At 43.0% G+C, this 121,896-nt stretch overlaps 5 protein-coding genes across 11 annotated transcripts; 2 read left to right on the forward strand and 3 right to left on the reverse strand.

Moving 5' to 3' along the window:
• Positions 1-38,631: 38,631 nt before the first annotated feature.
• Positions 38,632-43,380, reverse strand: KCTD12 (potassium channel tetramerization domain containing 12). Its single transcript, XM_062636910.1, has one exon. The coding sequence runs from the start codon at positions 43,118-43,120 to the stop codon at positions 42,119-42,121; it is 1,002 nt and encodes a 333-aa protein (XP_062492894.1). The 5' UTR covers positions 43,121-43,380; the 3' UTR covers positions 38,632-42,118.
• Positions 43,381-43,602: 222 nt separating this feature from the next.
• On the forward strand, positions 43,603-79,074 carry ACOD1 (aconitate decarboxylase 1). Of its 5 annotated transcripts, none has more exons than XM_062636946.1 (6): positions 43,603-45,504; positions 64,384-64,459; positions 72,711-72,872; positions 73,943-74,032; positions 76,022-76,227; positions 77,060-79,074. In XM_062636946.1, the coding sequence occupies exons 3-6, from the start codon at positions 72,795-72,797 to the stop codon at positions 78,009-78,011; spliced, it is 1,326 nt and encodes a 441-aa protein (XP_062492930.1). In that variant the 5' UTR covers positions 43,603-45,504; positions 64,384-64,459; positions 72,711-72,794; the 3' UTR covers positions 78,012-79,074. The 5 variants fall into 5 exon arrangements, with proteins under 5 accessions (XP_062492930.1, XP_062492931.1, XP_062492932.1 ...); XM_062636947.1 differs by having other exon boundaries at positions 43,603-43,852; XM_062636948.1 differs by lacking the exon at positions 43,603-45,504 and adding an exon at positions 50,041-50,057.
• A 777-nt stretch (positions 79,075-79,851) lies between these two features.
• Positions 79,852-85,515, reverse strand: LOC134173176 (glutamine amidotransferase-like class 1 domain-containing protein 3, mitochondrial). Of its 2 annotated transcripts, none has more exons than XM_062636953.1 (4): positions 85,291-85,515; positions 83,657-83,828; positions 81,577-81,781; positions 79,852-80,140 (listed from the first exon to the last, which is right to left on the reverse strand). In XM_062636953.1, the coding sequence occupies exons 1-4, from the start codon at positions 85,396-85,398 to the stop codon at positions 79,948-79,950; spliced, it is 678 nt and encodes a 225-aa protein (XP_062492937.1). In that variant the 5' UTR covers positions 85,399-85,515; the 3' UTR covers positions 79,852-79,947. The 2 variants fall into 2 exon arrangements, with proteins under 2 accessions (XP_062492937.1, XP_062492938.1); XM_062636954.1 differs by lacking the exon at positions 85,291-85,515 and adding an exon at positions 84,751-84,896.
• Positions 85,516-88,809: 3,294 nt separating this feature from the next.
• CLN5 (CLN5 intracellular trafficking protein) lies at positions 88,810-98,055 on the forward strand. Its single transcript, XM_062636952.1, has 4 exons — positions 88,810-89,051; positions 91,418-91,583; positions 94,204-94,429; positions 96,918-98,055. Exons 1-4 carry the CDS (start codon positions 88,927-88,929, stop codon positions 97,427-97,429), a joined length of 1,029 nt encoding a protein of 342 aa, XP_062492936.1. The 5' UTR covers positions 88,810-88,926; the 3' UTR covers positions 97,430-98,055.
• Positions 98,056-101,228: 3,173 nt separating this feature from the next.
• On the reverse strand, positions 101,229-115,676 carry FBXL3 (F-box and leucine rich repeat protein 3). 2 transcript variants are annotated; one of them, XM_062636949.1, is made up of 5 exons: positions 115,530-115,676; positions 111,433-111,796; positions 109,879-110,001; positions 107,374-107,545; positions 101,229-103,710 (listed from the first exon to the last, which is right to left on the reverse strand). In XM_062636949.1, the coding sequence occupies exons 2-5, from the start codon at positions 111,793-111,795 to the stop codon at positions 103,067-103,069; spliced, it is 1,302 nt and encodes a 433-aa protein (XP_062492933.1). In that variant the 5' UTR covers position 111,796; positions 115,530-115,676; the 3' UTR covers positions 101,229-103,066. The 2 variants fall into 2 exon arrangements, with proteins under 2 accessions (XP_062492933.1, XP_062492934.1); XM_062636950.1 differs by lacking the exon at positions 115,530-115,676 and adding an exon at positions 115,384-115,406.
• Between the last annotated feature and the right edge of the window lie 6,220 nt (positions 115,677-121,896).

Genomic DNA, 121,896 nt, shown 5'->3' on the forward strand with positions numbered 1-121,896 from the left:
ATTTGACATTAGGGAATGAATATGTCAGCAAGAAAGTCTAGATAGTCCATCTGCCAGTCCACAGTCAATCTGGTGTTTGCCTACAGGGTCTGAACACTGGAAATAAATAGTGAATCTAAGAGTATGCCAGGCTGCTTACTGCTCATGTACATCCTGTTTAAACTCACGATAATCTCACTGAATCACACAAAAGACAGACCTGCTAAAGAAAAAGCAAGCCTTCTTGAACATAGCTGGACCTTCCCCGGGAAATAAAATTTTATTATCAAATTCCCAAAATATATATATAGGTAATTATGCTATCTTGGATGCTATGAGCGGAAGGAAGGAAGGAAGGAAGGAAGGAAGGAAGGAAGGAAGGAAGGAAGGAAGGAAGGAAGGAAGGAAGGAAGGAAGGAAGGAAGGAAGGAAGGAAGGAAGGAAGGAAGGAAGGAAGGAAGGAAGGAAGGAAGGAAGGAAGGAAGGAAGGAAGGAAGGAAGGAAGGAAGGAAGGAAGGAAAAAGGTAATGTAAAAATATGGTAATTTTATGACACTAAATGTAAACTCCTCTATTTTATTTAAACAAAAGGGGGTTTCTATAGTTCATAAAAATGCAGCATGAGAATAGTAATCTCATAAGATTATATATGTCATCTACCAGCATACAGGCCAAATGTCCATAGCAGGTGCAGATGTGGATGTTGTCATTTTAAGTCAAATAAATATTCATCAAATGTAATACAAATGATAAAGCATACAGCCTGGAAGCTAAAGTTAGATCCTGAGCAGACTTCTTGCATGCAGTGAGATAAACAGGATACATGAGGTAACACTGGGTTTCCATGAGATGTAAGGGTTTTAACAGAACGAATATGAAATTACCCCATTTCAAGCTTGCCAAGGAGCCACAGATAAAGTAAGTGCCAATGAGAAAGGTATTTCAAGGGAAGGCAATAATGCTGCTCAAGCAGAACAAAGTGATGAAGAGTCTTCTTTTTCTTGCTATATATGTAGCACAAATGAGTTTTATAACAGAGCCCAGAAGAAACCTTATTCATACATAGGTCTTGGGACTCTATCTTAGCATTTCAGTTTTCATCCTAAAGAAGTGTTTAGGCATTTTAAAAAAAGTTTTAAAATTTCATTTGAATGTAACCAATGTCTTGATTTCTGTCTGTATCTGTAAAGATCTGGAATTTATAGATGTGAAGAACACAAACTGGCCTATATATTATAATAAGGTCTAATTTTCAAGAAAGGTAAATCAATCTTTTTGACTTTTGACTTCTAAGTTTTAGATACATTAAGTAAAGATTTTTAAATCCTAGATAGCTTCAGAGACATAAAACTTAAGAGAATATTACCAACTGTATCATAAAGCATGGAGGCCTCACCAGGGTACTCTTAGGGGTAAACATTCCTTGCAGGAAACCAAACCATGTGAAGGATGCAAGAGATGAGCTAATGTTTTCCGGAAACTATTTAAACCAGTAAATAACAGGTATATGCACTTGTCTTAGTGACTTAAAGACAAGTTTAGTGCTAAAATAACAGAATGATTCAGCCTAAAATGGCTCCTTCTGTACGGAGCAAAGAAAAACCTCTCCCTGCAGGTGTATTATGTTGAAATACTTTCCTATCAAAGAATAGCCCCTGCCCATGGTAGGGAGGTTGGAACTAGATGATCTTAAGATCCTTTCCAGCCCTAACTATTCTATGACTCCACGAATAAGGAATAAATTGAGATTTCTGCTCCTGTACTAAGAACCACACATATTTTACAAGAGCTTGAAAAGCATAGTTGTTCTATAAGCAGGAAAGAAAATGAAGCCCAGATCCATTATAGATGAACAATCTTCCCCTTCCGAGTGCCCCAACACTTCTGCATAACTTTAGTGCAACCCAATGAAACAAGAGGCAGTAAAGACATTGTTATCCTAGACAAATGCATGTGCTGAAGCATCAGTTAGATCCTTCAAGCTTTCTCTTATTTGCACCATTAGCATGGACCTTCTTTCCACTCAGACATCAGTTTTCATTACAAGGGTGGTAACACAACTGTCTCTCTTTGTAAATAAGTCTTACTTGTCTTCAAATTTGGCTTGAGCTGGGTCAACAGGCCCTAAACTTAGCAGGGGGAGGAATGTGATCTCTAAGCAACAGTTAGCGTTTTTTTCTTTTAAAAAAGAAATAAAATTTCCACTTAAAAGCCTTATGTCCTCAAACCGCTTTTCTAAAATCACAGATAACACAAGCATTCTGTACACAGGTAGTACATACACTACAGAATGACAGAATATTTTAGCATTGTCCAGGGACGGTTACCTTAAGGTAATGTAACACTGGAAAACCTTGCTTTCTGGCTATTATTAAAAATGATAACATCAAGCATTTCCTTCCATTTTATTCTGACTATTTTATGCTTTTCTAAGAATTTTTATCTCTGATCCATATGAGAAAGATTTGATCTTATACCTTCTAGCATGACACAACTCCTTGGTGCCTGATCTGGTTTTATAGCCTGAGAAGAATGAAATTTTGAATAAACAGAAACAATTAGAAGAGATGTTTGAAATGCCAAGGAGATTTCAGTACAGATGGTCAAAAATATGTGATAAATATGATTTGTCATACCACATGCAGACATAAAAATAAAGGAGCTGCCCCATCTGAAAAGAATTCTTTGTTTTATTTGGATTTGGAGATTTGGTTGTGTCTAATTGTAAAGTATCTACCTGTTGGACCAGTTCTTCAAGTAGATGAATCAACAATTGAGGGAGTAAGGTGCTTTTGAAGATGTCCAAAAGGGGCTCAAATTCACCAAAATTAAGCGCTTGGTTATTGACATTATTGAATTTGAAAATTCATTTTAGTTGGAGTGGATCTCCCTCTGAAGGCCTTCAAAAGCATCTGACCTTTCTCCTACAATTAGGAAGGGTATTTAGTTTTTACAATAAAATATTTATTTATTTGCATAGAGAGAGATATAAGGGGGAATCACCAGGCACCTCGTATGAAGACACAAGTGCTGGAGCCAGATAAATGGGTTTCCAACTATTATCTTTCCTTTTGGAAAACAGAATTAGGGAAAGTTTTTAAGAAAAAACTAAAACAACAAGCTAGCCAGGTTGTGGAACAAAATAACGTTCCATTATTTCATTGCCTAACTTTCTTGTCATTAATGATATCTGTTGGCAAGCAAAAGTGAAGGTAAAATTAATCCCTTTCCATGGTTAAATACTGATAAATGCGGTCCTTATTAAAGACAACGGTTATTACATATTCTTTATCTAAGGGTTTGCAAAACTTATCTCTTCTCCTATCTCCATGTAAGAAAGCACCCTAAACTTGTCCTAATAAGTTCCCAAAGCTTCGTGTTAATGTTATAATGCAGAAAAGGAATATGTTAGCCAGGCTGGTGCACAGAAGCAAAGGAAGAGCTGACAAACAACCACTGTTTCTTGAGGCAGTTTCAGTAGTGGGAAAACAATACTTGGTCTGAACTCAACTACATAGGTGCAATGTCAAAAAACAAAGTTTTTAAGGTCCATGAGAGTCACTAGAAAACTTCCCCAGACTTTGGATTACACTGTAACATATTTTCCAATGTAAATTGCTGAAGTGGCATTAGGGAAATAAACTCGTTTTCCTGATACACATTACCACCAAGACTAAGGATCAGTCACAATGTAGACCTGTAAAAGATAAAATTTCTTTTTTAATGCATACATACAGTTTTGGAATATTAAGCTGGAGGATAATGATCATACCACTTTTCAGGCTAACAGTGGAGACACTGTAAGTGTAGTGTGGTATCTGTAATACAAGACAGATGTGTATCAGTTGCTGACAACTAAGAGAAGAAATAAATGTTTCCCAGGCCACAAAAAGAAGATATTGAGTCTCTTGAACCATTGTCGTGGTTTAAACCCTAGCCAGACATCTTGTCCACTCCCAGTGAGTGGTGCCTGGCTGAGAGCAATCGAGCCCCCACCCCACCCCCCCACCCCCACCCCCCCCCGGGGCTCTCCTCTTCTCCTCTCCCAGAGGAACAGGAAGGAGGATCGAAAGAGTGCAACTCCTACGGGTTGAGACAAGAACAGTCCAGCAACCAATGTACAACACAAATCACCACCGCTACCACCAACGACAACAATGATAAGGGAAAATAACAAGGGAAGAGAATACGATACCACCGGCCAAGAAACGAGTCCCACCCAGAAGCCCATGTCCTTCCGGGTAACTCCCAGTTACCCCCCACCCCGGGCATGATGTGCTGTGGTATGGAATACCTCCCTGGCTAGCCTGGGTCAGGCTCCCCATCTCTGATTTGTCACAGCTTCCCCTCCTCGCTGGCAGAGCATGAGCCTCACAGAGTCCTTGGTCAGGGTAAACATCACTTAGCAACAACCGAAAACATCGACTTCACCAACACTGTTCCCAGGCTGGAAGTCAAAACACAGCACTGCACCAGCTACCACGAAGGAGAAACATGACTGCTACTGCTGAACCCAGGACAGCCATCTATGAAACAATTAAAAGGCCTGATTTTTGCCTCAAAATACGTACTAAGAAGAAAATCATGCAGAATGCTGATTTTCAGTATCTATGCCCTAATATATGGAGAATATGTTTTAAAACTCTCCCTTTCTGCGTCCTCATTGGAAACTATACACATAGAAGCCAAGGGAATGCTACATTAATGGCACAAAGACCTCTGTATGGTGAACATGTTTATTACGGATGTAATTAATCCCTCAGGCAACTTTAGAGGGAAATAAATGCTGCTCCTTACAAGGTGCAGCATTGCAGCAGACAAGGACTGGTCCTTGACCACACACACTGCTTGCCCCCCTCCTCACTCCCTGCATCTGCCTGGGACCCTTCCAACCTGCTCTCAGACACACTGTCCATACAGGTGGCTGGTCCCGGACTGTACAGATGCAACATTGCCTTAGACATTTACTTTAAATCAGCTAAGTCAGTCTCAAGGTGAAACAAATACCACACTATAAGCAGAACCACTAATTTGGACACAAATTTATTGAAGCATGTGGGTACAAACTAATGCGTGAAATTCTGTCTGAAGATGAAACTTATTTTTTACTGTGAGGGTGGTTGAACACTGCAGCAGGTTGTCCAGAAACGTTGTGGAGCTTCCATCCTTGGAAGTACTCAAAAGCCATCTGGACATGGTCCTGGGTAACTAGTTCTAGGTGACCCTACTTTGAGCATGGGTTGGAGGGCAGCCTCCAGAGGTGCCTGCCAACCTCAGCCATTCTGTCATTCTGAAAATCTCTTAACTGATGACTCCAGTCCTAGGCCAGCTGTTGTGATGCAAGCAGCATTACCAGTCTTGGATAAAGGGCATACAAAATTATCCAGCTATACTGCAGGTTAGTTCTGCAGTTAGTGTGCTCAACTGCATACAAAGGCAAAGACCAAGTGAGGAGAGAGCTGCTACTACTCTGGGTAGTTGGTGATTATTGTCTATTAGCTCAGCACTCCTTATCTGCAGTCTCCTTATAAGAAGGGTTAAATGCTACCTTGTTTTTCAGACAGGTCATTTGAAGCCCCTGGGATATTCATGATGCTGATTTTCCTTGGGAGACTCACCTCAGGATTGCCATATGATCCATGGAGTGAGCAGCAACTGAGAGCAAGAGCCTAAAGGAAAGCGCTTTGCCTCACCAATGACAGTGAGTCTTTTACTGTGCTGACAACAGAGGAAACATAGGAAAACTAACTTCCCTAGCTTAAAATCAACTTCTGCAGGTAGAAAGGGAAATGAAGGGAAATGTCAAAAGCTACAAATCCTAGATAGTTAACACAAAAGCAATCCGTAGTGCTGAGAATGAAGTCCTTGTTCATGGATCAAGAATCCAAGAAGGCTGGATTTGCCAAAAGCAAAAGCCCTAATAATCTCTAAATTGAGGGTGGAAGTTTCCTTTCTGGGCTTTTAGACCATCTGAGAAAAACAGCTTCTTGTGGAAAAAAAAATTGCCTCTGTCACATTCTGGTTTGTTGTGCTAGCCTAGACTTGGAGGTTGTGTAAAGCAGGCCCTTCTGGTATCGGAAGAGTTTCTTAGAGCCTGTAAACTTCTCATAAGCCTATCTGTTGTTCTCAGCACTTCCTACTTCTCAGGTCCTTCCTTTTCTATATGAACAAATTTAACTTGTCTTTTGAAATCTCGTTACCACAAGATTGTTCCTTCCTGTGTCATCTGAGTCTTACTGGCTGATAAAGAGAGAAAACAAGTTTTAATGAAAAGTAAGATTATTAAACTGGAAGTTGCTTATACACAGACTAGTATTCCCAAATTAGAGCATGCAATGCCAGTTCCCAACTGCTGCTATGCCGTCAAGTCCTGTATGTGCCAATTGCCCAGACTTTTTTGGCTAGTAAGAGATCAGATATGGTGTTGTGGATGATGAAATGCCTCATGAAAAAAAGGAAGTGGTGAAGTGACACAGATAAAACTGGAACAGTGCTAATGTATTAAAGCAAGCAAAAGCACCTTAAAACACATGCATCATAGTGTGTAGAAAGCTTAGCTTCACTCCAGCAGAAAGCTATTCTGGTTAATTCACATGATCATTTTGCTATTACTTTATCATACCAGCTCCTAATAACAGAAAGGCTTTTTTTACATGTCTGATGGAAGATACTGAAAATAAGTACAAAAGCAAGGGACCCTTCAGGAAGGGATCCTGCTAGCTGACATTCCAGAAATTTCTTCTTGTTAGCTAAGTAAAAATATCAGCTAGAGTGAAGATATTTATCTGACATGTATTATGTGAGACATATGTGTGACATAGGAAGGGGGGGGAGACACACTATCATGCATAATTAGTGGCATTTTTCTGCAACTAATTTGTCTTCCTTAGTTTGCTGTCCTCCCTGTATACTGGGAACAAAATGTAAAAAGGCTGATAATAGAGATATGAAATCAAACAATGTAAAACAATTTGTATTGTCGAAAGTATTCTGTAGGAAATGTAATCTTTGGCTCCTTCTGGCATCACACAACTTGTTACTTGCAAGGCTAAAAGCTGGTTCCAGGAAGAACTGGAGATGAATATGCTCTTAACAATCTAAGGATTATGCTCAGATTGGCTGAAACCCATAAAAAGTCAGAGATCATGATGTGAGCAAGACAGTCTGCTTTTCTAAGCTGAAGTGGGAGTTAACTGTGCTGGGAAGAAATCAAAGAAAGGAGAAAATGCACAAGAAATTTCTCAGATTGTTTTTCAGAGTAGATCTATAAGAATCTGTAAATAAGTAATCTGTAATTAAGATATAACTAACTCTTTCCTGCTGATTACCGGAAAAGTTAGGTATTTTTGTGCATGAAAAATTTTGAAACAAAAAACCTGATGCAAGCAGCATGCTTTTTGTTATGTGGATTCAAATTTATGATTATATACATGTTCAATTCAATGAACAAATAGTTGTTTCCCAGAGAAATGAGAATATTATGCCTACAGTGTCCATAGACTCTAGACACTATCTTTGTTAACTGGAAATCAATAGGACTTTACACACATACTTAACCTCCTGTGGCTTTATGATTTCAACAGGAAATCTGGCAACCAACAAACAGTTTATGCTTTGGTATTATGCTGATTAGTACTGCAAAAGATGGAAAGGTCTGACCTGTGAGATTCTTCAGGGCTTGCCTTTCATAAAATCTTTTCATCAAGAAAGAAAGTGTTCAAAATATGATACTTCTTAATTGGATATATGCCAGTGAAAATAAATTACGTACACAAAGAGGTACTGAGGCAGAGCATCTATCGGGTGGTAGCAAAAGCAAGCAACACTCTCTTAGCTCATCTGATACCCGTTAAAACTGTAGTGAGCAATATTCTTAAAAAGAGGTCATGTAGATTATTCCAACTCTGCTGAAAGATTAATCTCTTCAATAAATCATCATGAAGTTAATTATTTCTAGCCAACTTAAAAGATGTATGCTGAAGCAGCATTTTAAGTGATTAATTCCTTTATACAGTCATTAAATATTTATATGGTAGTTTCTTAGGTCACCAAAATGTTAATCAGTGAAGGTTTATGAGTTTAATAGAAGGTCTATCAGCAGGAGCTACTTGTCAGTTTGCCCAGACCGTTATATTGCCCAAAACTAAGCTTCAGCAAATATTTAACACAGTCATCAGCTCAGGATCTGTTACATTAATTGCATTTTGTAGCATTCTGTATTTATTTGTTACAGCAGAACAAATTTGGAGCAGGGCTCCCTTCAGATTTCCAAGGTTTTTATCCCCAGGAAATTACTATTCAGGGTGAATATAAAACTTTTATCCTTGAAATTAATAGTTTTGAACGATTATTCTGGGCTTATTTACTTTATGGAACTTTTCATGGCACCAGGCGATCTCTTAATGGGGAAATGTCTTCCTGTTTTTAAGATCCCCAAGAAATAGAACATGCAGTCAGCAGATTGAGCCATCCTTTATTATTAGACAGTAAGGGTCAAAGCTGGGGTGGGGGATGGTTAAAAACTCTTTTTTGGACAAGTCTAAATTTTGCACCATTCAAAAAAGGAATGAAAAAAACTTGCAGCGCATGAACCTAAAATTTAAAGCGCAAATCTTCTTGAAGAACAGTCTAGTTTTATATGCTTCCTTAGATACCTATTGATGGATATTGTGACACAAGACAGTAAACAGACTTTTGGTCTGACTCATGTCAGCTTCCCGCTTCCAGACCCTAAATTGCAGGACCGTATATGAAGGAACCAGTGATAAGAACTACAAGCTACCAAGAGAACAGGAAGAACCATACTGAAGATGAAAATAGCAGAAGACTGATCAGAGGCAGGGAATGACAAGGAATGACCAACTAGACAAGGGCTTTTACCCTGGGTAATTGATGACTAAGGAGACAATATGACAGAGGGCTAAATAAAGTCATGGAAGGGAGCAGGTGAATAAGGAATGATTATTCTTTTTCCATATAAGTACTAATGGTCATCAAACAAAATTATGTGGCAGGTTGAAAACAAAAAGGGAACAAAGATTTTTAGCGTGATATAGCTAAACCTTGGAATTTGCTGCTGCTAGATGCTGGAGATATGAAAGGTTCATAGGCGTAAAAGTAACTACATATAAAGTCATGGACTAGAAATCCACTCATCATAATTGGATAGACACGGCCACTGGTTTAGAATCTGAGAATGGTAATAGGAAATACCATTACATGTTTGCTTTACACTTATGGGCCTTGTATTCTTCCCTTGCTTCACCCTTTCTTCCCTAAATTTCCCTATTGCTCATTTCTAGAAAGACACTTAGGCTAGGTGAAACTTCTACCTGACCTGGCATACTTGTTCCTATCTAGAATATTCCTCCCTATCCCCTCATTCCACTGATATTTCTCCCAAGTTGCTTTTCCCCCTCACTGCATATACAATTGAACAGTTAAGTACTTAAAACTTCAGAAACTAAAAAAGGCAGTATGTCTTTCCCTGTCACAATACATTTGGAAGTTTCCCCCTCAGATGTTAGGCATCAGCTATAGAAAAAAATAAGAGAATTGTAAAAGATGCGGACAGAGGAAAAAACAAAAGGTATCTGTGGCTGCCTTAATAGATCAATAAACTAAACACAAGCAACAATCTTGGGGTTCTTTATCCAAGGGCTAGGCATGGTCATGTAAACTCTGTGGTCCCTCTTAGTCCCATGGCTCCTAACTAGGTAATTGCCAGCCTTGCCTACTTCTACCCTGGTCTATGTTCAGCCTCTGTTGGGATTACAGTTTCCTTTGCTAAACCCTTCAATATGGGTGGGTAAAAGTTGATCTAGGGTACAGAGCCCTGGCATGCATTATTCAGCAGCAGTAAGGGCCAAGGGACTCTGCTGGAGATGCTAGCCTCACTAACGCTGCCAAGAGTGAAGGGGAAAGCAACTAGGCTACCCCTAATCCCTCACAAAAACTGATGGGTAGTGAGGTTACTGACAATTAAAGGAGAGGAAACCGGACTGCAAGAGTGAAAATATCCCAGAAAGTCAAGCTCTTTTTCTACCCATATAAAGGAAGAGTTCTGTTATGATAATCAGAGTAAGTTCTGATTTTCACTGCTCTGCTATACAGCTATATACTGTAAGGATTTACTAAAAAGTGATCATGTTAGTGTTCTTCCTGGTTATGCACCCACATCTTATAATGAAAAAATTATGTTAATGTCTTTGCTGTACTACATTGTTCTGTAACTGAGAATTAGGTTGTGTTTCACTTTAAGCATTTTCAAAAAAAATACAGAAAATTAAAGCTTTTGCTAGCAGCATTGAGGTAAATTTGAATTCCCTGGTGGCCATTTAAGCCTCATCTCAGCATGTTTGATGTAGGAACAAACATTAAAAGTACTCTAGTACTTTTTTGTCAATGTTTTCCTGCATAAATTCTATTAAAAACATATATTATTTTGATCTTCCATGCAGAAAGTATAGTAAAAATAATTTTAATATTAAAATGACTCACTGAGATGTCAAAGATTAAATTACAAATATCAGCTACCTATATTTTCCTCATTTACTTGCAGTTGGTCATAACAATCTGCAGACAATATTATGTGAAGTCATCCCTATTGCTTTTATTCCTGGGTTATGATACAATTTGGCATGGATTTTTAGCTCAGCTGCAAAAAGTAATGCTGGGCCATACATTTAGATTGATACGTGGCCTCCAGCAGATTTATGGGAGCAATGAAAAAAGTTTGGCAATTTTCTGTAATAAGGAAAACTGCATGCATTATGTAAATGATAACTTAGTGTGGTATTTGACTGACAAAGGGCAGGTCCAGTTCCTTTGCAGCTACTGCACAGATATTCTACTATATCAAATGAGAAGAATTTTTAAGGAAGGAGATGTTTCTGAGCTGGAGAAAAGGCAGATGTAACAGAAAAGAGACAACTAAAATCTGAGCCAAAATATTGTCTCTAAAGGAAGATATTTTTTTTTCCTCTGCATAAACACTTACATAATTATTCTTCAGTTCTTCAAACTGAAAATTTGCAAAAAGCTTTTTAGTGTGGCTTTCAGTAGTATAAAGCGCAAAAGGTCTTCAGGGTTTCAATTACATCTTTGCAACAGCTGTAAAGAAGGTAAACATGAAGATTTTTTACAACATATGAAAACACCCTCATTTACGACTTATTTGTCATATAGGGAATAAGCTAGCATTGACAACAATTTGAAATTTTAGATAAATTAAAAAAACTCCAAAGTGGGAAAAATACTGTGCTATCAGGTAGCTGCAGCTTTGCCATGTGAGCTAATCATTCACATAGAGATATTTTCTAAATGTGTCACTTCAGACAGTAATGGCTTCTAATTCTAAAAAGCTATTTGCCTAGAGCAGTAGCTGCTATTGCTCTAACTTAACAACAAACCCAGTGCATCCTCCACTACTTTAGATGAGCAACGATACTTCGCTCTCATGTGCTATACTTAAGATATTCACAATAATATTATTAACAAAATTTCCTTCAAAAATTTTCCACCTCTTTCCAGAAAATATAACTAATACCTTGTCTCATTTTCCTACTCCACCACATTTTGCTGTATTTCAAAACCAAAGTTAACCAATGGCTGGTTATTAATGGAGGGCTCAGTCCAAATTTTGCTTCAAACAGACAATTTCAATTTAGCTTGAACCCAATGAATTGCTGATGAAAATAAAATAATAATTAAAAAAAAAGAAGGTATATGCAACTTCAGATTCTCTAGTAAAACAATAGAAAGAATATGAAGAAATAGGTTTTGTCTACTCTCTCTCCTACATGTACTGATCAGCTCCCTAGAAAACAGAGGTTTGGGGTGTGCCCATGAATACACCAGCTGAGTGGTGGGCAGGCGCAAGGAGAGCACTAGAAAAAGAACAGACCCTTTTTCTGACCCAGAACCACTATTCTCATGTTCTTAACACATTTCAGGCTGGTTAGTGTTTGTGGACATATTTATTGTAACATGGGACATTAGTCAACAGTCGCAACACCAGTCAGTCACCAGCACATTTTTCATATGCTTCACAAGTGAAAAAATCCTTCACTATGAGGGTGGTAAGACACTGGAATAGGTTGCCCAGAGAATTTGTGGATGTCCCATCCCAGGGACCAACTGGGCATCAGTCAGCGAGCGGTGAGCAATTGTATTGTGCATCACTTGTATTTTTTTTTTTTTTGAGTTTTATTTCTCTTTCTCTTTTTGCTATCTCCCTTTTATTACTTATTATTATTGTTATTATTATTTACTTTATTTCAATGACTGAACCGTTTTTATCTCAACCCACAGATTTTACCTGTTTCCAGTTCTCATTGCCATCCTACAGGATGCAGACAACAAAAAAGAGCCCCAGTGTTTGCTCTGAACTGCACAAGCTACAAAGACTGTATGGAGAATGCTCCCACTAGGTCTCAGCTGTGGGAATACAGAATGCAAACCTCCTTGATTGAAGAGGGAACTAAAACTAGGGTGGGATTTAGCTCACCCTAACCTCTGTGTCTCTGTCTGGACTAGGTGTCCACACAGCCATTATAGTGAATGGATATCAAGGGCTTGATGAAGCAGCCTACTCCTTGGCAGAATCTGGGTACGATCTGAGATTCTATAGGTATGTCATCTGGCTTCCAGCTGTCCCCTCCAAAGGGGAAGACTGTGCATAGGTCCTATGTCATATCTGCTAGGCTTTAGGTGCTAGTGTCATTAAGGCATCTTAAATGGCATTAAGCTGCCTGTGTGTAAGAAATCAAACTGAGGCTTTAGACAGTATCTATCTTCACCTAAGGTGTCCTAAATATCTCTGCATTTAGGACAACATGAACAACTTGATAGTCTGCTAACTGTAATTGCATCTTAGCACATTTTTACTGACTCACAAATTGCATATATTGTATTAGAGTATGTGGTCTCTGCATGGTTCCATACTAAACCCGTATTTCCATCATGATTCAGGTCACTATTTTCTCTGGTGAATCTGGAAGTTATGCAGACAAGCTTTATTGTCCCTGGTGCAGAATGGTGAGAGATCATCACTGCTCAGGAGGGCCCAAGAGGCTCTGTCTACTAGCAATCACCCAGCCAGGAGGACAGCACTGATGAGTTATTCTATAGCCAATTAGAAGAAACCTCTGAAGAGGTAGCCCTCCTCCTTATGGGAGATTTCAATTTCACACACCTCAACTGGGAATACCATACTGTTTATTGAAGGTAATTTCTTTATACAAGCACTCTGAGCCAACTAACAAACATGCCCTCCTAGACCTGCTTTTAGTGAATCAAGGACTCATGGGAGAAGTGGTGGTGGAGCCTGGCTTGGCCACAGTAATCCCAAAGACTCAAAATTCTGGGTGTGATGAGAAAGAAGTTCAGCACAAATGCTTCCCTGGACAGCAAGAGGGCAAACGTCAAGCTACTCACGGAGCTTATTTCAGTGTCCCCTGGGAATGTGCTTTTGATGATTTAGGGGTCCATGAGAGATGGTCACTTTTAAAGAACCACCTTTGGAAAGGCCAGGAGCAGCAATCCCATTGTGCCAATGGAAGTCGAGCAAGTGCAGCAGAAGACCAGCATGGAACTCCTCCTGGAACTGGGGCAGGAAAAGCAATTACATGGTCTCTAGAAGCAAGGTCAAACTTCTCAGGAAGACTACTGAGCTGTGGCTCACACGTGGAGGGAGACATCACAAATGGCCAAAGCTCAACTACAGATCAAACTGGCCAGTGTTCTGTCAGACAACAATAAAAGGCCTTTGAAGTATGCTCACAGGAAGAGGAGGCCTAAAGAAAGTCTCAGACTGATACTTGATGAAGATGCTCAGTGAAACCTGGGGATGAAGAAAAGTCAGAGGCATTTAATGCTTTTCCTTTGCCTCAGCCTTAAATGTGCGTGGTAGGCCCTGGGCTGCCTGGTGCCATGAGTCCCATGGCTGCAGGAGCTGTGAATTTCCATTGGTGGATACTGCATTTGTAAGGGAGCAGTCCTTGGGGCCTGATGGGAGCATCCACCTCTGCCACAGACTGGGGCACACACAAACAATGTTTGTTATCATTCTTTATTATTATTATTTATTAATATGTTTATTACTCTATTACCCTATTACTATGTCTTTTTGAAAGAAATTTTAGGATATAGTTTATGAAACACATTATACTACAGTAGTTATTTCATATTTTTTTTTAGTACACGCTTCATAGGATCATAGAATAGTTAGGGTTAAAATAGGATAGCTACAGTTGGAAACGACTTGTAGTAATTTCATGTTATGTCACAGGACTACTCTTAGAGTGACTTCTCAGCTATATTAGTAAAAAAGCAGAAAGAATTACAAAAGTCCTATCTCTCTACCTTGCCATCTGCATCCTGCAGAATGCGAAATGTTAAAGAAAGTATACTGAGAGACTCTATGGATTAGGAAAGAAATGACAGAAAGAGATTTATGAATGGAGAAAAAGAATGATAGTTTATCACATACCCAACTTGACACTTCTGAGTGAGTGTCAAGAAGGTGGATAATGCCAGCCAAGCTACACTGCCTTTTGGTACAGAAACAAACCACTACACCTTGAAAAAGATTCAAATAAGCTGCAGAAGAGTAATGGCCTGCTATTGGAATACAGTTCCCTGCCTTAGACATCTGTTAAGGTTCAGAAGTACGGAGAAAATTGTTTCTAAAAGGAAGTGCAGACAGGCAGCAGAAAGGATCTTTGAATTGTATGACACCGTTTTTATTTGCAGCTGCTCATTCTGGTCAAAGAAATGCTGAACAAAAAAAAAAAAAAAGAAACAAAACAAAAAGCAAAAACCAAAAAACCTCCAACCAAGCAAAAAACAAAAATATAAAATATGAAAGGGTAGATCTATCTAGTGAGTCACCTAGGGCTTGTCACTCATCCCCATGCCTTAGAACTTCCTCAACCAAGAAGAAAAGAAGAGTAATTGTGGTGGGTGACTCCCTTCTGAGGGGAACAGAAGAGCCCATTTGTCGACCAGATCCATCCCACAGGGAAGTCTGCTGCCTACCTGGGGCTCAGATTAGAGATGTTAAAAGGAAACTCTCTGATCTGGTGCAGCCCTCTGACTACTATCCGCTGCTGGTTTTTCAGGTTGGCAGTGATGAAATTATTACAAGCAGGGCAAGGGCAATGAAAAGAGACTTCAGGGCCCTGGGACGGCTGGTTAGAGGGTCTGGAGAGCAAGTGGTGTTTGCCTCCATACCTGTTACAAGCAAGGGTGAAGAGATAAATAAGAAGAATCTGCAGATTAATGTATGGCTAAGTGACTGGTGCCAAAGGCACAGTTTTGGGTTTTTCAATCATGGACTGCTATATGAGACGCCTGGTTTGCTGGTGGCAGGTGGGATACACCAGTCCCAGAGGGGGAAAAGGTTTTTGGGGCAGGAGTTAGCAGGGCTCATTGACAGGGCTTTAAACTAGATATGAAGGGGGAAGGGGAACTGTTAGGAACAAGCCCAAGAGAAACATGCTAGGGCTTGAAGGATGGCGGACTAGGGAGGATTCTCAATCTATTGTTTTATTTGGGGTAAAGGATAGCTGTTTAGACCCTGTCCTGCAGGGGGAAAAGGGTACCAGGGCAAGAGTCAGCAGAACTCACTCATAGAGCTTTAGGTTAGAGTCAAAGTGCGAGGGGGTTGTAGCTGGGTTTGAACTAGTGGGGCAATGTTCTAGTATTAATGAAGACCAGAAGGCCTCCCGCCTTCAAGGGTGCCACTAGTGTGCTCAGCTCGCTCCCCAAAATGCCTGTACACCAATGCATGCAGCATGGGGAATAAACAGGAGGAGTTAGAAGTCTGTGTGCAGTCTAAAGGTTATGATCTGGTGGCAGTTACAGAGACATGGTGGGACAGCTCACATGACTGGAATGTGGTCATGGATGGCTATGTCCTTTTTAGGAAAGATAGGTCAGCAAAGCGAGGTGGTGGAGTTGCTCTTTATGTGAGAGAGAAACTACAATGTATTGAGTTCTGTCCAGGGGCAGATGAGGAGCAAGTGGAAAGTCTGTGGGTACGAATTAAGGGACAGGCTGGTACGGGTGATACAGTTGTGGGGGATCTATTATAGACCTCCTGATCAGGACGAAGGAGTTGATGAGGCTTTCTACAGGCAACTGAAAGCAGCCTCATGACTACATGCCTTGGTCTTCATGGGGGATTTTAACTACCCCGATATTTGCTGGAAGACTTACACAGCCAATCATTCACAGTCTAAGAGGTTCCTCCAGTGCATTGATGATAACTTCTTAATGCAAATGGTGGATCTAGTACTCACCAACAAGGAGGGTCTGGTTGAAGCAGTGATGGTCAATGGCAGCCTTGGCTGCAGTGACCATGAGATGGTGGAGTTTAGGATTCTGTGTGGGAGGAATAGAATACCTAGCAAGGCCACAATTCTGGATTTCCGAAGGGCCAACTTTGGCCTCTTCAATCAATTGCTAAGGGAAGTATCATGGCAAAGGGTACTAGGTGGTAAAGGCGCTCAAGATAGTTGGTCAGCATTCAAGGACCACTTCTTCCAAGCTCAGGAGCAGAGTATCCCAATGGGTAGGAAGTCAAGTAGGGGAGCCACCAGCATGGTTAAACAAGGAACTACTGGGCAAACTCATAGGGAAAAAGAGAATATATGGATTATGGAAGGAGGGGCTGGCCACTTGGGAGGAATACCAGACAGTTGTTAGAGAATGTAGGGAGGCAATTAGGACAGCTAAGGCCTCCTTGGAACTTAATCTTGCAAGTCGGGTCAAGGACAATAGAAAGGGCTTCTTTAAATACATGGCGAATAAAACTAACACAAGAAGCAGTATAGGCCCACTGCTGAACGAGGTGGGTGCCCTGAAGACAGAGGATATAAAGAAGGCAGAGGTGCTGAATGCCTTCTTTGTCTCTGTCTTTACTCCAGCAGACTCTCCCCAGGGGACCCAGATTCCTATAGCCCCAGAAGGAGTCAGGATAAAGGAGGAGTTTGCTTTGGTGGATGAGGATTCCATTAGGGATCAGTTAAGTAATCTGGACATCTATAAATTGATGGGTCCGGATGGAATACACTCACGGGTGCTGAGGGAGCTGGCGGAGGTCATTGCTGGGCCACTCTCCATCATCTTTGGTAAGTGGTGGGAAACAGGAGAGGTGCCTGAGGACTGGAGGATGGCAAATGTCATGCCAGCCTATAAGAAGGGCAAGAAGGAGGACCCAGGTAATTATAGACCGGTCAGCCTTACCTCCATCCCTGGAAAGGTGATGGAACAACTTATTCTTGACACCATCTCTAGACATATCAAGGATGAGGGGGTTATTAAGAGCAGCCAACATGGTTTTACCAAGGGGAAGTCATGTTTGACCAACCTTATAGCCTTCTATGAGCAAGTAACTAGGTGGCTGGATGATGGTAGAGCGGTAGATGTGGTTTTTCTTGATTTCAGTAAGGCATTTGATACTGTCTCCCACAGCATCCTCATAGATAAGCTAAGGAAGCGTGGGCTTGATGATCAGGTAGTGAGATGGATCAAGAACTGGTTGGAAGGAAGAAGGCAGAGAGTTGTGGTCAATGGGCCAGAATCTAGCTGGAGGTCTGTGACTAGTGGAGTCCCTCAGGCGTCGGTGCTGGGACCAGTGCTGTTTAATATTTTCATCAACGACCTGGATGAGGGAACTGAATGTACCCTCAGCAAGTTTGCTGATGATACTAAACTGGGAGGAGTGGCTGACACACCAGAGGGCTGTGTTGCCATTCAGCGAGACCTGGGCAGGCTGGAGAGTTGGGCAGGGAGAAACTTGATGAAATTCAACAAGGGCAAGTGTAGAGTCTTGCATCTAGGGAAGAACAACCCCATGTACCAGTACAGGTTGGGGGTTGACCTGCTGGATGGTAGTGAACAGGAAAGGGACCTGGGGGTCCCGGTGGATAGGAGGATGACCATGAGCCAACAATGTGCCCTTGTGGCCAAGAAGGCCAATGGCATCCTAGGGTGCATTAGAAAGGGTGTGGTTAGTAGGTCAAGAGAGGTTCTCCTCCCCCTCTACTCTGCCTTGGTGAGGCCGCATCTGGAATATTGTGTCCAGTTCTCGGCCCCTCAGCTCAAGAAGGACAGGAAATTGCTTGAAAGAGTCCAGCGCAGAGCTACAGAGGTGATTAAGGGAATGGAACATCTCTCTTATGAGGAGAGGCTGAGGGAGCTGGGTCTCTTTAGCTTGGAGAAGAGGAGACTGAGGGGTGACCTCATCAATGTTTACAAATATGTAAAGGGTGAGTGTCAGGATGATGGAGCTAGGTTTTTTTCAGTGATGTCCAGTGACAGGACAAGGGGCAATGGGTGTAAACTGGAGCATAGGAGGTTCCATGTGAACATCAGGAAGAATTTCTTTACTGTGAGAGTGACAGAGCACTGGAACAGGTTGCCCAGGGGGGTTGTGGAGTCTCCTACATTGGAGATATTCAAGGCCCGCCTGGACAAGTTCCTGTGTGATGTACTCTAGGTTACCCTGCTCTTGCAGGGGGGTTGGACTAGATGACCTTTTGAGGTCCCTTCCAACCCTTGGGATTCTGTGATTCTGTGATTCTATTAGCTGGCAACGATAGCCAGCTATCCTGGCTATTCCTCAGGGAAAAGAAAAACCCCCAAAACATACAGGATGTTGAGAACAAAGGGTTGAATGAAAACTAAAGTTCCCATGCTCTCACTCCAGTAAGAGGCAGCAAGACAGGGGCAGCTGAAGGGGGGTTGAAACATGTTCCCTCATCCCTATGGATGTTTTGTACCTATTGGAGCAAACTGGAATGCATGATCCGGAGCACCCAAGTTGACCATGATGCCCTCTACATGGTCATTCTCAGTTACAATGTGCTGGGATGACTGAATTATGCTAAGAACTATGCACTCATACTTACAAAATGTGCAATTCTGATTTTAGTCCTAAAAATAAGCACATACTTGGTAAACGTGACTCACTGCCCTTTTCTTCTGTCTTGAAAACTGTATTTGCTCCCCATGTGCTGGGAGAGGAGGGATATCTGGGAAATGGATGCTTATGGTATCAAAGCCAACATCAACAAAGACCCTAGGTACTGCTTATGCAAGTCCATTCTGCCTTCTTATCCCTTCCTCATCTATTCCAGTAACTCAGGAGACCTTCTTGCCATTGTAATACTCTGTGCCTCCTAAGAGAGGTCTTGTGCAGAAAGCAGCACGTGTGCCCCGTGAGAGAATTTCAGAAAAAAGAAACTCAAATAAAATGCTGAGAAAGAGAATTTTAATAAAAGAGGAATGAAGTAGATGCACCTGTGTATGAATTTGAATTTGCCTGGTCCCATAAAGCCAGTGCTGGCTGAAGGTTCTAGCTGTTCCAGGAAAAGCCTCAAAATTACTCTATAAAGTTCATTAAATTTGACTGAGAGCAGATAACAGGCAGATAAAAAGTCGTCTAAACATCTAACCATCAAAACTGGTAAATTTGTAAAATAACATTAGAGATGATAAATCATAGAATCATAGAATCATAGAATCATAGAATAGTTAGGGTTGGAAAGGACCTTAAGATCATCCAGTTCCAACCTCCCTGCCATGGGCACGGACACCTCACACTAAACCATGCCACTCAAGGCTCTGTCCAACCTGCCCTTGAACACCTCCAGGAATGGAGCATTCACAGCTTAACTGGGCAACCCATCCCAATGCCTCACTACCCTCATAGGAAAGAACTTCTTCCTTATATCCAATCTAAACTTCCCCTGTTTAAGTTTTAACCCGTTACCCCTTGTCCTATCACTACAGTCCCTAGTGAAGAGTCCCTGCCCAGCATCCTTTAGGCCCCCTTCAGATACTGGAAGGCTGCTATCAGGTCTCCACACAGCCTTCTCCAGGCTGAACAGCCCCAACTTTCTCAGCCTATCTTCATACAGGAGGTGCTCCAGTCCCCTGATCATCCTCGTGGCCCTCCTCTGGACTTGTTCCAACAGCTCCATATCCTTTTTATGTTGAGGACACCAGAACTGCACACAATACTCCAGGTGAGGTCTCACAAGAGCAGAGTAGAGGGGCAGGATCACCTCCTTTGACCTGCTGGTCACACTGCTTTTGCTGCAGCCCAGGATACGGTTGGCTTTCTGGGCTGTGAGCGCACACTGAAGCTGGCTCATGTTCATTTTCTCATTGACCAATACCCCCAAGTCCTTCTCCACAGGGCTGCTCTGAATCTCTTCTCTGCCCAACCTGTAGCTGTGCCTGGGATTGTTCCAGGATTGCCCAAGGAAGTTGTGAATGCTCCATCCCTGGCAGTGTTCAAGACCATGTTGAACAGAGCCTTGGGTGACATGGTTTAGTGTGAGGTGTCCCTGCCCATGGCAGAGGGGTTGGAACTAGATGATCTTAAGGTCCTTTCCAACCCTAACTATTCTATGATTCTATGTTCTTGGGTCACTCTGTAAATGGAATTTGGGAATAATATAAATAACGGAGAAGCAACTTTTAGATGCGTCAAAACAATGCTAGGAAAGAGCTGTGAACATACTCTTCTGGTACATTCTGTAGATATTCTTTGGATGTGCACCATAATAGATAGAACGAGATTAAACAATCAAAACAGAAAGTAACATTATGGCATAAATTCCCACTAACTGCATATCAAGAAACTTACCTTTAAAAATACTATAATTCTAAATCCTCAGTTAGTTTCAGCAAATAAATGTAAAATCCAGAATGTAAAAGAGAGAGCATGGGTTTTGTCTAGATCCTTATGTACATCTTGCAGTGACAGCACCTTTTATTGAGAGCAGTAGGAGTTACGCTTACACAGTACACCCCAGGACAGGAACCAGATATCTGCTATTAAAAAGTCAGATACAAACTCTAATAGGGAAAGAGAAGGCTATCACAACCCGTATGAGTCAAGAGATAAAAATTCCAAATGCTGTACTAATTGCATTATATAAATTCAATAAGGTAAGGAGAAAAGAAGGCAAAGAAAGTAGTAGTCAGCATGATTAAAAATAAAATTATTTAATTTTATTAGGAACAATGTGAAAAATTGCATTGATTCATTACTAGATGGAAGTTGGAGGCTTGTTAGTTCAGGAAAAGTATAAATATTTTGCTCCACAGGTCTGTGGAGAATAATGAATAATTTCTGTTCTGAGCTTAATCAAAAAAGAAAAGCAACAAGTATTTCTTTTAACCAGGTCTGGCCAACTTACACCCGGTATCTTTACAAGCCTGTGTAGTTACTGATGCAGAATGTCTCAGAAGCCTGGGGAAGCTCCAAAGCAAGGAAAAAAAATGAGCAAGCTGTTTGTGTTTGAAGAGAGTAGTTAAAAACTTGAGTAATTTGAGAACTTGAAGGCTCCCAGCCTGTCATCAATCCTCAACAATCCATTTATCTAGCTGAAAACTACCTATCCAATGTAATAACTAGTAAGAAACTAGACTGAACATTCATGTGACCCAGTAATAAGGTTCACCAATATCAGTGTGTAGAAAATAGATCCGCTTGTTTTAGATTTGCTTTGCTTTTTAAAGCTATTTAACTGGTAGATGTTAAACAGTGGTATAATGTTTAGTAAGAAAACACCTTAAGTACTGCTTTGCATTTGGACTGATAGACAGCATTTAGAGGACAGGTCCTCACAGTGATGGTTTACTGAGCATAAACTCCAGTGACTTAAATGCCCGGACTGCCAATGCAAACCTTGGACAGATGAACTTAAGGGGTAGGACAGGGAAATTTTACTTGCTTTAGTGCATTCCCTCACTAGAATGTGCAGTACCTGAAACCAGCATTTCAGAAGATGTAGATAAATTGAATTCACTTCAGGCTTCCATCTGCACCATGTCCCTGAATTGGTTCACCCCATGGCCACATAAGCAGTGCCAACACAGAACTGGTTTCAGGGACAAGTGGCAGGGAACTGAAGAAAAAGACAGGATAGTTCATCCCCAGATTTAGATCTAATGAACTGCCTCTCTTCATACATACCCTCCTACAGCACACTCTCTCCAGCCTCGTGGTGTCCATGAGGAAGGCCCTACAGACCCTTCTGGGTGTAAGCCAAAGCTGGTGACATTTGCAGAGAAGCAATTAATTGAGCACTGCTGTGTCTTCTTTTTCACCAGCAATATCATCCATGAGACTAGGTGACACTCTAACAGATTTCTCTGCCTGATTTAAAGGCTCTGCTCAGGGAAGGCCTGCAGTATATGCTATGCAGAACAGTAGACTAGATGATCTAGAGATTTCTTACTGTCCTCAAACCCTTGGAAGTGATGTGTTGAAAAACATCCAATCTTCGAATCTGCAAGTAACCTACAAACTTTTATTTTAGAAACACAAAAATGTGGGTCCTGATGAGATCCATCTGCGGGTCCTGAAGGAGCTGGCAAATGAAGTTGCTAAGCTACTGTCCATCATGTTTGAGAAATCATGGCAGTCAGGTGAAGTTCCTGATGACTGGAAAAAGGGAAATATAACCCCCATTTTCAAGAAGGGGAAAATGGATGACCCGGGGAATTACAGACCAGTCAGTCTCACCTCTGTGCCTGGCAAAATCTTGGAGCAGATTCTCCTGGAAGGCATGCTAAGGCACATGAAAAACAACAAGGTGCTTGGTGACAGCCAGCATGGCTTCACTAAGGGGAAATCCTGCCTGACCAATTTGGTGGCCTTCTATGATGGGGCTACAGAACAGATGGACAGGGGTAGAGCAGTTGATGTCATCTACCTGGACTTGGGCAAAGCATTCGACACTGTCCCACATGACATCCTTGTCTCTAAATTAGAGCGACATCAATTTGATAGATGGACCACTCGGTGGATAAAGAACTGGCTGGATGGCCGCACACAAACAGTTGTCGACAATGGCTCAATGTCCAGCTGGAGAGCAGTAACGAGTGGTGTCCCTCAGGGATCGGTGTTGGGACCGGTCTTGTTTAACATCTTTGTCAGTGACATGGACAGTGGGATTGAGTGCACCCTCAGCAAGTTTGCCGATGACACCAAGCTGTGTGGTTCGGTTGATATGCTGGAGGGAAGGAATGCCATCCAGAGGGACAGTCCTGGGTTCAGCAGTAGCAGTCATGTTTTTTTTTTCCTTCGTGGTAGCTGGTACAGTGCTGTGTTTTGACTTCCAGCCTGAGAACAGTGTTGGTGAAGTCGATATTTTCAGTTGTTGCTAAGTGATGTTTACCCTGACCAAGGACTTTGTGAGGCTCATGCTCTGCCAGGGAGGAGGGGAAGCCGGGAGGAAGCAGAGACGGGGCGGCTGACCCGGGCTAGCCAGGGAGGTATTCCATACCACAGCACGTCATGCCCAGGGTGGAGGGTGACTGGGAGTTACCCGGAAGGAAACGGGTTTCCGGGTGGAACTCGTTTTCTTGGCCGGTGGTATCGTATTCTCTTCCCTTGTTATTTTCCCTTATCATTGTTGTAGTTGATAGTAGCGGTGGTGATTTGTGTACATTGGTTGCTGGACTGTTCTTGTCTCAACCCGTGGGAGTCACACTTTTTTCGACCCTCCTCCCCGTTCCTCCGGGAGTGCGGGAGAACCCCGGTGGGGGGGGGACACAGACCTCGATTGTTGTCAGCTCGGTGCCACTCACTGGGAGTGAGTGAACAAGTTACCTGACTGGGTTTAAACCACGACAGGGACCTTGACACGCTTGTGAGGTGGGCTGATGCCAACTTCATGAGGTTTAACCATGCCAAGTGCAAGGTCCTACACCTGGGTCGGAGCAATCCCAGGCACAGCTACAGGCTGGGCAGAGAAGAGATTCAGAGCAGCCCTGTGGAGAAGGACTTGGGGGTATTGGTCGATGAGAAAATGAACATGAGCCAGCTTCAGTGTGTGCTCACAGCCCAGAAAGCCAACCGCATCCTGGGCTGCAGCAAAAGCAGTGTGACCAGCAGGTCAAAGGAGGTGATCCTGCCCCTCTACTCTGCTCTTGTGAGACCTCACCTGGAGTATTCTGTGCAGTTTTGGTGTCCTCAACATAAAAAGGATATGGAGCTGTTGGAACAAGTCCAGAGGAGGGCCACGAGGATGATCAGGGGACTGGAGCACCTCCTGTATGAAGATAGGCTGAGAAAGTTGGGGCTGTTCAGCCTGGAGAAGGCTGTGTGGAGACCTGATAGCAGCCTTCCAGTATCTGAAGGGGGCCTAAAGGATGCTGGGCAGGGACTCTTCACTAGGGACTGTAGTGATAGGACAAGGGGTAACGGGTTAAAACTTAAACAGGGGAAGTTTAGATTGGATATAAGGAAGAAGTTCTTTCCTGTGAGGGTAGTGAGGCATTGGGATGGGTTGCCCAGTTAAGCTGTGAATGCTCCATTCCTGGAGGTGCTCAAGGGCAGGTTGGACAGAGCCTTGAGTGGCATGGTTTAGTGTGAGGTGTCCCTGACCACGGCAGGAGGGTTGGAACTAGATGATCTTAAGGTCCTTTCCAACCCTAACGATTCTATGATTCTAAAAATTAGAGCATTAGTATACATGTGCTCTTCCTCTAACATTTACTAAAGAAACATGATTGTTTGGTCCAGGTATCGGCAACTTAGTGCTCTCCAGCCTTTAACATGACACAAGCAAGTCCAAGTGGATAAACATGTTGGTGCTCCAGCAAAACTAATAAAGCCTATAGAAGAAAAGGTGCCTTCACCCAATTTTATTCTAATTTATTCAGCATTTTTCATGATTTATTCAAACGCCAACATTTTAAGGAACTGTAAAACCATTTTTAGCTGAGTTGCCTTTATCACTCCTTCAGTGCCACAGCAGATAAGCTATTAGAAGCCTACTGTAAACAGCTGAATCTTTCCCATGTTCCAATCATACCCTGAGACAGCAGATAACATAAACACTGTGAAAACAAAACCTGGAAATAAATGGGTCAGAAGACTAGAAAAAGTGCCACTCTGTGGCTGTTGGGATGCACAGAATACAAATGCTGCCCTTTTAATCAGCAAGGAGCCAGAAGCAGGGCTATGCTTGCTTAGGGACTACTGAGACACTTTGGTTATGGCCGGGGAGAAGCAAGTCAGAAGGGGCAGTTCAGTGAGCCATCCTGGGGCCTGGGACACAGCTGGCCACCAAGCTTGGCTCTGACATCTAGAAGGACCACAGCAGGAAGAGACTGCCATGTAGCACTTGTGAGTCATTGCAAGACCTTCTGGTCTTTGCAGCTTTTTGAAATACTTTGAAATGACTTGAGCTGTCAGCCACAAGAAGATGTGGATGTGAATTTTACAAGGTGAAAAAAATTCGAGTGTTTGTACAAGATCACAGATTTGGGGGAGGGGGAAAGGAGGGAAATCCATAATTGGGATCCTTTTCTTAAAAAAAAAAAAAAAAAAAAAAAGTCATATTCCTGGAACAATCTCTGCCCTTTTAAAAGAAAAAAAAAAATTAACTTCAGGCTTCTAATAATCACAGACTTTGCTGTAATTTGAGGACAGAGACTGTCACTAAGCTATCTGGAAAATCTGAGTCAAAACCAGACTACATCCACATCTATGGAAGTCATATAGTTATGACAGTATGTTCTGCTAAAGGACACTTTTAACTGTAGGTGTACCCCTAAAGTTCAGCCACCACCAGAAAAACTGCCAAAACTGAGGTGGCTGCCATCTCTGAAACAAAAAATGTTGTTCCCATCACACCAGCACTGCATTCCCTCCAGAAGAATATGTGTGCAGGGAGAGGACTGGAGGAAAGGGCTCTTCCTTTATTTTACATTTATTTGGCTTTTTTATATCACAGCCTGTTCCTCAGTAAACTAACCAAGATTGTGACTTTACCTCAAAATCACAAAGGAAAATAATAGATCATGTGCTCTCTATCGATGGATCTGCTTTTTGATCACAGTCTAGATACGCCGTTCTCATCCTCTCTGGCTGAACTTCAGTGAGTCAACGCTTACTTAAAACTCCAGTCTGAGGAATTTTTTCAACCGCAGAAGCCAAGTCAGAGGCTATATGAAGTTGGGCATCATCTGCATACTGACACTACAGGACACACCAGCTCATTCCTATATGCTACTGTGCAAACTTTCCACCCATTCATAATATGTTGAACTAAAAAGCATGATAAAATACTAACCCACATTCCTAAGCAGGATGTACTCCTAGCTGTCATTTCCCAGCAGCTAATCACTAAGAGTTTTTAAAGGAAAAGAAGAATATTTATTTCATCCTGATGGTATCAAGTAAGACCTAGAACAAAACAAATTACATTAAGGACTATAGTCTTTCTGAGGTAGGTGCTAGGGCATGGGTGGTGTTACAAGACAGGAGTAATGCATGAATGTAGTATTTGCACTAGACAGAAAAATACCTTGGAATTTCTTGTGACACCAAGAATTTTTCCCAAAACTGCATGAGGCACCTCCCACTTTGTGCAAGGATTTTTCCTAGGTCATCTTTCCTCACAAGGAAATAAACCCACTTCAAAACACTGACTCTCTGTTACCAACAGTATTAATGGATGTATCAAATACTCCATAGTATGTGCTAAAAAGCTTTTAGAACAAGAAATGGATAACAGAGCTTAATTTTATTCCTTCTTAAACACAGTAGAGAGTGAACAGAGAGGAAATGTGATAATTTGTGAACGAGTTACCTGACTGGGTTTAAACCACGACACTGCGGTTATGACTGTCTCAGCAGTTGTGCTGCATGTTTCCAACAGACTACTTGCAATGGCAGTATTAAGGCTTCAGCAATCATACAAGATATCTCTGTTCAGCAGCAGAGCCTTACATCTAGCACAGTTCACTGCAAGGAGAAAACCACATGCAGCTCATTACCATGAAAAACAAAATTAGCATTCACTGTCATAACACTAAATGATAGTACTTCTTTAATAAATATTTCTATTTTTCATTGGCAATTATGGTGAAGGTTTTCAATAACAATGATGATAATAATAATAGTAATAATACTAATAATAATAATAATAATACAACAACTTAGTCAAGGCTGGCCTTTCCTGAACATTTTGATCCATTTCTGCCAGCCAAAAGGGCAGAAGGAGTCCTAAAAACTCCATATTCATAACAGAAAGTCCCTCCAACAGAGGCACCAGCTGACAGGTTTAAGACAGGCAGAGAAGAATGGCTGTTGCAACAAGTCTCAAAGGTGTTCAGGCTACACTTGAAAACACTGAAGAAATTTGGAGGATGGAAATATTGTTAAGACATTCTAGGCCACCCATTTGCTTGGCTGACTGGCCACTGTCACAAATGTAAGCGTGACTGCTCGCCTCCCCACTCTGTAGGGATTTAGTGCACTCAGGCTACTCTGTCTTCCTTTGACAAAAGGTTTTATACAGACAGTGCCAGACATTAATTGCAGCAATTTGTTGCCAGCCTTGCCTCCTAAAGGAAATAAGGCTTATACACTTGCATTGTCTATTTGGGTGGACATCTGTCCCCCTTAACAACTTCTGAGTTGATGGGTAGTTTCAGACACAATCGAAAGCTAAAAAAAATCACAGATGGAAAACAAAAGATGTCCTTGTGGGTGTCTACTAGCAACCACCCAGCCAGGAAGATAGTGCTGATGAGTTATTCTATAACCAATTAGGAGAAACCTCTGGATAGGTAGCCCTTCTCCTTATGGGAGATTTCAATTTCACACACCTCAACTGGGAATACCATACTGTTTCTTGAAGGTAATTTCTTTATACAAGCACTCTGAGCCAACTAACAAACATGCCCTCCTAGACTTGCTTTTAGTGAATCAAGGACTCATGGGAGAAGTGGTGGTGGGAGCCTGGCTTGGCCACAGTAATCCCAAAGACTCAAAATTCTGGGTGTGATGAGAAAGAAGTTCAGCACAAACGCTTCCCTGGACAGCAAGAGGGCAAATGTCAAGCTACTCACGGAGCTTATTTCAATGTCCCCTGGGAATGTGCTTTTGATGATTTAGGGGTCCATGAGAGATGGTCACTTTTAAAGAACCACCTTTGGAAAGGCCAGGAGCAGCAATCCCATTGTGCCAATGGAAGTCGAGCAAGTGCAGCAGAAGACCAGCATGGAACTCCTCCTGGAACTGGGGCAGGAAAAGCAATTACATGGTCTCTAGAAGCAAGGTCAAACTTCTCAGGAAGACTACTGAGCTGTGGCTCACACGTGGAGGGAGACATCACGAAAAGCCAAAGCCCACCTAGAGTCATTGGTTCTGCTGCTGCGGGTCCAGGTGGGTTCCCCCACAGCTCAGGGATGCACAAGCACAGCCGGGCCCTGCAGCAGCCACCTTGCTCATGCCTGACGCTGTCTGTTCTGCAGGGACGACCCTGGACACGAGCAGCAATGTTACCCTGACCCGGTGCTGCCTGAGACACTGCTGCAGGAGTGACTGAGGGTGGCCCAGAGTCATAGACAGAAGAGGGACCTCCTCCTCTTCAGGGACACCACGGTCATCGCCAAGACCAAGTAAGACTGGCAGGGCCCAGCTGCCTTTCCTCCCAAGCCCTGGCCCTGGCACCAGGGCACCAGAGCAGGGACAGCCAAGGAGCAGCCCCAGGCTCCCCAGCACCCTGGTGCTGGATGCACCCGTGGCTGTGCCCACGGCAGGCGGGCGCCAGAGGGGAGCCAGCGGGCTCAGCCACCGCCAGGTCACTCCCTGCCACTCCTCTCTGCACACGCGCCCGCTGCTGTGCCTGGCCCTGGGCGTGCTCCAGGTGCTGAGCGGCGGGAAGCTGTCATCCGGGTATGCTGCCGAGGAGGAGGAAAAAGGGAAGAGCAGCAGCTTCCTTGTCTTCATGTGGCCCTGCGGCTCCTGCATTGTCACCTACTGGTGAGTCTCGGTGCTACATCCCACCAGAGGGGTGGGCAGCTCCTCTGTCCTGTCCCATCGATCATCATCCTGCCCCTGTGGCTGTCCCCATGCGGCAGGGCTGTGCCAGCACCTGCCTCTGCGCACAGGCTGGGGCACAGTAGGCACTCAGGCTTTTTCTCCTCTCTTTTGGCAGCTCGCGGGCGGTGAAGGAGATCTGGGTCAGCGCCTTCTTTGGATAAACCCTGCCCCTGGCACTGCAGCAGTACTCCCATCATGGGCAAATGATCCACATGTGGCATCCAAAACATATGGAAACACCTCTGCTGAGCTGAGCAGAGGTGCCCCCACAGCTGCAGTCGGAGGTGTCCTACAGCTACAGGCAAAGACATTCCACAGCTGCAGGCAGAGATGTCCCCACTGCTGATCAGGCACATCTGGCAGAGCTGCTTTGTCCAGCTGTGTCCAGCCAACACCTGCCCAAGCCCCATCCTCGCTGCTCCCACTCCGCTTCCAGGCGGCGCTGGCTGGCTGTTCCAGCTGTTCCAGGCTGGCAGCAGGGGGAAGAGCTGGCTTGGGTCTCACACAGCTTCTTCTCTGCCTCTTTCCCAGGCACAGACCATCTGAAGGAGTGCAGGGAGCCCAGCTGCCCTCTATCAAGCTGGTGCTCAAGAAGCTGAGTGGCCACAGTGCTGTGAGTGTCCCTCCTGCCCCTGCTCTGCCCCTAGGGGCTGCCCCAGCGCAGCATCAGCTGCATTGCTCCTCACCTTCTGCTCTTTTTCCCTTGCCCAGGCAACAACACTGGTCACCGGCAGCCTGGAGAAGATGCTTCAGCGCCAGGCTCAGATCAGGGTCACTTGCAGTGCAGTCTCTCCCACCCCCACCTCTCACACATGGCCAGGGGCTGACACAGCTGCTGTAGGGCTCCTTGGTGAGCACATCACATTTCTTGCAGGCTGGTGCCAAGCAGAAGCCACCTCCCATCCCCTCCCGCAGTCGAGGTAGATGTGGCCATGTAGATGGTGAGTGTGGAGAAGACGAGCAGGATGGCCCTTCTCTCCTGCTGCTGCAGGCAGGCACGCATGCTGCGATGGGGCTGCTGCTGCCCTTCCCTTAGGGTACGTCCATCCTTATCCCTCTGCAGCAGGAGTGAGCTGAGCCCCAAGGCCCCTCAGTCCCAAACTACACCACCTCTCCTGTGCCCTGGGAGTCAGGAGTACAGCAATGAGGGAGTCTGGGAGCGTTCTCCTGGTGCTTCTCCTCCAGGGCTCTTTGCTCTGTTTCCCTTGGCAGCAGGTGGGACCCGCAGGAGCACGAGGAGGCTGCCCTGGTCATTTGCGTGGCCAGGGACCTTGGCTGCAGCAGAGGTGCCAGGGTCATCGGGCTCTGCTCGCGGGGATGCTCTCTTCGGCCAGCCCCTGGCCACTCTCTGCAGCCAGGACAGCATGCTGCCCTTGACCATCCAGGTAAGCCAGCCTGGCCAAAGGGGTTCCCATCCCATCCATCGGCTCCTCCGGAGAGGGGCTGTCAGCAGCACCTGCCTTAGGACCTGTCTCCAGCCCAGCAACTCTCCTTCTCCATGCCCTCAGGACCTGCTGGCTCTGCTGAATGAGCACTGACCGTCCACAGAGAAGATCATCCATCTGGCAGCCAGTGAGCATGCCTCTTGCAAGATCAGGGAGGCCCTCGAGAGCGGGCCGGAGGTCCAGCTGCACAGCTGTGGTGTTCTGTTCTAACCCAGGGTGGCCCAGCAACGGCCCCAGTGCCTGCAGGGACAGTGCTGTGCTCACAGCACCAGTGGCAATGGGGGTGCCGGTCTCCTGTAGCGGAGCAATCCTGCTCTGTGTGTTTTACACATGCGTTTACAAGAGACTCTTCTCACAGCCCTTCCAGGATGGGACGGTGGTTCTGTTACTGCGGGTCCAGGTGGGTTCCCCCACAGCTCAGGGATGCACCAGCACAGCCGGGCCCTGCAGCAGCCACCTTGCTCATGCCTGACGCTGTCTGTTCTGCAGGGACGACCCTGGACACGAGCAGCAATGTTACCCTGACCCGGTGCTGCCTGAGACACTGCTGCAGGAGTGACTGAGGGTGGCCCAGAGTCATGGACAGAAGAGGGACCTCCTCCTCTTCAGGGACACCACGGTCATCGCCAAGACCAAGTAAAACTGGCAGAGCCCAGCTGCCTTTCCTCCCAAGCCCTGGCCCTGGCACCAGGGCACCAGAGCAGGGACAGCCAAGGAGCAGCCCCAGGCTCCCCAGCACCCTGGAGCTGGATACACCCGTGGCCGTTCCTGCGGCAGGCCAATGCCAGAGCGGAGCCAGAGAGCTCAGCCACCTCCAGGCCACTCCCTGCCATTCCTCTCTGCAGTGAGCGTGCCTCCTGTGAGATCAGGGAGGCCCTCGACAGCGGGTTGGAGGTTTAGCTTCAAAGCCAGCCCATGCTGCTCCTGGCTGTCATTTTCAAGGTGAGCCCTGCTGACCCGGAGCCCAGCAGCTCCCGGCTCTCTTGGTGCTGATGGGCACCTGCGGGAGCACAAGCAGAAACCCAGCCGCCTGCTCATGAGCCAGAGGGCTGGGGATGTTGTGGGTGCGCCTGGAGGCAGCAGTCAAAGCCTCACACGGAGCCCTTGGCACTGCAGGACCTGCTGTGCAAGATCCCCTCCAAGCTCCACGATATCCAGCTGTACAAGGAGTGGGTGAGAGCCATGGAGAAGACCAGCAGGCAGGAGAGGCTGGCAGCACTGAGAGAGTAAGTGTGGCAGCAGCCTGCCTGCTCCACAGGCACTGGCACAGGCTGGGGAGCACCTGCAAATCAGTGGCCTGCCTGAAATAGCCATGGCTCCCGCAAGCCACCTCCTGCTGCTGTGGGGTTTATGTCTGGGGGGAAAGGGGCACAGAAATGTGTTTCTCTCCAGGGATCAATTCCCTCAGGCACTGGAGCTTGCTCCAGCAAGGGCCTCTTTCTGAAGGGCAGAGAGGGAGGGAAGTGGCAGCAGCAGTGAAGGCAGTCCCCCTGCTGTAGATCAGGCAGTGGCCTTGAGTGAGATCAGTCTGGGAGACCTGTGTTGTGAATACTGACTTCATTAACGCTGTGCTCCTGTTCCCTCAGGGTAGCCTGTAAGCTACCTGAGGCCAGCTCCCACTCCAGCACTTGCTGTCCCTGCTTCATAACATCAGCAGAATCGTGGCCACGACCAAGATGTCAGCCAGGAACCCGGCCATCTGTTTGTCACCGAACCTGCTCAGCCCTCCCCAGAAGCTGCCCCTGGGTGTCCTGGTGCAGGAGACAGGGAAGGTGCACTGTGTTCACTGGATGGCTACAGCCTCCCCAGCCCGCCGCAGGTTTGCTGCTCAGAGGGCCCTGGCTGCCTCCTCCCATCAGCAAAGCCGTGGGGCAGCACCCGGGAAGAGCAGCCCCACGGCTGCACGTTCCTGCACAGAAACGTGGGTCAGGCTGAGAAAGGCTGTTTGAGCCCGTACCAGCCCCCTCGGTGAAACCAGTGGTTTGCTGTGTGCAGGTCACGCAGCTCATGGAGTTCCTCATTGACCACCAGGAGCTTCCTGGGGAGGAGGTGGCCGGGCTGTCCAGTGAGGGGAACGAGGAGCCACCAGCACTGCAGACGGCACCAGAAACAGCAGAGGTTTGTGAAGTGTACAAACAGCGTGACAACAAAAGCCTCCCCCCTCAGAAGGTGGGGCTGCTGCCACAGGGACAAGCACAGTCATCCACCAGGCTGCAGCTCTGCCCAAGTGCAGAGCGAGGCTGATGCAGGTTGGCCATCGCTCTTTGTGCGGTGATCCCAGCATAGCTGGCTCAGCTGAGCTGAGCAAACCCATCCAAGGGATGTGCCTTTCAGAGCCAGGGTAGCAGTTGGGCAGGGAGGTCCTTGCCCCCTGCTAACTTGCACATTGCCATTGTAGGTGCCTCCTGTCACTCCCTAGAGTGAACACCTCAAGAGCTGTTCCACGGAGAGAAGGTAAAACTACCTAGCTTTGCTGGGTTCAAGTTTGTCATGGTGTCACCTGTCTAACTATACTATTGAACGGAAAGGTTGCCAGGCTCTTCAGGGGACACCAGGAAGCAAAGAGCAACCTGTGAAGAGGGGAGTTGCAGGCAAACCCATCAGTAAGAACAGAAGGCTGGCAACCGAGCTATCAGGGGTGGGCAACTGAGGGAATCCAAGCAGGGGAAGAAGAAAGAGGCACCCGAGTATGTAGCAAACCCTGTTTTCCATCTTTCAAAGCTCTGAGTATAGGAAACATCCCTGAGGCTCATAGGATGGTCCTAGACTGGAGGCATGCACATGCCCTTGGTGGAACATGAATGTCAGGTGCCTCTCTCCTGTGCTAGAAATGACCCCTTTTACAGCAAAATAAACAGGGGTCAAGTCCCGCCTGCTCCTGTCCTCATGGCTTCATCAGCGCTTTGTGACTCTGCCCTTGTAGGTGCCCATTTACTGCTTGGATTCCCCGGATGAGCTCTGCTACCAGCACCACCTCAGCAGCATTGAGGACAGCATCACTGTGTCCTTCTGCTCTGGATGGAAGGCTCCACCAGCTCGCCCCAGGGCCAGAGCACCGCCCTCAGACCCGTCTCAGCCCTTGCAGGAGGCCTTGCTGGCTCACTCCTCAGCTCCACGAGCAAATGCCCACCCGCTGGCACCTCCCCAGGTGGGGAGCTGGCCTCTGGACTCCATCTACACATGGCCATAAAGATCATTTGAGCAGGATAGAGGACACAGCACTTATGCTGGCCCACATGTTTACTACGTTTATTACTACTATGTTCATTGCTGTGTTTGTTACTGGTATTTATTACTGTGTTTATTTTATGTGAAATAAAATTTAAGTTTGTGTGAAATTTCACCCTGGTCCCATCAGTCTGCAGGAGCCGTGACTTTCCGTTTGTGAATACTGCAGTTGTAAGGGAGCTGTCCTTGAGGCCTGAATTTTCCTGAGGCCTTCAGATTCCTGAAGGAGTTAGCCGATGTCACAGCAGGATCCCTCTCAATCGTACACCAAAGGGAGTATACTTGGGAGCCTGGGGGAGTCCCTGCTGGCTGGAAGCTAGCCAACCTTCATCCAGTTTATCAGAAAGGCATGAGGGGAGACCCAGGAAATGACAAGACACCTAGACTAACCTCTGTTTCACAGTAAAGAGAAGATCATCTGGGTGCTATTGAAAGGCATTTTAAAGGACAATGCAGTCATGGGGCACAGTTCACAAAGGAAAAGTCCTACTGAACTAATTTGATATCCTTCTCTGGTAAGGTCACTTGCCTGGTGGACCTCAGGAAAGCAGAGGATGGTGTTGTTCTGGATTTTTTTAAAGCTTCTGGCACTGTCCCTCACATTAGCCTTCTGGGCAGGTTGCGCAGCTGTGAAAAGAACAAGAACCCGGAGTTCTGGGTGAAGAACTGGCTGCACAGGAGCACTGCAAGGGTTATGGTGAATGGATCTACATCAGGCTGGCAGCCAGTCCCCAGCGGTGTTCCTCAGGGATCAGTTCAAGGGCCAGTTCTCCATATTTTAGTCAATTATCAGGATGCAGGAGTTGAACGCACCACAAGTAAGTTTGCTGATGAAGTTAAAATGGAGGGAAACTCTGGTCTGCAGAACTTCAGAGCTCTTGAACACACTTAGAAACTCCTGGCAGGAGCCGTGCATACACAGAAACAAGGATGAATGATTATTTGTGGTCCTGTTCTCATTCCAACATAGCTCTGGCTGACTTGAGCCCAGGCCTGGGCTGCCCAGTATAACAGAGAAATGGGTGTAGAGAGGGGAGGCCACCGGGGCCCCTGGGTTCCAGAACCGAGGTCACCGTGGTGTTCGTTCTAATCCGCAGCTGGCCCAGCAACGGCCCCAGTGCCTGCAGGGACAGTGCTGTGTTTACAGCACCAGTGGCAATGGGAGTGCCCGTCTCCTACAGAGGAGCGCTCCTGCTCTGTGTGTTTCACTCATGCATTTACAAGAGACTCTTCTCACAGCCCTGCCAGGATGGGACGGTGGTTCTGTTACTGCGGGTCCAGGTGGGTTCCCCCACAGCTCAGGGATGCACCAGCACAGCCGGGCCCTGCAGCAGCCACCTTGCTCATGCCTGACACTGTCTGTTCTGCAGGGACGACCCTGGACATGAGCAGCAATGTTACCCTGACCCGGTGCTGCCTGAGACGCTGCTGCAGGAGTGACTGAGGGTGGCCCAGAGTCATAGACAGAAGAAGAGGGACCTCCTCCTCTTCAGGGACACCATGGTCATCGCCAAGACCAAGTAAGACTGGCAGGGCCCAGCTGCCTTTCCTCCCAAGCCCTGGCCCTGGCACCAGGGCACCAGAGCAGGGACAGCCAAGGAGCAGCCCCAGGCTCCCCAGCACCCTGGTGCTGGATGCACCCGTGGCTGTGCCCACGGCAGGCGGGCGCCAGAGGGGAGCCAGCGGGCTCAGCCACCTCCAGGTCACTCCCTGCCACTCCTCTCTGCACACGCGCCCGCTGCTGTGCCTGGCCCTGGGCGTGCTCCAGGTGCTGAGCGGCGGGAAGCTGTCATCCGGGTATGCTGCCGGGGAGGAGGAAGAAGGGAAGAGCAGCAGCTTCCTTGTCTTCATGTGGCCCTGCGGCTCCTGCATTGTCACCTACTGGTGAGTCTCGGTGCTACATCCCACCAGAGGGGTGGGCAGCTCCTCTGTCCTGTCCCATCGGGCATTATCCTGACCCTGTGGCTGTCCCAATGTGGCAGGGCTGTGCCAGCACCTGCCTCTGCGCACAGGCTGGGGCACACACAAACAGGGTATGTTTGTTTCTATTATTTATTACTATTATTTATTAATACGTTTATTACTCTATTACCCTATTACTGTGTCTTTTTAAAACAAATTTTAGGATATAGTTTATGAAACACATTATAGGATAGTAGTTACTTCATACTGTTTGAGTATACACTTCATAGGATCATAGAATAGTTAGGGTTAGAATAGGATAGGTAGTGTTGGAAAGGACTTCCCGTAATTTCATCTTATGTCACAAGACTACTCTTAGAGTGACTTTTCACCTCTATTAATAAAAAAGCAGAAAGAATTACAGAAGTCCTATCTCTCTACCTTGGCATCTGCATCCTGCAGAATGCAAAATGCAAAAGAAAGTATACTGAGTCCATGGATTAGGAAAGAAATGACAGAAAGACATTTATGAATGCAGATAGATACAGAAACAAAACAAAAAAAAAAGAAACCACAGACAAAAATTAAAAAATAGACACACAAACATTGCTCCCCCCCCCAAAAAAAAAAAACAAAAAAAAAACAACAACCTAAATCCTTTTTTACAACTGCTCATTCTGGGCACAGAGATGCTGAACAAAAAAAAAAACAAACAAACAAACAAACAAAAAGTAAACCCAAACAATAACAACAAAAAAAAAAACCCTTCAGATCCCTCTGCACTCAAAAGGGAGAAATACCAGCTCTCAAGATCTTAGTGTGATCTACCACAGATGTCCCAGTCCATACTGTGATACTTTATAAACAAAGACTATTTAAATGCCATTGGGAAATGATAGCAGGCATCCCAGTCATCTGCAAATAAAGCTGTCTCAAATCTGAGTACCAACAGAGTGATTTGGTTGTAATAGGGCAGAGTGACTGATAAACACGTATTCCCCTTGCATTTGCTGGAATACATTGTACACACCGCCTGCAGTTCTCAGCATTTCTTCACATGGATTATGCCTTCCTGAATTTTCTTCCCATTTACACACAGAAATAAAGTGTCAAATGTATATCTGGGCAGTCTCTGTATTTGGATGTGTCCCTTCCCTTTTTATTCCTCTCTCCATCCCTGGGTTTCACTTCTCTCTCTCTGATGTAAGCCTTTTCTTTCTACCAGGAACTTTGCTGTTTCTCCTAAGAAACCTGAGGAGACACTTGCAACCACGTAAATGTCTTGACAAGGAAAGAACTTGAGTATGTTACTGGTTCTCCTAATCTGAGAAACAAAAACCACTACTTTTGCCCAGAAGGCCACTGGTTACTATGCTTTCATTCCATACTTCTTTACATTCAGTACCAAAGCCCCAGACCTCTTGACCATATTGCTGTACCACAGACTCTGTTAGGAGGAGAATCATTTAAAGACTGTAGGGAGCTTCCGTTTATAGAAAGGAGATTATTTTTTGCCACCTGGAAAAGCTAGAACTGGTAAATTACATGGGAACGGCCACTTAAATCTACCTCGTCTAAAAAGTAGCTGATGAATTAAAAGCTGTTCTCTATTAGCTGGCAATGATAGGAAAGACTCATCTTCCTCAGGGAAAAGAAAACCCCTCAAAACATACAGGATGTTGAGAACAAAGGGCAATGATAGGTAGCTGAGGGAGAGTTGACCATTAGGCCCTCTAGGTGGTCATTCTCAGGTACAATGTGATGAGATGACTGCATTATGCTAAGAACTGTGTGCCTCATGTATGCACTCAAACTTACAAACAGGTTTAAGACAGGCAGACAAGAAGGGCTGTTCTAACAAGTCTCAAAGGTGTTCAGGCTACACTTGAAAACACTGCAGAAATTTGGAGGATGGAAATATTGTTAAGACATTCTAGGCCACCCATTTGCTTGGCTGACTGGCCACTGTCACAAAATTAAGTGACTGCTTGCCTCCTCAGTCTGTAGGGATTTAGTGCACTCAGGCTACCCTGTTCTCCTTTGACAAAAGGTTTTATACAGACGGTGCCAGACATTAATTACAGTAATTTGTTGTCAGCCTTGCCTCCTAAGGAAATAAGGCTTATACACTTGCATTGTCCATTTGGGTGGACATCTGTCCCCCCCTAACAACTTCTGAATTGATAGGTAATTTCAAACACAATCGAAAGCTAAAAAATTTTGCAGATGTTATGTTCTTATGAATTCCATTAATACTGCTGGCAGTGATGGAAAGTGGAAAAGAATCCATAGCTTGCTAAGGGAGAAAGGCAGAATTCAGCTATATCCTTCAGCACAGCAGAAGCTGGCTCTGCCAAAGAGCATGCCATCTTTTGCCTGGTAGACCTGAAGTAAAAGGGATGGGGTTAGCAGAGTTATTGAAGTGGTAGTGTAAAGGAAATGAGACCTAAGCCCTGAAGAAAGGCAGACTCAAAAGTTTTGTTGCTCATGGGACAACCTCCCTTATAGTATTGTATGATAACAAAGCCCTCACATACTATCAAGCCATTAAATAAAACGGTTGATTAAACTTTGTTCAGCTGCTTCCTTTTCATTATAACCATGCTACCCAGGAAGGCTCTATTAAATACACAGATGCTTCACACACTTACACTAAAAATTCCTTACTAATTTTCTATGAAATTTACCACTGGTTTATTATAAACTATCAGGTTTGTAATAGTTCACTAGATATCACATAGTACCTAACAAGATCACCCCTGGTTCCTTAATAGAATTGCTAAGTGCATTTCTCTTGGATCATCTATATCCTTTGGTATTAATGTTTCTTTCATTAAATGAGCACTATATCCAATGTTATTATTCTTTGGCTTCATAAAAAGCATTATCATTTTATTTCAAGAATTATTCTGTGCTACTCAAGCTGTTTAATCAGTACCATTTCCTGAGGACTGATTTATATCGACCAGTGCTACAAAAATTCTCAGTGACACTTAAAAGGAAAGTCTGAGCATTATACATTTCTGTTTATCTTGCCACAGGTGCCACTAGAAATCCCTATATGCACAATATTATTTCCTGAATGTTTCTGCTTTACCATATTAATTTGGAGTCTTGATGAAGTTATGAATATGATACTGTGTAAGAGAGAGCAAAGGCAAACAACATTTTTACCAACAGTAAAAAGGACAGCATAAACCACACAACTGAGTTACTATTTAAAGAACAAGAATTTAATTTGGTATGCAGTGTTTTCCTAGGAGGATCTTTATTTCCAGTGTTATACATGTGAAAATAAGAATGAATGTGACTCATTATCTACATGTATAAAAATATAAACATTCTATCAAACATTTGCAAAGTCACTGTTCATGATATGCATCACTAGACCTATGCCTTAGCTTCTAATCAAAAGAGACACTGCCTTTTTTAATAGCACTTGCAAAACCACTGCATTAAATAAGAACATGAAATGAGAACAACAGCTACAAAATGTACACAGGACTCCAGTATTGTGCCTTTAGTTTCCTGTCCTCCTGCATGTCAACAGGTTAGCAGAGTCGTCATGGTTATCCTTTACTTGAGCTCTCAGTAGAAGAGACCAGCAAAACTCAGTGACTTTGCCTTGAGCGTTTTACCTTTAAGAAATTTTACTGAAATTACTGAGCAATGTTTAAGAAAAATATTGTATTCTGTGGCAAACAATCAAATTACTATTACATTTATGGCAGCATCCTTTTAAGCCTAGATGTAGTGAGTTATCAGTAAATGTAGGGCCCCATTTCCTAATACTAGTAATGCTCAAGAGTTTTTAGCACAAACACAAAGGTTAAAAAATTGTCAGTGTATGGTTTTATTACACCCATTTTCACGTAAAATGTGAGAATTTCTGGGTCATCAGCCAGCAAACAGATAGGCAATCAGTCATCAAAATACAGGAGATCACTGTTTTAGAGATGCATTCAGGTACCTGTAAGTTTAGCTATGATTCACATTCAAGCAAATATGTAATTGATTTCAGTTCTACAAGCTGATATTCATATTCAATTTTTCCATAGAAACAGGTATAGGAAACAAGTAAAACATTACGATATTATGTACATAGTGTAATATGCAAATGCTCAGCTAGATATATTATGAAATTCTGTAGCACTAAAATGATTAAAAAACTAAATGATTCGTGTAAAATGTTTATATACTGTATATATATATATATATACACACTAAATCCGAAGTTCAATTTAAAACTGCCCCTATTCATAGTCCTATGATGGATATAGTAAGCTACCAGCTTCTTTAAAAAAAAAAGAAAAAAAGCTATCTAGACCAAATTTGAACACTTTACTGAAAACTGATTTTATATAAAATCTTAAAAAACATACTTCAAAATTACTTAACAGAAACTAGAAAAGGATGGTCATTATTCTCAAGAACGGCATTGTAAAGACCTAGTAGCTGTGATCAATGTCCTTTCACTTGTGGTATAAATGTTAAGCACAAAGAAATCTTTTCAGAGTAAGGCATGGGACAAACAGGTTTCATTCTGTCTTCAGGTATATTGGCCTCTCACTCTTATTGCTCATGTAAGTTGGCAGGTATACGTCTCTCCTTTTAAAAATACTGCAACTATCTACAATACCCATTGCTTTCATATGTGTGTCTTCAATTTAATCAAATTGACAAGCAATCTTGACAGTATTAAAAAAAAAAAAAAGCAAACAAAAACCAAACTGGTGATGCGGATTATTTCCAGTTTTATGCATTGTGCATAATGAAAGACCAAGTGGTGAACACAGAGGCTGAGCACTGAAACTCAATACATATGTAGGAATAGCTCTTTTCAAAGGAATTAAGGTTTTAAAAATAAAACCCTACTGTGAAATTCTTTGGTTAGAATACAAGTGCTGGAAGTATTTCTAAATTTGGACTTAGAACAATTTCTTATTTAAGAGTTTTAAAAATATAACTTCAAGCCTTTACTGTGTACTGTTAAATCCCTCAATGCTCCAGATACATTTAGGATATTTTTCTGTGAAGGTCTGAACGGACAGTATAGGATTTTTGATCAAGTTCAGGTTTCAAAGGAAAATTCTTTTGTACCCTAATCTTCATTAATTTATTGAGATTGAGCAGCTTGCTCAATCTTCCCTACCGTAAACCCTGCTGCTCAGATCATCTGTTCCAAAGCAAGCTATTGCTGCCTCCTCTGGGAAAGAAAAATGGTTAGATAATGCAAACAAAATACAGCTTGGAAAGGGTAATTTCCTCTGAAGAAACTTGGCATCACTCTCAGTTTTGTAAGGATGGGGCTTAATTCTTTCTAAGAAGCACTAATTTTGGCCAGGAAGAGGTACTTAACTCTCAGCAGTGTCACTGCCCTGGTAGTACTGCCATGAAATCGAAGAAACTGGTTCTTAAAAAAGTGGTTTCTGCATCAGTTCTGTTGGCTTCCAAGTCTTACAGCACTAACATGACCAAAACTAACAAGCAGGGTGCTCGTGATTACACTTGGAATGTACATCTGCATTAATTAATTCAATGTACATGATTTTAGCTTCCCAGGAAGCAGGTCCTACCTTCACTCTGGCAAGCCTGGCTTCATCTCACCCCCCTCATTCTGAGGGTACTTAAGGAAATATACATTGGGATTTCTAAGCATGTTATGGCCAGTAACTTCAAGAGAATTTTAAGGACTTCACCCATGAAAATTACGATTCACAAGCACTCTAATTTTTCAAAGCATCGTTGTTTTACTTCTCAAGGAAATATACATGTGTCTCTGAGGACACATTATAGTTCAAATGGTTGATTATCCAGAGAACTTGGCCTTTCATATCAGCCTTATGAACCTGCTTATGCAAGCCCCAGTCCAATTTAAGAACAGAGAGGGGAGTTCGAAAAGGTAGGGAGCAGGCAGGGGAGGTGGATGCAACCAGTCCTGAAGGGCCACACGCATGTGCCTCCTGCAGAATTGCTCATCTCTATAGATGAAGTCTGAGCAGGAGTGCCAACCCCTCACTGGCAGGTATCACTTGAATGTGACAGTCCTTCAGAGACAGGCATCATTTTGATGGGGTGAGAGGATAAAATGGGACCACTATGGGTCCACCCACAAAGGTGAAATCCCACTTAAGGATATGGGGATGAGAAAAAACAGCCATTTGTCATGCTACCTTGAACAGAAATTGCTGAAAAGCAACTGGAAGGTTCCTCAGCCCCTAAATGGGTGGGTTTTAAAACACTCCACCCTGACAGAGGTATCCCTCAGCTTCTGTGTGCAGACAGGGGCAGGGGCTGGACACACACACACTTTCCTGGGACAAGTATTTGTGTACTCCCAATACCTCTCCTTCCTCACTACCAACACAGCTACTGGGAGGCATTGGAGGGAGGATGACAGGATGAGCTGGCATACAGAGGTTGAGCAGGGACACGGTAGACAAAAAGGGACATGGTGGCCAAACCAAACATGATGACCTCCTGTCCCTGCGGCCATCAGGAGCTGCGTGTAGGAGTGATGGGGGCTGTGCTGGAGGCTGACCTGCACTTGTGCATGGACGCATGCACCAGGGTGAAGAAAGTGCAGGGGGACACTACCCCCCTCCACGTCCTCCTTCCTCCATGACGGGAGGGGACCATGAGTGTGAGGGTATGCAGGGGCCACCGCCTCATCCCCCCGCCACGGGCTGGGCAAATGCTCAGTCCCGGCAGAAGACATACTCAGTGTAGCTGGTCCAGATCTTATCCTCGGCAGGGCCGCCCTGCTCAGGGCCAAAGGCGCAGGTGCCGGTGGAGGAGCAAGCGGCCATGCGGAAACCAGCCTCGGAGAGACGGTCGAAGGCTTGCTCGAGGAAGTTGAACTTGAGGTAGTAGCGGGCAGTGTAGCGCTCAGGAGGGCGGTCGGGATCGCGACTCTCATTCAGCGTCTCTCCGAAGACCTCCTTGGCCAGCGCCGTCTTGCCGCAGACTGTGATGCGGGCTACCCGTCGGAACTTTGCGTCTGCCTGCGCCTCCCGCCCTATGGTGTAGGACCCCCGGTAGCCGATGGTGATGTAGCCCGAGCGCCGTCCACCCGCCCCGTCCAGCGACTGCGAGGGCGTGAGCAGTGGTCCGCCCGAGGGGCTGCGGCTGGCGGTGGGAGACGGGGCGGACGCCGAGGCACCGCCACCGCCGCCTCCTTCCAGCGGCTCGGCCTCCAGATAGCCGAGAAGCGGCTGCGGCGGCTGCTCTTCAGCGCAGAGCGAGCCGTCGCGGTGCAGTGCGGCGGGGCGAGCGGCGGCAGCCCGAGCCTGCGCCAGGCGACGGGCCAGGTCCGGCAGCTGGAAGTACTCGGCCTCCCGCTGGAGGCGGCTGCGCTCGGGGAAGTGCTCGGGCAGCACTAGCTGCAGGTCCCGCAAGTAGTCCAGGATGTACCGAAAGAGGAAGCCGTCGCGGTCAAGGAAGAAGCGGCCCTTGCTGTCCCGGGGCAGCTCGCTGGGCTGCTGCTGCGAGAACATGCGCCAGAGCAGCGAGTCTCGCACCGAGACCACGGTGCAGCGCCGCGTCACGTACACCTGCCCTCCCACGTTCAGCTCCACGATCTCGGGGAAGGACGACCAGCCGCCCGCCGCCGCAGGCCCGCTCCCAGCCGTCCCGCTCCCTGCCGCCGGCGACACGCCGCCGCCGTTGGGCAGCCCGCGGGCGCTGTCCGCCAGGGCCATACCGGAGCGAGTCCGCCGCCGGCGTAGAGCCGCTGCCCTTTCTCCTCCTCCTCCTCTGGCCGCCTGGGCTCCGGCGAGGCCGCCGCCGTCCGCGAGGGACCTCGCAACCCTCCGCCGCTGCCCGCCGGAGCCTCCCGCCCCGTCTGTCCCCGGAGCCGCGCGGCCGCCGCCAACCCTCTCCCCGCAGCCGCTCTTCTGCCCGATGCCAGCCAAGCGCCTCCGTCGGGCTGCGTGCAGTAAGCCCTGCCGGCGGCGGCGGGGCCGAGTTTATGTAGTACGGCCGCACCTCGCGGGAGGCGGCGGGGGGGGGGGGGGGGGGGGAGCTGGAGGGAGGCAGAGCCGAGTGCACGGGGAGGGGAAGGGGACGGCCCCGCACTGACGCAGGGTCCCCCTTCGTCGTGTGTGACCCCCCCCCTCCTTCCCAGTCCTCCTTCCCCAGCTGCGGCGGCGATCATCTTCCCACCCGGTGGACGGGCACCGCTGGATGCAGCCGGCGGCGTAAAACCTTGCCCCTTCACCCCCTCCCGCACCCCTGGGGCTTTCGGCTCGCTGCCTGGCGGCTTCTCAGGGGCGTCTCGTCTTTTCGCAGGCAAGAACCTCCCTCCGCTCGCCCCGAGGTGCGGGAGCGGGAAAGCCGCGAGACACTATTGTCCCTCCGAAGGAGCCGCGCTGAGCCCCCCGCTAGTCTTTCTAAGGCTTGTCCAAACCCTCGCCGAGCGAGACCCCGACGAGGTAGCCGTGTCCCCTCCCTCCCATCCCCTTGACAGGGGATAAACGCTAGCGTGCGGTGCTACCGCACTCGCCTCACCCTGATCCGCCGCCTGTTTCTGGGCTTGCAGAACACTCTCACTACGCAGGTTTTAAGGACCCCATCAAAACTTCTCGCTGACCCGGGACACCCCTTGGTGGCACCGGGAGCTGCATGCTGGAGTGTCCGCCGTCGGGGCTTGGGGGGAGAGGGGGACCCCGGAGCGGATGGGGTCCCCTCGGGCTGCCTGTCAAGCGGCTCTTTGCCGTGAGAGCTCCTCGTGTCTGCGTGAATACGCGTGTAATTGGGTGCTCTTGCAGCTCGGATTTCATTTGGATTAATTAGGTAGGGGATCTGCGTGAAATATTAGCACCTATTTAACATGCATTGGCAGAGAGCATTGAAATTACGCTTCAGGCTTGAATTTTATCTACATTTCTGTGTCTCTTTGCAAGTAACAGTAAAGAGCTGCTGCCTCGCAGTACTCAGTTGCTCTCTTCTGGGAGTTCAAGTGTTAGTCTCCTCGAAAGAGCAGCTGAAAGGACAGGAAGGTCTGAGGACTATGAAGGCAACGTCAATGCCTTCCTCTCTGGACTGCCGGCTGCAAACGTCCTAATGCAGTGATTCACGAAGTAGAAATCAAAAGATGCAGAGACAGGGGGGGAAGAAGTCCTTCGAAAATTGAGAAATGGGAGAGTAAGGAAGGGCAAGTTCTCAAGAAGCAAGCTAAGTTTGCCCAAGAGAAGAAGAGGCAAAAGAGGAAGGAAAGGAAAAAGAGGGGGAGTTAAGAAACAGAAGTTTTAAAAAGCAAATGGGTGACAGAAAAAGCGTGTGTGGAGGGAGAACTGAGAGGGAGATACTGTGGTCTAAGGAAGGAGATGGGGTGGGGCTTGGGGCATGGGACGCTTGGAAATTACAGGAATTTAATCTCATCAGGACTCAAGAGTAGGATAGCAAAGATGCAGAACATTACTTTTTCCATGTGGGAAAGCCAGCTGCCAGGGCTTTGACCACCAAGTGTTTTCAGCTGTGGGAGCAAAATGGAAAATCAGGTTAATCTGATGTTTTGCTGACATTTTGTAACAAGCAGCTTGTTTGTCTCCTTTTTTTATTTATTTTTATTTTTAGGGGAGTAGGAGAGAGGTGAAAACAGCTCTGAAAGATCAGGGAAAATTAAAGTAAACCTCAATGAAGTTGATTTGTTACCCTTTGAAATACCCAAGTCTGTTGCTGTAGAAAAGAAAAAAAAAGGAAAATAATGTGATTTAGCTGCTAGCACAGAGGGAGTCTTTGTTTTCTTCCCTTATACTATTTTAGGTTCAATTCACCAGCCTAAAAGTGCACGAAATTTTCACATGGCAGTTTGCTGGTAACAGTTTCATGGAGTTACTTTTACCTCTCAGTCTCTTAATGTGGCATCTCCCCCCACATCACCCTGCTTCTGGCCGTTCTTAGCAAGCAGCCACCTCAAGAGCCTCCCACAGATCCGTATTTTAAACTCTACTTCCCTAGTGTGGGCTCTCTGTTGAGAGCACTGTGATTAAACTGTGCACCCAGAAGATGAAATCATATAATGTTTGTACAGGCGCTTATTCAGAGCAGAATTTGCACTGGAGTATTTTGTACCTACCAGCAGGTGAGACTTAGAAATGCTCCCATATATATATATATATATATATATATATATACACACACACATACACATATATATATATGAAGGGATAATTAATCTATTAAACAATTTCTTTAGCATTGAGTATTAAAGTAGGCTAATAAAAACAGCACTAACATATTTATTATGCTTGAACTTTTTATTTGCCCTGAGATTTGTTAGATTTAAGACCAGACTTGATAAAATCTGAGCTTAATGGATCTTCCAGCTCGTGTTTTCAGAAGCTTCACAGACAAGTAAGTTCATAGAAGCATAGAATCATAGAATAGTTTGGGTTGGAAGGGACCTCAAAGACTGCCTAGCTTCAAGCCCTCTGCTGTGGGCAGGGACACCATCCACTAGACCAGATTGCGGAAAGCCCTGTCCAACCTGGCCTTGAACACTGCCAGAGATGGGGCAGCTTCTCTGGGCAACCTGTGCCAGTGTCTCACCACTCTCAGAGTAAAGGACTTTTTCCTAATGTCTAATCTAAATCTCCCTTCTTTCATTTTAAAGCCATTCCCCCATGTTCTATCACTTTATAGTCCCTCTCCAGATTTCTTTAGGCACTGGAAGCTGCTCTAAGGTCTTCTTGGAGCCTTCTCCAGGCTGAACAAGCCCAGCTCAGCCTGTCAAGTTATGCTGCTTCTTCAGACACTGGCTCTCCAGAGCTGCCCCTCCACCTGCCTGTCAACTAGAGGAGGCCAGATAAGAAGGACCCACCACATTCTCGTGCAGCAGCATGTCCAAAGTCATGCACATTAAGGGCGGTGAGTGGGGGGACGACACAGGACACAGACACACAGCTTTAACAAGCACCTTATTTGGGCCCCTATCCCAGATCTTTCTGTAGTGGTACGAACCGGCCCATCCCATTGCAGTGTTCTGTGTGCCAATGTACAAACTGACGTGACTCCCCGGGCCACCGGAACAAGGAGCCTTCTCATAGGAAGATACTGCTCATACAGCCTGTTCAACAGTCCTGGGCAAAGGCCCAGCTTGCACTGTTTGTCTCTGAGATAGCTGTCATTTTCTGGGCTTAAAAACAGGCCCAGCACTGAAATAGCTGGTGTGAGCCAACCTCTCTTCAGAAGAATTATCTTCTTTGGGCATCTGACTGCTGCTTTATGCATGTGAGGATACTTCGCTTGGCTGCAAGGCTTTGATTATTGTAACTTCTTTCTTTAACAGATTTTTTTCTTCTTTTCACAAAATATTCAACTAACTTCTTCTCTGTTTCCTATCTCTATTCATTTGGCTGCATTGGTTTCCAGTGAGCACAACTGGACTTCATCTGGGGGTATTATAATGGATATCAACTATTTTTACTTACGTGTCAGTTACCAGATTGTGTAATACAGTCATAATCTCAGTAGTTCATTTTTGTTTTGTCTGGGAGACAATGAAATACTAGTACATGTCACATTCAAGGTTGCCACAAAATGCCTCGTAAGGCATACACTCCTCTCTAAAGGGCACCATCATGACATTTCTGAGCAATAGCTCCTTCAGATAAGACAGTTGCAGTTTGGTGTTTGCTGTTAGCTGCCAACCAGAAGTAGCTACGTGTTGATGCATGCTATCTTAATCTGATGGGATCCAACAGTTTTTAGTATTTTGAGAAGTTTACACTGGGTTTTGGGTGTTTGGTTTGGTTGTTTGGTGGGGTGGCTTTTTTTGGGAGGTGGGGGGCTTTGGGTGTTGTTGTGTCAGTATTTATAAACATGTTTCCATCACGATGGGATGAAGAATGAGCTCCTATTTTGCATTTTGGGCAGCGCCAACAGGTTTATTCAGGAGGGTTTCCTTCACAAACCATAGAGGAAGGGTAACACCTAGTGGGAGTAAACCTACATTGCAATTAAGAAATGCAAAGAGCTCCGAAGATTCTTAATAGAGAGAAAACTTTAATTTTTCGGTCATAAAAAGTAGATGTAAACTATTTTATCCCTGTTCTGAACTAAAAATGGTGGTAAGCATTTATTAGTTCTTTTTTTCAGTCTGTATTGTATGAAATGGCTTAATATTGCTTAGAAAAATGCCTAATTAGATATGACTGAACTGTTTGAATTTTTAATACTAAATTCAGTGAAATATTTAGCCTCCTGCATAAAACCAAAACCAGGAGTTAGTGATCTAAACTGAACCAGTGGCTGAAATACGCTCTTTTTGGGCTTCACAATCTTGCTTAGAGGGTATAGGAAAAAGAGTACAGTTAGTCCCACAGCAGGGTTTATTGCTGAAGAGTTGGGAACTCTTCACATTTTTGGAGCTTATATGCTCTCTAAAATGTGTGTTCTGCAGGTTTGACTTTGTCAGTCAGTAGCTGGCTATTAGATGAAACCTTTCCCATTTCTGAATGATTGCTCAGGGTGAAATTATCCAGCTCAGCATTATACTGAAGTGATACCAAGTAATGCTGCCAAAAACTTGAATTGTTATTATTCCACCCAAAGCCTAAAGAACTCAACTGCTTCTAAAGAGAGTTATCTTTCCCTGCAAACTCAGTCTCACATGCTGTATATAGCTGGACAACACAAATTCAGAAGTTATAGATTTCCATATTTCATGAGAATTGTAATGAATGTTGTTTTTGAAGTTATATTTGATAATATCTGTTCATAACCTGTATGTTTGTATATGCAGTTGAATATGTCTAGCTGGAACTGCATGTTCAAGAAGTCCAGCTGCTATGAAAATACGTATGTTCAAGCATGAAAGATACTGAAAAATCATAGAATAATTCAGGTTAAAAGCAGGTCATTGAAGTGCTCAAGCACTTTCCTCCTGCCAGTGTGATACAGACATTGCTCTGAATAATTTTGTGACGGTAATGCTTTGCAGTGCCTGGAGAGGGAAGGAGGAAGGCAGAGGAGGGAGGGAAGACAGCCATTAGCTGTCTATTCGATGTCCTTGGATGATACAGAGCTGTGACTGAAAAACATAATCAAGTGAGCAATCAGTGAAATTCAGAGCTGTATTAATTTCCTTCAAGCACCTTTGCAAGAATTGGGAGACAAAATGCACCCTCTCAGTGTCATGGTGTTGGCAGGTTGTTTCTGCCTCAGTAAAGAAAAGCATTGAAGGGAACACCTTCCACACACATCTTGAGTGTCACTGAATTTGGAGGACACAAGAAAAAAGGCTATGCACCTTATGCCAAATGTACTCCCAGCTCTTTATTTTCAGGTGATATCTATGAAAATCTGATGCTTGATTTCCTGTTTCCCTTCTTTGGTTCGTTATCAGAAAGTTACAGCTCTGTCTGATGCCAAAAAAGCAGAGGACAGATAAGTCACTTTATAATATGTAGTGGTGTGGTATTTTACATGCACAACATATGAAGTTTTTCTCTTGTGCTAAATTGCTCATAACCCCTGTGGAGCAGTTTTAAATCAGGATTCTTTTTCTGAGCCTTGACTCTGAAATTAATCTTCTGTATCTCTGTGAAACGTTTCATTCACATCTTCAGATCTCCCCTTGGTGATTTTCCTATCTGTGGATAAATAGCATTCTGACCTAGCTTCTACTACAGCAACAGCAGAAAGACAACCAGACCTTTGCAAATGTGAGTGGCAACTACGTTGATCTTCTACATGAATCATCCATGTGGACCAACAACCTTAAAGCCATCTCCTAGAATTTGGCAGTATGAGGATTCAGGAAAGGAGCCTCCTGTTCAGGAAAATGCAGCTCATTATCTAGCCAATTAGGTTGTCAAATACAACCTCTACTCCCACTTATCAGCCTGCTTTCGTGAGGGGTCAGTGAGGCTTCGGGATAGGTTTCAGTGGGGAAAAAGCACATATTTTTTGGAGGGAGCTAAATCAGAATCTAAGAGCATTGGTTTGCAGAGGAGCATGTTAAGAATTGTCCCTAATACTGTTCCTCTGAGAAGCTAATCACAGTGGTGGTATCATTCCTGAGCAGGAGCTCTCTCCAATAGAAAATGCTTTTTAAGGAAATTTTCAAAATTCACTGGTCTTGCTTATACCCTTTTCTTGCAAAAATGTATCTTAACAAATTAATTCAAAATATTGGATGTAATTATTCTTTTCAGCAGAGTGATTCTTCAAAGGTAAAATAGCTAATAATAATGACATTGGTGGTTGTGTGTTTCCAATGTATGCATTTGCTTTAGCTGTGATTATTGGAGACATAGTACTCACTAATCTAATACATTTCAAAATCATACCTGTGGTCAGTGAACAGTAATTAATGCATTTGCTTTTTCTTTCTGCCACTATGTACCAATGCAAGCTCTGCCTAACCAGTGTTAACTCTTCAATTTAGATTAAACTAAATAAATGAAATGTAATCATTCATTCTGACAGACTCATTTGAAAGTTCTCATTGAACTCATTGAATGTTCTGCATTGTTCTCTTTACATCTTTTTTTCTGTTGAGATCAATTTAAAATCTGTTATGTTTAATAGAAGAAATATCAGAATCCTTACCAGGGATGCTTACAGCATCTGTAAAAGTATGAAGGAGGTAAAAGCCTCAGGTGAAAGTCCACAGAAGGCACACTAGTATAGGTAAGTTGGCAACTGATTTTTTACTACCTCATCTACCTTTCTTCACTACCTAAGAAAACTATGTTTGCACTAGTTTGATTTTTGGTTCTTTTTTTCTCTATGAAGACATAAGCTCATATTCTCAATGGCAAAACTGACTGTATTGGCGTCAAACCCTGCTTGTTTCACAGCCCATGTAAACTAACAGGCAATATTAAACTGTCAAGGAATGGATACCTTCAAGGAATGAATGGCTGCACAACGCTTGTATACTGTTGTTAAGTCCCCTACTTGCTCATCTCCCACCAGGGTAGTAGTCCCAAAGGATGCTTTGAATATGGTAGATGTGGTTCTAGCTTTCTACTGGAGCTCGACAGCCAAGTATCTGTCCACCAGTTTTCATAATTTCTTGACACAGACTGGAATTAAATTAATGAAGTCTCATTACAGACTCAGTGTTCATCTTCCCACACAGAAGATGAAAAACCATTTATATACACATAAAGGGAGAGACTCTTTATTGTCAAGATACTCAAACTTGTTTCTCCTTTGGCCTCTGAGGACAGATGCTTGTGTGTGGAGGATGCAGCTCCAGAAGCTCTTACTGCTCCAGGCATCCTGGAAAATATCCATTCTGTCAAGACCTTGCCAAAGTACATGTCACCGACAGCTATAACTAGGGTTCATGCCACTGGGGACATCTGTGAATGAAGGCTGTAATTAATCTTAGCTCCTGCAGGCAGCGTAACACAGCTGTGCAACCCATGCCAGAATGGGGTGCTGGACCTGCTATTCACTGATACCCTCCCTGACCTGCCACGTAAATTAATGTGTCATGGAGAATACATTTCTTTTCACTTACTTAGCAGGGGAAATTATTTGCTGCCTGACTGCCAAAAATCTCTGCCTAGAGAGTAAAATAGCAGAAGTCAGCCTCTTCTAGGGCCAAAGTTGAGTTTGCCAGAACAACCCTCATCCTCAGCAGTGTTTCCAGAACCTTTACCCATTATCCACTGCATAACCCAACTTGATTTTCTGCTTGGGCTGAGCCAAGCTTGAAGAAACTTAGAATCAACTTCATTAGGCATAGCTGATGATTCCCCAGCTTCCTGAATTGCTATGCTAATGAGATGTTACTGCCCAAAGTAATGAAAAGCAGCTGTTTCTTACCTGTAAAGAAAAACTGAGAGTTGCTGTGGTTCATATGGAGGTGAGTTTTATAAGCCTGTCTTCCTTCTTAGAAAAGCTCACTGCACGTATTTTGCTCTTTAGTTGCAGAGGCCTAAATAGGTTTAATTTAATGTGTCTAGAAAATTCTGAATGTGCTTTCCTGTTTCAACTGTTCACATAGAAGGATTACCAGTCTGCTTTGCAGGAGTTTCCTGTAAGATATCGTCTGTCTACAATATGTGGGGGTTTCAGTCATGTATGTAAATAAAATAATAGATTATTACTAAAAATTAACATATTGGCAGAATAAATGAGGGATTTTAAGAACATTTAAGAAGTATATGAATGAAGAGTGCGTTTAGATTTAATGAAGTTTTAATGAAGCAAATGGCTGAAATCACAGACAAATCACAGCCACTTAATTCCAGCTGCCTACAGACTCTTTAAGCCCTCGAGAATACAGGAATTAGATTTTTAAGACTCCCCTCTCTATATACCTGCAAGCTGTTGATAAAATAAACATTATTTATTATTTGCTTATGAACTAAGCACAGAAATTATATTTTTTTGTATCTGCAATGGCAGGAGTATATGCCATAAAGTTTTGCTAGCCTAGATAAGAGTTATGCCCATGAAAAGGAAATTGCTTGTTTGTTTTCACCCTTTAATTTTTCATGTGTGTTGTGTATGTATGGTTTTTGCCAAACTGCCTTTCTCATAAAATGGAAACCTCTCTTCATTATTGTTTGTGTTTTTTAACTGAATGCCACAAGTCTAGATTGTATCAGAACTTAGTCCTCTAAATAAAATCCTTTCAAATAAAACAAGCAAAGGAAAATCTATTTATCTCAAGGAGGTTAAATTACATAGAAATAGGTTGAGATTATAGGATGGATCTTAGTGAAGGGGGATTTTATCTGAGAGGCAGCAGATAAGTGTAAGGCCTGCAGTCATAGTGATAAATAGGAAAAGATCTCTTTATAAGTCAAGATGCTGCCTGTGACTGACAGTCTGAGAAAGGAAAAAAATTAAAATTGCCAAGCATAAGGCTTGTTAGAAGAGAAGAAGGGAAGAAATGAAATATGTAGCTAAGGAAAAGCAAAATAAGTACAGAACAATTATTTCTGTATTTTATAAGCCCTGAGGTCCAAATTTTCAGTATTTTAGAGGAGTACAGTAACTATGCAGCCAGGTCTTTAATACTGTATATAGATAATAAATGTGGTTATTCAAATCTGTTTGATAGTGGAGTGACTATCAACAGCAAACTGCTCATCAATAACCTACCCAGGTGACTTCCTAACCTCTTTCTCAGCCTGTCATTTGCTCGAGGCTGATGTTTCTGTTCCCTTGATTTCTAGAGGAAAAAGATGATGTTTGGATGACTGCCATTTAACAACATGAGATGTACTAGGAGGGCATCTTTCAATTGTTTTCTCCAGGAAAACTCTACTTTCTTCCTTTTTCTGTGCTGAAGCTTTTTTCCCATCATCCAGAGTGAATATATTCAATGCATCTGTTCCAAGTTTTCTTGTTTTGTAGTAGGAAAAAATGTTTGGGAAGCCAGAGGACGTGCTTACATACAACCCTAAGAGCTGGCATCTCTGCAGGTACGAGAGGACAGATTATCAATAATGCCAAATTAAGTACGCACCATGTGTCCGGAGAAAGAGTCAAGAGTAAGATGGAGTGGAGGAGCAGATGAATGGAATGGAAAGAACAAGGTCTTCTGGTTGCTATACAAAGGAAAAAAAAATATTTGTAGCTATGTTTAGTAACTGTATCACCCACAGAAGCTCTTCAGAAGTGAGGCGAGCACATTCCAGCAATACATATTTGGTAGACAGGTCAGGAAATGTCAAGATAATCCCATCTGTATGTACAATAATGACTGACACTCTGCAAAACTGACTGTGTAACTACTGCCCAACTAGTTTTTCTCTGCTTCACGTAATTTATTCTTCTGCATAAACCTTTTATTCCCATCCACTGAGCAAAAGTCATTTTTCTGATATTGTGCTTTCTCTGTGAAGAACGAAATTTGGTTTACCAATCTCAGCTGGGTATTGTCAGGAAGCTTATTGAGCATTTAAACCTTACAGATCACACCATCTTAAGCTAGCACTGGTTTTGTTCCATTCACCAGTCTTGAATCTTATTTTGAGTGTTCTTGTAGGTTTTAAGCAATACTTTTTTTATATAATATTCCTCTTACCTGGAGCATAAATACTAGGTTCTGTAAGAAAATTTATGATGCTGTAAATATTCTTGGTTGAAGACACAAAACCAATTAGCAGTCTTAGCCATGCAATTCCCACTTACATTAATTGGAGCTATTTGGCTAAATCTTGGGGTGAATGATCATTGTAGGACCCTTCCAACTGAAATATTCTGCTCTGGTTTTCTCAACTCTTGTTATGCAAATCATAAATCCATTCATACTTCTGGCAAATTGCCGCACAGGAAATGCTAATTTAATTCATTAATCCCCACTCCTAAAGCACGAACATCTCTCACCTGAGATAGGTAGTAAGTAGTTTTATGCTCTTTAAAGCACATACTGATACTTTAAAATGTCAGTGAGAGACAATATACTGGTAATGCATATGAAGTCGGTATGTTTTTTCTGCTAACACTGCATGAATAAGCAAATATGAACTAATTTAACCTGTATATTTTTTTCCTAACTTCTGCTTTCCATCCTTGTTAAGTTTGAACTTCATAGTAGCTACTACCTCAAATTATATTCAGATGATTTCTTGATTTATCTTTTTATTATTTTTTGTGTGTGTCATGAGCTTTAACTACTCTGGAAGTATCACATTCAATGTCATAATTTGTGTTAGGATTCAGAATAATTTTCTTCAGAAAGGACTCAGCGCATTCACAGTGCTTTGGCTGGGCAAACCTCCTAGCCTGATGCATCTAAATGAGGACCCAGTCAAATATGCCACAGCTGGGAAATTCAAGGAACCTGGCTATCCAAGAAGGAATGCTGTTAGTCTCTTTCTTACAGCTGAGAATCATGTCTGGCTGTGGAAATATTCCTTAGCTCAACTCTTGTTCAAACCACATAGTAGAAGCCAACCTGTTTGAATTTGCACCAAAAGGGGAAAGAAATACATTAGCATGCATTTGTCTCAGTTGGCTTTTTTTCTGACATCCAAAGAACCTTCAAGGCATAAATAAAAATGACTAAAAGCAGTAGTAGAGCAGGGCTTAGGTTCAGGGATTTGAATGACTTATGAGCAAGGACTTTAATAGGTACAAAAAAAAACGGGCTTACAAAGCAGCATTAATAAATCTCGGGTAGTGCAGCAGTAGGCAGCTCGACTTGCTAAGGAAAGATGATCCTGATTCAAAGCATTGGAAAACAACGTATGAGCTGGTTTAATGCCACACTGTGTGCCAAGTGCTGTTTTTAATATGAAAAGCAGTTTTCTTTAGAATGAAGCACAAAGAAGTGATGTTCCAAAAGCCAGGAAGTACATATTTCCTGGTGAAATCCACATGCAAATGTAAACACAGAAGTTGAAATTTTGGTCTCTCTCAGCTTGGTGGCAAACTTCCATGTGGTTTGAGCCAGGATTTCAGACCGCATGTGTGACTGACAGTATTGTATGCAGGCCTTTCCATATACGCTTCTCTACTTCATGAAAGCATTTCTTAGGGGAAGAGCTGAAATTTAATTTCCCAAACAGTTCAGTGACTTTCTCTTAAAATTTACATATGTGTTGCTGTAAGAAAAAGTCACCACCTGTTTTGCAGTTTCTGGCAACCTTTGCAACTCAGTATTTAAATCACAAATTCTAATCAAATTCTTCAATAAGGTGTCATCGAAAGCTTCAGGGCTGCAGGGCCAGCAACCCTTACAACGCCAGTTTAGTTTCTTTAGCACCAACTTTATAGTCGCCTTAGAATCACCGTTCACTAGAGAGGTCTGTTGTGATTGAATTAGTGTGGATGAACCACGTCATTTGCTAGCTACAAACATCAGTGCTCCATTTCCACAAAGCTATTAGCTTGTCCTATTAATGTACCATTTCGGTACTACAAATAATGTGATAGTTTCTATTATGACCTTAAATAGTAACTCCTTAGGTGCATTTCTGGTAGTGTTTTATCAAGGACAAGACTTCTAAGACTCAGGTTAACAATTTCAGATATATAGGACAGGTGATGCAGAAAAAATAGAAATATGTGCACTATCACTTTTAGGTCATGCATTTTAATATGATTTTGAAATAAGTTTTCTTGTGTGTTATTCTTTCTATTATCACTAATGTCTATTGTCCATCATACCTTTCTTTAAGGCCAGCATTGTTAATATAAAGACTTAGTCTGGCAAGATGCTAATTGCCTCAGTTTCAGTAAATTCCTAACAAAGCTCTTTACATTGAACTAGCTAAAAATAAAAGTATCAAAGTATGTGACTAAGCTACAAAACAGGGTGGCAAGATGGAGTTTGGTTTTTTAAATTGTGACAGGATCATAATGGTAGCTTCTTTTATTCCCTGATGCTTTGCAAAGGGAAAATTGGGTATTTAATTTTACAGTAAATTTTTTTTTAGCTATCTATTTTAAAATTAATTTTTAACATTTGCTTTTATAGTAAATGTATTTTTGTGGTACATGCCAACTTTTACTACCCAAGCTTTTGTTTCCTTGCTGAGTGAGAGCCATGTCCCTGGTAGCAGTAGGTGGCAGTGCTGTGTCTGCACTCTGGTTTTGAGGCAGTGCAGTAGCACAGCTCCAGAAAGCCATTTCACGAGCAATGATTGTAAGTTCAGGTTTCTTTAAACAGAGGCACTTTTGCTCATGGGCAGTGCCAACTAGCCTTATCAGGTGGTATGAATTTAATCTCCACACTACGAACAGTATCATTCTCCATGTGAAATTCCCCCAAGTCATGTATATAGCATTTGCAATAGTGTATGTAGCAAGGAGTATAGGTGTATAGGTATATAGCAAGGAGTACAAGTGACTTTTTGTTACTTCTATTTTTAACCCAAGATTTCTTTACCTAAAAGTGAACAAATTGTGTATCTTTAATGCTGCTGTTGGCAGCCCACGCTGGCAAGCGCAGTTGCCTTCTGTTTCTATAAGTTAAAAAAAAAAAGAAAAATGGTACTGCTGTTGTGCAAGTAACAAAATGTTCCAGAGCCATGTGATTAAATTGTTCCAGAATCACATCATCAATTAGTGATCGCTTTTATTTTGGCTCTTATAGAAGCCTTCCAGTACCTAAAGGGGTCCTACAGGAAACCTGGAGAGGGCCTTTTTGCAGTGGCATGTAGTGACAGAACAAGGGTGATGACTTTAAACTGAAAGAAGGTAGGTTTAGATTAGACATTAGGAAGAAATTATATACTGCGAGGGTGGTGAGGCACTGGCACAGGTTGCCCAGAGAAGCTGTGGCTGCCCAGTCCCTGGCAGTGTTCAAGGCCAGGTTGTATGGGCCTTTGAGCAACTTGGTCTAGTGGACAGTGTCCCTGCCCGTGACAGGGGATCTTTAAGGTGCCTTCCCACCCAAACCACTTTAGGATTCTATGATTCTTTTCTCAGCAGTAAATACAGTAGCAGTGTCATTGACAGGAGTAAACACTACTGATGCAATAAAACTAGTGCTTCACCATGTACCTAGAAGAGCATTAAGAAGGCAGTAGATGGGATGCCTGACTGTGCCTTTGTCTTTTCCAGATCCGAAACTGTGTTCACAGTCCTGGCTCTGAGGTCAAGTGAGAGTGGCTGGCTCATGCCTGCTCTGCTAATGTCTTGGGAACAGGTTGTCTTGCAGATAGAGCTAACTGCAGTGGTCCAACAAAGAGCCAAACCACAAGATTAATGATTAAGCAATGCAGACAATCAGGGGTCCACAGCCAGAGCTCACTGGCTCACTCTCTTTTGTTTATGAGTACAGATATGCCAAATAGGACCTCTGTTACCTGAAAGGACTGGAGGAGGAAGGGAGCAGGGACAGAGTGACAGCAGCTGCCTTAGCTTGTTTGAGAGTGGTGGAGAGAGCTTGTTGCAAACACATGGGAGTAAGCTGTGAGACCAGGTCTTCATGATGGGTTTGATGAAGTGTATCAAGCTGGGTCATCCTTTCTTTTCTTTCTTCTTTATTTGCCTGTGATTTGAATGTGCAAGACAAAAGCAGAAGCAGGAAACAGGAAATGTCATCTGTGTGGCTTCTGTTACCCCAAGAGGACTCACAGAAAGGACAAATTCAGCCTCTGGAGTTCAAGGGAAGTAACATAAAAGGAACAACTATAAGATAGTAAGTGAGGTACATTATTTTTCTTTGAAAAGATGAGATGTGAATCACTGAGGTCAACAATTTCAATACATGCTAAAACTAGATGTGTGCATAATGATCAAAGCATTTCTGTCAGCTTATTTTTTACATAAATGTGGATCTGGTTTTATCTTTAATATGGACTCCTCAAATGGGACGTCTGAGTTACCTGATGGCAACATATTTGATATTGTCACCAAAATAAATTAAAAAAAAAAAAAATCCCTGTTTTTTAACATTACACCTTGAAAAGACAAACCTGTCAGAGTGGAGGCACTTGGAAGTTCTCTCTGAGATTGGCTTTACAATTTATTCCTGTAAATACGGGCATCTGTTGAAACACATTTTACAGAAAGGGTTTGGATGAGAAGTGGTATTTCGGTTGATCAGCTGAGGAAGTCATGCTTCCAGAAGGCCACACAGAAGCAAGAGAAGGAAATTAACAGAGGGTGTTGACCCATGGGTTACTTCAAGGGCTGAGAAAGGGGAGATTACTTGTGCATCACCCTGCTTTGGACTCAAACTAGATGGGCTGCATCTGGCAAGAGGAGAACAGACAGCATCAGCACGGTTCAGCATTAAGTGAGTGAAATTAAATTAAATAAACACACACACACAGGCCTGGAGGAATTGCAGACCCATCTTCAGGATTTTGTTTGCATTTTGTTCTTTCCTATTCCATGTATCAGTTATTACTGCCCTTCCCATTGAATTATCCCTATAATATTCTTCTCATCAGTCAGGCAGTCACAACCATTTATCACACTGCTGAATCAGGATTACAATGGCTTTAAAAATGTGTGACTGAGAAGAAAACTTAGGAGCAAAAAAAAATACATGGAGCCCAGAAGGGAGAAATATAGGAAGAGTCCCATTTAAAGCAGAGGAACTGATTATTTTATGAGGTGTCTGCAAACTTCAGCATTCTCACACAAAAAAAGAAAGAAGATGCTAATGTTAAAGGGCAGAATGGAGAACAAGTTAAAAAATAACCTCTGGTACATGTCACAAAAGGATGTCAGTGCAGACTTCTGACTATTTAGCTCACAGAGGCAGCGAAGCCTTTTGAAGTTTCCTCTCCCTCTGTAATCAGTCTCATTAGAACAAGCAGATCCCAGCTTCAAAGGTAGCAGGGCTTATAAAAGAAGAAATCTGCCTGCTCCTCAAACTGTGGATGGCAGCTTTGTGTCCCACAGTGGTGGTTCCCATATGAGGCTGCACTGCATCAGCAGGGTGGGCGTGATTACACGGCAAGTTCTGTGCTCAGATTTCTTTGAAGGGTTTACGAAGCCTTCCCAAATTATTATTGATCCTCTCCATTTGACAGGACTTCCAAAGACTTGAAAAGACAATCGACAAAGCTTACTTCTTAGCTTGATCCCTCACCTGCAAAGTCATAGATGATTCCACCGGCTTGCTGCATTTGAACTGTTTTGCGTAGTTACTTAGATAACAAAGTTCTATTAATCAATTGGCATATTTTCTTAATAAATGCCTGTAAAATTATTTGGTTCTATTCTTCCTACAGGGCTCTTCCCAGAACTTCCCTGCAGTAAAGGGAATAGAGAGTTCTGTGTAGGAAAGCTGTGGTGTTTTGATTGTCCACAAAACAGTTCACTAGAGAACATCACTAATAATTGCATTTCTTGACTATGGGAAGACAGAAAATTAAGTATATTTCAGTGTTTTCCCAATGAGATTCTTTGATTCTGCAGTCTATTATTTCTGGAAGTTTTCCAAAAAGAAAAAGGTAAAAAAGAAGTCCTGAATACAGCACATCCCTCTACTTAAACTTAACCCCAATTTCACACTTCTGCAGATTGAATATGAACATCACTTATATTTCAACAAAAAATTGCTGTTTGTTATACTTCTGATATGTTAATGAAATTGTGTATCTTAGTGTACCCATTTCCCAGTTGGTGACCTGATTTCCAGTGTCTGCAACTGGTTTTCCATCATGCTTGAGCAACTGCCAGTGTTGCGTTCCCATTTGTGGAATGAGCCATAAGCCTGGGAATCACCTCTGAAATATGACTTATTCTCACAGGATTATTTTCATGCTGTGTTTAGAAACCAGCTGTGCCAATCTAGGAAGTTTTCCAGAATATAAAGCAGGTCATGAGCAGTGTGTCTGATAATGCAGCCATAAACAGTGTGTTCATAGATGCTTCTCTGGTCTTCAACAAAATATTAGTCAAGTAACAGTATTAGAATCTGACGCTGCTCTTGTTAAAGCCGTTTTTCTAAGTAGTACTGAATTCAGTTAGAGCTAATTCAGGCAGAATTAGCCTGAATTCTGGTGAACTCAGTAAATCGTGAAGTCAGAAAAAGGGAGGGATGGAATCCTCCAGTTCACCTCTGTACCAAGGCAGCAAGAAACTTTGGACAGTCCCAGCAGACATCCACATAATACACTGGTAATGATTCCAGTGAAGGCATTCCACAATATTCTTATTTATGGTGTTTTAATGTTTCAGTACCCGGTACCATTCCTGTTTTAAAGGCGTGATTCGGTTTGGGTTTTTTTTCACATAAACCAAGAATCTTTGATAAATACTTAGCAGATTTCTTTTTGTCTTCTTTCTCAGCAGATAGAGCAAAGCTGCTCAACATCCTTTTCTTCCTAAAATACAGATTGTATTTCTGTGTTGTGTGCCCGTATATGGTGCACTTTCATATTAAAACTAAGCCAGTCTGAAGGTTAGCTGTTGCCAGAATTAAACACCTAAATTCTTTTCCCTGTTCAGCCAGCCCTTGTGTGATTGTGATGAACCAGTTCAGAGGACAAAGTGGAGAAGCTTTCAGTTCTTTTAAGAAATTCATTTTCTGCTGACTTAGTTCAAGCCCTATGAAGGGCATCAAAGAAGTGCCAGTGGTCAAACTGGCTTATCTGTGATGTGAAACAACACAATTTCTCTTTTCTAGGCTAGGCAAACTCCTTGCACCTCTTTTGCAGGCGTATTATTGTTTTTATGCTCTGAATCCTCTCCATTTTTCTGTATTTTTTTCATACTTAGTGCCTTTAACATATTTCTGTATCCGATGAATGTTTACAATGTGCAATTCAGTTATGAGTGAACAAGCCGTCAGGAGGGTTAAGAAGAGACGTTGCTGCTCATCTCTCTTCTGCCCATTTTTCCATGCTTAATTTGTGTGTGCCATTACTGTGACTTTGCCTATATGCTTAGTAATTGTGCTCACAAGATGGGTGATAAACACAAGCATGTCACCCCATGCCGTGCTTTTGCAGTTTAAGGAAAGTCATTCCAATCTCTACTCATAGAATCGTAGAATCAGGTTTAATTTTAACTTAGAGCATCATCCAGGCAAGAGTTTCTCTTGGTGAAGATAATTTCCCTTTAGTTTCCTTCAGTTTTGCCATGCGTATGCACTGACCTACATTGAGAGTAGGCACGTGACATTCTCAGTGAGTCTTTCATGTGATCTGAACTCTTTTGGGGTTAATGGCTTCATGCAAATATAGTTTTGTGGCAATGTGTATGAATGAGATGTTAAGATTTCCTGTATTCTGTCTTTTAGATACGTATAAATAATTTATATTTCCCAGTATGGATTCACTCCTGATTCATATTCATATAGTTCTCTCAACACATGATCTAGAGTCTTGAAGTATTTGGTTTTTGCTTTTAAAGCCATCACCACCCACAGTCATGTACCCAATTAAGAGTTTAAGTTTTTACTATTATAGTTTCACCATAAAAATGTGGAGAATGTGAAGCCTGAGGATACAGAAACAGCAAAGTTTAAGTAATAAAGGTCCCGAATATAAAGGTCTTTTAAATCCCATCACTCATTAACAATAGTGAGCTTGGAGTCTGTGCTGAGGTGTCTGCTGTGGATGAAACCCACGCTGTAGAGAAGGATGCACTAATAATGATTACATCACTGACTGTGCAGCTGAACTCATATCCCACCACAGACTGTGGTAACCTGTGAGTTACATTATCCTTTGTAACCAGATCATGACTGACATGAGCCAGCTTGTTCAGAAACATTCAGAAATGCATGATCTGAAGGTAAGAATTGCTGGTCTTTCCTGTCCTTCTTGTGAAGGCTCTCATGGCTCTCAGAGTATGGAATTAGCAGAAGCCTATGGGCAGGCTTTGGTTACTGCCCTTCAGGCTCAGAGATGATATGGATAATGAACAACCTTCAAGCCAGGTCTCTCCATTACAGGCTTCCTTATACTGTAATGACACTCACCTTTATATGCTGCCCACCCTCTTGAGCTTTTGAAGCTCATCTTTCCATATCCTTACAGGGATTTCTCAGGGACTGGCCATACTTTTTTCACATCCCAGAAGCAGATCCTCCAATTCAGCTTCCTCCCCCAACCTTGCACATTTTTTCTTGAATGTTCCCAAAGCTCCAGGTCCTCTGTCAGAAGCACCCACCCTAATGGAGATTGTTCAGGCTGATGAATTATGGGACAAGACTGAAAAGAGGGCTCACCACTTTCCAAGTGCCACCTCCAGCACTCACTGCTGGTCCCATCATGATCTTATTCCAGCATTTGTCACTGTCCTGTTATCAGCCAGTCTGACTGAAGATCACCATTTTTTCAGCATCAGTGTGGCATCCACATCTAGGACATAAACTGGAGTGGACTTTTTCTGATAAAGTTATGGGAGCGTGTCACCCTGCACTGGTTTCAGGTGGGGAATGATCTCAGCTGACCTATGAGAATAGGAGTGGAAAAAATGAAGGAATAAAGGATGGACAATCCCTCCACATAAAGAAGGGATATAATACCAGGCAATAAATAGCACAGCATGCTGAGGGTGGCCAGAGATCTATCGGTATTTTTCACTTGGATTCAGTGAGCAAGCTCATTATAGCTCTGACTCTGTCTGGAAGCAGCATCATGTTAAATGATACCGCATTTCATACAACAGATATGAACAGATACTTTCCTCCCTCTCTTAGCCATTGCTTTCCCCACCATTTTTATGGCCACATGGAGAGTATGCAGAAGTTTGACCACAAAACCTTTCTTCCTCTCTGTCTCTTTAACGTTTCCCTTTGCTGACCTATAGAGTCGAGGAGGGCTTCACAGCGCATGTCCTTCTATTACACAGGAATGAAAGCCAAGTTTGGATGCGTGATTGCAAACTTTGGAGCATCTGCCTTAACAGCTACTAGCTAGGAAAGATGTCGACACTTACAGGAAAAGACTGTGGATACAGACTATATGGGGAAGCAATCTAATCCTAGGAAGGAATTATGTGCTTGGGATTTTTGTTTGCTTTGGGGTTTCTTTCTCAGCCACAGCTCAAAAGCAGTCATCAACATGGTCAACTCCCATGTTGCATGAAACCCCTGAGTCAAGAAGTCACTGGCACAAAGTCAACTCACAGGCAACCTTCTTACTGCGTCTGGGAGAGGCAGGCAGCATTTCTGACTAGAAATGAGAGCACTGACAAAACCAAGTCAGGAGCAGAGGACAGATAGCACAAAGCTCATCTGCCCTAGGTCCTTGTGTGCATGGCCAAGAAAACAGAGGGAAGGAGCTGCTGCCATTATTGCTGGGCATCTCCTGCTCCAGTTGTGCCAAACAGCTGGACACAGCCCCAAGGCTATTTTGAGTTGTGCTATATTGTCCAGGGGACCAGGAAGAGGCAAGCCAAGTGCTGCCAGCAAGGAAAATGAGGGCAGACAAAAAGCCATATAACCCTGGCTCAGAAAGCTGTGCAGAGCAGTCTGTGTTAGTGCCTGCCAAGGCCCAGCACCAACTGAATGGTCACAAACCACTTGTAGACTATGGCAGAGGGTGGGGACCTTACTGTAGTGCCAAACTTGGTACTGATCTGCAGAGGCTCTCTGGGCTGACTGGTTACTCCTCCATCCAACAGCTCTGTACACATTGCCCTGCTCCCTCTAAAACACTGACATTTTGGAGCAGTTTTGCCCTTTATTTCATGGAGGTTGGTTAAGCAGAGGGGCCTCTCTTGTCTCAGCCTGCTGCTGCTGGAGACATAGGATTTGATGCAATTGATTTTGACTGGATAGTTTTCCCAAGTTCACATGGAGTAGAAGAGTGTTGGAAAATACATCTGGGTCTTATTAGCATAGGAGGAAAAGGGGCAGTGCAAGGCTGGGTTGTGCTTGGAAGGTGGAGGAGAGTCTGGCTGCCAAGGGTAGTGGGGCAAGACAGCAGGAAGCTGTGAGGAAAAACAACTTCTCAGCATCAGTCATCCTGTTCCTCCTTAGGAGCCCTTCCTTTGGCTGCAGTGGCTGCAGAGGAATGCAGAAGCACAAAGCAGCAACGGGTAGGTCAAGCTGAGGAACAGACAGCTTTATTTTTTCATTTGTAAGCAGCACAGGCAGCAAGCTGCCTCCTTAAAGTTGATACCCTCAGAAGCTGCCTGCTTTTCTTATGCAGTGAAACAGCATTGCATTGTGTATCTCTGGTTGAATAGCATGCTTTGTGCCCCGCTGCAATTGCGCTGGCATTTTAGGGTGCGCCATATTTCAGTATTCGTTCATTTGCAACCCTCCCCAACCCCAAGTTTAATAAAATACTATACCAAATATAGGAAATAAAAAATCCAAAAAGAAAACATGAACTTCAACGTAGACTTCAAAACTGCCCAATTTGATAAAGAATGGAAATAGCGAGATCACAAAAATGGAGAAATCCTCTAATTGTAGAAAGGAGGACTCAGATTAGTTTATTTGCTTATTTTATTAAAACCATAGTGCTGGCATTGCGCCACGCAGAACAGTAACCAAAGTCAGTAGGATAAACTGTGTGAGTTGGTGGTAGCACTAATGTCATATATTCTCTCTGACTATGACCTGAAGAAACTTTATAAATCAAAAATGCCATGACTCAATGTATTATTTTCCTTACAGCTAACTCTGTTGCTCCTGCAACATCCAAGGCCACATAAGGAGGGACATCTTCCAACTATGGCTGCAGAGCAAAAAGGTAAATAAAATACTGTCCACTACCTCTGACAGTAGGTATCATTTTTAGGTGAATAGTTTTAAACCCTGCTGATGCTGAAAAGTCAGCATGGATGATCAAATCTTACTGAATCACTCCTTTCATTTTGTGAAAGTATTTTCCTTGATTTTTAATGCTTCCTGCATCTGTCTCAATCTACTATGCTGAAGATGAGTAATGTTAGGGAAAAAAATAGTGTCATTATAAATTCTAAAAGCCAAAATTCTTCAAACGCTACTTATGTAAAAAAGGGCCAATTTAAATCAAATAATTAGCTTCTGCTTAAATGTTCAATTAGAAAATTGTAACAATGTAAATGTTCTATATATTCACTGCTCTCATCTTCAAATTTAACTTCTCTTATGGTTTTGCTTTTATTTCTCCCTTTCATAAATGTCAGTGTAATTACGCCCATTTTCTCTTTAGAGGTGAATACACAATCACAGCTAGAAATTCTCCGGTATGTTTTACAGTCTGAGACGTGTAATACTCAATCTCACAACTAATAACTACCATGGCATGTTTTATAATTGCACCATAAATCAGAGGCTGCCACATTTAAAGTATAATTTTAGGCCATTTTGTAATATTTCCTCTCACTTCTGAAATATATTGTGGTGGAAAATACATGATGTATCTACGTACAACCACAGATGAGGAAAAGGAATCTTTCTCCAGTTGCTGGAGTTCCCCAAAGGAGATTTTAAAGGGCACTGACATTCGTGTAGCTCATGGGATGTCCAAGGTACCTCGGGGACCCCAGTGAGAGCATATTTTTTGAGCAGGTGTTGCAGTCCATGTATTAAGAGAGGGGGGTGGAAGGGAATCAACCCATGGCCCAGGCTTGCAGAGTTAGCAATCCATTAGCAACAAGTACTCTGTGGCTTTTCCAACATGGCTGGCTGTCTGAATCTTTCCAGGGCCTTTATGTTTAGGAGGAACTAAGCTGGGAGGAAGAGAGAGAGCATCTGTGGTGAAAGCTGGAGAAACAATTCCGCCAGCTCGCATAGCATCTCCCAGTACCTGTCTCAAGTGCTTCTGCATCTGCTGACAGGATGAACTCCCACAAAATTAGATTAATTTTTCTCCCAAAACCTGTTTCTGCTTGAAGGAGAATGTTTTATTTTTCATTCTGGGTTTGCTGTATATGCTTTAGGTGTTATTTTAGCCCTACCACTGCATACAAAAGTTTGTAATGGCATGTGGGATAATTTCCTAGTGGTTCAAAATCCCTGAGTAATAGTTTAGATGCAGAGAGGCTCTTTTATCCCTCAGTTAGTGTTGAAGCTTGTTGTATACTAGGACTCGATACCATATCTGCCCACTGGACCACCATTGTAGGCTTGCTGGGACCTGATACAGCCCAACATTTGGGCTCACTCTGAAATGATCAGGAGGGTCTCTTTGCTGGGTACCTTTGCATGTACGATGCAGCAGCCCAGCACAGTGACTAATGCCACATTTGCACCACAGAGATTTGCTATTAATCTAATTAAAATTGCCACATCCTTCATATGTGCTCACAGTAATGTGGTTTCCACTAATCAAACTCTGAATTTATGTTAGTTAAGTTTTAATGTCTCCCCAAATGGCACAAGTCCTATAATGACATCTGGACGCATTTTTGGCCGAGTACAGACATCATGACTGCTTTTTGATTAAGAGAGCAATGTGTGCCCCAAGCTGCCAAAACCATCAGCAAGGGGAAGTTACAGCAAAGTCTATGCACATACAGAAAACCTACGTGATCTCCTACACTTGCTGCTATATTCAGAGTGGAGGTCATGCCATACAGAAATCCTACAGCCACCTGCTAGGTAACCTTATTTCTTTAGCAAATAGGGTAGGAAGCTACAGCAGGATAAAGAAAAGCTTTGGGAACTTGCCTGTGAGGCATCCCAGGGAGAAGAGGTGGTACTCCAGGGTGCAGAGTGGTTCACAGGGGTCTGGGCCTGGCTGTGTCACCTTCCGCTACACCTCCTCCTCCTGAGCTGTGAACCTGGGGCAGGTAAGTACGGTGTAGCCCCTTGCACTGTCAGTATCTGAACACTGGCACTAGTATCACAGGTAAAGGCTATGGTGTGGGTGAGACCTAACATTTGCACTGTGCCAATCGGAATTTCATAGAAATGTGGTGTCTTCTCGCGCTGTTATAGTTCATGCCCCTTCACATTACTCCATCAATTATATCAAAGGGACTTGCCTAATCATCCTGCAACACACTCTCGCTTCAAACATGCTTTTGCCTCTACTGCAGTTGCTTGAGGCCTGTTCACAATATGTCTATACTGAAATGATTGATCTGCCTTCACCAAGATCCTACATGATTATCCCAGCTATGTCTGGTACCTCTTACAGCTCGTTTAAGCAAATCAACATCTGCATTGCAAGTTTAAATGAACCGCAAGGACTTGCCTTAGGAATAGCACAGCTAATTTATGAAGGTTGTAAGGACTGTGTAATGTAGACCTCATGTGCTGACTTGTAGCAGCTTTTACCAGAATAGGGCCTGGCACTTCCAAGGCAAGTTTGAGAAAAGGAAACAAGAGTGTTGTAACTTCTCAGAGACTGTACTGCTGTTGTCACTAGCTGTGGAAGTAAGGAAACTGGGCAACTACTGTAGGCCAGAAATTTCCAGAATTATACATTTTATGGTGCAATCATTGCCTATTACATATGCTGTGTATTATGGCTGGCTGGCTCAGTAGCTGCTGTTGAACGTGAGATGGTAGGCTTGTGGAAAAAAGAGGCACAGAAGACTGTAATGATAGTGGTGAAGAACTGTGGGATCCCAAAGTTTATGGCTGTATGGCTGTTAGCAGCATTCACATTAAACCACCTATTCCAGGCCATTTGCTAAGATTCTTAGCTCTTTATTGAACTTAAAATATCCCAGCAGAGGGCAGAGGAGCAGGTCCTGCACTTGTAAGGTGCTTTCAGACCCTAAGCAATTCGAAAGGTTCTGCAAACAGAGCACATTGGCACCTGCCTCCCATTTTCTCATCTTAGCATAGCCCATGAACAAAGTCACATCTTAAAGGCTGGCTTAAAGAAAAGGAAGCTTGGACTCTGCATTTTTGTCATCATTTTTTATATTTCTTTAGAACAAAAGAAGCACAAGGCTACGGCCAAATCTGCTTTCAGTTGCAACCATACAGCTTGCAGGTGTGGGCAGAGTTTAGCCTGAAATAACGGGAGGCAAAAGAAAGAAAAAACAGCTTAAAAATGTGATGTCAGCATGAGAAAATAGACTCTGTGGGGCACTGGTTTTCTAAAGCCTTGTTCTGTAATCAACAGAGCTCATTACTGTAGCTGTGCACGATGTTGCAAATGGCATTTGGATGAATGCATTTTGTCTTTCCATCATGCTCACTAGTTAACAAATTGTCTGCCCAAATTGCTGAACCATGCATAGAGTGTCAAAGAAGAGGAAAGCAGCAGATTCCCTTTGTCAGGGTGGACAGACTGTTCCAAACTCTCGGTCACTGCTTTTCAACCTTCTTCTGTTTCGACCCCTACGAATTCTCCTGTGGATGTACAGGACTTTGTATAGATGCCTCTTCCCCCTACAGTGATAATCATATTGCTTTCCTTTCACTCCTAAGTCTACAGTGTCCATCTGACTCTGAGGTCTTCAGACCACATTTTGGAAACTGGTCTCCCAGGTAACTTAATTATTTGCATTTACAGCTTCACTTCATTTTTTGTTTAAAGAAGTCACTTTCTCATATCTCTGTCCAGTCCTTAAATAGTACTGATCCTCCTATTGCAATACATGGGACAATCCATCCTGCAATCAAGGTTATGTAAGGAAGTGGTCATGTATCTGAGATCAGCTAGCAGCATGTGACCACGCATCACACTGCAAGGCACAAGTTCTGGATCCAATCTGAATTCACTTGGAGTCTTAACATGGGATTAAAGGCAGCTATGCACTTATTACTTCCACTAACAGTGTTTCAAAGTGTTTGGGGGGATGTAAGGCATTGTAAACTGTAAGCTGTTGTATGGACCTTGTTTTGAGGAATAATGAAGGCTGAGGACACAGTCCTACAGGCTGACACTACACTGTGCCTTCTAGAAATAAAATGATTTATGGGCCATTTTTTCTCAGTTCTGATTGTGGGCTTTCCAGTATAATGCCAGCTGTATTAGAGCAGTCATTAAAATAATAAATTAATCAGGAATTGCATTACTGCATAGTTTTCTCATGCTTTTTAGGCATTCAGATGTATTCACTGTTCCGTCCATTGGAGTTGTCAGGGGAAATAAAAAGGGTCCCACATTGCTTCTTATGTGGGGAAATTCTCCTGTGGGGCGGTTGTGTCTCCTTTGTGCCATACAGAAGCACAGAGGGATCAAGGAGATATTAAAACTTTCACTTCAGTTTCACTTGAGGAAGAAATCAGAAACAGAATGAGACTGTAACAGATACCCCAAAGGTAAAGGAAGCAAATGACTGAAAGGGGACTGACTTTAGGGTATGAATATGCAATTTTTTGGTAGTCAAACACTGTCACAAGTTTCCCAGAGAGGCTGTGGAGTCTCCATCTTTGGAGATATCCAAAACCCAACTGGACACGGTGCTGGACAACCTGCTCTGCGTAGCTCTGCTAAAGTACGCAGTTTGGACCAGATGATCTTTTCCACCCTCAGCCACTCTGTGATTCCGTGGTTCTGTGATTTACATATTTTCTTCCATTTTCTGGAGGGAAAAACAAAAATGAAAGTTAAGAAGATGTTTCCGTTTTTCAGACTAGTAGCATTAACTTCTACTAGCCTTTCTAGCCATTGCCAAACTTGTCTATGTGAGTAATCCTGTTAGCTGGGCTGGATTTTATCAGCACCAAAGGTAATCCTTCAGCACATCCAGGCCACCTGTGAGGTTTTCCTTAGCATGGAAATGAGGGGGCAAGGAAGACACATTGATGAACACTCTGGTTCTGTCTCCCCATGGGCTCAGGATTTGGCCAAAATGCACATCTCACCCAGGAACTAGTAAATGCTGCTTGGATATTGTACGTAGATGCAGGTTATGCATACATGAGTGAAGAAATATGCATAAAAAATGTGGTATACTCAAAAAGAAATGTGTGTGGGAAGAGGTTTAGCCATGCCATGCTGAACAGCTGCTCATGCTGAAGAGAAAGGATAAGATTTTTAAATGGAGCTTACACATAATGCAGATTAGCCCATACAAAAGTGTGTATGTGTTTGTAGGGCTGGGGTTTGGGCCTCCTGGGCCTCAGCCTCTTTGGCTAAATCTGAAAAAAGTCACATCACTGCTTCTATCATTTAAGGCACTCTTAAGCTTACCCAGTGCAATTTTCAGCATCAAGTCAGGCACCTGAAGATGACATCCATAAGCAGAGCTGGCTCGAGGCACAGGCAAAATAGGCAAATGTCTGGGTTAGAGCTTGCTCAAAACCAGCTAATGCCCTCTCACCTCTTTTTACCTGCACATGCCCTCCCAGAATTTCCTGGAATACTGCTAGCCCTACTTCTGTTTCCCTCCACATGTGCTCCTAGATTTCATTTTGCATTTCTGAGGCAAGAAACTCAGTTTTGCCTGGCTGTTGAGAATCCCTGAGCTGGCTCTGGAGACAGGCTGGACCAGCTCAGAAAAGGGTCTGCTCAGCTTCAGCACTGGCATAAGGAGGATGAAGAGGACTATGTGTCCAGGAACAGGAGAGGGAAGAGGATGCAGCCTAAAACAGGACCTGTTAGTATTAATAAAAGTTACTCAAATCAATGTTTGACTTCATCTACAGACCTATGCCAGTCTCTACCTGGAAGCACTCAGGGATTAGATACAGCTTTACAAAATTATTTGAGGCTAGGCTGGGTAAAGGGCTGAGGTTCCTACAGTAAGTTTTAGGCAGTGCTTTAGCATGGAAGTGCAAGACTGCAATCCTGAGAAGACTTGATGCTTTGTTTCCTAATCCAGGAGGTGCCAAACTTCTGACATACATTACTTTTTCACTTCAGAATTACTCAGTGGCCTCTACGCCTGCTCCTCTGGGGTCTGCTCCCTTCCTGATGGGATGGGCAGGGATTTCCGCCTCACTATCTCGTAGCAGTCTGGGATTCCCCCAGATGCCTAAACCGATGGTGGGAGAATTGCCTCCTTCTTGAGAGAAAGCATCCTTGACTGAGATGCAGAAAACCTGCTAGTAGAAATTATGGTCTCACATAGTGATTCGTGCTGTTAAAACACTGTTAAATACCAAGAACCACAGAATAATAGATTCATAGAATAGTTTGGGTTGGAAGAGACCTTGAAAGGTCATCTAGTCCAACCCCCAAGAGCGGCCTTAATATAGCTTATGTTCTGAAGTTCTTATGCCATACATTTCCCTTGTCTGAATTCTACATATTATAGAAGAGACATATAATGAAGGAAGAAAAAAACAAAACAACAGATTGTTTAAGTTAAAACAGCTTCTGCCATCCTATAGTCTAGTACTGGGCTGATTGCTCACTCAACCAGTAGAGTTATCCGTGGACTACTGTGGTTGCCCAAGATTAACCTGACACACCTGATGACCTCTTCTGTCCATACTAACAAATGTAAGACACTCAATATACTGGTTTCTATCTGGTAATAAAACATCACATGTATCAGTTTACACAACATGTGAACGTGACTGGTAAAGTCCCATAGCACATGTCCCAGCAGTTTATGCTACAGTTAGAGGAAAGTTGAAAGAAAGAAGAAAAAGGAACATTTCCAGGCAGAGGAGGAAATGGGCAGGACATGATGAGCAAGAAAAAAGGCCCAATATTTCTTTCCCCACCCCAGACTTACCCGTATAAATAGTGAGAGAATTATTTCCCCTGCTCACTGGCTACCGCTTATTTGCTGCATCTCTCTGGAACCTTGCACCATCCCTCCGTGATGTGGGCAAAGGTACTGTCTTGTTTCTTTGCACTGTAAGATGCACTTTTCTGTTCTAGCTTTTGTATCCTCACTCTCTATGTTTAGGTAACCACTGGGGTATGTGGTTCACCTCCTTTAAATGACTTCTGTTCCTCAAGATAGTCTTAATGTTTTAGTACAAAGCTGAGTGAGAACTTGTCTGTAATAATGGGTACAATTCTGGTCACCATTGCTATAGAATAGAAATCAAATGTGAACAACGCATTGAAAAGCTACTAGCATAGTTAGGGGTGAGTCTACATTATAAAGGAGAAAGCAGCACTGTTTGGTTTACTTTAGCAAAATGCAGGCTAAGAGGAAATACCACCTTGTGTGGATATGTGCAGGGGAGTAGAAGAAAGGTTAGGATGAATGGAAGGAGACAGTTTCCAAAAGGGACAACAGCTATATTCAGTAATACCAATATGAAAAAAAAGCAAGTGTGTGTGTGTATACTGGTTGTAAATAATATATACCTCTATATGGGGATGTTTCTAATGGTCAGAAAAGGGAAGTTCTAGATTTCTAATAGATGTATTAATGGCAACTAACAGCTCCAGCCAAGAAGCAGGCTGAACTTACATAATAGGTTCAATAGGAAAGCAAAGGAAAAAAAAAAAAAAAAAAGAAATATAATTCCCAGATCAGCAGGAACAAAGAGCCACTGCTTTCAAAGAGGTGAGATCTTGTCTTGGAGAAAAGCTGGGACCCCAGCTGAGTATGAATTCAGTGAGAGCTGGGAGCTAGGAGCAGCAGGTGCAAGGTAGAGATGCCAGTCCTACTGAGCTGCAAGCTCAGCAAGATTTGGGAAAGTAATTCTGCTACTCAGGGAGATTAAATATTTCCTCCTTGTGTGGCAGTGGCTGCACGGGATTGAAATGCTGCTTTCCCACTGATTGCAATAGCAAGGTGCTATAGAAAGCGAGGTGGGTTTTGCTTCTATTTGTTTTATATATGTTCGTATGTGTATAGAGGTGGAGATGAAGATATCTTGCAAAGTTACATCACCTGCAGTACTTACCCTCAAGGACTCAAGGAGGAAGCAGCAGAAATACAGAAGAGAGACAGACACTGATGAAAGTATAAATAAAATATAAATAACACTGTGGCATTTCTGGGAATAAAAAGAGGAAGAATTCAAACCTTAGTTTTGCTGATGCAATTCATGTAAGAATGGGCAGGGCAATAGAAATGGCTGGTATGCTAAGTAGTAGTCTGAAACTGAAAGAAAGAGGAAAGAAAAGGAAGAAAAAAAAAATGTGTTTTCTTTACATTAACAGAAATACCTTTTTTATTTTTTTCCCCCTCTCCCAGACAATTACAGGAAATTTTGCCAATGTTATTCATGGTTTGAATGCAAACCACTTGACAGACCAAGTCATTCAGAGAAGCAAGCGAATGATTCTCGATACTCTTGGAGTGGGGCTTCTGGGTACCAACACTGAGGTCTGCCACAAAGTGACACAATACAGCAAGGTAAGATGCCTGGCATTCATAGCGTGCCCTAAAGTTCAGCTTTAAGGATAGTAAGGGAAAATTTGGGCTATAAGGGGAAATTTCCTCATGGTGAAATTCTCTGGGGGACGGAAAGAGAGACACAGGGTTCTTCCCACTTCACACAGGGAAACTTCATTGCTTGAGTTATTTAACTCTGGATAGGCAAAAGCCTCTGTAACAGAATGCATGTTAAGATAACCCCCTGCAAGCACAGATAATTAAGAATTGTTGCTATTTCGCCTGTGAGATTTTCTCAGAAACATCAGCAAAGTAAATATCCCTTATCATCAACTTTCAAAAACAAGAGACTGTTAATGGGATGGAGAGCTATAAGTGGCTTACTTCCCAAAATATAATTATTGCCTGGAGTACACTGGTTATGTTTCTCCAGTCCTGCTTTCCCTAAACTTGAGCAGTACTTGACCCTGAGGAGAAGCCTTCCCAACAGAGGAGCACATGAGGAGGAGTTTCACCTGCTGTTTTATTGATCAGACTTGCCCAGCTGGACTCGTGCTCCAGAGTTCTGTGAGTCCATTTGCAAAGAGCTTGCCCCTTCCCAAACCAGGGGGGTTTTGTTCTATTTAATTCTGTAAAATCTTTTTATTGGCTACAAAGATCTGCAGAGCAAAAGGAAAGGAGCTTGGGGCTACTTGCTCCAGGAGCCTGTATAACATTTATTCAGGGTCTTCTGAAAAGTAGAAAACCAGAACCTTTAGCTGGAGATCTCCCTCAACAAGATGATGACAGTATTGAGACAACTGCAGATGGGCTGTGGGAAGGGATACCAATGGCCAGAGGTTGTGTGAAGGTATTAAATGGCCGGGTGCATGGTGTTGGTCTGGCACCTGAGGTCTGTTCAGGTGGTAAGGGACATAAACCAACAGGAAAGTGAGTTTCTTTTCATACTTTCTAAAAAGCAATATTTTTCTCATGAAAGGGAACAACTGGGTCCCAAGAGAGTACAGCCTGATCTGGGTTACGTCAGAGATACGGCACACATTTATCCTTGGGTTCAGGATTTTGAATTAATTTATGACAATTTCTTTCAGATCTACAGCTCAGATATATCCAGTACCATCTGGGGCCACTTGGATTTCCGACTGCCTCCTCTGTATGCAGCTTTTGTGAATGGAGTGGCTGTAAGGGATGCTCTTTTGTTTGCTCTTAAATCACAGTAATTGATGCCATTCTTGATCTAGAGAGAACAGAAAGCTCCTAAAATCTTGGTTTACTTTATTCTTCTGCCTGAAGCCTGCTACAAAACTTTCCTACACCGTTCTCCTAATGCGCTTCAACTTTCTCCCTATGAAACTGAGATCACGGTATAATACATATCTGACCCAGCTCAATAGCATCCCTTACCTTTAATGTGGGCCTCAAGGGTGTTTTCAAAGGTCAGAACTCCAGAGCTTGTTACAACCTTGCTAGAGCTGCATTATAAAGAGATACTCCTAGCTCTGGCTGATTTCACTGGGATCCAAATTTCATGCCAGCTGGCAAAGTACAGTTGCAGAAAAACACAAATACAGACAAATGCACATATACATACACACATAAAATATCACAAGGCAATTTAATCTTTGGTTATGCAGTTTGCAAAAGCCAACCATACGTTTTGGACACATACATTGTCATTAAAGCAGTAACAGTTTCCCCATACATTTGTCTAAACTCAGATTAAGGTTGAAACCATTTGAAACTGAAATATGCACAAGAGGTGGGGTAGACAAAATTGGCAATTATGCAAAACTAGGGAAGGTGACCAACAAAGGAAATGGTAATATTAAACCTATCTGAATTACTGCAACAACAAGATCAGAGGTCCAGTTTGACACCTCATTTCCAATGTAGAAAAAATTACCTTGGAAAAGAGATCTGGAGCCTCCCAGCAACTAGCAGCCCATTTGACATTCAAATGTGGCTTTTAACATGTGTATGATCATTTCAGTTTACATCTCAGTCACGGGTTAATTCTGAGTGCTTATTGAAGATGCCAAGAACACAGCTTACTGGCTATTGGGCACAACTTTTCCAGCACTACAGGGCATCTTTCCAGCTGGCATCCAAGTTTTTCAAGGTAGAAACTATGTTTTCTTATGCCTGTTCAGAAACACGGTCCTCAGAAGTGCATGTTCCCTGTATTATGGGGCAAGACCTGAGTGCTGGTGAGACTGACCACCTTCCCAGTTGCTCTGAAGTAAGACATGGGTGAACAGGCATGAAAGTTCAGCTTCTGAGATACTGTTATTAGAAGTGCTGCCCCTGATGTTCTCAAGTCCTTGGGGATTCTCAAAATCTTGGGGGGAGGTGTGGGGGTCCATCAAGCAGTACATTGCAAACACTGACTGCACTGCTGGCAGTAGTCTCCTACCATGCTGGGAATACCCAGTCTTCCCAAGCAGCTGGGCTGTGGGCATGGGAGAGAGGAGGCACCTCTCTGGACACTCTCAAGGACTAAACGGCTTATCGCATTTTTAAGACCAACATTCTCCAAGTCCTAGCAACCCCAGGGAGTCTGGTTCTTCATGTGATAGGTCAATGTGCTGAGAATTCAGGCTAAAGCCTCTTGTACATTTGCAGGCTTGTACCTGTTGCCTGCAGAGGGTTGCACTGAAGAAGCTGTTCCGATGGTATAACTTAAGAGTTAGCAGTATGGACTGGACTGCTACGGCTTTAATGGTGTGAGCCCTAATGGCAGCATCAGTTGCAGCGCTAGGGAAGTAGTTTCAACATGTTTATATACTGTTTTGGGGGAAGTGAAAATTCACCATTCATATGATGAACCTAGAACTGCTGCTTTATGCTGCTTTAATTATACCAGTCTAATTAAAGCAGCAAAACCCTATTGTAGGAAAGATGAATCGTTGTCATATTGGTTTTAGACTGCTACAACTTGAATTAGAATTCCACTCCTTTGAGGCAAGATTTGTATTGCATTGCCACTTCTCATGGAGCCATGTTGGGAGTAAAGGTCTTTGAAAGAAGGACTTCTGAAGATTTGTTTTCTAAGGAAAATTTAGTTCTTCAGCCCTTTTTTATACTGATTTCAGTAGTTTCATTTGACTGAGCCAGTCTTGCCAACTCAGAGTTTATTTCTGATGACACGTCGAGGCTTTTCTTTCCATTAGGTGCACTCAATGGATTTTGACGACACATGGCATCCTGCCACGCACCCATCTGGGGCTGTGCTTCCTGCTGTGATTGCACTCTCAGAGGCCTTTCCTCAGAAGAAAAAAATCTCAGGTCTTGATCTGCTCTTAGCTTTCAATGTGGGAATCGAAGTGCAAGGCCGGCTGCTGCGCTTTTCCAGTGAAGCCAGGAATATCCCCAAAAGGTACAAAGAAATGCTTCAAGTAGAAAGTTGAGTGGAATGGGTTTGTTTTCTCAGTGTTAATACACTTAATTAAATGCCAGTTAAAATACAGATGGCATAGCCATTCATATTTTCTATGTTGCTTGTCTGGAAAGTTAAGAAAGGTTCATCTTAAACATAAATACACTTACATAACTCCTTATGGCTTAGCTAATAGCTGTCTTTATGAGAGCATTGAGCAGTTTACAAGAAGGAGGTAATGATCTCCCTATCTATTAAAAACAGCAGCAAAAAGGCAATGATTAACAGCAGAGATTTCAAGCTCTCATGAATACATACGATCACGCCTCTACTGCAAACAGTGCCTTGCTCTCAGCAGAGGGGAGCCACTGGAGCTGGGCCCAGAGCAGAGCCCAGGAAGATGGGGTGTGCTTAGGGGAAAGCCTTGAAACATGGGACGGACTAGATGTCTTCTTGCTTTTTGTGTGTTTCTTCTATCAGTTTTACAAAACTACTTCAGAATGACAAAACTTGCCTCCCCCAATATAGAGAAGACTATAAACTGTGATGCTTTTGCCATTATTCTGCTTGGTGTGCCTCAAATTATGAGCAGTTCTAAAATTTCAATTGCTTTCTGGGGAAGACCTATTGGAAGTAGTACTATTCCAGTTTAACTTATTCCTGGGGAAAACCAACAACTTTTTCCACTAGAGCCACACATGACTTTTGAGTGTATGTTTCTTTATGGCTCAATCTGTCTTCCACAGCAGTGCTAGGAAATTGGAGCTTTTGTATATAGTGAGTTCAGATGACTTTTTGAAATATGGTAATGAAGATATTTTTGTTTTCTCAGGTTTCACCCACCTACTGTGGTTGGTACAATGGGGAGTGCAGCAGCTTGTGCTAAACTGCTAGCTCTTGATCAACTGCAATGTAAAAACACCTTGGCTATCGCTGCCTCCTATGCAGGTGCCCCACTGGCTAATGCAGCAACCCAAACGAAGCCCCTCCATGTTGGCAATGCTGCCAAGCATGGACTGGAAGCAGCTTGCTTAGCATCACAGGGCCTTCAAGGAAACAAGCAGATCTTGGATATGGAGTCCGGAATAGGTGCCTTTTATACAGATTACAACCCACAGACTCTGCCAACCTTGCAGTCCTATCCGTGGCTGTTGGACCAGCAAGATGTCGCCATTAAACGCTTTCCTGCTCACCTTGGAACACACTGGGTGGCTGATGCAGCATCTTCTGTTAGGAGGAAGCTTGTGGAGAGCAGCAACTTGCTCCCCCTTCATAAAATTGAGAAAGTCATTCTCAGAGTCCCAGACGTCAAATACGTGAACAGAGCCAGCCCTACCTCAGAGCACGAAGCTCGACACTCCTTCCAGTTTGTTGCGTGCTCTGCTTTGCTGGACGGCAGCATGTCGGTCCAGTCCTTCACCAGTGAGAACATTCACCGTCCGGCCTTGAGGGAGCTCCTCTGCAAAACACAACTGGAGCACCCTCCTGATAACACACCTAGCTTTGAGAGTCTTTACTGCGAAGTGAGCGTCATGCTTCAGGATGGCAACATGATCAGCGACCGCTGTGACACGTTCTATGGGCACTGGAGGAAACCCCTGAAAAAGGAGGACTTGGAGAAAAAATTTCAATCCAATGTCTCCAGCATCCTGCCTGCAGAAGCCACAGAAGGCATCATAGAGACCGTGTACAATCTGGAAAAAGTAGAGGACTGTTCTGTGTTAAGTACATTTTTATCAGGACAGTCAGCTAGAGCTCTTCTGGAGAAGCTGCGCTTCCTTTAGCTGCTTGAGCCAACAGCAAGACTGTTCACAAGGCAAACACAAAACTCAGGACAAACTCTTATTTAGTGACTCAAGCACTTTTGAACAGGACTCCTGTAACCCAAGAGCCACACTTAGTCAAATACCATGGGTTTTGACTAAGTAAGTAATTTAGTGATTATGTACACAGCTCTGGCTGAATAGAAGATCCTCTGCTGGCATGATCAGTGGCACTTCCATTATCTTTATACCTCTAGAGGCAGAGCACTGCTTGTGCATGACACAAAAACATGCCAGCTCTGCTGCCAAAAGTGTCTGTATATTCTGCTTCTGCTAAGTAAATCCATAAAAGAAATTCTGGAGTATAGAAATGCTGTGTCCATGAGAAACATCCCTGAGAAGGACAGAGAATAAAAGCCTTTATATATTTATTTCTGTAGATTTCGCTCTAAATCCTCCTTGAAAAAGCCACCAGTTACATCTGAACTTTGATGTTTGTGCTAGAATAAACACAGCACACATAGAAAGTAGTAGCACTCAATGCTCTGCAACATGTCAGGAATCACAGGTAAAGGTTAGTGCCCTCCCTGACCATGCCAGCTGCTGAGCAAGAGGCACAACTCAATGCTCCCCATCACAAAGGCATTATTTCCTAGTCCCATCTTTTGGCTGCTCTGTGGTACAGGTTTGTTCCTGCTGTATTCCCACTCCAGGCCCTTGATCATGATTAGCACTAGTGATGATGACATGTTTAGATTGCTTCAGGCACTGCAAAGCATGGACTGCAGTACATTTGCTGTGAGTAGTGAAAGAGATCTGCAAGCATCATACCACTTCTTATGCTGAGACAATTAAGTGTCTACAGTGACTCTCAGCTTACCTTAAACAAATTCTGGGAATTTCTAGTTCCTTCAGGAGTACAACACCGTGCCATATTGTGCTTATTAGAGAGGCTGGCCACCTTTGTTCACATTTGTGAGATCAAAGCACGTGTTCTAGCATATGTGAAGTGTACCTTCCTTAGGGCAATAAACTATGTATAAAAAAAATCATAATATAAAGCTATTTCATTTTACCAACTGAACCTCAAGTAATTTCATATATTAGAGCAAAACTTGCGTGTTTTTCTCAAACAATGTATTAATTTGTACTTAATGTGTACCTCTGACTCTTGGTTTCTAAAGTTAAGTCCATGCTAAAATTATACGTGCGTAAAGACTTGCATGCTTTTTTCCTTCCTATTAGAATTTAATTACTCACCTACACTGAAGGCACGGAGACTCATTTAGAGCTATTTCAACAGTAATTATAGCTGGGTAACACCAAATACGAATTACTGATAATCACACCGCTGGGCACAGAGGGGTCCCACATTATCACAGAATCACAGGATGGTTTGGGTTGGAAAGGACCTTAAGATCACCTAGTTCCAAACCCCCTGCCACAGGCAGGGACACCTCCCCCTAGACCAGGTTGCTCAAAGCCCCGTCCAACCTGGCCTTGAACACTGAAAAGGATGGAGCAGCCACAACTTCTCTGGGCAACCTCTTCCAGTGTCTCACCACTCTCACAGTGAAGAACTTCGCAGTATCTAATCTAAATCTACTCTCTTTCAGTTTAAAGCCATTTCCCTCTTGTCCTGTCACTAAATGTCCTTACAAAAAGTCCCTCTCCGAGAAGTACTGTCTCATCATGACTGAATACATTGATTCATGAGAAAAAAAAAAATGCTGACACCCACATACACAACCTTCAACACATTTTCTATTTTAAAAAAGAAATAAATAGGATAAAATTAGCAATAACCCTGTGATGTACAGATTTTAAAACTAAACAAAACAAAACCCCAAGAACTGTGAAGTTTAGTAGTTGCATTATTTTATTACTACGTTCAAAGGAAGCTAAATGCTTATTCTCAGTTACACTGATTTCCCTGTAGAAGTCTGTATGATTCCAGTCATGCAAGTTTCAGGACTTCTTGTACCATTGTTCCAATTCCATCAAAGATTTCATGCAGAGGAGCCTTGCACATGAAGGCACAGGTAGTAACTATTTTATTGGCTTTGTCCACATGGGATTCATTTACATTTTTGCAAATGTGCTTACATCCAAGCTCAACTATAGCAGATGCTGTTTCAGCATCAGGAAATCTGTAAATAAAAAGGCTGTCATTAACTTAAAGAGAAAACACAGGCATAAAGTTCCACCAACATAACTTGAATGAGAGAACTACAATAATATTAAAGTGACTCTTGATGATGACAAGGGAATCAGACTGCTACTGCCAGGTCCTTCCAGCCCCTATGGCAAAACAGATTATCTGATAGCTTTGAAAACAAGGTAAAAAATGCAGAGCCACAGATTGGCAGAAGGCGTAATTCTGGTTTTAACAATCTTTCAGTAGTTTACAAGATGATAACAAGTGATCATAACTGATCCTCAAAAGTTTGAGAGATGCCAGCTCAACTTGCAGACACTTTAGACCTTTTCCAACACCTTCATGTAAAGTCTTTTGCTGGGATTCTGCATAATTTTGTTTTCTTTTTTTTTCCCTAAGAATAATGAAGGAGCAGAGACAAACCCTCGGTATCACTGCTGAGATGAAATTCCATTCAGAAGTTTTATTGGAGTTGACAGTTCCTGAAGCAGCACATACTTCTGCCAGGTCCTGTTCTCAACTACTTCCCCTAAACTGGCCCCAAACCACTACTGACTGAAAAACTAAAAATCCCTGAACAGACAAAAGCCCACAGACGCAATTTAAACAGCCGCTCCAATTACCACAGGGTACCAAGTTTCTGAATGCCAGCTGGCCACATGCCTGTTCTTCATTCCCACATTTGCAATATGAATCATGGCCTTCAAAGGCATTGGGTAAGCACATTCTGTACCTCCCTCAGTATGAGCTAAAAATCCATCGCTCAGTTACCATGAATATAATGCAGAAAAAAATTACTTGATATCCTTGGTCATCTGCATGTTCGCACAGCTATGATTCCATAAAAGTTGCTTTGTTCTGTCACTTTTAGGACTGACAGATGCTACATCCACTGACTCATTAGTGCCCACACTGCATAATAAAGCCAGTGCAGGAACTTAAACTACCTTCAGTGGCTCACAGAGTGACAGCTTACGCAAGAGATAAGGCTACCTAGAGTCGCCAAACTACTAATCGTAGTGTGCCTGTGGATGTTGGTATCAGAACACTGGAGGTATGTAAAAGACATGTAGATGTGGTGCTTAGGGACATGGTTTAGTGGTGGACTTCCCAGGTCTGAGTTAATGGTTGGACTCAATGACCTTAAAGGCCTTTTCCAACCTAAATGATTCTGTGATATCACAGACCAATGTATTTCTGAATTTAGGGATAAATCGTTCCAATGCACAAGTCACCTGACCTCACAGATTCAGTCTGTCTCCCCTGAGAGCTCTGCTCATTATACAAGAACTATTAGGCAAGTGAAAATTATAAGTAAGTAAAAAATGTCACTCAGAAGTTACCCAGGGCTTACTGGCACTAGAGACCTCAGAAGACTGGCCATTTCCTAATCTGAATTCCCATGTAAATTATCCATTTCCTTCTTACCTTCCATCTACATCTTTATCTTGGCCAACTGTAACCTCACAACCAGGAAAGACTTTAGCTGCCAGAACCGGTGATATGCAGCACAAACCAATGGGCTTTTTAGCACTGTGGAAAGCCTGGAGTGTGGAGTTCACGTGCTCATTGACAGTACAGTTCTTGCCATCTACAGCCCAGGAGCACAGGTTCTTTGCTACACCAAAGCCACCTAAAAAAAAAAAAAAAAAAAAAAGGAAAACAAACAAAAAGCTCAAATATATGATAACACTAAAAGTCATTCAATTCAATGACAGAATAGACAGAAGTTGTTTGTTTTTTTTTTTTTTACAACATAATCTTGGCATGACTGCTAAGTTACTACACTGAAAGCTTTTAGCACCTGAAACATGACGGGTTTACAATGTTAAAAGTTTAACTGTGCTTTTTTATATCACATATGTTACATAGGCCAGAAAGCTTAACCTTGAGCAGCAAACAAACAGGAAGGCTCACCTTAAATGCTAGTCACTGGAAAAGCTGCACCATCTGATATACATCCCTCAATAAGCAAGAGAGGGATCAGAAAAAAGACCAATGACAGTCAGAAGTAGAAAAATGTAAGTCACAAGAATAATGCAAACAGTGATTTGATGCTCAACAGTAATTCACTCTCAAGTTTTAGCTGAATACTTAAGCTTTTTTACTCCTCTAGTATTATTTTTGGACTTAAAAGAATGGGTTAACACAATAAAACCAAATGAATATTACATAAAAAGGAAATTACAACATATGATATTCTGAGACACACCACTTGTGAATGATAATTTCCTATTAAAAATAATGCAGGATTTGTCTTTCTAGAAATTAGTTATAACAATAATAACTACATATCTATAACAATAAACTTGCATTTAATCTTCATTTAATTGTACAAGCAGATTGTATTTTACAGCATCTTCACTTGCCAGATCAGAATAATCAGAGAAGGTTATTAATAAGAGTAACCATCCACTATATTTGAGTCCTTACAGGATGCACACAACATCAGCTTTTCTACAGTAAACAAAAAAATTTCCACAAGTATTTCAACAGACAACACCAAGTAGCTTTGCATTTTTAATATTTTTTTTTTCACCCTTTGCTCACTTTCAAGTGCTATCAGGAATCTCTAAAGTAAGATTTTAATTTTCAAACTTCTCATAGAGTTTATTTCCCTGTGACAGTTATTACAGCAACCCTTTTGAGCCTGGGTTATAACAGCATGGAATTAAAGTGGAAAATACTTGCTAGCCTCTACTCCCTCATCAGCAATGGTGTCACCCGTACACTTTGGCGCTGGAAGTATGTTTCCCTTGCCTTATAGACACGCTCCCTCTGCTGGCTTTACAACAGAAGACAGTGTCACAACTCCAAAATTAAAGCTCAGGCACAATCATGAAAGCAGTATTTAACAGTACTGTGAATATTCTCGAAAGTGATCTTCAGCAAATCGTAATTTCCTCGTGACACTTTGGTTTCTGCATTTCTAAAATGATTACAATTAACTCCGTCTGAAAGGCAATTCTGTGGTCTATAAATAAGAAATTATCCATAAATATGTTTAGTGTAACTTGATCAGCAGCAGATCAGATACATAATTAAAACAAAATGTACTCACATCTGACAGGAAACATAATCTATTTGGAAACCTGCTATTTTGCCAACAATTTCAGAGGTCCTAAAATCAAGGCATTGCCATGTGCTGTCAAGTTCTGGCCCTACTTTTGTTTTTATCCACAAGTAGGTATTCAAGTTTTCACTATCTTTAGAAAGAAGGAATAGTGTGATGTATAACTTAACACCAAAAGAACAGTCTGGCATTTTAAATTACTTAACTATAAAAGAATAAAAAACTGATATGACTTAATCAGCCCGTAAAAGCTTGCTGAAACATTTTCTCATCCTTGAAAGAAAATAAGTTTAAAAAAAAAAAAATAACACCCCCCCTCCATACCTCTCAAATCAACAATTTATTCTCTGAATGGATCTAAAAATAGAAAAGTAACTGAGGAATTTCAATTTGCAACTGAAAAATCACAAATAACTTTCTTTTAAAAGCACCTACCAGGGAAAATGACTGCATCAAATTCACTAGCTTTCAGTTCAGCCAAATCTTGAATGTTTCCTCTTGCCAACCTGGCACTTTCTACTAACACATTTCTCTTCTCTTCTGTTGGACTTCCTTTTAGGTGATTGACTACATCCCTTTGCTCAATATTTGGGGCAAATATCTTCACCTAAAATAGAGAGATAAAGCAATTTTGTGAATGTAAACAGACCTCCTACATATTGATCAAAATAAACAAGAGAAGTGGATTCCACAAGATGGATCTACGGCATTAAATAACTAAAGCGATAGGTGGCATATTAGGACAGGTAAACCTGTTCATCTTCCCCATCTTATTCCTGCAGCTTTTTGACAGGACTGCATTCTGACACCAACATTAAGCTTACTGATTTTGCCACAGCCTGCTTTCCTTCTGCAGATAATCCCAAGGACAAACAAAACACAATTTATACCAGCAGGCTGACCGGGAACACAGCTGAGTCTGAAGAAAGGCTGCTCTTAACAGCTAGGGGATCATACTGCTAAAAGTTTTACAGAAAAAGTTTAAAATATAAGGATGCAAACTTCACAAGCATTCCTAGTGCAGACATTAAGAGTTAGCTGCTTTCTCAAAACACTGGTAGCAGGAAGGGAAAACAAAACATGGAAGAACATATTTTGGTTAGGCACAAGAGGGGAAAGCTGCATGGAAGTGCAAAGCTTTGTGAGAGGTATACTGCAGGGCCTATTTTCACATATCTGCTTTTCAAAACAGAAGTCTTGCTTTGCAGACTCCAGTTAATTTTAGAGAGGATAATTTTGTGCTAAATATGAGGGTGCTGTTGTTACCATCAAACACCTGAATGCAGCTATAAGCAGACAGAAAGTGACCACCTTCCACTGTCTGAAGCCACAGACAGGACCACAACACACCACCACATCACTTTGAGCAGCCTGGTTTAGTGGAAGGTATCCCTGCCCGTGGCAGGGGGACTGGAACGACGAGATGTTTAAGGTCCCTTCCAACACAAACCATTCTATGATTCTATGATCTTGGCCCACGCTCCTCCGATTGCTTGAAAGAGTAACTGTTACTGAACTAGCCCAGTTACTGAAAAAGCCCAGAAACAGGTAACAGAAGGCATGCAGGTGAATGCAAGCAAAGGTGAGCCCCCGATCTCTGCAAAAACAATCAGAAAACAGATGAAGAATTTTAACTGGACCCAATCTCCAGGACCCTACAGACAAAGGAGCAGGGCAAGGCCTCCTGCCACCCGTCACAACCGGGGCCTGCCTGGCGCCGCTGCTCCTGTCAAGGGGACATTTACGGCTTCGGGGAGGGGCTCACTAAAGAAAAGGGAGAGGGCAAGACAGTAAGAGAGATTATGGTTGAAAAGGCATTGTCGTGTGCTGTGGCGGGGAAAACAAAACCGTGAAGCAGGGGAGGCTCGATCCCACACACACCAGGAGCCACGGGATGGCATGGCTCGCTCCCCGGCACAGGCCAGAGGGTGGGCGGCCAAGGCGGGGGTCCCTCGTCTGCTGAGGGACACAAAGAGACGGCGGAGCCGTACCCCGCCCCAGAGAGCCTGCCAGGCCCAGCTCCACACAACCCCGCGGGGTGCCGGGGAGCGGCACCCGCCGCCCCCTACCTCTGCGCCGCCGCGGCTGAGATGCACCAGTGCCGCCGAGGCCTCGTGAATTTCGCTGCCATCGAAGACGCCACAGCCGGCGAGAACCAGAGCTACCCGCTTGCCCATAGCGGCCGAGCGCCGCGCAGAGCCTGTCCAAGCTGCTGAACCCGGGCCTCGCAGCACCCTCCCTTTTCCACGTCCTGCTGCTGCGCCTGCGCCGCTGGGCTCCGGTTGGCCTACGTCTTACAGGCGGCACCGACGGGTGCTCGGCGTGCCCCGGAGGTCTGGCACGCCGCATGTAACCCCCTGCAGGCAGCTGTGCGGTACGTGCTTCCTCTTCTGCCTGCATGTAGGTGAGGGAGGGGAAACCTGGGGAGTGATGTGAAATAAAGATGTGCCTTTTGTTTTAAATTAAACAGGCTCAGACGTATTTTCGGTCTCACTTTCTGGCCTGCTTACCGTAGCGGAGCAGTAGCACTGAGCTGGTGCTGTGTGGTGCTGTTACTTACCTGTATTGCTGCAGCTCTTCTGGAAGTTGGGTTGCTTCCAGCAGGACCTCACAAAGGCTCACCAATGTGTTTTTTTGGTTTACACACAGGACTGTAATGATGTAATGAATATACAGCTTTGAAAGCAAGAGTAAGTGGAGTTTAATCAGAAGGCTTCTGGGTTCTGATGCTGTTGAGGATCAGTGGTACCCTCACACATCAGGCACCTTTTGTCTATCCTAACCTCAGACTGTGTTCTAGGGAGTGGCTCCATTTTGCCAGGAAAACCAGATTTTCTTTAGAAAATGAACCTACGTTCTTTGATCTGCTCCCAGCTTCACAAATTTGTAGTATGGAGGTTCTGCAGGGGAAACAACAGGGCTTACACTGGAAATGGCATATGAAAGAAAGCAAAGTCCCTAGCAAAATGCATTCAGCTATGTATTGAGATGTTGGAAGTCTGTGCAGGATGATGCATAGAGATGCTTGAACAGCAAAGTGCTGAGATAGTGAAGGTCCCTGCTTGAGGGCAGACTGCTGTCTGCTGGATAGTGTTTGCTTCAGTCTTGTTTTTTTTTTTACAGTGTGGTGACTCCGGTAGATGTTCAAAACCAAACTAGCTATTCAAACCCACAACCTTTGGCTGCAGCAGGGGTTTGTTTTCCCCTTTCTCTCTGTTCCTTCCATCCTGTTGCTCTCAAGAGTAGAGATGGAGAAGGTACTTCCATAATTGGAAATCATACTGAAGAGTCTTCTTCATTGTATCAGGAAAATGTTTGGTTTTCACTAAACAAAAGAAAATACTCCAGGAAATGAGAAAAATATAGGAATCTTGTCAACTCCAGAAGCTGATTTTTCACAGAATCATAGAATGGCTTGGGTTGGAATAGACCTTAAAGCTCATCTAGTTCCAATCCCCTTCCCATTGACAGGGACACCTCCCACTACACCAGATTGCTCAAAGCCCCAACCAACCTGACCATGAACACTGCCAGAGATGTGGCATCCAAAACTTCTTTGAGCAATCTGTTCCAGTATAATCTTTATAGCCAGTCTCAATCTTTCCTCTAAGCCTGCCAATGGGCAAAGATGCAGATCAGTTCTGTGGGTTTATAAAGGACACTTTGACGTGTCTGGCTAATAGATAGCTGCTGATTCAGAAATAGCTAACAGTAGCTTTTTAGCTCAAGTATATTTATTAGTTTATTTTCTATGTTAAAATATGTTTCATAATGTAACTTAGGAAACTTTTGCTGCAAAGTACACCATTTTTTTCTTCTCATACAACCTAAGGGGTGCAATGAAGTGAGATACAGAAATGCTACTGAAATGAAAAACATCAATAGCTTGGCCATCTTAGCCACTTGACCCAACACTTTCAGCAACCACAGCAGTGCCTGAATAGAGACTTTAATATTCCAGACTGCAAACCCATGCTGAGCCAGGGCTAAGAACCAGTTCATACTGTATTTCTAGTTTGGCTAATGAGTGATTATGGCACCTTTATTATGTCATTTCACTTCCCTCCATCCTGGCTTTGTGGAAAGGATAAATTATCCTTCCCTTATTTCATAAAGTACTTCCAAGGTTACGCATCATAATCTGTAAAAAAAGGAATGACAGCTGTATTCCACACAAACACATAACCTTTTCAAACACATGAAAAAGCTGGCATCTTGTACTACACTGAAGATAGAAAAAACATGAGTAATAGCACACTTTATTTTATAAAGAACAAAACCAGAGCTTTACTTTAAAGCAGAGACAAATAACATGCATGAGATTAAAATGAAACACTGAAATATAGGTACCAGAATCCCATAGAATTATGGTAGAATCATGGAATCATTGAGTACCAGGTTGGAAGGGACCTCAAGGATCATCTGGTCCAATCTTTCTTGGCAAAAGCACAGTCTAGACAATATAGATCATGTATACATGCATTAAATTAATGTATAGTGCTGAATGACATGGATTTTAAACATAAGCAGTATAGAATCAGGCAGCAACGAACTGAGAGAGAGAAAAGTGGCTGAAATGAAAGATTTCAATAGCTGTGCCATCTTAAGGTTTTTTGAACACCTCTAGTACCTCCAGCATTACAGAGACTGGTATTCAGCAGCCTATCATGCATATTTATGTAGGATGCAGGGTTTTCCACCTCCAGTTTTGTTTGGAGATAGGCTAGCATAATGCTGACTAGAGAACTGATTGTTCTTTAGGGGCTTATATGCAAGGAATGAAATGGTATATTTCTCTGCCTCCTGGTAGACAGAAGTTCACAGCACAGTTATTATTTATCCAGTGAACAGCATACACCAGCTCTTTCACCGTGGATGCTAACTACCAAACATCCTCCTGAGCTCTGATGCTAGCATAGCCGGTTTTGAACTTTACAGAGCTGGAAAGATCTCTTTGCTGCAGGGATGCAGCTTGCAAAGCTGTAGTTGCCGTTTCCCTTAGCCAGAGTTCCTCTGATATAGTTCTTGCTATGTTGTAAAAATGAGAGAATAAACCTCTATCTAATGCCCATAATGTAAGCTGTTACAACCTGAGTTAAGTGTTCTAGAGTGGGTGACTGATGTATAAACTTAGCTTGAAGCCCTGAAAAGCTTCAGACGAGACTTCTGGGCAGCCAGAAGAGGCTCAGGACACCTCTGTTTGTCACAGCAAACGACCTTCTGCCACTTGGTGAGGCCTCAACTCATCGTCCTGGGTCCAGATCCAGGTCATCCCTCTCGGGGCATTCCGCTTGTAAGAATGGGAGTTTCATGTGTGTTTTAAAGTGGCCCCAAAGCGTGAAACAACACCCCGAGCTGCTAACAAGTGCTTCGGATAAAAGAATGCATAACTGTCTCCAGAAGACCGAAATCGTGGCTCATCAAGTGACGTTTTTAAAGGCCGATTCACCACACGGCAGGTTTCCTTCGGAAAGAGGTTAAAAACTCCCTGCGGTTGGTCGGGACCCCACGTACAGCGCGAACTCGCCCTTCCTGCTTCACGCCCTCCGGCCCGCGGACTCCCGGGCCACCACCGCCTCCCCGGGGACTGTGGGCGGGCTCGGGGGCGGCCTCACTCCTTCCCTTCCGCCCGGCCGTCTCAGCCCCGCCGCCTCCCCCGCCGGGCCGCAGGACCCGGGCCCGCAGACCCCGAAGGGCGCGTCGCCATGGGCGCCGCTCGACGCTACCGGCTGCTGCTGCTGCGTCTGCTGCTGCTGGCGGCGGCGGTTTGGGGTCTGTGTTTCTCGGCGGGGTCCCGCTCCCCGGAGCGGCGGTGGCCGGTGCCTTACAGGTGAGTGAGTACACGGACGGGGCCCAGCGGCCAGAGCTGTAAGAGGCACGGCTCCGCGGCTGCCCGCACCTATCCGCCCCCCCGCCGCCGCTTCCTTCGCGACCCGTCAGCTTTCTGCTGGTTTTCTTTGCTTATTTAATTTTTGTACTGAAATGGCCATGAATAGTTTCCCCTTTCTAATCGCGGGGGTATTTGTCATATATATGCAATACTGGGTGTATTTAGCTCGCAAGGGAGTGGGTGTCCCATCCCTGTGAGCTCTGTCAGCAGTGGGAATGACTGCCCTTGCTTTAAAGATGATCCTTTAAATCCCATTCTAGCGAAGAGTTACAATGAGGAAGTCAGGCTATGATTTATTGTATTTTTTTTAAATTTAACTTTCCTTCATAGTTCCGCTCATATTAAATGAAATCGTATAAACACCCTATTTCTGCTGCAGGGCTTTTTTAGCTCCAGAGGAAGATGTGGTGGTGCTGGGGAAAGCAGAAGAGTTCGTGTTACTGCATTTTACTGGAGCAAGTAGCTGCAGTTTGAGTTATGCCGAGGAAATGAGCTCTTCAGAGAAGAGCTATGCTTGTGTGTGTATTTTTTGTGGGTTTGCTGTTTGTAAAGGGAGGTGTTCCCAATGTTTAGCTGCTATCTAATACACACCTGAAGTTTTGAAAGCCTGTTGTGTAATTACGAGCAGTTATGTTTGTATCAGGTGATGCCTGAAGGAGCTGATCTTGTAGTCACGAGTTGTTCAGATTTTCCAGCAAGTTCAGTAGTTGCAAGACTGGGTCTTGGGGTGGTTGAACTGGAGTGCAAGCCTGTCAGTGTGAGAAACTCAGAAATGTGGTATTTTAGTGCTTCTTAACATGCTTGTTACCTCCTTGTCACATGCAAGGTGCAGTGGGAGGGGAAGTTGAAAACACAAGGTGTGCAATTTAGAAACAGGATTTAAATGTGTGGCTGGCATAAGTCTTTGCTTTGTAACTGTGTGTTCTTTTTTCAGCTTCCTTTCCCTTCCCTTTTTCCCTGGACAAAATAAAGCTAACATACTGAAGTACCCAGCAAGCTTGGGGAAGTCGGCACTGACAGTCAGTCATGTCTCAGCAGGGCTCCTGGCCTTACTATGGCTCAGGAAGTCCCATGTCCTTGAGTCATCTCATGGCTGGGCTATTTGTGTCATTCAATAGCTCTGGGTGACTGTGTTCAGTTCTCAGGCTGTGCCCTGTGCAAAGCTGTGTTTGCCAGTCTGTCTTGGTAACAGGAATATAGGAACCTGTGTTTTAACTGAAATACAAGGAGTGAATCTGAGGGAAACTGGGGAAGGGAAGACTTGTTGGAAAAGTGTTTTGCTGGTTTTATATAAAGTGACAAGTAACCAGATTCGGTCTTTGGTTTTTGAGGCTTAATAGGAATGGTGGATGGAAACAGTGATCCTTGGGAGGTTCTTAGACCTCATTATCTAAATTAGCATTGAGGAATAGATTATTTTTTGTTATTGTTCTGATATTGGCAATATTCTAGAGGAAAAATAGCTCCATGGGGGGAGCTCTTACTGTGTGATAGTTTCCCAGAGCAAACTGGTCAATCCCTGTGTAGACCGACTGTTAAGAGGCAGATCTCAACTGCTCTCTCCCCAGCATCTGTGTGTCTTTGATTTTGCGGGTATAAGTCACCCTTTGTAATCTGCATCGTTTCAGCTCCGTCGCAGAATCAGCCAGGTTGGAAAAGACCTTCAAGATCACCATATCCAGCCATTACCCCAGGACTGCCAAGTCCACTACCAAAATCAGTCATTAACATTATAATGTCCAAGTCATATAATCAGTTAATTTCTTCCATTTGAGCCATAACATGAACATTTTCATTAACCTGTTTGAACTTGGGACGTTAAGTACACAGAAATAGTTACATGTTCAATAGATATCCATTTCCAGTAGTGTTAGTTAATAAATAACTGTGCTTACCAAACTTGTTCTTGTCCAGGTTATATAAAAGAAGTTAAAAGAATTCAATGCTTGCTGTAATTCACAACTGGCCATATGTGCTCCTTGCATTCAGGGTTCTTCACTGAATATTTCTTATAAACAGTCTTTTGTCAGTTGCAGAAGAGTTGTATTTCCATTTGTATTGTGGTCAGTACTGTATACAACATGGCTGGCATTTACGAGTCTGAAGTCCTGTTTCTGCAGATGCGCACCTCAGCATCTGACCAACTTGTGTAGCTCCAGGTGTTGCAGTGTCTGTATCACAGAACCCATCTTTGGGGTGGCTGGACACTTGGACTGTCCCACTCAGGCCCTTAGGAAGCCACAAGGCAGTTACTCCAGCCAGGAAGCTGTGCTTATCGTTCTCTGTGCTTCTCTTTCTCAACACAGGCGCTTTGACTACCGTCCAAAAACCGATCCTTACTGCCAAGCTCGTTACACCTTCTGTCCCACTGGCTCTGCCATTCCAGTTATGAAAGAAGAGGATGTCATTGAAGTGTATCGATTACAGGCTCCAGTATGGGAATTTAAATATGGGGACCTACTAGGACATTTGGTAAGGTGATGTTTCTGTTTAACAAAGTTGTAGTGGCAAATTAAGCTGAGTTCAACAGAAGTTGTCAAGAAGGGGAGCTGTAACATTGGGATGTGTTTGCATGGAAGAGTATTGGAGCACTCAAGTTCAGCTATCTATAGGAAAGATACCCAAAGAGCTATAAGTTTTAAACAGAAGTTACAGAGTTTAGCTCAGCTAAAGAAAAGAGCATGACCAGCGCTGTTGGTGGGTTTGAATGTGTTCCCCCATGAACCTTTGGCAGTGTTTTGTTTACTCACACCGTTACATTTGTTCTTTTTTCTGCACCAGAGCTGCATGAAGAAAATACATTTATTTATCCCCTTATATCAGATGAAGTGCATTAAGGAATCACAGAATGGCTTGGAAGGGACCTTTAAAGGTCATCTAGTCTGAGCCCCCTGCCATGAGCAGGGACATCCTCAATTAGATGAGGTTGCTCATCTTCGGTGAGATGAGCCCTGTCCAGCCTGACCTTGAATCTTCTTTGACTTCTTCTGGCAATTCAGGTGAACTTAAATCAAGCATTTACCTGTATCCAAAAACTTGTTGCCTCCTTCAAAGCAGACCTAAGAAGCACATCTTCCCTCTGCAGAGGTTTTGGACCTTTCAGATACCCTGCTTTAGCCTTGCTATTGGTTCAGTACAATAATCCCGTTTTGCAGTGCCAGTGCTGCTCTGCTTGCTTGCCACTGTCTAAGTTGAAACACTAGGTTACAGACTGCACAGTTAGTTCAACACTCTTACTTTAGTTCCTTTACACCTCTTGGGTGAATACCATCTGATCCCCCTGGTTTGCACCTGTCTTATCTGTGTTCATGTTTAACCATGCTAAGTGCAAGGTCCTACACCTGGGTTGGAGCAATCCCAAGCACAGCTACAGGTTGGGCAAAGAAGAGATTCAGAGCAGCCCTGTGGAGAAGGACTTGGGGGTGTTGGTTGATGAGAAAATGAACATGAGCCAGCAGTGTGCGCTTGCAGCCCAGAAAGCCAACCGTATCCTGGGCCGCATCAAAAGGAGCGTGACCAGCAGGTCGAAGGAGGTGATCCTGCCTCTCTGCTCTTGTGAGACCTCACCTGGAGTATTGTGTGCAGTTCTGGTGTCCTCAACATAAAAAGGACATGGAACTGTTGGAACAAGTCCAGAGGAGGGCCACGAGGATGATCAGGGGACTGGAGCACCTCCTGTATGAAGACAGGTTGAGGAAGTTGGGGCTGTTCAGCCTGGAGAAGAGAAGGCTGAGGGGAGACCTCATAGCAGCCTTCCAGTATCTGAAGGGGGCCTATAGGGATGCTGGGGAGGGACTCTTCATTAGGGACTGTAGTGATAGGACAAGGGGTAATGAGTTAAAACTGAAACAGGGGAAGTTTAGATTGGATATAAGGAGGAAATTCTTTCCTGTTAGGGTGGTGAGGCACTGGAATGGGTTGCCCAGGGAGGTTGTGAATGCTCCCTCCCTGGCAGTGTTCAAGACCAGGTTGGATGAGGCCTTGGGTGATATGATTTAGCGTAAGGTGTCCCTGTCTATGGCAGGGGGGTTGGAACTAGATGATCTTAAGGTCCTTTCCAACCCTAACGATTCTATGATTCTGTGATTCCAAACCGTCTGTTGCCAGTTCTGTCCCATAACCTTCACCTACTGGAGTTGAAGGTGTTTTGTCCTCAAACTGTGATGCTGAAACCTGAAACAGAGCCATGAGCTGAGACCTTGTGAGTGCTAAAGAGAGCAGCAGTATTACCTGATATTAATACACTTTCTTAGTGTATTAACTTTTCTGTTGTTAAAAACTTACGTGTTTGCATGGACATGAATACCTGTCAGGAGTGGACAGCCATCTGGTCTGAATGGTGGATTGTGGGGAGTTGGTTGCTTTCATGGTTCTTTCTTGAATGTTATGATCAGTATTTAAGACTGATCATTAGACTTTACTTAAGACTGATCATTAGACTTTACTTAAGACTGATCACAGACTTTCATATTTGCGTGACTCCATGAATGAATACTTTAATTAAAGAATCTCAGCTTCAGTGATAGTTTTATCAGTAGCATAATTAAGCTTCAAAGCACAATCCCTAGTGAATAAATACTAGTGAACATGAAGGAGCAACATCAGAACCAAGCACACAGAGTCAAAAATTGAAATAGCTTCAAATATCAGAGTTGCTAAACTAAGGTTCGATTGATTTATTTACAGCTTTTAAAAGAAATACTTATCTCATTCCTCTTGTGGCTTTAATTACTAAGATCTGGTTTTGGCAACTCTGTTCTGGTCTTTATTTCTTTGATACCCCTTGTGATGTTGATTCAAAAGTGAATTTGAGTTTTGAAGATGAGCTCCCACAGAGTATCTGGAGGCAGAATTCGTAATGGATGGATAGACAACCGCTGAGACAGTATGGTTCTATGATAAAAGTATGTGTGTGATACAGTCCAGTATGTTGTGCACCTGTGCTGAATAATCCAAGGTGTTATAGGACCCTCTTTCTGTCTTCTTGCCCTATTACACAGCAGCTTCCAGGTGTCTTATTTTCTGTACAGCTCAAGCTGAAGTAGTTTTTATGTTAAGTTCTGGGACTTTAGTGGGTTTTTTTCTTTTTCAGAAAATTATGCATGATGCTGTGGGTTTCAAGAGCTCTCTAACAGGCAAAAACTACACAATGGAGTGGTACGAACTCTTCCAACTTGGGAACTGCACGTTTCCACATCTCCGGCCTGGCATGGATGCACCGTTTTGGTGTAACCAGGGCGCTGCCTGCTTTTATGAAGGAATAGATGATGCACACTGGAAGGAAAATGGAACTTTAGTTCTTGTGACCACAATATCAGGTAGGTTTCAGATGCTTTGGGTAGTGCTAATATAAAATATAGAGTCAGCCTTGTCTTCATGTAAAGCAGTATCTTTTATGTTTGTAGGTTATTTACAATGTTAGTCACCCGTGCTAATTTTGCACTGAAATACTGTCTCTGCACTCTATACAAAAAGTGGTCTGAGGCTGCTGGTTTTTGAACAAAATACCCTGAAGAGTTGTTAAATGAGAGTCATTTGTTGTTGCTGTACAAAAACATTGAGTCTCTTGAGTGTAAAAATGGAAAACAGCTTGTACAGAACCATTATGGACTTGTTCACATGATTTCACCAAAACAAAATCTTCTATTGTGAAGTGACAGATGACTGCTGAGATAGAAAAACTGGTGGAAATGTGTAAATTACTGGGCAAACAAATAAGGCATATTTAGAAATTGTCTCAGAAATACAAAGAATACTAATCCCTTATTTCTGTCTCCTCCATTATGTGTTATAAAAACTGTGCAAATGTCCTCAGTAATAGGTCTCTGTCATATGGTGTAGAACAAAACCAGGAATTACACCTCTAAATAAGTGGATGATCACCATAATAGCTTCCTTGTGTATATTGAACACTGAAATCCTAAAATAAAAAGGTCCTTTATATAAATCTGACTGACTACTGTAGTAATACAGTGAATGACTTACAAACAAAGCCCACTGAGGACTTGGAGAATTGCAAATTTTGTGATAAAATGACTTACCCTGCAAAGTTAGCTGTGTACAGGGCACAGTGGAAAGTTACAGATAGAGTGATGTGCTGCTTTATGTTTGCTCGCATCCACCTTCAGCAGCTTTACTGGACTTGGTCTCTAGGTAATTTATCCAGTGCTGAAAGTTACTGTGGAAGAAGATGAACGGGTGCAAGTTCAGATGAGACGCTGGAAGAGGTTGCCCAGACAAGTTCTGGCTGCCCCATCCCTGGCAGTGTTCAAGGCCAGGTTGGATGGGGCTTTGAGCAGCCTGGTCTAGTGGAAGGTATCCTTGCCCATGACAGGAGTTTGGAACTAGATGATCTTAAGGTCCCTTCCAACCCAAACCATTCTATGATTCTGTGACCATGAGCTGAACTTGCTTTCTTCAAAGAGCAGGCAAAAAGCATCCCATCTTGTGGGAGAGGGCTTTAACGTATGAAACAGCTGGTCCTCTTTGCCTGTGTGAGATCCTACACTGCTTTTTGTCAGCAGACCATAGTAAAGCAATCTCATTTTCCTTTAATGCCTGCTGGCTGTGTTAATGTTACTTAGGGGTATGTTTCTTCTGTAAAATAGGTCAGGAATAGCCAAAATCAGATTTTTGATTGCTTAGGCATCTTCCAAGAGATTATCATGGAGATACGCATTAACCTGTAATAATTTTTGTTTAATTTAAGAGGTTAAGGCCAGAACTCCATATGAAGTTCATCTCAGTCGTGTTAGCAGAGACAAATCCTTCTCAATAACATGCCTTAAAGAATACACACTTGGAAGGTAATCTGGTAGGAATTCGAGAAGCTGAAGGGGATCTTCAAGTCCGTGTATAGCAAGCTGTTTGACTGTGTCTTCTGATGTGTTGTGCAAGAAGAATCTGCAAAATTTGGTCATGCTGTGAATAAGAGGTGACAGATCTGAGTCATGGATGGTTGTACTGTGCTGTGGCTGAGGAAGGAGAGGGTGGGAAGGACTCAGATGAGGTGCAGTGCTAGGACTGCAGGAAAAATAGAAGGCAAATTAGCCCTGTGCATCAGCTGTATTTTGGAGCAGAGGCTGGTGCATCACCCATAGCAAGCTGCCAGAGAGATGAGTTGAGTTAGAGATGTTTTCCTCATTCCAGTTGTGAAAACACCATCATCAGAGTACTCCAAACATGTATTCTGAATTAAAAAATAATCCTCAAGGGCTTTAAGTTTACTGGTCTTCACACCCCACTCATCATTTGGCTTTTAGTTCAGTTTGCTGTCTGAGGAGCTGCTAAAACAGCAGGTATCCCAGTCTGGAGTTTCTTGTGTGGAGACATGAAACTTCTGCCCTGAGGCTCATTAAGATCCTTTCCAACCCAAACCATTCTATGAATTGCTGAATTTAGGTAAAACTTCAGGAAGTGCAGAAGCACCTGTTGTGCCGGTGAGCACTTTGTTAGCATCTCTGGTAGGTTTTGCCACCTGTACTGCTTGTCTGCATGGATAAAACAAAATCAGAACTGTCATGGTTCCCTGATGTTTGGATGTTTTGGCATAGTAGCAGGAAATAGGGCAGAAAAAGGAATTACAGTTTAAATAATTTACCCAGCTGAAAAAGCTATATTTACATATATTGCTTCTCCCTCCAACTTACGCCTTGTATGGTCAGGTAATGTGTCCTTGTATGGTCAGGTAATGTTGCACATAAACTTCTTCAGGGAAGGAAAGGCGAACCTTGAAATAGATGGAAAATATTTTGAGTCATGTATTTGTTACGTTGTCTCTGTAATACCTGTTTTCATCTCTTGCAGGAGCCATGTTTAATGAAATGGCAAAATGGGTAAGACACGACAATGAGACTGGCATTTACTATGAGACCTGGACAGTTCAGTCAAGTCCTGACAAACGGTCAGTAGTGTGGTTTGACTCTTACGAATGCTCTAAATTCATACTGAGAACATACCAGAAGCTGGCTGACTTAGGAGCTGTCTTTAAGAAGATACAAACAAACTATACAAGCATAATTTTATTTAGTGGTGAGCCTGTTTATCTGGGAAATGAAACATCTATTTTTGGACCGGTAGGAAACAAGACATTGGCAGCAGCTATAAGGGACTTCTACTACCCATTTAAACCTCATCAAACAGTCAGGGAGTTTTTTGTGGATCTTCTAAAAATTATTGATCATGTCATCTTGAATCATCAGTTTTACTTCTTCTACAACTTGGAATACTGGTTTTTACCTATGAAGTTCCCTTATCTCAAAATAATTTATGAAGAGGTCCCTTTACCTACTGGAAGCAAAACATCCTTTGATGTGTAGTGGCTTACAGAAGAACCAAACTTGCCCTTATGACAGAATAATCTTAAGGACGTGGGAGGGCTGCCATGATGGAGCTCAAGTGTTTCACTGCCAGCTGTAAAAGTTGTGTTGGGAAAGCTTTGCTAGACCACATGAAAGACTCTGCCTTTTTTTTTTACTTGTTACCTGTATAGCTTCAGTGTCTCTGACATGGCTGGCTTCTGTGTGACGTGTTATCTAACGATGGGCCAGCGTGGCTGCTCTTGGCTAGACTGCAGTGCCAAAGGGTGCATGGGAGGCAGCCTGCCTGCTTTAGTCTCCACATAGGTGGCCATGTGGCCACCACCAGGGGTGGACGTGAGCATTACAAGGACTTTCTGGTCTGACCAGCTCAGCTAATCCATGTGTTGGAGCTGACAAACCTGAGTGCCTGGATGTGCCCAGTCCCCTCAACATGTGCCTTACATTGACATTTCCATATTTCTTTGGTTTGTCCAACTGGGACCTATGAACTGTTCTCTGATTTGTGACATAGGTTTTTGTCAGGGTGTGAAGGGGCAGAATCTACTAGAAGATGGCATGGGTGGTATCTTTTTCCCACTTTGTTTCCTTTACTTGCACTGTAAACATAATATATATGGCTCTTCCCAAGATTCGTGTGTGTTTTCTGGCACAAATAGAAGGCAAACAGCCTGTTCTGATGTCGGCATTGATGCATAACTGCAGCATTCTACAAGTCTCCTGTCTTGAAATCTGCTGGAGGCTTCAATTAGGTCAGTTTCATAGAAATCGTGTTTATATTACTTTTAAATGTCTTCAAAAAGCACCGAATCCTTACTGTGAAAGAAGCAGTGGCAGTTTGTGGGGTGTCAAAGTCAGTTAGAAATCCATGCTGGTGATGGATTTGCCTGTGGGAAGGGAGTGCTGTGTGCTTAGTGCTCAGTGCTGTGTGCAGTGATGGTGCTGTGCCAGCTGCAGTGTCCCTGAGTCCTGTTCCAGGTGATCACGGTGGAGCAGCTTGGCAGTGGGTTTCCTTTAAACTCGATTGACCAAAGCAAAGGGAACACCGGTTTTCTGGAGACCAGCAAGGTGCCTGTACCCTAAACACATCAGCAGCGTAATCGTCTCCAAATGTACACTGGTCACTTTATTTTTCTAACTAGCTGCAGAATGATTAGTGCTGCTGCAGAGGTTATTGCCACATCATGGCTAAGCAGTGACACAGGAACCCAGCTCTGCAGTTTCAGCTGGCTTGGGCCAAGTTAAGAACCTGGTGCAGGCAAAGAGGGGAGTATACAGTGATTTGATTCAGTTCATAAGAATGGCAGAAAATTAACCTTGTGTTAAAAAGTCAGTAAAATTAATTAGTTGAATTGCATTATCCTGTAATGGGATGAGCATGACAGTGGGAGATGAATGAGGTAAGCACCTCTGTGCTACAGGGGAAGGCTGCTCATCAGTTTCACATACGTGAGACTTCATCTTCTGCCTCACCCTGAAAGACTTTACTCTGCAACCAGCTCTTGCTTTAACCAGCTGAGGGACTCCTGGGAGGAATTTTTCAACTGATACTATGCCATCTAGCATAATACTATCAAAATGGCTATGAACAGTTAGAGCAAAGCATCATCACCTCCTGAAACTTTGAGGGTTCATACCACCTCTGAGAGTCAAAATCCCTTGAAGGGCTTGATGCTACAGGCCATGGGGAAGGGACTGTTCTAAAGCCTGTCTCTCTTCTGCTGCATCAAGGCTGTTGTAGAGTGCAGAGGACAGCTTTTGGGTGCCTGAGCCTCGAAGGGAAGAAAGACACTGGCCATCAGGTAGGTCTGCAGGACCTTCAGCCTAGATATTCTGTTACTGTCAAGAGATTTCAGCATACAGGATTAGGAAATTGACCCTTTTCCTCCTTATCCCGCACCTTAAATACTCAAGCCTTTGTTTGGGGGAGGGTTCAGGGGTGACACTTAGATCTTGCTCCTTGGGGATAAGGCAGCAAAAGGGCTCTGATGCTATATCCACCAAAGTTCTTGCCTTACTAGTGTTTAGATCAGGCTTTGAGATCCAAGTTGCCTGGTTGCACATCACAGTTCTTTATCTTATAACCATGTAAGACTGTACAGCAGAGGAGGTACCAGGTATAACAAGTCTCCTTATTCATGTAACAAACCATGACAGCTGATCTTCATGCAAGAGCTTCCTAAAAAGGGAAACTATGCATTTTCTGTCATGTTGCAAGACCAGAAGGAGCAGGTACTTTCCTGTGAGAGGTCTAAAGCTGTTCTAGTTGCTCAGCATGTTGCCAGGAAATGCCAACTTACAAAAGCCTGGGTGGAAAGCAGTCAAAAGCATACAGCAGTCTCCATTTCAAAGCACGTGAACAACAGCCAGCACTGGATGTGATCCCGCAGAAAAACCTTATAAAAAGTACGAACAGATGAACAAGATGAAAATACAGAACATCTGAGGCTAATTGTGGTCTCACCGTCCTAGTTTTGATGCTATTAAACTTCGATCACACCTCCAAGGAACTTGTTTCTACAGCACCTGTATTTTAGGAGAATTAACTTACAGTTTGTAGTCTGAGCTACAGACACTGGAGTCCCTTTAAGACTTCACTGATTTCCTCATAAAACAATGTTCCAGTTGAACATACAGCAGCAGCATCCACACTTGTGGGTGCAACCTACTAGACCAGCCAGAGGTGAAGACAAATCTCTGAAGTAACATGACAAATTCTAGGTTTAGAGTCAGTCTTGTTTCAAATCTGAAGAGACCTTGTTGAAACCTGCCTTAAATTCACAGGAAGTTAATTTGGCCCACTGCAAAATTTTACCAATGACTGGGATATACATAGCTGGTGTATACCTGCGTAGATACATCAGTTTACGTGAATTTTAGTGAAAGTTTCTGACTAAAAAAAATAAAATCCTAACCACCCACTTAAATTCTCAAGTTTGTAGCTTTAGGTAAACTACAGGAAATTACAGGAAACGACAAAGTTAATGTAAACAGCTGCTCTTACATTACTCACCTTTTCACTTTCATTATCGCATGGAGCGTGACTGGTCAGGATTACCCCAGCTGCAGTGATCGTGTATCAAAAACCTCAAATGATGTAGCACTTATGTCAGAGGTGAGATTTGTGACTGCACATGTTAACAGCTCCTACACAGAACCAGACAACCAAGCCAATGCTGGATTGTCTTCTGGAAACAAGAAGAAATAAAAGTGAACCCAGGGAAAATTATTTTATACAGCTGTAAGACACCTATGTTCATGTTCCTAGTGAACATCATGACAGTCTGTGGTACTCTGGTTACTACGTCATGGATTTTTACTTATTTTTTTATTATTATTAATTTGTTCCAACATAAGAATTGGCAAAGTAAGAATTGTGCAAGATGACTGGCTAAAAGGGAGCACTGTAGCTTTTCCTGAAGCCACTACATAGACTTGGCCTGGGAAGTTTGTTTCATAGCTGCATTATTTGAGCTAAGAATGCTGTAATAAAAAACTGCTGACCTTCAGTGGAAAGAAGAGATTCAACAGAGGTTTCTCTGTGGGAAGCAGAATGTTGGATTTCAAAGACATGAATTTCAAAGTGAGGGAACACTGGCATGGAGGTTGTGCATTGCCTCTAATTATTCCCACGACCACAGTAGTAAGCAGTAGGTTTGCTTTGCTGACATCGGGGCACTGGCCATCAAGGTTCAGAGATGTTCTGCCTTCATTATGGGCGAGATTACTTCACATGCACATTTAGTGATTTAGTAATTCCTAGGGGTAGTCCACCATATCAGGCAGGCAAATCCAGGAGTCAGAGTATAAAAAACACTGATCTTTTTTTACTGTTATGGACTAAATATATTGACACCTTTTATACAAATAAAAGCAAATTATACTATTACATTGATTTAACAAATTCTAATACAAAAAAATGCATATTTCAGAAAATGTGATTCTTAAATCAAATCTCTAAAGAAACACACAACTCCCCTATAAAGATGTCCAGTCTGCTGAGCTGTGCTTGCTCAAAACAGTTATGAACTTAAATACGCTCATGAGTGTATTACACTTGAACTGTACATTTGGATAAACCTTCCCAAGTCAGAAATGAAGAAAATTTACTCATTTTCAGGAATAGCTGTACTGCGCATATGGGAAGAGGCTGCCTGCTCAGCTGAGCCTGGCCCATGGCTGGAGCAGCTCCTCCTTGCTGACGGCTTCCAAACACGTTCAGCAGCCACGTGAAGACGTCAGTGTTACCCATCAATAACGGAGGAGAGCAAATAACGTAACTGGCGGTGGTAAGAAATGAAGTCACAAGCCACATCCAGATCACAGGCAATACACTGCCTACAGCACTTACAGACTAAAAACCTTCTTTAATAAAACTGATGAACCAAATATTCAAAACAAGGTTTTGCCTATTGCTCTACTCAATGCAAGTTTACTGCTGTTAGGTTTTTTACATACGAAGTGATCGAGCTAGCTGAATTCAAAGTATACAAAATGATCATCTATCAAACATTCACTTTATACATAAACGTTTCTGAAACAGATTTACAGTATACAATTAGTTTATACAGCTTAAGCAACTGTTACAATGTCATTTTTCTCAAATTGAAAGCAGCCAAAAGGTCTAAGGTTTTGTTAGAAGATTCCTGGTCACCACTTAAATTTTAGCCTTCACATCTCATGCTCTTCACATCCACGTCATCACATTTAACACTTCAGGGTTCACTTCATAAACTACACCTTATTCCATCTGACCCTAGCTGCAAAACTGGTTAATGGGCAAGAAAAGCTCATTAACTCTAATGTGGGTTAAATACAATGTATCTACATTTTTCCCCAGAATGCTTTCGCTTCCTGAGCTAGACATAAATACCTTAAAACAGGTTTAGACATAGATCTGAGGCCCCATAAGCAGACTACATTAAAATGCGTAGAGGGTAAGAAAAACCACACCACTTCTGGTAGCTCACACTACTACTGCACTCCATTTTAGATGGACTTACTTAACAATCCATTGAATAAGGTAACAGTATTTTAGTAGTCTAAACTATGTTATTGTGTATTGCTCCTGCCTTTTATGACTTTGATATAAAAGAATGTATTATTTCACAGCCTACTAAATACGCCTCTAGGTGTATTTATCTAGGTGTACTTATCTATTTATCTAGGTCTTGCGAGCTAGGTGCCTGGGCTTAGAACTGGTGTCTGCAGCCTGCACCAGAAGCATGCAGTTTATGTGTGGCTTTGTTTTGCTTTTAAGATCACATCTGATCCTGTTCAATAACAATATCTAAAGGAAAGAACAGCCTATTGAAATTGACATTTTGTAGGTACATTTCCATATTTTAAAATACATTTTTTATTTCCATAAAAGTTTGAGGTCACTGACAAAGAACAAATTCAGAACAGAAAAAGGATTTTCATTTGGATAAAAATCGGGTTTGGAGCTATCCATGATTTCTATTTTTGAATGTGGATCTCATAAATAATTCTGAATGAAAGATTAATTTTCTAATCAAATCATTAAGTAATTTACAGTAAAAGCTGTATTATTAAATATGCTTATACAATAAATTGCAATATGGTAAGCTTGGGCTTAAGGTACTATTCCATCTGCCCTGAAGTCTTTTAAGGACTTTACCATGTAGGCATCATGTCTGGGAACCAGACTCTACCAAGATGCTTTGAAACTTCCCAATGAATCTGCTCTAAGCTGTATTTCTGATCAGGAATCAAAACTTCCTCCATAATAGAAAGCTGTGAGAGACGACCACCACACATCTTCACAAACTCAACAAAGGCACTGCAAGAGACTTCACATTCTCCGAGGCCAACAGCTGATAGATACTTGCAATGTTCTGCAATACGGATCAACTCCTCATCCAGTGGCCGTAATCCGTTGGCGCACACAACCAGTTCAACCAACCGAGGACACGTCATCCCAACGCGGCCAAGTACATCTTTGCTTACTGATCTTCCAAAATAAAGGTGAGTGACAGGTATTTCGTAACGAAAGAATGGGTCAAACTCTTCTTCGTACAAAAAAAAGTACATGACTAAATTTACTTTAGGAGAATGCTTGATGAAAGCGTCCCAGCTGCTCTTCTGAATTGTGTGGAACTGAGTCTGTCCGGGGTTCTCACTGACAACATCGATGCGCAAGTGTTCCAACCTGACATGTTTTTCTGAAGACAAAGCAAGCAGAAGCTCATCGCTCAGCAGGTGGTAGTTCAGTGCCAGCTCACGTAAGCCATGACACTGGTCAGCTACGCAAAGGATACCTGGGAAAAGAGAACACAATCACAGAATGGTCTGAGTTGGAAAGGACCTTAAGACCTGTGGGAGCGGATTCTCATGTGACAAACTCAAGAACTATCATACTCTGACTGTTCTGCCCTTTGGTAAGGCTGCATATACTCAACTTCATTTTTGTAAAAGAGGCTTATACAGAAGTATTTCCTTAGCCTGCTCTGGAGGAACTGCTGTGCCCCTCTGGCTTACAAAGCCACCATGAATGAGATCTGTCACCTGAGTGAAGCAAATGGAAAATGCATGCTGGATATTTAATTAAATGTGGGAGTTGCTGCTGTCAGTATTTGTTCTTTCTAGCAAAGCACTAATACTTAAATTTGGAAAAGCAACAGCAAGAAGAAAATAGAAGAGGCAAAACACTAAAAATTAGAAGCAGTAATTCATAGAACAGTAATTTCTAGACTCTCCCTTTCATCAATCAATATAACCTGCTGCTCATAGCAAAGACATTAACAAAAAGAATTCAGTTCAGCCTTTAGGCTTCCCACTCATCCTATTTGCAGACATAAGCAATGGTACCATGCTGGTAACAGTACTAAAATAAACCCAAAAGTACTAAAAAAGCATGCAGTCCTCTGTATTCCATGTGACCCAGAAAATTGTGTGAAAACTGGGATATGGTCTTTCCATTAATAGGAGAGATGGGAACATCACGTTTAATACGGAGCTGAAAAGCTTGAGCTCAATACACTACAGCTTTGAAGCAATGAGAAGAAATACAGAAAGACAGCAGTTATTTTAAGATCTAGTTATTAAATTCAAAACAGAAGCCTACACTGAGTCTAAAAACACTTTATGAAATAAATTACTGTAAAAATATTGCATAACTGTGTACTCCAAAGAAGTCTGTATTTTCCACCTGAGGATCTGCAAGAATACATGCATCAGAAGCTCTTTTAACTATATCAAATACTATCAACTGCAAAAAAAGTTAGATAAACTGAAAAAAAAAGGGGGGCAAAAAAAAAAGCAGAATTTAGGTAAACAGAATTTTAACCCAACTCTGACAGCAACTATTTCCTATAAAAACAATTTCTAGATGTAACAGTACTCATCAGTTCATTCAGGAAGGAAAGGATGGGATCCAAGATGAAGAGAAAATACGGATTTTTTTTATATATATTTTTTTTTTCAAGATTGGAGTACAAAATGAAAACTAAGCATAACTACAAACTTGTGTGTACCTCCTGCACATTCCAGAGATAATGTCTTGGCCTGAAATAGTAATGAGGTTATTCTTACAGCAGTACTCCTGGAAAGGCTATTCTGACCACTCCCCATCAGTTGACTCAAGCATGCTGCTTCGTAATACCTAGGGCTGTTGGCACATGAAATATTTTTCAGCAGAGTTTCAAGATCCACATACACTGTCACATCACTCACTAGTGCAACGCACAAAAGGGAAGAATGGGGGTCAACTTGCTGTGATTTTTGATGGGTCAAGGACTGAGATATCCACATCGCATTCTGTCAATGAAGTTACATAGCCAATGAAGTCACATAGAACTGACCATTCATAGTGTAGACAGTTACTGGAGGGCCTGCCTGGAGCCCATGCTGTTCACAACATCCCTCAATCAGCACTGCCTAAACCTATGTGTCACTGAGAGGTAAATCAGTCTTGATACCATATAGCACCGATCTGCATCAAAGAAATCCCTCTACTGAACTGCTAATGCAGACGCACCCAACAGCCACTCTTCTCCCCTACTCCCCCACCCGAAAAGAAGCAACTCCCTGCCCCCAAAGCAGAGCAGAAAGGCTTTCAGTTCACGCTGTTTCAACAGCTAGTATTTCTGGAAATAAAAAACAGCATATCAATGTGGATTTAAAAATTACCATTATTGTTTTGACAAGTTACTGTTGCAGTTCTAATGCAAGTTAAACTTCAGAGAGGAAACAGCAAAGAGCAGAAACTTCAAATATGCTCACAAAGATTAGAAGTACATCACTGCCTTTGTTTCTCCAGCTCAAACCCAAATATGCCTCTTTGTACAGTAACTATCCAGGGACTATTCAGAGCATCCTTTGGAAGCAATTCACAGTTTGGTATCAATCTTTCTCCTTTATCCCTGTAGTACTGGAGTCTCCCCCTTGCACTACCTTGCATTACTCTTCTCTGTCCTTCAGGAAGAAATTTATTGAGAACTAAACCAGTAATGAACATATTCCATCTCACCCTGATCTGCAATCTGAAGGCATGTTATACCATCTGAAGTGCATCTGTAAGTAATTAGTTTTGCATATCTCATGGCCCTTTCGGTTCAATTCATATTTTTCCAGAGTCTGCAAATTATAATATTCCCAATAGAAAAAAATCCAGGTAGGTCTCAGTGCTCAAAGTTTCTAATTTTCCTTCAAGAGGAGTCCAAGTCCAAGGAACTGACTTACTCTGCCTAGTTACAAATTACTGCTGGAGCCTCTTCCCCTGGACAAACACGTTATAGCTCCTGTACTTCTCAAGCACAAGGATTCTTAAACAAAATTTTAAGTCAGAAAAAGCAGTCACTCAAGCTAATTTAAACAACCTACGATTACAAAGCTTTGAAGGAAATAACATTCCAGTTAACATGCTGGTGAACACCTTGTTGGACAAACCTTCCAGAAAACAAACCTGCATTTTCAGAAATTCTGTATACAAAACCAAATACAAGGTTTTGTCCGAGACCGTTGCCTGCAAAAGGTATGTGTTTGTGTTTTCTTTGTTATCACTATAGTAACATGCCCTCTGCTACAGTATCATTTTCCCACATATTAGGAGGTGAATTTTACATATACCTAATATTTATAGTTGCAATATACTTGCATGAAGAAAGCTATGGTGACTACAGCAGTTTCTACTTATCCTCAAATGAGGAACTGAATTAAGTTGCCAGCATCTCATTTACAATTCCTCTTCCATTTCTCAGTGAAAAATCTGAACTGTCAAGTTAATGAGCTGTGAATCAATCTTAGATTTGTGGTGTATTGCACACGTTTTCCACAAATGTTAATTCTGTGAACTCTGACAATCCTCAGCTATTTCATTCCGATACAAACTGGCTTCATTCTTGCCACAAACACGCTTAGAGTGCTAATGAAGTACATCTGATAATGACAGAAGTTCTGCACATCTCAGTCTCATCTCCCTGTTGTCGATACTGTTTGCACTTACACTCCAGTAAAAGATTAAACTGCTTTCTTTCAGAATGACTAAACCAGCATCTTCATAATCCAAAACATCGCAGCACTCAAAACCCATACTCAACCCATACAAAAACTGCAGAAAAGGAACTTATGTTCCAAAAAGTTTAATTACACTGCAATACTTAAATAGTCACTGAAGAAGCAGTGCACTATCAAGTCAATATATATGCCTTTAAGTTCCACAGGAGGTTAGTTATTTGTCCAGAACAGACATGCACTGTTTTATTATTAGTTCAGTAGTCACTCTGCAAGCGGTAGGATGGATGGATTGACAACCAGCTGAATTACTATTTTATTCAGTGACATTTTCTGTAGATACCACATTCATCCTTGCTCTCACCCCACCACTATTTTTTCAGGGCTTTATCAGTTTCAAACAGAATTTAATGAATGCATTTCATGTTTAAAACCAAACCAAACAAAAGAAACAAGTCACAGTAGCTTACCAGCTGGAGAAACATGAGGACAACTGCTCATTTTCAGTAGTTTCAGTGTGTCGCTGTTGTTAGCCACTAGTACTTTGAGAGATGGATCATCTACTGGTGTATCATCAATCTTAAGTGAAGAGAGGGATTTGGAGTTTACGAACACCACTGTCAGTGCAGAAATAAAGTGAGACTGGAAAAAAAAGAGTGTAAATGAAACACTAGTACTTGAAATAAACATCTCAATGGTTCTACACTGTGCACAGCAGTCCTAGTTTTATTTTACTTATTGACAACATTTGCTGGAAAAGCATTCCCTTGATATTGCATAATTAAAAATTAATATTAAAATTTACATTTTTTGAGTAGAGAAAATACAGTAACTTTTTGCTATCAGTCTATGTATTTGGCAAATCAGAATGTCTAACATTAGACATCAATCAAGAACCTGGCCCAGGACAATCCACTACACAAACCTAACTCTAGGAAGACCACAAGCAAAGAGAAAGCCTACAAGCCCTAATTTTGAGGGTTATTTGCATGTCACACTCTCAAAGAAACATCTTCGAATACAAATTTCCATGTGGCAAATTAAGCTGCACCAGTGACATGCAAACACAGTCAAAATTGGCAGCTCTATACTGTTAAGGTATGTCCAAAGTCAAATACTACTACTGCCTGCCTAACATCCACGCAGAGAATTTAGGGTCTGAATGGATTTGTCTTGGAAAGCAGAGTGGTGCAGTCTAAACAGAGCCAAGGAGCAGGAGATCAATTAACTATTCAATGATTCCAAGTAGCACAGGTAATGGAGTTCCAGGTTGGTCCTCAGCATTTCTATGTAACCACTGAAACGTACCAGTAAAGGCAGAGCCCAGAGCACCTGAACTTGATAAACAGACTATGGAGCAGCTGCAGCAGTGCTTACAGAAATCATTGAGGGTATGAAGGAAGTGAATAATAGGCTTATCTTCATGATTTCTTACAGGATTTACTGAATAGAAGACTTAAAAAAAGTACTTCCTCCATGCACTACATTAAGTATCCCACAAAATTACCTGCTACTTTGACTTCAATACAGTTTCACTCTGAGCCACATGCACTTATAGAATCCTGAATAGAGTTATGTGAAAGAAGGCCTGGCAACAGTATTAGCCCATTCTTACGTGATAGGTATGTGGTTTTGGTAAAACTCACACACACTCAGAGCAGGAATTAATATTTTCACATAAACTGTCAAAATCAGCCAATGCAAATGGAAACAGAAAGTTCAAGTCAGAAGTATTAGGCATTTTGGCTTTAGGGACCACTCCCAACTGTACTGACAAGCTGAACAGGATCATAACATATCCCTCCAGTGAAAACTAAGTAAAACAGCTAAACCAGCATTCAGATTAAGAAATAAAACAAGAATCAAGAGCTGAAAGGACAAAGTATTTACAACACACTATGGATTGTTTTCACCATGTTCAGGTTTTCTTACAGTCACTTCTCAAAGCAGATCAAAAAAAGGGAAAAAAGCATACAGAAAAGAGTTAAAGATCTGGAAATCCCCTTTGAAAATTAAGGATTAAAAATACATGTTCAAGAGAACTACATGATGTGGCTGTGATCGCTGCCAAGGATAGTAATTGATAATCCTTCTGTAACTAACCTTGCTTAAGCCCTATAACCTACTTCCTTTCCTGAGGCTGTCCCTAGTTCTTCCTTATCCTTGTTGCCGTCATTAGCAATGACGTCACTGAGATCCAGCTAATAGTCTAGCTCTGTTTGGCCCTTCATATATAGGCGAGACTGGACTCAAGAACTGAGGCTGTAAGACATCCAAGATATCACTGCCATAGAACAAGCAGTCCAGTTTACCCCAACCACTCTCCTGCTCCTCAGCAACAGCACCCTTCTACCTCACTAGCAGGAATTCTTGTTTAGAAACACATATAAGAGATTTGTTGTCATCTACAGCAGATGCATTTTAACAAAATCTAATTTTTGGTAAACATTCAAGGTAAAAATCTGACAGAAAATTTCAGAAATACAGTGCACTTTGCCTAAGAATCTGACATTGTGTGACATGAAGTACTGAAAATCACGATCATATTGCTTTCTGAACAGAGCTCATTGAAAATATAATCCCTACAGTAAGCCTACATGTATAAAACTCTACCACTTGTTTGACTGAAATAGTCTCCTAAATATCCCCACAGTTCCACAGTACAATTATACAGATGCAAATCGTCTACCCTCCTGACTTGCATCATGTTGCTCAGTGTTACATTGAGGTCAATAGACAAAAGGACTTAGGAAAACAAGGTCAGAACCAAGTTCTCACATGATGCAGAGAACGAAGGAAACGTAACTATCCATCTTAGTACAACACCTCAGTTCCTTCCTTTATAGAGCTCAGTAATAAAGCTTTCCTTAACCAAAGATTCATATTCTTACAATAAAGCTTTTCATAAAGTTGTAGGAATACTGCATGAAACACTGAAATACTGCACTATAGAAAAAATATACATATCAAAATACCTTTGGTAAATCCATGAAGCTTGGCCGCGCAGTTGAAATTAAGCCAAGCGTTTTCAGAGAGCAATTCACAAGCTGTGACAAAATATCACAAGCTGCTTCTGCAGATTCTTTGCTACTGTCCACCTTAAAACAGAAAGATTTATTATTCAGAAAACACTGTATCAAACACACCCTTTTTACAAAAAGCAAAGTAGAGCAGATACACTTTAATGGGTTTTTTTCCACTTTACCTTCTGAATCGTGATGTCAAAAAAGCCCACAAACCACCTCACTGAGAATCCATCAGTGCCATTCTTTTTGCCCCGAAAAGCACATACCAAAAATCCAAGATAATTTGCTGTAAATTTGCCACTCTCCTATACACTTTGGTAAAACATCACGGTGAGGGATCAGCTTTACAGTTATTTCAAGATATTCAATCTTGCAATATTGCAATATATCATCAGGCAGAGGTTTGTAGCCCGAGCTACCAACACGCTCGTGATTCCTACATTAAAACTGCCAGATCTCTGACAGATCTAGTATGTCCACTTGGCTGCAGAAGTAACTTCTTTTGTAAATTTGTCACTTAGCTCATGCATACACAGCCATGACTCTTGCACAGCACCCTTCCAGAACAGTGACATGTAAGCCAATGTTAAAGGTTTTCATCTGCTGAAATTAATTCCATGACTGCAAAGACCAAGCATCATCCTGTGCAAATCCCATGTTAACTGAAATGCAGCTGTGCTAAGTAGATGCCATACACAGATAACCACACTCAATTCAGTAGTAAAACCAATAGTTGCTTATTAGTAGTACTGAAGTCACTCTCCGTGCATTAGATTTTTTCTAACGATGAATAGATTCAGCTCCCTACAGAATGCAAGATGGGAAAACATTCAATTTATGCATCCCGATGAAACTTAATTCTGAGGCAGGTATACACCTGTACAGTAGTATCAGAACTGAAGTATTGCTTCCCACTCATTGATGCAGAATTTTAAACAGCTAGAGGCGTTACAAGAAAAAACAAAAAAAAACAAGCACCAAACAAGAAAATCCCCACGTAACTGAATTAAAGCAATGAAAAGTTATGCTGAGAACTGTTATTCCAAAATTTAGTCCTAAAAATATATCCAAATAAAACAAATTAACTGGGAGGTAACCTCCATGTCCATATGCCCATTTAGAGAATCCATTTCTGCAGTAGGCCTGAAAACAAGGCTACCACACTGAGAGCTGTCATTTTTCTTTCTAAATAACTGACAATCCTAACCACAAAAATAACACCATAAGCCTTTCTTAACATTTAGTGATGTTCTTTAATTTTCAATGTGTTAAAATGTTCTGATCGCAGTTGTCAATTACACTTTATCATCAGTTTTTCAATTACTGGGACAAACCATACGTCTCATGCTTTGATATTTATTATAGATGAACCATCAGTACTGTCTCAAAGTATTTGAGATGTTTCTTAAAAGCACTCTAAATAGAAGGGGGGGGGGGGGAATCAAGTTTAACAAATGCTTTTATTTTCATAAAAATTGTTTAAAAGCCTATAAAATACACTACCTTGAAGCTTACATACTGCAGGTGATTGGAATGCCTCTTTATTATTTGCTTGATTAGTTCAGGATGTGTAGCCCTCAAGTAAGATGTAGCTGGTTGATTCAGTTCAAACTCGAAACACCTCCAGAGATCAGGCATATGAAACACTTGGTTCCAGCTTCGGCAGACCTGTGATGCATGAGCACGATCCAGAAGGGGCAAGTACTGAAACACCTGTAGGATAATGTCTTGAAGCAGGTTTGCCCAGTCTGGACTCTGCACGATTACGGTTTTCTCATCTGTGACCTTGTGTCTCTTGGATTCTTTCTCAGTTGTCTCTTCAGATGAACTGCTGTTGGCCTCAGTAGTTTTCCTTCCTCGTTTCATTCTACAAAAAACAGTAATAATAAAAAAAAAACTATACATTTTGTAAATGCAACAGTATCAATAAAAAAGCGATGAGGTGAGAAGGTATGTTTTCCGTAGACACCCTTTTGCAAGGTTTTTCCTCCCTTACATGGAGAAGAGAAAAAGAAACAAAAATTCCTCAAACCAATCCACAAGTAACTATGATTCTGAAGTGGTAATCCAAAAATAACAAGGAAGGGAAATGTCAGGCAAGAAAGTAAATAACAAGTGGATGCATGTTTGCAGGCACTGCATCTTGCAGAAACTGTATCTGTCAAGTTCATTTTATTCCCAGAAAGAACCTTTATTTATTTCTTTTTAAAAAGGTTACTTTGAATGCACCTATTTTAAATCAGTACCCTTAAAAACATATTTCATTGAGAACACTGGTGTCCTTCTGGTTTTCCAACTAACTAGTGAAGAGGGATTATAAAAGATTTCCAGTAACTGTGGAAGCTTTAACCCACAAAAAGAAAAAAAAAAAAAATTACAAAAGAGTTCGAAAACTTTCATCAAAATCATACTAAATTCAACAAGTCTGAGGCAAAAGGTTATCTCATTCTCAAGAAGATCCATAGTGGTTTCACACAAGTTCTACCTTAAGCTACATTATTAAAGAGGGGAAAAAAACCCCACCACTACATAAATCTGGAATAAATCTAGCACTGAATTTTGATCAAAGTGTATTCTTTTATACATGCCAGCTTACAATTGAATTTAGCAGCCAACTGGTTTTTTTTAAAAGCTCAATGCAATGCATACCATATCCTAAAGGGTGATGAATGAGACTCACACTGAACTAGAACACACTCAATTCTAGTTTCTAAAAAGCTGAGAGAATCCAGAGGAGGGGTGGGCTTCACACGCATAAACACCTCCCAAGCCCCCATGATTTCTGTAAGACAAACTTAGTTCATACACACTGACTTCATACAAACTTACTTCATACACACTGACATCATTCTGGTTTAACATTCAAATACAATTACACATATAAGATTATCACATCCCAGTCCATGGGTGACATGGACACTTAATTTTCCTTGCTATGTACTGCAACTAAACGGAAGTTCAGAAGCCTTTTTAAAAACAAAGTGTAATAAAAGTGGAAAATTATACTGTTTATCATCCAGCGCATCATAGGTTATTTTTTCAAAGCCAGCATCTCCTTACCTATCTTTAAAGCACTTTAACCTTACCTACTCACATGACAAAAGCAAACTGTCACTTAAGATCTGAAGCTATTCATAAAAGGATGTAAAGAAACTTGAACAACTGTCACGAAAGACTGATAAACAGAATTTGTATCTTGATTTTCTTCAATTTAATTTTCTAATCCCAGTGGCACTTGGGGGCAAGCACAAGATGAAAACACTACTGCGAAAAATACCTACATTTACTGTAATTCACAGCTCATGACTATGAGACGATGCAAAACACGACTCCTGTGCTGAAACAAGCTTTCCACCTGGCAGAGAGTTCTGCTGCTGAGCCACTAACTTCACTAGTACAGAACAAAAGCAAGAAAAGTGAATAGTGACTAGAACCATCTGCAAAATAAACTTAAACCTAATCAAGAATTAGATGAGCAAATTAGATGAGCAAACCTGCCACGTTTGTCTTTGAGACAACTACTAAGTACAGTCCCAGAATATTATTTGTAATAAACTAGTCTGAAATGTAATATTCCTTTAAACATTAGGCTAAACAGATATTCCTAACAACTAGGTTATAACGAGCAATTGCCATGTGCAAGCTATTCACTTGCCAAATTTGGGATGTCTTTAAGTCTTTCCAAAGCCATCTCTTGTCAATCTGTCAAAAACTAAAGGTAACGGAGACTTGGCTCTCCAAGTCTTCCTCTAGCAAGATCCTGCCTCATCTTTTGCTAATAAGGTAATACATGTGCATAGATTTTTTAGTTAGATAGGCTGCTTTTATCACTGCTTCAGGGGGACAAGTTCTGTATTTTCTCCCTTACCACATTCTAGGTGTTATTGTGCATGTACAGTAGAGCCAATCCACATATGCAGCATGCTTACTATAAATGATCTTTTCAAAGACAAGAGGACTAGATCTGACACCTTCATTTTCTTCTGAAAAGACTAGGAGTGAGCTGCCACTGACAAAACTGTGAATCTGTATTAATTTTTCAGCTGGAAAATTAACTTCTGAGAGATGGCTGACAGAAGTGGCCCAGGTCACCCACAGCCAACTTACAAGCTGCACCTCTGAGCTAACTTGTGTAAGTTCTAAAGTAGTTAATTTATGATGGTTGCAGATCAAAACCCACACTGGAAGTTGTGGGGTACTATCCCAAGTTAATTTCTTATTAACTTGTTCATCTAATTTTTGTCATCTTGTTTCAGAAATTAAAGTATTAGAATAGCTTTTTAAAAACATAACTGGTTTCAACTTTTTAATATGCCTAACAATGAAACAAATGCAAAATTGAAAGAATGCAGATTTGCCTACAAGTTTCCAGTCTTATAAAAATTATTAAAAAAAAAAAAAAAAGACCAATTAAAAGAATAAACCTTTCTGCAAATTTAATATAGGAAGAGGCAGATGCAATCAGGCAGTTCAGTTCATTTTATGTATATGATAGTCTAAACACATAACTATTTTAAATCCAAGGCCAACAGAAGTAAGTTTTCAGCAAGAAAGACAGTGATGCTGACACATTACTGTATAGGCACAATAAATTTTCCAAACAATGATTGCTTATCACTTCCTACAATGCCTGAACCATCAATCCTGCTTTTAACTCTCTCAGGTACATGCAGGAGACACTTATCAGTGATCAGTTTTTCCACGTCGCTGCTATAATCAACTTTGCTTTAAAATCTCAGGAAAGGAAAGCCAAAAAACAGGAATAGCCAACTCTGCCAGGACAGAAAGACGAGTGAAATCAGGATGCGTGACTCTTTAAGACATTCCAAGTACATTTCTCAACCTACTGTAACGACTGGTTTCAGAACTCACTGTTCTGAACTCCGCACCTGGGTGCAACCCACTCTATCTTGTTTGCAATACAGTCATGTTCAACCATAATCACATAGTTCAGTCAGCAAAGAGGAGGAGCAAAGCACATGCTTAACATGGTTTTTATTGCTGAGGTGCAGACGAGACAGTTCCAAAAACAAACAAAAAAAAACCAACAAGCCCAAACAAAACCCCCAAAAAACAACCCCCCAAATAATCAAACAGAAAAAAAAAAAAAACAAACTAAAAACCAAACAACAAAACCCAAAGGCCAAAACCACAAACACCCTAAAACCACAAAGCAAAACCCAAGCAACTGTGCACGGTTGTTTCCATCCTGCTGCTAACGCTTTCCCACAAACAAGCCTGAGATCGTGGTGTTGCTTTACACCTGAAGGCTGTTCCAGAAATAAAAGGACCGCGTTAATGGGGAGAACGTACTTAAAGACCCCTACCCGCCACGAACCACCAGCTCCGCCGAAACAGTCTGTTACTGTTATCATTAGACGGCTGCGAGACAGCGACACCCTATAAATATGAAGGGATAGGCTTTAAGCCCCGCTACTCTCGGAGAAGCTTCACCTCAGGGTCAGCTACTTCCGGCCGAGCCCCAGCCCGCAGGGACTCCGCTCCCAGGCAGGGCCCTCCCTCGGACAGCCCCCCCCACCCCCCCGGCACCGCAGCCAGGGTACAGACGAAATCCTGCGCCGCCCTTCCAGCCCCTTCACCTGACGGCTCCCTGCTGCGCTTCGCATTAACCGGGACTCGGGCCGCGCTGGCGCCTCAGCTCCGACCACATCAGCTCCCTCCACCGAAGCCTACCCACAACACCTCCTCCGCTCCCCTGTCTGTCCCGCGTCGTCCCGTCCCACCCACGTCGTTGTTTCCTTCCTTCCTTCCCTCTCTCCCTCCCTCTCTCTCTGTTTACTTCCCAGCAGCGGAAGCGACGCAAACCGGCCAAAATGGCGGCGAGCGGGCTGTGAGGCGGAGCGCGCCCTTCCCTTCGCAGGCGGGAGGCGGTGCGCTCGGGGCGGCGGGGGGCTGCTGCCCGCTGCGGTAGTGAGGCCCGGAAGCGTTAGGGGTCAGCGATCGTGGTCTGTTCCCGCCTCCAGAGCAGCTTCAGTTCCCAGCTCGGTGCCCTCTGCCTGGCTGCTGCACTGCGGAGCGGCAAGGCCCGAGCTGCAGGGAGGGGTTTCGGTCTGGTGCTGAGCGGCCGGGAATGGGGGAAATGAAGCCTAGAGAAGTGTAGTGGGGGTAGTACTGATAGAGGAGTCTCGTTGCTGATAGAGCCAATGATCGCAGCAATTTGGAAGCTCCATGTTAGGTTACCCTTAGAATCATAGAATGGTATGGGTTGGAAGGGACCTTCAAAATCACCTAGTTCCAACTGCCTATCTTGTATCCTTCCACTCAACCAGGTTGCTCAGAAAGCCCCATCCAGCCTGGCCTTGGACACTGCCAGGGAGGGGGCAGCCACAGCTTCTTTGGGCAACCTGTTCCAGTGTCTCAACATCCTTACAGTAAAGAACTTCATGTCTAGTCTAAATCTGCCCTTTTTCAGTTTAGAGGCATTCCCCCTCATCCTGTCACTACAGGCCTTTGTAAAAAGTCTCTCTCCAGATTTCTTGCAGGCCCTCTTTAGGGACTAAAAGGCTGCAGTAAGGTCTCCCTGGAACCTTCTCTCCAGGCTGAACAAGCCCAACTCTCTTAGCCTGTCTTCATCAGGGAAGTGGAATAAGAGAGGAATAGATGGAATGGGGAACACAAGCAGTTCTCCCTGCGTCCAGGAGGCTTTGGGATTGGAGTGCTTGGGTTGCTCCAGGCAAAGGGGACAAAGCAATGAGTGACAGTTTCTGTGTGTTGCAAGTGCCTCTGCATATGTGGTGCATGGCGTATAGCTTGGTTTTCAGTCCTCTGTGTGACTGAACTTTCTAACGTTGAGATCCCCCAAACTTAACTGTTTATTTACTACAAGATATAATAAATTACTGCTTGATTTTTCAGTTTCAGGGTAGTGGATTCTGATCACAGTGATCCCCATTAAGTTTCTTAGAAACAGGCAGATGCGATCCAGTGCTCTCCCCAGTCTGGAAATGACTTTGAAACAGGGTGCTGGTACTTCAGTGATCTCTCAAATGTTACCATGCCTGACGTTTTTGAGAACACTATATAAAAAAACTTGAGCGTTTTCTTGCATACTTAAAGTCTATTGAAAAAGAAACTTTTTCCCCCTCCTTCTGTTTTAAGTCTAGGTCTTCGAGGCTATTAGTGGGGAAATATGACTTAAATAGAATGTTTTTCAGTGAGACATGTTCATTTTAAATTTGAATTTCGATGGGAGAATAATCTGTTCTTCTCCAGTTCAGAATGTCTGGAGACATTTAGTACAGCTCAGCTGTTGCGGGTCTGTGTGTGTTTATAAATCTATGTATGTCCAGCCTTCAGCTTTTTAGGAAATGCAACAAAAGTCGGGCAACAAGAGGTGGGTTATCACCTCACCTTGAGCAGATCAGTGAGCATCTTGGATATGCTTGTAATAGCAAATATGTGACTGTGTAATTTGTTACATGGAACAGCTACACGGACCTTGTTAAATAATATGTGTTTGAGGCTGAAGCACGTACTGTCAAGAAAACTGTAATAAGTGTTTTGCTGTCTCCACCTGGAAATGTTTGATGTCTTCCATTCTCACTGTTTAGGAATTCTCCGTTCAGTCCCATGTTCTGGTTCATAGCTGGTTCTCTAAAGGTGGGAAGATAACAGCCCAGAATTACAGTTTCTAGTAATGAAAAGTCATATTTTCATGTGTATAACTTGCGAGGTGCTGGAGATGAAGGTAGACTAACTGCAAAGGATTGACTCAGACCTGGGCCTGGTATGTGGGGAGAAGGATCTCGTATTTGTACATGAATGCCTCCCCCACTGTTTTCAGGCAGCATTATGTTGATGATGTGCTGTAACTGGTCCATGTCAAGTGAAGTCAGTAGAAATACCTTTTCACCAAGACCAGTGCTGTGATCAAATTCTGGCATCTGCATTAAAAGAGTGGAACATCTTGTAGCAAAAAAAAATAAAAAAAAACGTATTTTCTGGGTGTTTGTGGCAGTCTTGGGAGATGCAACAGCTGCGATTTCATTATTTTGAGGTAGCCTTATTTTAAAACCGCTACTGCATTATTTGGGTTTAGATGTATGGAGTTTCCGGGGGAGACTTCTTAACAGTGCCTTGCAGTTCTATTCTGCTGCCTGATATTTGGAGTAAAGAAGATCTGCTTGAATGCCTGTGCACTTACTTGCTTTGTTGTGATTGCTTGTGTATGTTTTAGGCACACTAAGAGAAGAGAACAAGTGCAGAAGGAGCTCTCTGCATTGCATTATTTGTGAACATAGTGTTCAAAATCAGCAAGAAAGGCAGCTGCAGCTCTGCGCTTGGAGCCAAATCAGGCCCTGGACATGGTACAGAGAGCACTGCCAACAGTGTCCTTGGCATGTGTTGGCAAAGCATGAGAACTGAGGGATTCACCAGAACTGAATCAGAAAACCTGTGGGCAGCTGGTGGTGTGGGCACCCTCTCCTTGCACCTGGGGAGCCCCCATGGCTGTCTTTGGCTTAGCCAATAGGCAAACCATGCTGTTTGTAGAGCTCTTGGGCTCTGAGGTAGTTGGCACTGAGTGAAATGACAACAGGTGAAGAAAAGTCCAAGTAGCAAAGGTCCAGAGACAACATTGAGCAGTCTGGGCTGGTCTGTGAAAGAGCTGTGTTGTCGCCAGCTGTGGCAGGGCATCTCAAAGCTTTAGTTAGTAACTTGAAAATCTGTCTTTATTAGGTGGTTTCTCTGCCTTACCAATCACTTATCTAACAGCAAATGAGTTTCAGAGGGGAATATTTTAAATTACAAAGGTGAAATTATTTGTGTACACTTTTAATAGTACCAGAAGTCCAGTGTCCAGTGGCCTGTACAGAGCCCTGGTACACAGAAACAAGACTACTGAGGAAACAGCCTCGTAATGTTTTATTTGTCAAAAAGAGAAGGAGAAGCATTCTGAAGTTTTATTTTTTCTGGTTGGAGGGTCACGGCAGAGATTTGAAGCCAAGAGAATGGTAGCTGGTAACAGCCTAGCAAATGGGACATCTCATCACATCAGGCTGATGTAGTACAGGTACACTTCTTCCTATCTCATCTGATAGACTACCTGTCTGACGAAGCCTGCGGCAGCATTGCAAATGGGAGGTCTTGGCTGTAAATGTTACAGCTTTTAGCGCTGACAGTCTCATCTGTGCCGATTTTTGGGCTCTATTCAGGTAGGTCTGAAGCAGTCATGAAGCAGCTGTCCTCCACCCTGATAAGCCTGGCTTGCATCTGGCTAGGAAAGAAAATGCATAGGGGAAATAATAGAAGCAGGCAGAAGAGAGTTGAGTAACAATAAAATGGAACAGATCCAGCTATGATGAAAAAACATGAGTCTTGCAGGGCACGAGCAGCCCATTCCAACTGAAGGAACATACAAGCTGTGAAGAATATGGGGAGGTTAGTATGATGAGTCAGTGGCTGCAGGACCTGTTCTAGGCTGCCTGTGACAGTCTTATTATTTAGCAGGCTCTGCTGAAAAAGGAAAACAAAGGAAAACAACTTGTTCGTTAATAATGCCAAATGAAGTTATTGTTTTCCAGCTATAGATATCATTAGGGAAACTTCCCTTTTTTATTTTCTTAATATGTCTATACAGGAAGATTTTCTAGGGGGAAGTTTTTATCATGTTGCAATACGGTATTAGGGACTGATGAAATAAGCATAAATTATCTGTCATAAACAAAAGACTACAGAACAAGAGCTGAAACTCACCAGTTTTTCAAAACGAAGCCACAAGTAAAATGGTCCTTAAACCAGATGACCTCAATTTAAGGCCTCATGGCCACAGAAAAATAAAAGATAAAACCAAGGATGAGTGACAGCAGGGTAGAATGTTGCCTGCAACAGGCTAATTGCTAGGTGGTGTTGCTTATGCTTCAGTAATGGAGATAATTGCTTTAAAAGGTTCCTCAAAACTCACTGTCTGAAATGATTTCTGTCTCTAGAGTCTGTAGTGGTTCTTGCCAGATGAGTGGCTCAGATGGTTGCTTCGTTGGTGAAAGCTATTACATATCATTCTGCTGTGTTTTGTAAGGTAACTGTAAAAACTGCCATTTGCTGGAGCCTCTCTGATACAGGAGTGTCATGGCCTGGCTTTCAATAGGAGTTCTGCACAAATGGGCTGAACGTGCTGAGCGGCGCAGCTGGCAGCACAGACAAGAACTGCACATTTTCTGGTGTGGACCATGGACCACCACCTGAGAGGAGAACAATACTGCTGGAGAGGGGTAGTGCCATCCTACCAATAGGTTGACCTGACAGCAACCTGGTAGAGGAGCCTCTTGGTCTTCAGGGGTTTTCCCTGTTCTGTGGCTCTCCCTGCAGATTGGTTCAGCTGTCTCTGCCAGTGGGTGAGGAGTTAACAGGATTAGCAACCTAGCAGTGGAAAAAGATCCCAAACAGACTTAATGCTAAGAGGGGGCTGGCATTGTAGTAGGATTGGCCTTGGTATCAAGGCACTGAAGAAGGAGGGTACCTTATGTGGCATGTGAGATGACTCCTGCCAGACACCCTAATGCTGGTTTTTAAATATGGATGTTTTTAACTCTTGTGTCCCAGAACTGGAGGAAAAACACAGATGTTATTCACCAATTCCTTCAATGTAGGAGTGTGCTGGAAGAAGAGACGCAATATCCTGCCAGTAGGCACATATTCATGTGATATGTCCACTTCAGTCAGCAGTAAGGTACTTGGGGCTTGCCAGAATGTTGGATTTGACTGGTGGGGGAGTATGTAGTTGTGCCTAGCCTCAAATGGGGGGGGAAATGAAGATTTATGGGCCCAGGTCATAAAACACCACACCAGGCATATGGAAAATCGCAAAGAAATAGAGGTAGAGATGATAGTCTTAGGAGTAACAGTGTCTTGAACTAGGATGTGTTGCTCAAATCCTGTTTGTACTGGGGAAAACAGGCACAGAGTTGGATGCAGATGCAGTGTATCATTTAAAGTGTGTTATGTCTATTAGAGCAAAACCTACAGGGACTAAGTAGCATGCACCTTGTAGTTGGGATCATCCTGTTGGTGTTACTGCTCCTTGACAGAGTCCACTGATAGAACCTGCCTCCAGACAAATGCTTTTAAGTTCATGTTCCTGGGTCAAATTTCTAAGTCTCATTAGGAATAGGCATTAGAATGGTGAATTACTGCTAGTGAACCATACCCTTCCCATCATGCGAAATCACCTGAATCTCCAAGTGTTTGGAGGTGGTACAGCATTAAGTAATGTGACAATGCTGTGCATGTGGCCACAGTGGGTTATGCATTCCCTTCATGTGCCAGTGTGTTTAATGCCGTCACATGGCTGCTTAGATGGAGTGGATGACACTCCTAGGAGAGACATAGGAATGTGGTTGGGTGTGGGAACCCTTTCCAGGGCAGCTGAGTCAGCAGAAAGGATAAGCTGTGCAGGGGAGGATGTACACAAAGCCACATCATGCTGTCTCAGGAGAGGAATATTAATGAACAGAGGGGAGTTGGGAGTAACTGGCTGAGAGCTGCCGTGGGCTGAGGGTGTTGAAATCGCCTGGTCCATGCTCAGACAAGGAGCTTCTCCTGTGCCAAGGCGTGGTACTCGATCATGCCCAGAGCTACAGCAGTAGAAGCTGAGTTACAAGCAGGTAGCTGCATGGGGCATTCATGCAAAAAGGGAGCTGTTTGGCTAAAGGGCACAGCCCTAGTTGATCCTCAGTGGTGCAGCATGCTTTTCTGGGCCTCAGGTGGAGCAGTAATGGGCCACAAGTAGAGGGAGGGGTTCAGGGGCTACCTGCATCATTGCCGTCCCTGCCAGATGGGGCTCCTGCAGGCTGGCTTGCTCTTCTGCCACAGGTAACTGAGAAGGTCCACAGGCACAGCCCTGCATTGGTGACTGATGTCAGAACATATGGGAGCTGCAAGTAACAACTGACCCGTCGATGCTACATTTGTCATTCTGATATTGTCTACCTTATAGAGCCTAGTTTATCA

The sequence above is a fragment of the Pezoporus occidentalis genome, unplaced genomic scaffold (genome assembly GCF_034315485.1).
Source record: "Pezoporus occidentalis ecotype Australia unplaced genomic scaffold, CSIRO_AGI_Poc_V1 ctg5, whole genome shotgun sequence".
Lineage (NCBI taxonomy): Eukaryota > Metazoa > Chordata > Aves > Psittaciformes > Psittacidae > Pezoporus > Pezoporus occidentalis.

Bases quoted from the DNA above. Each gene is read 5' to 3' on its own strand.
- KCTD12 (XM_062636910.1), bottom strand. From the start codon at position 43,120: ATGGCCCTGGCGGACAGCGCCCGCGGGCTGCCCAACGGCGGCGGCGTG.
- ACOD1 (XM_062636944.1), top strand. From the start codon at position 73,709: ATGGCCGGGTGCATGGTGTTGGTCTGGCACCTGAGGTCTGTTCAGGTG. The intron at 74,033-76,021 runs GTAAGGGATGCT...TCTTTCCATTAG, and splicing joins CTTTTGTGAATGGAGTGGCT to GTGCACTCAATGGATTTTGA. The intron at 76,228-77,059 runs GTACAAAGAAAT...TTGTTTTCTCAG, and splicing joins GCCAGGAATATCCCCAAAAG to GTTTCACCCACCTACTGTGG.
- LOC134173176 (XM_062636953.1), bottom strand. From the start codon at position 85,398: ATGGGCAAGCGGGTAGCTCTGGTTCTCGCCGGCTGTGGCGTCTTCGAT. The intron at 83,829-85,290 runs GTAGGGGGCGGC...TCTCTATTTTAG, and splicing joins TCAGCCGCGGCGGCGCAGAG to GTGAAGATATTTGCCCCAAA. The intron at 81,782-83,656 runs GTAGGTGCTTTT...TTTTTTTTTTAG, and splicing joins TGATGCAGTCATTTTCCCTG to GTGGCTTTGGTGTAGCAAAG.
- CLN5 (XM_062636952.1), top strand. From the start codon at position 88,927: ATGGGCGCCGCTCGACGCTACCGGCTGCTGCTGCTGCGTCTGCTGCTG. The intron at 89,052-91,417 runs GTGAGTGAGTAC...TTCTCAACACAG, and splicing joins CGGTGGCCGGTGCCTTACAG to GCGCTTTGACTACCGTCCAA. The intron at 91,584-94,203 runs GTAAGGTGATGT...TTTCTTTTTCAG, and splicing joins GGGACCTACTAGGACATTTG to AAAATTATGCATGATGCTGT.
- FBXL3 (XM_062636949.1), bottom strand. From the start codon at position 111,795: ATGAAACGAGGAAGGAAAACTACTGAGGCCAACAGCAGTTCATCTGAA. The intron at 110,002-111,432 runs GTAGTGTATTTT...TTCTGTTTTAAG, and splicing joins TGCAGTATGTAAGCTTCAAG to GTGGACAGTAGCAAAGAATC. The intron at 107,546-109,878 runs GTATTTTGATAT...TTTTTTTTCCAG, and splicing joins GCTTCATGGATTTACCAAAG to TCTCACTTTATTTCTGCACT.